Source organism: Seriola lalandi, unplaced genomic scaffold, assembly GCF_002814215.2.
Source record: "Seriola lalandi dorsalis isolate HSWRI2012SDOR001 ecotype SW California unplaced genomic scaffold, Sedor1 jcf7180002054748, whole genome shotgun sequence".
NCBI lineage: Eukaryota > Metazoa > Chordata > Actinopteri > Carangiformes > Carangidae > Seriola > Seriola lalandi.
The window spans coordinates 1,560,725-1,698,926 of NW_019525301.1; the positions used below are offsets into that span (position 1 = coordinate 1,560,725).

The 138,202-nt window shown below is 40.7% G+C and overlaps 6 protein-coding genes across 9 annotated transcripts in view; 3 read left to right on the plus strand and 3 right to left on the minus strand.

Annotated features, from left to right (window-relative positions):
- LOC111668673 (carbohydrate sulfotransferase 11-like) overlaps positions 1 to 9,329 on the minus strand; it is a 23,477-nt gene extending 14,148 nt beyond the window's left edge. Inside the window, exon 1 of the mRNA XM_023424793.2 lies at positions 8,900 to 9,329. Coding sequence (XP_023280561.1) covers positions 8,900 to 8,993 — 94 coding nt within the window. The 5' untranslated portion in view covers positions 8,994 to 9,329. The remainder of the gene's footprint in view (positions 1 to 8,899) is intronic.
- A 9,307-nt stretch (positions 9,330 to 18,636) lies between these two features.
- txnrd3 (thioredoxin reductase 3) lies at positions 18,637 to 31,297 on the minus strand. Its single transcript, XM_023424747.2, has 16 exons — positions 30,941 to 31,297; positions 30,177 to 30,237; positions 29,029 to 29,138; positions 27,255 to 27,362; positions 26,964 to 27,036; positions 26,723 to 26,842; positions 26,462 to 26,604; positions 25,918 to 26,033; positions 25,139 to 25,364; positions 24,731 to 24,823; positions 24,122 to 24,198; positions 22,916 to 23,072; positions 22,650 to 22,757; positions 21,900 to 21,995; positions 21,670 to 21,804; positions 18,637 to 19,890 (listed from the first exon to the last, which is right to left on the minus strand). The coding sequence occupies exons 1-16, from the start codon at positions 31,055 to 31,057 to the stop codon at positions 19,822 to 19,824; spliced, it is 1,809 nt and encodes a 602-aa protein (XP_023280515.2). The 5' UTR covers positions 31,058 to 31,297; the 3' UTR covers positions 18,637 to 19,821.
- A 6,305-nt stretch (positions 31,298 to 37,602) lies between these two features.
- bin2b (bridging integrator 2b) lies at positions 37,603 to 49,232 on the plus strand. Of its 3 annotated transcripts, none has more exons than XM_023424665.2 (12): positions 37,603 to 38,054; positions 39,275 to 39,355; positions 40,382 to 40,436; positions 40,904 to 40,998; positions 42,627 to 42,722; positions 42,836 to 42,943; positions 43,054 to 43,139; positions 44,655 to 44,730; positions 44,905 to 44,987; positions 45,099 to 45,852; positions 47,147 to 47,239; positions 48,721 to 49,232. In XM_023424665.2, exons 1-12 carry the CDS (start codon positions 37,962 to 37,964, stop codon positions 48,829 to 48,831), a joined length of 1,731 nt encoding a protein of 576 aa, XP_023280433.1. In that variant the 5' UTR covers positions 37,603 to 37,961; the 3' UTR covers positions 48,832 to 49,232. The 3 variants fall into 3 exon arrangements, with proteins under 3 accessions (XP_023280433.1, XP_023280431.1, XP_023280432.1); XM_023424663.2 differs by having other exon boundaries at positions 37,604 to 38,054; positions 48,718 to 49,232; XM_023424664.2 differs by having other exon boundaries at positions 37,605 to 38,054; positions 45,102 to 45,852; positions 48,718 to 49,232.
- Positions 49,233 to 59,123: 9,891 nt separating this feature from the next.
- On the plus strand, positions 59,124 to 101,660 carry LOC111668658 (integrin alpha-5-like). The gene is made up of 30 exons (XM_023424768.2): positions 59,124 to 59,490; positions 67,479 to 67,603; positions 69,460 to 69,560; positions 70,577 to 70,700; positions 71,582 to 71,643; positions 71,821 to 71,866; positions 72,068 to 72,193; positions 73,544 to 73,588; positions 73,901 to 73,944; positions 74,109 to 74,165; positions 76,118 to 76,170; positions 77,465 to 77,673; positions 78,692 to 78,883; positions 78,976 to 79,021; positions 79,109 to 79,222; positions 81,150 to 81,205; positions 81,700 to 81,857; positions 83,327 to 83,464; positions 89,057 to 89,124; positions 93,131 to 93,281; positions 93,760 to 93,852; positions 94,308 to 94,387; positions 94,559 to 94,639; positions 94,756 to 94,861; positions 95,535 to 95,693; positions 95,812 to 95,913; positions 98,676 to 98,789; positions 99,129 to 99,230; positions 99,371 to 99,493; positions 100,861 to 101,660. Exons 1-30 carry the CDS (start codon positions 59,291 to 59,293, stop codon positions 100,942 to 100,944), a joined length of 3,159 nt encoding a protein of 1,052 aa, XP_023280536.1. The 5' UTR covers positions 59,124 to 59,290; the 3' UTR covers positions 100,945 to 101,660.
- A 1,640-nt stretch (positions 101,661 to 103,300) lies between these two features.
- Positions 103,301 to 107,744, plus strand: fbxo2 (F-box protein 2). 2 transcript variants are annotated; one of them, XM_023424666.2, is made up of 6 exons: positions 103,301 to 103,402; positions 104,254 to 104,319; positions 104,901 to 105,084; positions 105,880 to 105,972; positions 106,051 to 106,189; positions 106,282 to 107,744. In XM_023424666.2, the coding sequence occupies exons 2-6, from the start codon at positions 104,283 to 104,285 to the stop codon at positions 106,414 to 106,416; spliced, it is 588 nt and encodes a 195-aa protein (XP_023280434.1). In that variant the 5' UTR covers positions 103,301 to 103,402; positions 104,254 to 104,282; the 3' UTR covers positions 106,417 to 107,744. The 2 variants fall into 2 exon arrangements, with proteins under 2 accessions (XP_023280434.1, XP_023280435.1); XM_023424667.2 differs by having other exon boundaries at positions 104,958 to 105,084.
- A 985-nt stretch (positions 107,745 to 108,729) lies between these two features.
- On the minus strand, positions 108,730 to 112,523 carry svbp (small vasohibin binding protein). The gene is made up of 3 exons (XM_023424822.2): positions 112,390 to 112,523; positions 111,288 to 111,414; positions 108,730 to 111,123 (listed from the first exon to the last, which is right to left on the minus strand). Exons 2-3 carry the CDS (start codon positions 111,399 to 111,401, stop codon positions 111,037 to 111,039), a joined length of 201 nt encoding a protein of 66 aa, XP_023280590.1. The 5' UTR covers positions 111,402 to 111,414; positions 112,390 to 112,523; the 3' UTR covers positions 108,730 to 111,036.
- Between the last annotated feature and the right edge of the window lie 25,679 nt (positions 112,524 to 138,202).

Genomic DNA, 138,202 nt, shown 5'->3' on the forward strand with positions numbered 1-138,202 from the left:
CTTTAACATCCACAATTGCAGTAATAACATCTGTCTACAACTGCAATTACAAATACAAAGGATTCACTGCTAATTGACTTGGCATTAAATCCTTAATTCAAGCATGGGATTAATTCAGCATTAAATCAAGAGCCAAATTATGTCATAAAAATGATGCAGTGACACACAAGCAGAAGTTATGGAGGACCAACAGACTGGCAGCATATTAGCTGCAATATTCAGAAGAGAGGAAGACTCACATAAGTGACCATGTTTCTGTGTGTGTGTGTGCCTTTTTCCTCACTGTGGTGTGATCAGCCCAGTCATGGGTGCCAAGCAGCTTACGAGCTGTAAACCCAGTGACACACTCACGATGGGGACAGCCAACGAGACATGCACAGTAGTGAATGTGTAGTTATGACCACTAAATATAGTTGAGTATATGAAAGATACAATGTAGATCTTACAAGTGAAATGTCTGAGTTATCAAAGACTGTAGCTGTGATTTGCTGAAATTACCCACCAACCACAGATCACGTACTGTATACTGCGGGTAACTGATGTTAAAGGAAACGGATAACAGGTTCAAGAGTTGGTTCCTGAAAGGACATTGGCTTTATGTATGACACAACACAAATCACATTCTATTCATATCTGCCAACTGCTTTTATTCAAGTTTTAGTTTTGACACCACTGCCGAATTCAGTCATCTCTCAAATTTTGACAGTTTCCTGAAACCAGCAAAGTTTTATCGTCTTTACAGGCTGATTCTGGCTGCTCCCTCTTGGAAACACCTTCTCAATATCTGGCTAGAATGTGATTTCAGTCTGTCGCAGAGGTTTCTTGGATGCATTTACACTTGGCTTTTTGAAGACTGAACCAACGAGAAGCAAGAGGACTAAGTGTACGTGAACTAATTCTAGAAAGCAAGGAATGACTTTCTAGAATATGTGATATAAAAGGATGAAGGACTGGTCAAACCAGAAAATGGTGAAATTCATCCACACATCTTATCAGAATATTTGATTTGAAAAGGTCGCAATAATCACAATTTATTGAAAAGATATTTCTACCGACGACTCCTGTGTTATAGGGGTCTTCAAACCATTCCTCTCTTGTGGAAGTTTTTACTTTAACAGAGGAGGTTAAATAAAGTGAATGGTGAAACACAGCTACAATATAATAAGCTACAATAGCTTCCTCCATTATGGACTCGGGCTCTCCATCCCCCCAAAAGGTGAACAAGTTGAATTCAGCAGGGAAACTTTGCATGGATTTACTTTGCCCTTGCAAGCAAATCCACTAATTGCAGCTATGATTAAGTTGTTGTTTTAAATGCTGGTGGACTGGGTCTTAATGTTAATCATTCACAGTGTGCGGCTAATGAGCTAAAACTTGGTATTACTGCTCAATCAAAGGTCTTATGTCACAGACAAGTGGATTTTGGTTATAATGAATTTTGGAGAACATAATTCATAAAATATGTGGAAGCTGGCAAGATGTCATGTTTATTATGATAATAGAGGAAACTGTAATTTTAGCTAATTTTCATTGCACGTGAATAATCCTCTTGTTTCTCAAGAGGCTAAATTATGCCTCATTATTGCAATGAGCAGAGTCGGAGATGCTGCTGGATGCGGCTGCCAAAGAGAGGTTTTCTCCTTTGCCTTGAGTTACCAAGGTGAGGAGAGCAACAGTACACTGATTTATTTGACCTGTTTTCTAAACACATTACCACTTCCTTATGGAAACTACCAGCGAGTCAGGAACACATTTCCAACCGGACCACTCCCAAAGCCATCTTTTTTTCCCCCCTCTTAAAATGGAACGCCAGTCAGGAGAGGTAACGTCTGAAATAATTTAGGAACTGACAAATACCTGGCAGACTGTGAGGGTTTCAGCAACAAGCTGAGATCACACACTGAAAGGGTGCATTGTGTGTCATCACTCCTCTGCTAATATGGTATCACTCAGCAGGTGAGGAAATTTACAATCTACATTTTTCATGAGAAAAACCAGATGAAAATATTTAATATATTATTAAAATATACTTTTAAATCGTTAAAGCTGAACAGCTGGATATCAATGGAAGCAGAAAATGGGATAGTGTACACTGTGAAGACAAAAAAGGTAGGCCTATATTTTTGCCACTTGGAGAAGAAATGCAGCGTCCCCAAAAGTTAAAGAAACTGCAACAAAGATACACAAAGCCTCTAAAGCTACGGACTCAAACCATGTGCTATTCTAAGCAAACACTGTCTCAGCTGTTAGCTCAAATTCCTCCACTGAGGAGATTCACCAACCCCACCTAAGGACTGTTCAAAGGAAGGAGTAGTCCTGTTGGTTTAACCCTGTCTAGACCCAAAACTCTGCAGCATTCCTCCATGCTCTTACAGAACCGAGGCTTAAGGAAATGCAAAATATAGAAAGGCTGATGTGTGTTCCTCCCGTCCAGGCCATAAACGGAGCTCTGTGTTTAGGTCCCACTGGGGAAACTGGGGCCCCCGCCTCCTTGGCCTCTCCTGCCAAAGAGCAGCTTTACTGAGAGACACACTGTACAAGGGAAAGCCTAATCCTTTTAGGCCACAAATGTGTGTCTAAAGGGTGTTAGTGCAAAAGCAGATGAATGTGTGTGGTGTAGCGTCTGTTTATTGAGTCTTAAGAAGAATGTATGCAGATGTGAGATGAGCCTTTCTGATCCTGTTCAAAGACATAGGGCTATGAGGGTCTGATGTGCATTTGTGGGATGACACATTAGTTGGCTCACTCGGCAGTTGGATCACTTTGGTATCCAGTTGCATCTTCCAGCACACCTGCATTTAAATATTTGTAACTGCAAATATTTCTCTGCAAAGGGTGACAAATAAAAATACTTCAGGAAATCAAAGGTTGTGCACTGACATAATATGCAGCTGTTGGGTGAGCAGATGTCCAAAGTTGTGTCCTCTGCTTCTCTGGATCCTCTCCAATGTTAAAATCATTAACTGGAGAGCTGATTGCCTGCCACCCTCCACTTCAAGTGCTTTAAATCTGCGCTCTGTCACGTGCCTTTTCATGCGTTTCAACCAGGGCATACTGGTCAGTTTTTGGAATGCTCTATTTTCGTTCATGTAAAACCAGGATTTTGCATAATCTGAATAAGAAAACACTGACTGAGACAGAGTCTGCAGCCTGGCTGGCAGCTCTGTGAGGCTGTAAGCACAGTTGTGCTTTAAGTAAATGCTAACGTCAGCAAACATGCTCATAATGACAAGGTTAACATGAAGTTTGTCATGATGACCTATTCTGTCAAGTGGGGAGGAAGAGGACAGGCCCATAATTCCACAGATTATTCCCAGATGGTTACCATGGTCACCATTGCTCGATTTACCGATATTTGTTGTGTTATGCATTGGTAGTGTGAAACCAGACAGAAACAAACCGTGTATAGCTCCTTTGAAATTAGCTAAACTGATTTTATTATTGTTGATACTGAATTTCATTATGATGTAACTGTAGGGGTTCTGCAGCCATTTTACCAGCAGTCAGTTGACACTTCTACAGTTCTTTTCACCAAATGCGAGATATTGTATCATACGATATGATAGCAACTGCTAAAGACAATGTGCAGCAGAGGCTGATATTATTTTTGTGGGTATTTGGTCATAAATGCTAATGTAAGACAATGTCAGACAAAGGCAAAGCTAAACCGGCTGATGTTTAGCATGTAATGTTTGCCATGTTCACCATCTTAGGCACTGTACCATGCTAACATATACAAACTGACACAAAACTTAGAATACAGCTGAGGCTAATGGGGATGTCACTAATCTTGCAGATATTTTTCATGAATCATGAAATGAAGTTGGAAAAAAAACACTGGAATGACACTGGAATTTAAGTTAGAGGATCACTTAAGTCACTGGGATAAAACTGGGCACCATGAATATCTGTATCACATTTTGTGCCAGGGCATAGATACTTTTGACTCTAGATGAAAGATATTTTGTACCACATCCAATGGCAATTCAAGTGCGATTAGTGTGGCTAAAAACTATTTTTGCTACCACGTGGCAGCACATAGACACCAAGTAAAACTAAAGATTTCTGTAGAGGGGAGGTCTTATTGAGCAATATCACCAGTAAAAGAGCAATCCAGCAAGTTGAATCACTTGAGGATATCAGTTCTGAGGGCAGATGGTCTTAATGAAATGAAAGAAAAAGAAAAAAAAAGCATGTTCCAGAGTATTTGCTGAATAATCAGCTCATGCAGCTCTGTGTCATGAATATGCAGCTGGCTGGAACAGCAGCCCCCCCCCCCCCCCCCCCCGGCCTGACACCAGATACCCTCAGACGGCCGAGGATCTGACAGACGTTGTGAGGCAGAACTGATTTCAACTGGCAACTGTGCCGGGTATCATATGATAAGGTCGCACACTGTTCCTTTGTGGGAGTTTTATTCTGTTTTTTTTAATTGGATAATGTCACATCCACAAGTCTTCATGAAGGTACAAGCACTAATCAGATGAGATGACTCTTTCCGTCCTAAAGCCTTCCACTGCCATGATGTCCAAGTTATATCCAAAGACGCCTCGGAGCAAATTTGTATAGTGCACCGCAGGTGTTCCAGTGAAGATGGAGGGCTGAATAGTTACATTTTTATGGCTCTCATGGCCTCCAGTCAAGCCCAGACACAGCAGGTATGAGGTGGGGATACCTCTGCTGTACAGGGATAATCACATCCACCCCAAGGCCCAGGCGGTCGCAGGTTCTGCTTGTAATTCAATAGCAAGAACTTGCTACCTGATAACCATCAACTCACATCTGTATCTGTAAATGTTCCTGACAACATAATCTATACTCTTATTTCCAGGGGGGACGTATGGGAGAAGATCCTGACAATGCTTTAACACACCACATTCCAGACCGTGCTGCAACACACAGCCTTCCTCCTCCTCGTCTTTGTAAACTTTATGGAGAAACCGCAGCTGCTTTTGTAGTAAAGACACCACACAGTGCAAGAAACACTTATCTTACTAAGTCACTTCTTCTGAGACAGAGTTAAAGATTCCTGTCATTTTCAAAAAAAGTGACAAAAATCTTTTTTTGGAAACAGCTTTTTGAAACCCAAGCTTCTTGTAATAATGTAGATGGAGGCGTCTCATTTTCTGTAAAACCACTATTTCCATCTTCTGAGTCTATGACAGTGCAGCATACACGACATGTACTGGGAACCCACTGTCTCTATGTAATTATCCTAAATTTAAAATAGCGCTCTGTATCCTGCGTGCAGAGGACTACAATTGAAAAACAAGACAGCTTTACATTGTGTAGCTCTGACTTGGCAGTGCATTCCTTTGTTATGTGGCTGCTCTCTTGCAGCTTTATGTAGTATTTGAACCAACAATATGACCTTTACCCCAGATGGAGCAGGAGAGAGACGGTGTAGGTTTATCCGAAAGCAATTTAAAAATCCTTTAAAGCTGACAGGCTGGTTTAATGCCTGAAACGTGAGATGCCTTCAATGAGCATTCAAGCTACGCGACATCAAAACACAGTGGTTACCTCTCAGACGTAAAGAAAAAATATATATATACCTGCTTTTATTTACGCATGATCTCACCCTACGTATCCTGGGCATCTTTGTGGAGGACCTCCTCATAAATTAACCCTTGATTATCATGAATTAACCCAGTCTACAAGATACAATCAAGCACATCAACAGTGCCTAGGTGACCATAGTGACTATGACGATTTGAAGTCAGGAGAAAAATAAACCACAACACTGACTGCTGTGAGGTTTAAAGACCAACAGAGGTTGCTGCCACTGCCATTTTTGTTGATCTTAGGGTTAATAACAACCTCCTCCCGTGTTGCCATGTTTGTTATGTTTGCTTTGTGGGTAATCAGAGGTTCTCAAGTTAACCACCCCTTGTTGGCCAGGGATGATTTGGTCCTAATTTTCCATTTGAATCCTCCAGGAACACATAAAGTGTAGTAAACAGTTAAGTCTATGAACAATGCTACTCACAGCACAGCCACTTATCTTGGGCTGCGGCCGAAAAGTCTAAATAATCTCCTTTCCTGGCCACTTTTCTTCAACGTCATCAGGCCAAGGAAAGATGTGAAGGAGAATTCATAGGCACTAAGGGCTGACAGAATCCAATGTTGGAGCAAGGAATTATGGGACGGCATTATCTCCTTTCCTTTTGTAAAGCAATGTCCAGTGTTTCCAATGCAAAAGGAGATATATATGGAAGCATTGAGCATTGGGTCGTTTCACTCAGTTAGGAACCTTCCTAAGCAAAAAAAGACTTTTCGACTGCAGCCTTGATGTAAACAGCGAGTAAAATACTAAAATCAACATGAAAACATATCAGTCATTTTCTTTGGAATCATCTTTATCAGTAGATTTTCTTGCAGAGACAAAATAAATCCACCTGATGCTTTTACACAGAATTCAACCTAAGTAAGCTTTAACATGAGAATCTGTTGGAAAACATTGACTGTATGTCTGGTAAGTGAGTGAACGTGCCATCTTGCTAACTGATAGTTAGCAACCTATGGTAGCCATAGCACAAACCACAAGTAGTGACTATTAGATCTTTTCCACTACAGGAACATACACACCTGCAACTAAACTTGTACCTGCTGTCCTGGGTTCTGCTTTTGTTTCCACTGTCCTCCACCCACTGTGGAGCCAAGATCCTGAAGCTTTCAAGAAGTGGTACTAAATCAAGATCAAGGTATTTGCTGGGGGTGGGGGTGGGGGTGCTTGGAAGACTCTGACTGGTCAAGCAGCCGTCACTTATGATTGGTCAAACAGATGTGGTATTATATTTCAACGACAACACACACAGCAACATGGCAGTAACCACCATTTGACTTCTGTGTGTATATGGACAAGGAGTTTTTCAACTTTTTAGAATGAAGACCAACAAGAGAGTGCACATAAAAAAATGACAATGTCTATCCCGCCGTCGCCTTCTCAATGACGTACATCCGATCCTTCCAAGTTTGTAAAATAGAGTGGAAAAGCAGGGCATCCCTGCTCACCTCTGGTCTACAAGTTCTCAAAACATTTGGATTAAGGGAAGCTCCGGGTTCTGAGTCATGAAGTTCCTCTAGCCGAGTGCTGCACTACTTTCTGTCAGAACTGCTCTGTTTCCACAACAAACAGTTTCATAGCAGTAAAAGCACAGGTTTAACTAATAACATCAATGATGGCTCTGTTGAAGTGTCTATTCAAGTTTCCATTTAAGCCGCAATCCCAGTGAGCCAGCATGTACAACATCACATCGACACTGACATGCCTGGATGCAATGCAGCCATTGTTAATGTCGTACACCAGTTTTTCCTTATGTCTAAATGTCTGCTGTGAAGAAGCCCTCTGCTTATGAGCTACTGTCAATGGCCAAATGTTTAACAAGTCGCGATATTTCCAGTGCAGATACAACAGACTTTAAATTATATCACATTTAAAGTCAGCTTTTCTAAATAAAGTCAGAGTTTCTCCAACAAAATCCCAGTGAAAGTGATGTGTGAAAGGACTCTTTAGAACAGGGAAGGGACACACACACACACACACACACACACAACCAGCTACTGTAAATGAAACATCACCACCAAACACTCCTGGAATGCATCAAACATGGCAGACTGAACAGTGTACCACCATTCAAGGGACTCAAGGTTTTCTCTTTAACCCTGAATGCTTCCAATAGACCCCAAAAATTGTACTTTAGTAGTGTAGCAGCACGTTTCAAGCAAGTACTTCTCGGAGTTATGATAATATGGAATCCTCCAGCTGGTCCCAATAACTGTGGACAGCATCACACACATCCAGCACTGACTGACCTCTCTCTTAAAAATCCTCCTCACAGCATGGGCTATATATGCTTTTTTGGCCCATGATACGACTGGGCATGTCTGAATGAGGCCATTGTGTGTGGCAGAGAGGGCCCTGGAAGAGGTGGAAACAGATCTCAGTGAGGGCCAACCCCGCTACCAGCCAGCTGCAACTTCTCCCAGCCTTCCTCCACGTAGCAGAGGAAACACTCGGCTAATCAGTTTGGTAATGAAACTGTTCCTCGAACAAGATCTGCGGCTCTCTGGGAAATACAGACACAGGGTGGGAGTGGAGAGAGAGAGGACCGGACATGATGGTACAGAGGGAGGACATACTGTGATGACTGACTGAAAATATTCAATAAGACAGACACCAATCCCTTAATCACTTATACATCTTTTTTTTTTTTTCAATTCAAGTGATAACTGTGCTGGATCATCACTATGCCCTAACAATAGTGACAGTAAACGACATGAGTGGGTTTGATTATTCAGACAAGTGGACATAACATAAGCAAACTTAAACATGAGACCAGCTGATCTGCTGCAGTGTAAACTCCTGAGCTCAAGCCAACAAGCCACACAACACGGTAGAAATCCTTTTTGGTACCATATATACAATTGTTTGTAATAGCCTAAAATATGTTTTAAATGAACGGATTCTGTGTACAAAAACATATGAACTGTTAAAGAAGAATTATTCCTTATGGCTCTTTAATATTTAAATTCTATGAAACTTTAATTGTGTTTTCACAATTTACAAGCTCTGCTGGAGCTAAAAATGTATTTTGTTGTTAATAAATGAGAAAGGCTTAAAGCTTATAGCCTACTTTTTGGCGGGGGGGGTATAATTAATGGAATGAATTGTAATATTTGACTTAATTTAATGTAGTTTAATGGAGACTTGCTCTTATTCATTTATAATAATATAATATTTCTATTTTTAGTTAGTTATACTATATAAAAAGGAGAACATTTGATTTTTTAAAACTATAAATGCAATTAAATGTAACAATATTTGTCCACCCAGGCAAAAGGGGTGGAGGCAGGTTAAAAATGAAATAAATAATAACAACAAATAAATTGTGCTTACCTGGCTTCAGACTGCTGTTAAAGTAGAAGATGACCATAATGAAACAGCCCAGAAACAAGGCGAAAACCATCCGAATGACTTTGGGTTTCCTCATCCTGAGACTCTGGGAACGACCAAGGAGCCGAACCGACTCCTGCCAGGGCTCATGCAAAGAAGAGGCGGTTTTTTGTTCTGGCGTCGGTGTTTTACTTTATCACCGATAAGAGCATCGATCCGGCTCGCTGACCTTTGCTGCTGCTTATTTTTCTGTACATCCTTGCATGTCCAACCTGGAAAGTCTCCGCAGGGAGGAGGGGAAAGGACGGAATGAGAGCAGCCGGGCTGCAGACTCGTGTCTCCGGTACAGTGCCGGCCCTGAGGGCTGGTGTAGAGGAAGTGGATCAGGCCGGTGCAGTCCGAGCACAGGCCGCCGCTCTGTTTGTGTAAGGGAGGATTTATACTTACTCGTTAACCCCTTTCTCCCCAAACACCGGTTGGCAGCGCCTTAACAAACTGTGGTCGAGCTGGATAACTTTTTATAACATTTCCGGTAAGACCTTTCAAAATAAAATTCCCACACGGTGGCTGCAGGTAGTATCAGTCCAAGTGAGTGGGCAGAAACCGTAAGAATATAAACCTTTAATTTTGCTGTGTTAATAAGAAAATCACATACAAATAAATAGACTCCACGCAGGAACAGTGAAACCAGAAAAAAAAGGTTCGATTTCACAAACACCATTGTACTGAGACTTGTCACTATATCTTAATCTGAAAAAAATCAATTCATTTTCTATTTAAAAAACTGGAATAAGGACAATGACCTAGACCCTAAATGAAATCATTTAAGATTATTCAAATTATTATAAAGTGTATGAAATGGACAGAGGTGGAACATAATCAGGTATATTTAATCATATGGCTACCACACTACAGTGTTGATGTATACTTAGTGTTTCCATTTTATACTGATATACTATAGTTCTACATTATGGAAGGAAATATTGTACTTTTCCTCCACTAGCAGTTAGCAATAATATCTATCTATCTATCTATCTATCTATCTATCTATCTAATATGATTCAGTGTGTAGATTAAGCTACCCCAACAGTATATTCATTTTAAGGTAAAGTTTTTGATACAGTATTAAAATCTACTAAACCTTTTTTCACATTTTTATTGTAAATATTTTATTGTAAATTTTGATTCTGATTTAAATAAAGGACCTTTAAATACTTGTTCTCTACTGGTAATGGTCATGAACACATAGGTTTGGATATATAGTGTACTGTATAATGCAGGGCTAAGGTTAAATTACAGCTCAGGTTAAACAACTTCCTAAAGTTTTCCATGTAGAACTGGGGCTCCAAGACGCAATTTGCTGCTTTTATTTTGAAGCCAAGATGAGCACATATTCGCTGATGCTCGGTGTGTGTAGTTGCCTTTACACAGCATTGGTGTCGCAAACAGCCATGTTAGCCCAAAATGTGACAAACTGATGGAGTGGTCTGTAGTAACATCTGCTGTTGACTTCTCCCCTCATCTTCTCTACACCACTCCATTAGTCACTGTTAAATCAGTTTCTCATGTGACGGACTTTTATTTATTTAATTTTGTATAATGAATGATTGATCTCTTGTCCTCCTGCTGGATTGGCCGGACACCTCAGTAAACTGTGATGGTGCAACACTCACAAACTTCAAAGTTCAGGTCACTGTTAAGATATATTGATCACCACATCCTGATGGAAATTCTACAGGAATGTTAGATTTATAAGTATTTTCATTAGGGTGGCATGTTTACTAAATCACCCTTTAATGCATTATACATATACAGGAGCAAAAGTGTGTTACATGAGGGCAAAACATGATTTTAAATTCCTTGATCCATGATGTCATAGGTCAAATTAAATGTTGCGTTAAATGTCTCATGACGTGCAGTGCAGATGTTTCCGTGATTCGCTCAACAAATAAAGTCCTGAATCTGATTAAACTTTAATGATGACGCACTTCTGCTGCAAGATTTTGCCAAGCTATCTGCATGATATTTCTTGTGTCGCCACAGTGACACTCCGCTATAACCTGAACTGTCAGTCAAGGATTACACAGGCAGTTCTGGTCTTGTGTCAAGAAAGAAGATCACTTGAGTCTGATGGAACAAATTTCAACCAAACCATAATCTCTTGATCCACGTTGGAACTTTGGCTCCTGTACAACGTGTTGAGCATCAGTAAATATGAGACTAGGATAAAAAAAAAAAGTAACTCATGAAATACAGAAATGCCTTTGACACACATCGTATCTGATGGGGGCTTCACGGGGAGTATGACCTCAAAAGGAGAGAGCACATGACTGCAGCGAGGCCTTCAGAGTTGGACTTTAATCCGGTGTGTGATACAGCTGCTCTCATTTTGAACCTACAGGCCCAGAAGGGGGTGAACCAGTCAGTGTTTTGGAGCGCCATCCATCTCCAGACAGAATCCCAGGTTTAGCTAATTAGGGCAGGGGGGACTTCCTGCTGAGTTGCTTTTGACCCCTGACCTTCCCCCGCATTCCTCATGTCCATCTTCTAGGCATCATGGATCAGATCCCTGGGAGAAGTCAGGATGGGTTAGGAGCCACGCGACTGATCAAACCCCGGGCCTGATGGTAAGGCGGTGTGAAGCCTGTCAGTGTTTACTGTCTGAGAATGGAATGATGGGTGATCTTCGGTGGGGTTAGGACCGGCCAGGAGTCAGCGCACATTCCCCCAGCGACTGACCAATCAAGCGAGAGGTGTCAAGCAGAGTCAACACATGGTCAAAGGTTAGAGAAGCAGGTTTGGCACGGAAACCTGCCAGTTTAAATCTGGTCACTGAGGAAAGTGATAAACAAGAATAAGCAACTTTCTTTTCCTGCCAACCTACCTACCAAGCAAAGACTCAGGGGTCCAAAGGGTCTGGGGGGCCCCCCCCCCTGGGCTGTACCTTCAAAATCACCACAAGGAGAATCACAAAGAGACGAAAAACAATCACAACGAGAGGCAAAACAACCACAACATAACCACAAAGCGACACAAAATGACTACAAACAGATGAAAAACGAGTCTTGAGCATGTCTTACATTCCCCACTGCTGATTAGCTGAAGACTTGTGGAAAAAGAGCGAGGAGCTGAGTTGTGCTGACAGATAAATGAGGTTATAAAATCTCCACACACTCAACATGAAATTGGCTCAAAAAACTATTGGGAGATTCTAGATGAAGAAGTCGTTTCAACTTAAAAGCAAAAAAATTTGGCTGAAGAAACAAACAGAGATAAGAAAAAAAATGAATGATGACAAGAAAGAGATTAAACGGCTTTTAACAGCAAAAAAGGGAAAATTCTATTAAAGCTCTATAACAAACAAGTTGATCACTTGAATCTTAATGATGTCAAAGTAAGAAATAAGTTTTTAAAACTACAATGATTCATTTTGAATTATTTATTTAAGATTATTATACAAATGTCCTTTTGAATGATGCTAAGTAAAAAAAAAAGTGAATTTCCATGATCTGAAAATGGAGTCAATTTGTTTTAAAGAAATGCTCCTCATGTCTAAAACTTCAGTTTACTACCTCACTGAATCTTTGAGCTTGTTTCCCATACTCCTCGATGAGGCAGCGAGCCAGTTTAATTCTGTTTGTCAGTGAAGGAAAGCAGGCGTGCTACTTTTCCAAAGGACAACCACTCATCAAACACAGTTCAACCCGATGTATTTGTCTTTAGATTGAAAAGAAAAATCAGGTATTCAGGTATTTGGGAATCATAGTCACAACCTTCCTTAAAAGTAAAGAAAATGAAATTTAAACCAGCACCAGAGTCATCAGACACAATTTGACTAGAGGTAGAAAAATAACTTATCAATACAATGATTCTTCGTGTTTGACAGGCTGCAGAACTTGTCTATAAAGATATTCAAACAACCCTATGATCCATTAGTATCCATACGTATGATCCATTAACTTGGAAAAGTTTGTATATACAATTCATATATAAAAATACTTGATGGTTTTGCTCCTTCCATTCCACCATACAGGAAGGGGAAGCAGAGCTGCTGTTAGATGTGACTGCATCAATACCAGTAAGGAAAAGTTTATTTTGCCAATTGGCCCCGTCATCTTGAGTTTACATGACTGCAATGCAACTCAATTCAAAGACTTAATAAATAGTTTTTTTACTAGAAAATCTGAAATTTTCATTACTAGTGAAACAACAGTGTTAGCATGATATTTCTTCCTGCTCTGTCTATGAGTGTCCAGTGAATTTGAAATCTGTGTGATGGTTTCCTTGTGTACCTGCTTTGTTCTTTTAAGCCACATGAGCAGCATGTTTCTCCGACTGAGATATCTCAACAACTATTAGATATTAGATATTATTAGATATATTGCCAAGAAATATTGACATTCATGATGCCCAGAGGATAAATCCTTATAACTCTTCTGTCATCATCAAGTCAAATTTTCTATTTATCCACGACTTTTGCTGCACTCGCACCATGTCAGCAGACTGAGATAGTAAGAGCTGCCACACTGACACTGGTACGATGGTGGTTGTTGTGCTGTATTGCGTTAGCTACATGTTTTTTAATTGCTAAATCAATCGTAAATTATTGGTCACTATATCAAGTTTTATCTATATAGTAGTGGCTAACGTAGCCTTGAGCTTTTTGCCCTATGAGTGGCAACCTCCGTGCTGAAAAATGAAGCCAACACTGAAGTGCTCAAAACTGCAGTTCCTCTAATGACCAATTGAGGTCAGTTCCAACAGTGAGTCAGTCCCCTTAGACCCCCATGTTAAAATGCCCAACTTTACAGCAGAAATAAACATGTTTACAACCTGGTTCAAAAAACAGGTTTGGTCTCTATAGCTAATTTCCTCCTTCATGACAACTGTACAGGAGTGAATTTTTAAAGTTATTTTTGGGGCATTTTTTGCTTTTATTGTTATAGGACAATGAGAGATAGACAGGAAAGTCAGGGCGAGAGAGAGGGGAAGACATGCAGCAAAGGGTCATGGGTCAGACTCTAACCCATGGCCGCTGCAGTTAGGACTAAGGCTATGTGGTACTCATCTGTTTAAATTTTATCAAGGCTTAAAGCTATGTATAATTGAGGGTGTGTTGCTTTGAGTGACAGGTGGGTGAGTGTATGCTTGCCACAAACCAGCATTCACCGAAGTCTTGGCTCAATACACACCCCACTTCTTTGCCCATGTTTGGATTTGCTGGGAGTTAGGGGCGGAGTCAGGCACTGCCAAGATGGTGCGGAGCAACCAACTCTGAGCTTCAAAACCTCTCTTCAGAAACCTATGGGTGATGTCACAGAGTCTACATCCATCTTTACATACAGTCTATGTGCTGGCTCTGATAAGCTAAATTCTGTTTAACACCAAAACTCCCAGATTTTGTTTCCTTTTCAAACTTGGAGCCACAATAGACTTTATACATTTTCTTTTCACATATGCACTAGTACTCCCCAAGATGTGCAAACAGACTTTGATGTGTAAAATTTACTAAAAAAGTAAATATATAGATAAAGTAAAAGCAAGTAACTGGAAATAACAGGATAGCACTGAGAACGTGAGGACACCAGAATAGTTTCCTTGCACTTTTCTGTCTCCTCTGTTCAATGGTTTTGTGGTAAGTATGTGAAATGAGGAAACACTTATACTGCAGGGAGAGCAGAGCTGTACTCCCGCTCTGTGCATCTGTCACCAGTCCAACATTCAACTCCCAGCTGAAAAGACACTCTGTACGCTGCGAGCCCCTCCTTGTAGAAAACCTGCCTTAAAGTTCATTGTAAAGTCTGTCACGCTGAAGTAAAATATACAAACCAAACCGACAAAGCTTCTTGGATTAGGGGTGAAAGGTCTTTAAAGGTCCATATTTTCCTCTTTCCCTGTGTTTTATTTGAAGTGTTGATCCATAAGAAGATATATTTGTAGTTTTAAGAACTTAAAACCATCTAAATGTAGTTTTACATCTCCTCTCTCAGGCTTCTCTCTGGAGCTCTAGTAACAACAGGTCGGTGAGCCAATAAGAAGAGAAGAGGCTCAAAGCCTCTCTTCTGATTGGCTGACTGTTGATCTAGTAAAAATATACAGCAAATTTCAGGCAAACACTCAGAGAGGCCAAATCCTGCAAGGTTGGATGGTGGGTCCAGGTGGGCGGGGGTTGGGTCACATCACAAAGTTACAGAAGTTCTAACAGCTCATTTTAAGGCTCAGTTTCTGAATACAGGCTGTGTGCATTTCCCTGTGGACTGGGCACTTTGATACTTTCACAGTATTAATATAGAACCTAGACTTGCTTTATAATCAGAAAAGACATGGACATCTACCTTTATACAATATGGCACCTTTAAAGTATCTTACAAGCAAGCTCTCGATTCGACTCCTCTTCGATGACCTTGATCTGGATCACACTATTCAGCAAAAGAAAAGTCTTCTCGGCACCTTGAAGGCCAGAACAGGATGCAGGCATCTTTGAGACAGGGCTGCCATCTACAGGCCAAAGACTGTCAGCAGCAGCAGAGTCTGCAAAACCAAAGAAAGATCATTTACATCAAATAAACTCAACTGGAAATTTACCACATGGAGAGGATTCATGTACTGCTTTAGGAGCCCAAATCTTGTTCCTAGTGTGCTTTTTATCCAATGGATTTTGGTAATCTGGGAGATCATGCACCTAGTTTCAGTATTAAATGATAATAAAGTGTCAATAAAGATTAAGATATTGTTAAATGATAAGATCAGTTTGTGCTGATGTAGATTTAACACAAAACCATGAATAAGAGTAAAACATATGAGTGATGGAGCCGCTCATGTCAAGTCATCAACTCCCTAGCTTTTTTTGTCTATTTTAAATTTTATATTGTATTGATTTAATTGTTCATTCATGTTTAGTGTAAATTAGCCTCCCGTTGTCTTGTCCAATGATGAACAGCAGAGAGAGCCTCCAGCTTCACCCACTTCTCTGATTCTTGCAGGAAATGAGAGAAACGTTTCCAGGTAGAACCACTCCCGATTGCATGTCTCAGGTCGTATCCTATTAATCAATAACTATGTCAAATAGCGTGTCAGGACCCGTCAAGTGATTTAATTGGAATTCACAGTGTGACTTCAGGTTAATCATTTGCAGCAAACACAATTCAAAGAGATTTCTGAGTCATTATGAACTAACATATTGAGATTTGATTGCGTAAGCATGGGTTTAACTGACAGCTCATGCTGGTCATTGAAGATAAGGAGTGGGTTGAAACCAGCAAGTCATGGTGACACTTCGCAGGCTTGATTTTCTAATTGTAATCAGATCTAAGTTCTCCAAAAGGATCATATCAGCTGTAACACAGAGGAGCTCTACGATTACATGACAGGAGGAAAGATAGGTCAACTGTGGTTTGTCACTGCTACAAGCGGTGTCAAATGTCACTTCCTTATTAGAGGTCGGTTGAGCAAAAAGATTCAGTTTTTGCATCATTTGTAGGTTGGTTGTTGTTGCAAGATACTCGCAAGGTTAAAGTGATAAAGTACTGAGAAAATGTCTCTACTTTCTTGTTAAGATCATTGTTAGATTCACTTTGATTTAATATTCTTTGATGTCTAATATAAACAGAACAGCTGTCATTGTATCGTCAGAAGAAATTGTGGATGATGTGAGGACATTTCTTCACTGCAAGATGCAAAATCTATGTAAACAGATGCAAAACAAATGATAGATACTCAAAACAACAACAAAGAGACACAAAAAAACTACAAGGATTTGGAAACAGACTACAAAGAGTCGTTCAACAAGTCACAACCAGACATAAAACGACCACAAAGAGACCCCCAAAAAAGAGGGATGCAAGACCACAACAAAAAGACACAAAATGACAATAGAGACACAAAACAACCACGAACAAAATGAATTTGTACTCTTTTTCATTAAATATATTTGTATGCAGCTCCTCCTCCTGTAGGGTTAGGGTTAGGGTTTGAGTTTGAGTTTGTTTATTTGACCATAGACTAAAAAACTGGGGATAAAAGCAATATTGAAGAAAACACAGATTTAATTTATTCCAGTGCCCAATACTCTGATGTACAAATGAGGCCACCATGAGACAGTGATCACATACATGCTGTTCTTTTTGGAAAAAAATAAACTGCTCTGCCCAGTTGTTGTTTTACTAAGGGAAACCAATTAGATGTGAACACATGTAAATTGAAGTCACATGGACTCACAAATAGCTATTTAAATAGGTAGAAATGAAATAAATTCAGGAGATGATCAACTCCTCAAGGAAGTATGAGTCAGAGTTACTGCACAGACCAGTTTTTAAAACACCAGCATCATCCTGATCAACAAACTGAGACTCTCTTTCCTCATTACTTCATTTATATGGAAATAAACTGAGAACTGACCAAGCATGAGAGCAGCTACAGGAGCTCAGGTACATGTCAGCTATGGCCTGTTTTTTTGGGTGTTGCTGGAATAACAAACACCAGTGAAGCAGTTATCTCATATCGCTGACAGATTGTCCTCAAGCCAAATGAAACTCATCAAAGCTAGAGTTGTCATGGCAGCTGGTGCAGGTGACACCGTTTTCAGATGTGAGCCGGCGAGCCCAACAAAGGCTTCACACCAGCCCAGATGCTATTGATCAGGACCGCCACTTGTGGAGGCTGAATAGTCCCACAGACACACACACAGAAAATGATGCTATTATTCCTCCGCTGCTCTCTGATGTGGACCATGTGAATAGACTGGCCCATTTCAACGGGGTGATTTTGATCCGCTGTACCTGTGTACGAGCAGCACTAAAAATATTCCCCCCGCCTCATCTCCTGGGTATTTAAACTGTGCTGCAGTGTGATAGACATTATGCAATTTATTTCAAGAAATGAATAAAACTCATCAGATTGTTATATCATACCAATCGTAACAGAGGAGTTAATTTTACTATCTAATTATAGATTTGTGTCGTTTGAGCTAGCCAGACTACAGCGACCACGAAGACCATTTCTTTGCTTATCATAAAGTTGCGTCACAGTTCAGTCAAGCTAACTGGAAATGAAAATACACATTTTTTTTCCCAGAGATTTTTGAAATAAACTTTGCCATAGTGTTATTGTAGAGAACAGTGGCATTTTGACATAAAATGTTTTATATGTTTATTGTTAAAATAAAAATGAAGAATTAACATTTTGGAAGTTGAGGATTAATCGTCTCATTTATTAATAAATATATTTTTTTTAAATTTTATTATTGGGGCTCCAAATCTTTGTAATTTTAGTGAAAATATATTAAAAGTCTGTTTACGTAATAAACTTTTCCCTAGAAAGTCATTAGTTTTTGTGCTTCATTTGTTAAAATACAAAAGAAGTCTTTATTAGTTGCTGTAAATCAATTTAGCAATGTATATTTTGTCTAATATAAACTAGATAACTTATTCAAATTGAATATGTGAGACTAAGAATCAATTGTAACTTGCTTTTTATATTTATTCATTAGTTCTTAATGACAGGGACTGTATTACATTGGTGCTCCCTTTCTTTTCCATTACAGAACTGCCATTTGTCTGCTGGTATCAGGCTCTAAAGCCTTGGTCAAAATTACTCTGCAGAAACTTTGTTCTGTACAACAGCACATAAACACCATCAGACCTGTATTTTAGTTATCGTATTAAAGCTAATTCTGTTCAGCTTTTAGCTTCAGCTGAATTTGAAACCGCTTTCCACAAGTGAAAATGTGAAGGTGACAACAGTGAAGGTGAATTCCTCCTTTATTACATCTTGAGAGAGAAGTAATCTACAGTGGTTTGACACCAGCGAACAAGTCATTTATAAAGATGACCAATGTCACTCACTGACAGCAGTCAGAATACTGTCCTCTAGCAGACTGAATATATCTTTTACATACACACATAACGCAGAGGCAAACAGCAAGATGCAACAAACAAGTATTAAATTAATAAGAGTAAAAACTTGAGAAAAGGTTTTTGTTGAAACAACATTCAGTACAATTCCGGTTTATTTTCCATTCAATTCTCTATGAAACTGTGGTGATGCAACACAGCGGAGGTTTGAGAGGTGCAGATCTGCTGGCTGCTGATCTCTCTGCAGACTTGTCATGCTAAACACTTTGGTAGAATAAATGGAGTTCTCTCTAAGGCAGAAAACCCTGGTGCCTCCACACGGCAACAGATAGCAACATGTACAGACCTCGATTTTATCTTACTGACCTGGTAAGAGGAATGTGTGGAATGATGAAGGCTAGACAGAGGAGACATGATGACATTTAATCTACACATACATACATCAGATTAAATAATTTGTTTCCATCACAAGCTGGAGCAGAGTTCAGAGCCGTGCATCCAATCAAATCCTGTGTGCGCCAATTCAGATCTGTCCTTCTAAAGTCAACTTCAGTTTGTATACCATGTGTATACCGGGGAGTGAATGACAAGTGTTTTAAGTTGGGGGTTGGACGAAGGGTTCGGGCCACCATCAGGTGCTTCTGCAGAGGGACATCGATCCTCGCCCACCTCATTATTTGGGGTTACGGGCCAGGACGTCACAAACAGCCCAAACACACACTCAAAGTTAGTGTGTGTGTTGGTGCTCCTCTGAGAAGTACACACTGTTGGAGCCCGGTGGAAATATCAGCAGAGTAACCCCGCTGTTCAGCAGGCTGCCCTTATATTAAACGACCCCAGCCAGAGCTGGACACACATGTTCTTAGCTCTGACGTGTTCCAGTCACCTCTTAGCTCCCAGAGCGCTTCCACTGATTCAGACGCTGGCTGTGGTGTTCGGTTTGTCCTGAGAAACAACTGCCCTGTAAAGTGAGCGACTGGAGTTGAGGCTGAGCTTAAACACTGAGTGGGAGCTAAGATGAGAGTGGTCTGGAGGAGAGTCTAATATAAGAGCAGCCCGCTAAACAAGCAGGGTTTAACCTCAGCAGCCGGCCTGGGTGATGTCTCCACCGGAGCTCTTGGTCACTTCCATGGTGGTAAAGATCTATAAAGGAAGAGGACACACAAGTCAGGCAGAGCAGCTTTTACAGAGTATCTGCAAGTTTCCGTAACATACACCTAACATTTTCCTCAGGCTACCAGGAACTAAACAACTCAGAAATACAAAAGTCACTGGTTGAAATGAAACGTTTCTAAGTGAATATTGTGGTTTTGTGTATAAAACTACAAATGTCCAGTCTAGAGGAAAACCAGAATATTACACAGTGATGGACATTACATCCTCAATATCAGATGAAGATATGTTGGAAGTTTGTTACAAAATTGAATCCCAAATAATGTAAAACATCAAACAAGAGGCACTTGAGCTGCTTAATGTGCTGCAATTATCACCATTCCACATTAACATAATGAATGCATAATGCTAAGATCTTAAGCTATTAGAATTAATTAAGCTAATTAATGCACACCATGCAACACAGTAGAAGAAATATATTTAAATATTAATTCATTTTAAACTCTGCAACAAACTAGAAGATAAAACCTTTTCACTAGATGATAAAAGAAACTCAGACCTCCGAAAACAGACGTGTTAATACTTTAAGCTGTTGCCTGTGGCTGCCCTGTTTAATGTGGTCTGATCAAATGTGTGTCTGGCACAGCCTGATCATTCACACAGAATTAAACTCAACAAGACTTGGTCAAAACCCAGTATATAGCTGGACACAGTGTGGTCAGTGATTATGGACATAGGTGAAACCTGTTGACGAACCGCTGTTCACAACTGATGTCACTGTCGTATTTGCATTCAGTCTAGTGTCAGCTGGTTTCACCTCTTTATCTGTTTGCTTCTCTCCTCTGTGCTCACACATACAGTATTTTAATACAGACAAATTCCTGTATTTTCTGTTATCTGATATCTCAACAAGTATGAAATAGTGACTGAAACACTGCACATTAAGACTACATGTTAACTTCCAAGCTGCTGCTAAAATCCTGATTTTATAACGGTGACGTCTGACAAAAATCACCAAACGCATAAATTAAAGACAAAGACTGATCAGTAATTTCAGCTCCGGTTACTTGTAAAATGATCACTCAAAGAGAAAGTTAGAAGTGACAGAATATCGTTCTTATTTTGTCCCTCACACAACTCTGAACAGAATGGACACAGAGAGGCGAGGCTGGCAACTCTTTTCTATGGAAAGTAGCCAAGGTTTGTCCAAAGAGTTACTAGATGTGTCGCGTGGTCTTTATGAAAAATACTCTACTTTAATAAAAAAAGGTTGGTTAAAGGGGTATAAAAAGTAAATTAATCTAGCAACAAAGGCGCTAAGTTGGCCATGCTGCCTGTTAGCATCAATTAATTTTGAAAGAGCCATGTGAGAACAGGAAGCAATACATTCATGATCTTGAATGGGCAGAGAGATAAAGATTTTATGATTTCGTTGTTTTTATGTCATGTCATCCTGTATATGAAATCCAAGAGCAAATCTTTGAAATCTGGCTGCAACATCTACATAAAAAAACAGCTTCCTGTTTGAGTTCAGCATGTTTGTTCTGCATTTTGTCTGGTATTGAGTATTTTGGCATTTCCTGATATCTTCTTACAGGTAACTCAACACAACACTGTTGCCACACACCAAAAACAAAATGTGAAGTGTCTGATAAGCACTGGGCGTGGTTTTAGCAGTGTAAACTAGAGAATGACAAAAGTGACCACAATGAACCAAACCTCAAACAAAGCACTGAGGGACAGAAGGTAAAACTAAATAAAAATGATAAAAGGTTCTATTCTGGCTGTTAATGACAGTCGTCTTCTTACCTCAGCACAGGTCGGGTGGATGCCGATGGTGCTGTCCAGCTGCTCCTTGGTGACTCTACACTTCATGGCTGTACCGAATCCCTGCGTCACCTCGCCTGCGTTAGGGCCCAGGTAGTGGAACCCGATGACTCGATCCTACAAAGCAGAAACATCATCATTCACGTAACACATCTATATAGAGATATATATATATATATATAATTCATATGTAAAAGTATTAATAATCTTACACTGTCCAGTTTACTGCAGATGATCTTGGAGTAGCATCTGTTGTTGTCCCTGCCAGGCACAGTGAACTCCAGAGGCCAGAACAGACTGTGGTACACCTGAACACAGAGACCAGAAACACAGTGATGGTTTATGATTGTGTAACAGCAACTGGCAGCATTTCATAAGACATGAATAACATCAGTTCCTCTTAGCTCAAGTGATTTTATTTAGACAGGAAGTGCTAAAACTGAAAATAAAGAGTTGTAGATTTATAGTTCAAATAAATCTGCAGTCAAAGTCTGCCTGGGTTTACTGAGCAGCTCATATTACTGGGGAAAAAATGAATGTGCCATGTATTCTCTGCCTGGCACCACTGACCATCCTGCATGCACAAATAAAGCAGCAGACAAAACTAATCAGACTGGACGAGTTCAGAGGAAACACACTCTCACATGGATGAAAACACCAACATGATCAGGTGAGTCAGCAGAACTTAAAGATAGTAGTATTATTTTAGCTTACATTAGACAAATATGTTTCTAGCCAAGTCTACTCATGTAAGAGGATTACAAATCTTCACTGATTTTGGGAACCTGGATTACAAAGCAGAACTCTTGTCTCAGAGATGGACTTTACTCCAGCCGATCATGAGGTTCACAGTAAGGTGAACCAGATCTCTGATAAATTATTCAGATGACACTGTGTGTGTGTGTGTGTGTGTGTGTGTGTGTGTGTGTGTGTGTTTGCGCGCGCGTGTGCATGCGTTTTACCTCGATGTTGTCCTGCCCGTAGAGCTCAGTGGCTCTCTCCTCTGACAGACCACAGGAGCCGTACTCCATTGGGGTGAAGACAGTTGTGGGAACGTTGATGTAGTCACACTGCCCAAACACAGATTAATTACCATTTGTTGTCTGGGGAAATGAATCCCTCTGCTCTCACATGTCACACAATATCCCAGTGATAATTGAATAGTGGAAGGTTTGGTATTGAGGTTTCAGTAGGTCTACAGCACAAGTGTCTGTTAATGCTGGTGCACCTTGAGTGTTGCTCCCCCATAGAGGCGTCGTGCCAACAGCTTGCCAGCCTGGATGGCGACAGGTGTCAGCTCCCACTTGCCCTCCAGAATGTCTCCAATGGCGTAGATGTGGGGCACGTTGGTCTGCTCTTCATCGTTCACTGGGATTTTTCCATTCCTGGCGGATGGCACAGAGAAACCCATACTTCATATAAATGTTTTTTTTCTTTCAAGCAAACTAAAATAGCATTTATTTTAGCCTCATTAAGTGGAACATTTTTACCCATATTTAATCATGGGGAACATGCAAACATAGAAATACTGGAAACAAATGACTGCAGATAAATACATGTTTGGTCAAAGGAACAACAGAGCAGAGGTATGTCTGTCCAGCACAAGGCAGAGATCAAATGAAGTGGGTCTAAGGTCATGTTGGGCAACATGAAGAGATACAGCTGAAACAGTATTTATACAGCCACGTTTCTATTCCACTCTGTACAGCAGGAGATCAAACCAACCTGCTGACGGCCCCTGAACCCAGGCGCCGTGAGGCTGTGTGTTTGCTTCATCTGAATACTACTATGGTCATAAGACTGGGGCATATGACTGAGAGTGCTCTTTTAAGCTGGCCTCATGCCGTCTTAATCCCTGTCGGCCTCATAGGCTGAACCATTCAGTCATTCACAAAATAGTTGACCAAAACCTCAAAGAAAAGGCTACATTCACAACGGATATAACACTAAAAATAAATAATCTACTGCAAAACAAACAACTTTAGAAGATTATTTAAGCTTTGATTCTGGTTTTCTGAAAAAATAAATAAAACTCTGAAATGATTAATGGCCAGAAAAAAAAAAAAAAAAAAAAAAAAAAAAAAAAAAAAACAGTCAACAGGAAATGTATTGATGAGGCACATTAAGGCAAACTGAGTCAGACAGTGCAACATAATGACACAAGAATGTAAAGATCTTACATTTAGAACATTTATTTTCCATTAAAACCTGCCGATACACTGTAGAAGTGCTTTCTCATTGTACTAACAAGACACCCCTCCTCTCCTGATCAAATCCCACACCGCACTCACCCCGCCCCCTGCAGAGAGCCATGAGAAGGCAATAACTGCTGAATCACCATGACTGTACCATGAGTCTTAAAGGCACAGGACGCCATATGTAACAGGGATGAATGAACATACAAAAAAAACATACATTCAGATAATAGACTTACTTGGAGTTGACTTTGACCCCTATCTTGTCCAGACCAATCTTGTCTGTGCACGCATCTCGGCCCACTGCTATCAACACCTTAAGAACAAAGAAACAGTTTGTTTAGTTTAAACAAAGTCCTCAGTCAGTGAAGTTGCTGGAGCTTCATTTGCACAAGGATGGCTGAATACAAAAACTAGGAAAAGGAAATGTTTAATGCTATAGTTGTTTAAATTGATTATTTCCTTTCTGCAACCCTTCATATTGTTTGGCATCAACCCTGTGTGACGACAGCTGAATATCAGAACATGGCAGTTTTCTTGCTTTTTTTTTTTTTTTTTTTTTTTTTTTTTTTTTTTTTTTTTAAAAACTCTCTTAAAGCAGACTTTAGCTGGTTGATTCAGAATTACATTGACTTTGTTGTTATTCTAGCTAACAGGAGCTAACTGGTTGAATCTGGCAGCAGTTGTTGAGCTTGCTAATAAAACAGAAAATTAAATAACATTTCATGGTAATGAGCTTTAATAATTCTATACAAATTGGGCACATCTCAAATAACTTACAAGGTATTCTACAGTGACAGGATCATATGGCAGTTAAGGGAAGGAGGAAATGATAGATTAGTACATACAGTGTTGTACTCTCCCTCGATGATCTCATCAGTTTCTGTGGACTTGGCTGTCACCTTCAGCCTGCCAGGAGTGCCTGCTTCCAGCTCCTCTACCTGACACACACAGCCGCGGGGGAGGCAGAGGGGAAAAAAAGGTAAGATTTATGATGTAATATGGTAAAAAAAAAATAAATCTGGTTACACACAGTCTGCTGATGACCTGTTGCCTTACAAATGGAGGTTACCTTAGGTCATATGAAACGATTTAAGATCCACAACTTTCTTAAAATGGCAGGCGTTTTAAAAAATTGAGTGATTTTGATGGGTTATGCCCATTTCTAAATATGAAGTTTCCAACTAGCCATACCGAAACAAACATCAGTTTACAGCACTTTCACTTGGGCACACAGCAGTCTACTTAACACTCACCTTTACTGGAACATATTTGCGGAGGAACTTAACACCATGCTCCTCCATGTGCTCTCCGGCACGGTTGGCCATGTCCTGGTCAAAGCCCCTCAGCAAAATAGACCGGACCATGACGGTGACGTCGAGACCCAAGCCAGCCAGGAAGCCACCGCACTCCAGAGCCACGTAGGACGCCCCGATCACCAGGGTCTTTCCCGGGCAGTAAGACAATGAGAAGAGGTCATCACTTTGGGAACAACAGAGAAGCAAAGAAGACGTCAAACAGAGCAGGTAAAACATGATGCTGTAGTGTTATTTAACTAGCTGACATAACTTATTGTTGAGTCAGAAGATTTCAGGTTAAAAATAAAACATTTCTGTCTTTACACTACATGCTTAGATTACACAAACCAGTATTGGACACAAAATAACAGTCCATACAGAAATGCCCAGCCTGGGGTTGTGTCTTATGTCACACTACCACCTAAGTGAGCGGCATGAGACCATCAATTGTCGGTTGCCAGAACAGCAGCGTAATCACATAAAACACCTGAGGATAATCTCACATAACATTTAGACAGCTGGGAGATTAATAGATGCCCTGAGGCACGGCCACCTGCGGAGGACACAAGAGTCCAGATCATTAAAGGATGTGTTTGTGTTTTCAGAGATCATACATCTGCTGAATCTAAACTCTGGTCAAACAAATGAGCTCTAGATGGGGCTTCCAGTGACACAGCATGTTATCTGATAGGACAGATGGTGTCAGATCCACCATGTACTTGGCATCATGCTCTCACCTGGTGATGCAGTACTCCTTGTCTCCAGGGATGCCCAGGTAGCGCGGCCTCTCGCCTGTAGCCAAGACAAACTTAGCTGCGGTGTAAAATGTCTCCTTTCCTCGTTTGTTTGTCGCCTGTCGGAAAACACAAGCTCTGAGATACTGATTCATCAAGCAGAGGCTTTTGGTCGATGATATGCAGGATGTTTTGAAATGTCTATTTTCTTTGGGTGCAGCTAGTAATATGATCACAAGTTAGAGGAGCCAACCACAACAATAATGCTGAAAAGGAAGCCAGCACGGAAGGCTATGTTTATCAAAGCCTGTTTTTAGGACAAAACAAAAACCTGCCACCATAAAAGGCTAGGCACCATTTTAAAAGAGATGGCTTAATCAAGATTTGAAAGAGATCTTTGGTATGATAACAGTACAGAGCCAACTATGTAAGGAGGAGAAACTGCATATTGGGGTTATAGAAAATCAGTTAAGTCGAACCAAACCAGCATTCCCAGATAAACATCTGAACGCACACATGGAAGGTTCCGCCAAAAGCACTCATTTACCTTGATCTTGTGTGGTTCAATGAACTCTGCATAAGCGTTGACATAGTTGACATTCTTGTCTCTCAGTGCCACCCTGTAGCCCCAGTTTAATGAGCCGATGTAGTTGTTCACCGCCGTCTTCATCGTGTCCCAGTTGTGTTTCACTGAGGACAGACCGACAGAGACACCCATCAGTGGAATGACACCCAGAGACTACTGATGATGCTTTACCACAGCCGGTGACCCTTCGTGACCCCCTGGATTGGCGCTCCGTGCCCTCACCTGTCTCGTCAAACTCCCAGCCGTACTTGCGCGCGTCCTGCATGGCCGTGCCCAACATGGCTGTCTGGTGCATCAGCTTCTTGGGAATGCAGCCCACGTTCACACAAGTTCCACCAAGACCTGATCACCACAGGAGAGCAACGACACACGGAAATGATCAGCCAGCAGCCAAATTAGGTTCAGATAAATACTGCTTCACATGTATCTAACTAGGTGGTCTAACTAAGTGGAAGTATCTTACCCCAGGTGGCTCCTTTTGGTGTGGGCACAACATAGTCCAGCACCATGACCTTCTTCCCCAACATAGCTGCTTCCTATTGTCAACAGACCCAATGTTAGTGCAACATTACATGTTTCTGCAGTCTCTTTGTAAGTGGCACAAAAACTATGGTTACTCATTACAACATCAGCTTTAGTTTCACTCTGATTCTCTGACAAAATGCCAACCACAAAATTGCACAACAGAGCAACAGAAACAACAATAATGTTTGAACAGGTGACACTGTTAATGCGTTGCAGCTTTTCTCGTCACCTTTGAGCAGGCCAGGCCCCCAGAACCTCCTCCGATGACGATCAGGTCGTAGTCATAGGATTCATTTTCACCACTCAGCAGCTGCTGCAAACTGCCATCTTTATGGGCCTGACAGATACATGAACACAATACAGCACTTATGTATGTAGCTACAATATGCACAACCAATTTCAAATACAGTAAGAAATACAAAAAAACTAAACAAAAGTCTACTAAAAAGGTTTCACATAACTGTAGGGCAGGGTTGAAAAAGATTGATTTTCTAATTCAAATTGAACCTCACTTGAATAATTCAATATCAATTCATAAAATACAGAGATCAGTCGCTTAATATATGCTTTTTACAATGTATGGCCTTTTCCCGTGGATGTGTGAAGCTCTAACCTTGTTAGTCTCGCGTGACACGATGTGACCACGTGAGAGACAAACACTCGGCAGACAGTCCACTGAAGGGACCGGTCTAAAGACAGATGTGTGTTTGTTTTTTGGATTTAAAAACTATGAAGACAACGAAGAGCTGGACCAAAGAAAGGCTATGTGTAAGATGTGCAACGAGCAGCCGACAGGAGAAGAAGCTGTGTGTACCTGTGGCTGCTGCACCAGGTTACGTTAGCTTCGCACATTACTAATCTACCTATTATTTCTTGAGACATGCGTCTAAACTGTTAGTCAAATACAAAGTGCATTAATGTAAATGCTTTGGGGTCCATTCTTAATGTCAACATTAATATTTTTTAATTATGTACCAGGTTAGACAAATAATAGACAGCATTAGTTCTGAGAATCTCATTCATATCCAAGCAAAAGTGATATCGTAACTGAAATATCTCTCAATAACTCAATCGATATTGAATCAAAATGGAAAATCACACTGAATCAGGACCTTGCGAATTGGAAGTGAATCGATTTGGGAAATCAGTGGCGACACCCAGCTCTAATAGCAGCCATTATTAATCAGGAGTTTTGAGTAATTTTAAGAAAAGAAACAAAAAAAAAAAAACAAAGAAAAAAACCCATTCTGGTTCCACCTCCTCATATGTGAATATTTTCAGCGATACTAAAATGAATCTCTTGGGGTTTTGGATTGCTGTTAGGAGAAAACGTGTCATGTGAAGATATAACCTTCAGCTTTAGGAAAACATTCAGAGCATTTTTCACAATTTTCTGACATGTTATAGACCAAGAGATTTGTCAAGGAAAACAATCAGATCAGGTTAACTGATAATGAACATAATCATTAGTTCCAGCCCTGCAGTAAATGCTGGGGCTGTGTCTGCCAGAGAACAGTAAGAATAAAGTCACTTTTTGATGCAATTTGGATGACCGATGTGATAATCAATTAATTTCAGTTGTTCAAGCAAATTATCTGTTGGTTTCACTTTATATGTGAGGATTTGCAACTTCTCTTTATATATTAATAAAAACAAAATCTTTGGGTCTTGGACTGTTGGCTGGACAAAACAAGCAAAACCTGTTTCTCATGTTTCAAAGGTCTATTGGGTTTTTCTGTTGTTCTGTGACTGAGAGGGAACAACACTTCTGTGCACTTCATGAGTCCTTTTTTTTGCAAATGACAAACTAGTGGATTGAGCTTCGAATCCCTTGAGCCAAAGAGCTTTGTTTGAATACAGCTTCTGGAGTCTCAACAATACACTTGATTGGGTATCATTTCAAAGCAATCATGTATTAAAGACATCTGAAACATTTACAGAGATGTGTAACAATGATTCAGAGCAACAAAAGATAGTCAAATAGACACACATCTGTTCCTTACCTGCATTGTTTTGTCACAGCCGCCAAGGTGTGTCTTATTGATGAAGACATTAGGAACAGTTTTCTGTCCAGTCATCTCAAGCAGCATCTCCTGGTAGTTGGTTCCATCCTCTGCGGAGAAGAGTTAACATTGAAAACTACTCCTTCCTTCCACATATCTGCATTTCATATGGTAATATTTGCACTAGCTCTGCATCATGTGTTTGTGTAGAATCTTATCGATTCATAACAGTATAAACAAATATATGGAAATATAGTAAAAAAGGAAGCACACTGTGCTATTCATCTACTGAGTCTATTATTACTGCTATTGTGCCACTTACAACAAGCAAAAACAGGCTATGTTGAAATAGTCACCCATTTATTAAAAAAGTCTGTATGGAGGTAGTTTAACATGTTGTCAGGTCTGTTTCACCAATCTGAGCTGACTAATAACACAAAGTAGCATGGTGGCCATGGTTACCTGCTGTCTAACATGCCCACTGATTAAGACAGGAAGGTGAACTGTCCACTAAATCTTTGATTGAGGATTATTTGAAAATATTCTTAATGGTGGTTAATCATCAACATCCCTGCATACTACCTTCAACATAACAGCTGAGACTGTGACAGACTTTACTTGGCAAGAGGTTGAAGTTTAGTGAGATATGGCATGAGGCCAAGATATCCTCAGTGAGTGACTCAGCATGTTTTGTGCTGCTGCAAAGGAGGACCACAGCACAGTCTGGGGAAAACAACATCCCACCATCTCTAATTTATGAGTTACAGTTATGAGTAAAGTTGCCGACAAATACACTAACACACACTTATATCTGTTTACAACTACATTTTAGTCTGTAGTAACACAGTTAATTAATATTCATACTCTGCTTATAAAAGCCAAATAATGTGGTAAAGTCAAGCTTATTGAGGTTAGAGATGCAGAGTGACAAGATGCAAGACTGGATAAATGTATGCAAATATTAAATATTGGACTGAGCTTCACTTTGATAATCCATTGCTGTGTGTGAGTGATTGCCTGCCTCTCCGTGAATACCAGATCTCAAACCTGCCTCTGAACATGGTGACGAATTTTCTTAGGCACAACCAAATAAAACATGGCATACAGCATTTAATTTCTACAAACTTAACAAAACATCTTCCTCTTACCTATGAGGTCCAACTCCACCACGTTACACTCGACTTTCAGCTCCGTGAACAGGTCTTTTACCTGGGAAGACACAATATGAAAAGGTGATATAATAATTTCCTTAGTCACATGGTACACATGGTCAAAGTGCACAAGACATACATATAAGCAGAAACACCCTGTCTTATTAGCAGCACTTTAACAAACTCGCTTTGATTTGCTTTGTTGGCCGAAAATCATTTTTCCATCATTTAAATGAGTTTTAAAACATGACTTTGGTTCAATATAATCCTGTGTTAAATGTTAGCTAACCCCTAAAAGCCTCCGTTACGTAGGACATGATTTAACTACAAGAAACCAAACCTTACCGGAAACTAAACAAATCAAGTGGGAACTTCACAGACACTGCTTTGTAAACAGGATACACGGTGCGACAGTACGTGTTTTCTTGGAGATGTAATTAGCTGAACTGTTAGGTGTTAAGCTAGCTATGAGCTATAAATTATATAAATTTTCTAGAGGGGACTACACTCAGATAACCAGATAACCAAGCGATTAACTTGATAACGCCTGATATTGATCTCTGCCTAGACGTTTGGTGGGGTTTGTTAACTTTGTAGTAATAAACTTTGCATCCAAACTTAAACAAACCGAAGTTGCCGGTCACACTAACGTAGCAAGGACAACCAGCAATTAGACCAAGCCCGTCTACTTCGCGGGAGAAAATGGAAGTTTCCGACCGGCGTAAGCGAGGTCTCCCCCCACGACAAAACGAACAACTCACCTTGACACAATACGGACAGTAGCTTTTGCTGAAAACCACCACTTGATTGGTGTCAATAAGCTGCTGTATCCGAGATCTGAGTTCATTCTTCCCGGTGTCATTGTCGATAGGAGGCATTTTCAAGGTATTTCCGTCTGCCTGCGCGGGGCAAGCTTCGGTAGACGGCTGACTAGAGAATGAGGAAAAATAAAATTACACTGCTCTGATTCTCTATTCGTAAATGTACGAATGTCTCTTGCTCCTTTCTCCAAGGGAAATCACTAGAAAGCAGCCGAACAGTGCGCCTGCCGTCGGCTCCTCTTCCTCTGCTGTCAGCAACACCCGCGCCAAACGTCTTTTATTATTTCTTGTCTCGCTACTGTGGGTGCACTCGATCTGAGTCACTGTGTTCACCGCTTACTACGTTGCTAATGATTGTCAGCAGGAAGAACTCCGCCCACACGTTCAATCTCGTGCTTCAAAACGCACCTACCTACACAACGTCACAGGGCTGCCGATTTACATGCCGTGACAGCACAAAACTATTATTACCCCCAAATAGCTGTATTAAAATCAAAGTATTTCAGTGTTAAACGCGTGTTAACATAAAAAAATAAAGACCTCATACAAGTTGGGGCGACAGTAACCGAGGTAAGGGGGCCTACAGGCACCCCCGGAAGACAGCTATTCCTGAATTAAGAAAGGAGTGAAAAGAAAAGCATGGGTGTGTTTAGATTTAGTTCTAATAATACATCCATGCTTCACACTGATAGCAACAGAATTTAAAGTGGATGGTTGATGATGTGGCAGCGTAGAGATTCAGATTTTTGTTCCCACGTTGCTTCGACTTGTCTGACTATTGGTCCATGAGCAAATAGTTGATTATTTGGCGCCATCTGCTGGTGAAAGTTGTCTATGACAAGTAACAGGTGCAGTGTACTGACAATTCCTATTTATAAAGACATTACTGTAAGACACAGGCACAGAGAGACACCTGTTAAGTTATTGCACTGATATGTGACTAATGCATCGTCGTTAAGGAGTGTAATAGTACTGAGGTAATGAACCTAAAATTAAAATTAAAATCAAAAAGTGATGCAAAAGGGCACAAAATAGAGGAAGCAAAGAAGCATGAGGAGCACAAAAAAGTATTTGAGGGAATAAAAAGGCATTTTATAATTAAAAAAAACATTGCCTTTTCAGGGGCTTTGTAGTGAAGAGATGCTTGATTATATTTCTTTATCTTCACTTTTTACCCTCTGCTCTTTGTTGCTTATCATTGCCCTCTAATGAAAACCATGTACTTGTACTTCACTTGAGTATTTCCATATTGTGTTACTTTATACTTCTACTCCACTATATTTCAGCAGGCATTATTGTACTTTACACTCCATTGCATCACAGTAATTGTGCTCACATTAAAATGTTTCACAAAAAATTTAAAATAGATTTGTGTATCATATCTTCTGTCCGTCACAGTTTTTTTTTTACGATTGCTTACACAGTTATTTCAGAATTTGGCTAATTGTGTCAAAACTCAACACACAAGCCAAATAAGACAGAACACTTGGAGCTGAACATCTCATGTCTATGTCAAAATGAAACACTGCAACCAAAACCGGTAAATCCTCTTTCAAAAAGGCATTTATTTAACAAAACCACACACACATGCACCATCTGAGTTACACATTCAAAACAGCAACAACACAAGGATGAACTTAACAGAAAACACAGCTGTCTGAAAACTTTGTATATCTTTTTCATTCTGTCATACAGTCTTTACGCAACACAAAATAGAAAATATTCAGAAAATAGATAACTTTACCAAAACAGGTTTTTACAGAACAGTACAATTCACAGGTTGTGCAGCTGCATCAAAGTCCAGGACTTTTTCATATCCTGAAACTATAGGGTCCTGTCTGTCAAAGCTCCACACACACAAACCAAAACCATATACACAAAATATAAAACATCTTGCATCTCTTGCAAAAGCAAGCACTACATTAAAAACTAAATAAACTCTTCTAGAAATGATACTTTAGCTTCTAAACTTTATACACAAACACCAAATATATAGCTCTTTCCAACGCCAACTGCCCACGACTGTGCTAAATCTAAAACAGTTTTCACATTTCTACTTATATATATATATATATATATATATATATATATGCTAAGAATAAAAACACTATTACTGTATGTTTCTGACATTTCTCAGTTGTAGCCTGCTGTACAAATGAACACAAATGCATTGGGGAAACAAAGTCTCTTCATTCTCAATAGTGAACTGAAGATGATATGAACTGACTGTACGGTAAAATACAGTATAGACCTATACAGTATTGCAGTTATTGTCTATCCTGTTTCTGATCTCATCTGTAAGAATTGTCCTATTTCCTCCACCTGTCCTCTTGTTCCTCTTCCTCCTTCACTTCTTCTTCTTTCTGATCTGCCTCTTTCTCCTCTTGCTCTTCCTCCCCTTACTGGAACAACTCTTCCAAACCCGACTTGTTTTTATGGTGATCAAGCTGTGATTTCTGTGTGATCTGATTGGTTACAGTTGTCTTTACATGTACATTCTGAGTACAGGTGATTGCTAACTGAGCGTGGTGTTTCAGTGGCAGTGTTTGGCAATTAACACGCAAAGGCTTTCAATTTTGAATGATGTGTCTAATGTAGAGAAGTGCGTTTGGTGTTTTGCAAAACACTGTGTGTAGTGTTTTGTAAAACGTGTGTGTATAGTTGTGGGCTGACATTTTGCTCTTTGTGTATCAGAATCTGTGTATTGTGTGTAAGCAATCGTAAAAAACTGTATGATTTAATCCACCAAAGTGGCCCTGATGTCATCTGAAATATGTGTTTGTCTATTGCCTGGTCTTATTTGGCCTGGCCTTCACCCTCCACCTCCTCTCTGTCTTCCTCTTCCTCTTCCTCTTCCTCTTTCTCTTGCTTTCACTGCTTCCACGTTTGTAAAGTTCTCACAGAATATCCCCTGAGGTCTATCTGTAGCACTAAGGCTCAGACTGAGTGGTGTTCAATTTCTGTATAAGTGTTTTTAGGTGTGTATGTGTGTGGTGCAAACTTCAGGTGTGTTTTGCAGTTTGAAAAATAAGTGTTTTCCCAATGATTGTAAGATTTAAGTGTTGAAGTGTCTAATGTAAGAAAAAGTGTGTGGTGTTTTTGCAAGTGTGTGTTGTAGAAATGAAAACAAAGTGAAGAGTAGAAGATGTGTTTGTACTTTTGGTTCCTTTGTTTAAGGCATGGTTTCAAAAGTTAAGGTTTTAATGCTTTGGTCTTAGCATTTACTTTTAGTGTGTAAGCAATTGCAAGCAAAAAACTGTAATCATCACTTAACCCCTCAGATTCATCTTATAACCCTTTGGAAGGGGCTGAATCCTAGGCTGGGGACCCACTGGATTAAAGTATAACTGTATATTTGGTAGTTTAAATAGTTAACTAACTAACTCACTCCAACTCAACCAGCTACGACAATGCTTACACACTGATATAGCAGGATTAACAATCTAATGTCATATAATCAGTCACAGAGGACACTGTACTGAAGAATGAGTAGAAGAATTACTTTTACTTTGGTACATTAAGTGCATTTTATTTTGTAGTTTTACTAGAGTACTTGCAACGGTGTGTGTGTGTGTGTGTGTGTGTGTGTGTGTGTGTGTGTGTGTGTGTGTATGTGTGTGTGTGTGTGTGTGTGAGTAACCTGTCCAAGGAAATGGAAGAAGCACAAACAAGTGCTCTATCTGGTTATCTGGTTATCTGAGTGTAGTCCCATCTAGAAGACACACCAGTAACAATCCTTGAGAAGGAAAACAACTCTGAGGTCACGATGGAACGACCTCCAACACCCAAGTCTGCTGATCCCACTGACTCTGGCTGCAGGTCTACAACCAAGGCAGAAAGTTAGAACCAGCTGAGGCTGTTTGTGACCCTCTTGACACTGAAAGTTTTGACCAAGTGTCAGGCTGTCCAGAACATCGGCCACACCAAACGCCAGGTGAACCAGGCGATACGGGACCTCACTGTCACTGAAGGCCTCTTTCCGGACGTGAAATATATGAAGAAAGTCTGCAAGACAGTGATGAAAGACCTGCAGAAGAAGTTCTGTGGCAGGCGCCGGCTGGAGTCTGTGGTCTCATTACAGGATCCAGCTTTGGACACTGTCATTCTTCAGTCTTTGCAAACCCACATCAAGACGCTCTCTTCAAAGACTGCCTCCCAGAGCGTATGGAAAGACTTGCTCCAGGTCACAGTTTTCATTACAGGTTTGGTCGCCTCCATCATTCTAATTCTTCTCATCCCCTAAAGCAGCGCTCAGGCAGCTGCAGGGGAGGAGGTTTTAACATTTTGTCATGTTGCAAACATGTGCTAAAATCTTTGATTCATTTTCTTTCCTGAAATTTTCCTAAAATTCTGGCAAAATTATTAAAGATTCTCAGTCATCCAAGTCATTTTTATCCAAGAATAGTCGAGTCAAGAGCATGTTGCCCCATCCATGGACTCATCTCCACATTAATGACCTGGACGAATGAGAATCTTGAGGTTGCAACATGACTAAATGTGAAAGTGTGAGTGTGTGAAGACTTTCTGGATGCACTGTACAGGGCCACACACACTGAGCCGCCAGCGACCTGACACTCTTTGGAGTTTCTCTTTGTGTCAGCGTGGGTTTTCCCCGGGTTTTACGGTTTCCTCCCACACACCCAGTTTATCCAAAAAAATATCTTTGACTGTATTTTAAATTTCTGAAGTACTTCTTAAATCAGAGTTATCAGGCAGATAATGTGGATTAGCTGACCTCAGCACAAACCCAAGGAGTTCGTAAATAGGCTTAGGTTACACACAGTACATTATTATTAGGGCCCAAAGGTGATACCAGATAAGTATTTGAAGAAATAAGTAAATGTGAAAGCAAAGTAATGAATACATGAGGGAAAATTTATACAGGAATAAACTTGTTGGTAAAAGTACAATATCAACCAAGACAAGTTCTACATTATTACTTGAACTGACACCCGGGGTAAGGTAATGTTCTTATAACCAAGCTGCCATATGTAGTGTGTTTAGAGAACAGGAACTTGGAGGTGGAAAGATGCATACACAATGCACCAAGGGCAATAGTTGAGGGTTGAAGAGGTGAATAGGGGCTCTTACAACAAATGTTGTCACAGGGCCCCTTAACAGTTTAATCTGTTCCTGCAACATTATGCAATAGTCGATCAATCTCACCACTTTTTCAAAATAATTGCCTAGAATCTGAGAAACATCAGTGGGCTTCAGTAATTTCAGAGTAAACTTGTGAGATGCTGACTTCAGGGAAGGAGGTGAGCACACTGTGGAGGTGAAAGTGACAGGCGTCCCAAAATTCAACAGGAAATTAGTTGTTATATTTTCGGCAGGAGCAGCAGTGGTGGCTGCGAAAAAGCATCTCATGGAGTTCATTCCAGTTTTCAAAAATTTAAACAGTTAAAAAAAACATTATGAGCTACCAAATACAAGTAAAACAAAGAATGATTATATAAGTATTGTATGATAAGAATTACAAGTACTGCCGGCTGTGCTGTATTTCCACATGTTACCACTAGGACAGTACAGGTTAACAAATGGCAACCTGTCAGCTGTCAGACAAGCATAACTACAACAATACATTCACTTAAAATGACGTACAATTTTTCCTCTGCTAACTGTTTATTTAGATTTCTCTATCCAAAGGCTGAAGCTGGAAAAGAACAATATGAATGCAAGGACATATTTTTCAGGGGGATGGGGAAAAAGATATGAACCAAGTTCCAGGAGAAAGAAAAAGAGGGATGGAGTCAGAAAGACAACCTCCAACATTTCAGCAACACGTGATAGTTCGTCCACATTATTGTGTCTGGCAGATAGTACAGTTGACCTCAACTGTATCAGAGGAAATCACAAACTTGTTGGGAGTCATAATATGTGTGTGTGTGTGTGTGTGTGTGTGTGTGTGTGAGTGAGGACTATGGCTCTGGTTAATCCTATTGACATCAGTATGGATGAGTCCACAAAGGCCTACATTTTTGTTACATTAGTATGTTTTAGTGAGGTTTGCTTTTTCATATCAATGTCATCTACACAAAAGTCACATTTACACGTACAAACTGTATCAGGAGGCTGTGGGCCGTGGACTCACGTTCAGTCAGTGGAGCTTTCATGTCTGCTGTATTCATTTCAGTCAAATGAAGTGTAATAAAGAGCGTCTTGTTTTGTCACACATTGGGGTGGAACTATTAGTCATGTCAATGTTATGAGAAGCAGATGTGTCAACAGAGAAAAACTCAGCAAACAGCTCAGCTCAATGATATCAGTATCAGAGTGAAGAAACAGGCTGATCAGAGAGGGTAGAGAAGTTCATGTCAGATAAGAGACTGATTTAAATGAAGTGATGCATATATTTGACATTAAGCTGACAACAGTTGAGAGCCTATGGCTGACATACAAACCTGTATATGTCATTTAACAACTCAAATAAACTGAATTTTTGAGGCACACGTGAAAGCAGCATCTCAGCCACTGCCGCTACCACGCGTCTCCTCTGCTTACGTCACGTTGCTGAATTCAGGTACGCATCATCAGAGAAACGCAATCCGCGCTCATAGTTTACAGGTGATTGCCGTTGGACGACTTCCATACTTCCAGCTCTACCGGGCGGCAGAGCAGAGGGAGCGGGGTGCAGCTCCACCGCAGCGCGGCTCATGTCTGCTCTACACACCGGGACACGCACACACGCTTCTCGGTAACAACTTCAACAAGTCTGAACAAGAGCAGACTCCTGCTCATGATGACGTGAAGGACCTCGGTCTCAGCTGGGTTGATCAAAGCCTGTGTGTGTGTGTGTATGTATGTATGTGTGTGTGTGTGTGTGTGTTCGTGTCTTGACATTTGCTCCACCTCCTCCGCCCTGAGCTGAAGTTGAGTCGCGGTGAGGCAGTTTCTCAAGAGGAAGCAGACGGGAGGTGGGCTACAGTCAGAGAGAGGAGAAACACAGAGAAGAGTGACGATGGCTGACAACAAGATGGGCCCGAACCTGCAGGCTGGAGCCGGATTCCTCGCCAAGCGGGTCCAGAAATCCCTGAATCGAGCTCAGGAGAAGGTGAGCCAGGGAAAACAACTTTGTAAAAAAAAAAAAAAAAAAAGATTGTAAACTACATGCACTGTCATCAGTTTGGTAAGACACCAGTCTGATTCGAGCTTGTTTTAAACAACCAAGTTTGTTTTGTGGAGCCATACATTTAATAACTGTAACATTAACCAGACTTTTTCTTAGCATGAATACACAGTTTGTTTAGAAGGGGGTGTAGTTGGTAGTGCACTACATATACTCCCAAACTGGGACAAGAAGGATCCTTAAACGAGTTTCATAGTTAAAAATAGTTGAATTATTTATCTTAGAAGAAGTTGGAAAATAAGAGTGGCTGTTTTGCTCATAAATATGTTGTTGTGTCGCTGTTGGTACCCTCCCAATCTGAGGTACCGTTATTTCGGTCTGTACAGCCATAACTCAAAATGAATTGCTCCAGGGCGAGAGGATCAAATCATGCCAAGTCTAACTGGATAAGAACCAGTGATAGTGACCATGAGGGGAAAGGGAAAGAGTGCGTGCAGACCCTTCACTGTACAAGATGAAACCACACGCTCCGGGCCTTGCCCTCTGTGTGTTATAAACTACATAATTTTTAAGGATCGCCAGACTCTTGGCCTGATGCATTAATAAAACAGTAGCTGGACTGTCCCCTGTCAGAGCACCACGGTGTTGTTAAGAGCTGTGCAGCTGTGTGTGGACACAAAAGCTGCCACTTCCTGACTGTGCACTTCCTCTCGCTTGTTGAGCCTTTCTCACTCAGTTTGTGGTTGACATGTTTGATTTCGCTGCTCCACCTAAAAACAGAAACTGCAACGTCTGGCTGGAGTTACCCTGAAGTTCCAAGATCGAAGCCTATTTTAGGGATTCAGGGTTTTTCTTTTTTTTTTTTTTTATGATCTCAGAAATTGGGAGGATAGACATAATGAGAGCTGCTTTGTAGCAGATTTAAACCTAAAGGTCATGAAATGTGTCATTCAGTCTTTCAAACACCTGCATGCAGTGGACTGTGAAGCGCCCTGTAATCATTAGCCACATGTAGGTGAGCCATAGCAGTATGTGGTTTATGATGTATTACTCTGTCATGATTAACAGTGAGATATCAGCCATATATCTGGACTGATAAATAAATCCTCCGGGCCAGCCTGTTGCCCTCGCTCCACTGATCACTGATGCTAGAAACCCTCGTCTGTCTAATGTTGAAACTTTCTCACCCTGCTGTCCTTTCTCAGGTCCTTCAGAAACTGGGCAAAACCATGGAGACCAAGGACGAGCAGTTTGAGCTTTGCTTCCAGAACCTCAACAAACAACAGGTACTTCACATGGTAGTCCTTCGCCATTCACTCCGAGGCCAAAATACAAGTCATGTTCAGTCTGCTTTTAATGTTAAACAGCTCATTTCCAGTTAAATTGATTACTGCTACCTCTACTTTTTTTTTTTTTTTGTTTTTGCATTGAGATGCCAACCCACAAGTTCAGTCAGCTTACCCTCGAAAACAGGAAACAAGCTGAAAGTCTCTTATTTTCTCACTGATTGTGCACAAATACAGCTTAGTATCTCTCCTCTAGATATCTGTACACTAACATTACTATTCACATCCTTATGAACTTATGATTCGACCCATTTTTGGTCTTTGAAAGGATTTGAAGCAACACTATAGAACATCTGACAGAGGAAAACTCACAATTTATTTCTTTACAAATTTAAAAGTTGAATTTAAAAGCAGTAAAAAGCACCCTTACTCAGTGTAATACACTCAGAGGTTTTGCTGTTACAGCCTTACTTGGTCTGGTATGACCATTAGCCTTCATGCTAATATTAGCAAACTTTAGATTAATATTGCTGTATGATAGAAATGACCAAATCTTTATGGCTCTTTTCTACTTCTTCTACTGTTGTTTTAGTATTCCTGACTTGTGGCCACAATACGCTGTTAGGCAAACGTTACAGGTTCACTTTAAAGTTGGTCAAGGCTCATTCAGTGTCTAAGGCAACAACCATAGGGCACATATTTGGAGGGAAACCGATGAGGAGCAACAGGAAGGAAGTCTTACACAATGCTGCTTTCACTTCACCACTACATACCACCACAAAAAAAGTTTTTTTAATTGTAATTTAATTTAAACTCCATGTTGTGGTCAGGTTGTATTGTACTCTGATTATATGCAGCTGGACACAAAAAGTCTGCAAACGAAAGTGGTCTGCAGTTAAAACAGAAACACATTGATTTCATTTCTTCAGGTTTTTAAGGAAATGAGTGGAATAGATCCATAGTGAAACTCTTACTTGGGGCGTCGCTGAATTTAACTTTAATCTTCTTCTTTGCTTCTGCACACAGATGGATGGAGGCAGGTTGTTTAAAGATGTCAAAGCTTACTACACGGCAGTGAAAGGTGGGTGTTCGCAGCATCCACAGACACACATGACAGCGCTAACAGAGCACCACTCTCTGCTCAGGAGAGTAAGTTGATAATAGGGAAGTGAATTTCCTCTATTCATAGCTCTTGTGTCTCGACTTTTGCAATTCTGTCTGCGTTGCCATGTTGCACAAAAACAAATAAAATCCTGCACTGGAAAAACAGCAGACGCAGCAGAGCATATGTGATCCGTGTGCGAGGAACCGTTGAGTTCCTGGTGTTGTGTCAGCTCTTGCTCCTGCATTGTGAGCTGCACTCAGGAAACCAGTGTTGTTGTGACCTTCTCGGTGTGGGTGTAACGGTCCCACAAACCCCTTAAAACAATACCACCACAATGCTCTGTGTGCTGCTGATGCAAATGATAAGCTGATCCATGTGGAGTCATGATGACATTCTAACATTTTATTTTAGCTGCTACAGTTTCCTGCGCTTTTTCCCCACAGCTGTGCACGAGACGTCCAAGCGGCTGTCCCAGACGTTGCGAGACATCTACGAGTCGGACTGGAACGGGGCGGAGGACCTTGCCGTCATTACAGAAGTAAGTTCATGATGTGTGAATATGTGGTGTAACAGTAATCTTAGAGCCAGATAACCTGATAGAAATCACTTGATTTCAGCAGGACAGGCTTGTTTTTCAGGATATTTGGTTTCACCAAGCGGGTTGGAACAAGCTTCATCTAGATTACCATGGAAACATGTATTTGGAAATTATTCTGAAGCTTTCAGTTTTTTCACCTGCTGTTATGTTGGAGCCTTATGCTCAAATAAAAAAAAATCTGTCTGCACTCCTTTCCCCATAACGACAAAGTAAAAACAGAATTTTTGAAATTGAAAAACTGAAATCTCACATTGACACAAGTATTCAGGACTCTTGATAGATAGATTCCTCCCATTTCTCTTGATCATCTTTGAGATGTTTCTATGTCTTGATTGGAGTCCACCTGTGGTAAAGTCAGCGGATTGGACATGATTTGGAAAGACACACACCTGTCTAAGGTCTCGCAGCCGATAATATATCAGAGCAAAAACCGAAGAGGAGTAAGGGGCTGCTGCAGAGCTCAGAGACGGGATTGTGTGGGGAAGGACACAAAAAAACATTTCTGCTGCTATGAAGGTTCCTCAAGAGCACAGTGGGCTCCATCATTGTGAGACGGAAGATGTTTGGAACAACCAGGACTCTTCCTAGAGCTGAGCGCACGCCCCAAACTGAGCAGTCAGTGAAGGGCCTCGGTAAAAGAGCTGACTAAGAACCTGATGGTCACTCTGGCTGAGCTCCAGAGATCCTGTGTGGTGATGGGAGAAACTTCCAGACAGACAACCAAGTCTGAAGATCACGCCTTGTTTCCTACAGACTTGATGTTTAGAATTGAGACCAAACAGTTAATTCTTGGTTTCATCAGACCAGAGAATTTTTCTTTTTTTTTTCTTTTACAAACTCCAAGCAGCTTTCATGTGTCAGTTGCTGTGGAGAGGCCACAGAGCCATGAAGCCTGGATGAGTGGATGAGTGGATGAGTGGATCAGTGGATGAGTGGATCAGTGGATCAGTGGATCAGTGGAGTGCTGCAGTGATGGTTGTTGTTCTGAAAGAGCCAAATAGAAACAAAAACATGATGTTGCAGGATCTTGTTTCTGTATTTAGAATGAAAACAAGATGGAGACAGAGAGGAAAATGAGGAGCCTACTGACAGGAATGTTGTTCCACATACTAGTAAACAGTTGTGATGCACATTTTAAGTTTGACAAATATGAATATATCAGAAATGTCTTAGATATTGAATATATTACACATATTAAACAGCACATTGTATTTGTTCTAACTTTTCCATCACTCTTTGATAACACTTGCGCATAATTTAGCTGCTAATCAAGTTGCTGTGAGGATAAGTGAAATACAGAATAGAAGAGACAATTTTATGTTAAATCAAAATGAGGCCAATGGTAAGTACTATGAAATATTTATATTTGGCTCTTCTATTATGGACAGTGTTTCCTCCACTACACTAAAGTTAATAGATGTAGTGACTCAGGAGGATCATAATCCATCTGCTGAGGTTGGTTACTACATATCGTTAGTTTGTGGAACAGTCCTTTGCTGGAACAGTGTTAGCGCCCCGGTTAAAATTGTGTAGCAGTTAACTGATGTAACACCGACTGTGTCTCTCAGAGTGAAGATTTGCTGTGGAACGACTATGAAGAGAAAATGAGCGACCAGATTGTCCGAACAATGGAGAACTACACGAGCCAGTTCCCTGAGGTCAAGGTAACACGAGGCTTTTAAACCCGAGGCAGTTACTACACACGAATCTGTCTGATCTTTTGACACCGGTAGAGGTCGTCACGCTCACTTAGTAGAAACCGATACCTGTTTTTCAGGAACGAGTCGCTAAACGCGGTCGCAAGCTGGTGGACTACGACTCGGCACGTCACCACCTGGAGGCGCTGCACAGTGCCAAGAAAAAGGATGACGCCAAAATCGCCAAGGTAGCGTATATATTACATTACACACAGCACAGAAATCCACAGTGTTGGCTGATAAAACACTATATACATTTTTTTTGTTTTTTTTTAACGACTTTAAAATCCTCTGGCAGGCAGAAGAGGAGTTTAACAAAGCCCAGAATGTCTTTGAAGAAATAAATAAAGAGCTGAGAGAGGAGCTGCCTGTTCTCTATCAGAGGTACGTTTGCAATGTTGGATCATGACATGACAAGACGAGTAAAGGCAGAGCATCTTTGTAGGAATAAACAGGTTAAAAGCTCATGTGCAAGTGTCTTGAACTTAATGTGTGTGGAGATGAGCAAAAATAAAGCAATTAAAACACATTATTTACTGTAACATTTCATGTTTAATTTATGGCAAAACAAAGGTTTTCACAGCATTTCCCTTTTTTATTTTTATTCTTGTGGCTGGCGTTAAAGCCCGTGTTCGATAAAATGAAGAGAGAAAGAGATGTGGGCATGACATGCAACAAAGACCTGTGAACCTGCTTCCTGTCACTTTTCTCAGTGCCAGTGGTATTGAAAGACAGAAGTCTGTCTGAAAAGACTGCAGACCTGGATGTTCTCATCTTTGCTGTATATCTGGATCAGAAGGATCCTAGGTGTGATTTTAATCAAAAACCAACTCAAACTGTGCAAGAATAATATGGGAATTGAATGCAAAGTAGAACAAGACAGATAAATTGGCTAATCTGAGCTTATTGCAGAGACAGTCTATCTCTACCTGTGTATGTGTCAGCCTATAAGTGACAAGACATTGCAGTGTGGAAATGCCAAACGGATTAACGTTAAGTATAAACAGTGTCTTTATTATATAGCTTGTCCACCAGAGAGCACTCGCAAGTTTCATTTTTCACTGTTAAAAGTCCCACTCAGTGCGTTTCTTAGTCACAGTTCTTTTAGGTCCTGTTCAGACAGGAGCGTGTTGACATGCAGCGCGAGTGATTCACTGACGAGTGCACAGCTCTAAGCACGCCAGGTCACACCTGCTATTAAAACTTCACGTGTGTTTCTAGTGACCACTTGTGATTGGATTCCACTTCCCCGCTCCATATGCATATAAAAACATTATGTATTGTTGTTTCTAGCCAGTCCAACAAAGAGTGTATGTGTGTGTGTGTTGCAAGAAGGGATTAAATGAATCATTACACAGCTCTATAATGAAATGAAAGTTTTTACCCTTCTGAAAAATTAAACACACCGCTGAAAGAATGTGGCCACATGTGGCGCAGATCAGCTCTGAATGTGGTCTGAGTGATCGGAGCTCAAATGCGTCCTTCATGCATCTTGGGTGTGTTCACACCTGAACTCAGAGCTTGCCACTTGTGATTGAATCATCTGATACGGATGTGAATGCCGGGCCTGAACAGGGCCTTACATAACAAATCTAAAGGAACCATATGAAGATTGTAATTTGTTACGGGTTTATCTTTGTTTATTATTGGCTGATAAATTGTTGTGGCTATAGAACAAAACATGATTATGTTCTTTGACTTTATTCTCGACTGAAAGTTTTTTGTGAGGTGAAAAAATAAAACTGAAACTCAGATCCGATGTGTAAATGTGCATCATAGTGTTTCCCACTGGCAGGACTCTTATCTACGATGTGGCTGCTCTTGAAATGTTGAACTTGACGTTTAACTTCCTGAAGAATGCCACGTAGATAAACTGAGCTGTTGTCTTTGTCTCTTTAGCCGTATAGGTTGCTACGTGACCGTGTTCCAAAACGTATCAAACCTGAGAGATGTCTTCTACAAGGAAATGAGTGTGGTAAGAGATACAGATCCATTTTTTTTCATCACTCTCACACGAGTAATTTGAAGTGTTTGATGGTTTAAAAACAGCCACGACAACTGTTACTATGACTACAGTTTTACATAAGATTTAATGAGGTATTTGTGTCGCGAGTTGAATTGTTTGTTTATGTTGCGCTTTGTTTTGCAGCTTAACCGGGAGCTCTACAATGTGATGAAGAAACTGGAGACTCAACACTCTGGGAAAGCTTTCATCATCAAGGGTCTGAACAGGTAAGGAATTGTGTTTCCTCATCGGTGGTTACAGTGTTCCCAACATACAAACCTACTGATGCCTGTCTGCCATTTTCCTTCAGTAGAAATAACATGCACTTTTTCTTCAAGTAGCACGTCAACCAAGTCAAAGAAGAGGAAGTCGCTGGTTATCTCCAACCCCATCCCCTGCAATACTGCGTTCCCAGCTGACCATGTCTCCATCCACGCCTCCACCCAAAACGGTAAAGACGCTGCACCTTCTTCCCCTGTCCAGCGAACTCAAAGCATCTCTGAAGAAACCAACCCACCGGAGGAGAGCAGCGTCTCATCCAAAGATGTCAACTCGTCAGACTCGGATCTCAGCTCCAGCGGCACCAACACGCCCAAGAGGCAGTCGGTGTGTGACAATGAGAACAGCGACAGGAGCACAGGGGGTCAAAGTCCAGAGGACGCAGAGGAGGCGGCGGCGGCGGCTGAAGATGATGCTGAAGTTGATGCTGCGGCTGAAGCTGATGCTGAAGTTGATGTTGATGCTGAAGCTGAAGCTGAAGCAGAGCTTGCTACAAACCAGTCGGATGACTCCGGGGTGGGAGTTGCAAAGTCAGAAGCAGCAAGTCAGGAAGCGTCCAGTCCCTCTGACTCTGCAGAGAGCGATGCCCCACAGAGTGCGGAGCAGGAGGCTGTGAGTGATCCTACATCAGAGGAGGCCGAGCCCAAACCTGCACCAGTTCCTGCTCCTCGCCTGTCCTTCCACTCCACAGACGCTTCCCCCCTCCTCCCTGCTGAGGAGCAGGAGGAGACAAAAGAAGCGCCAGTCAACCAGGAGACAGCTGACTCAGGAGATGACTCCAGTTCCCACAGTCCACCTGGCTTCCTATACAAGGTACCCAACTATGTTTTAAAGTGGCTATAATCAATATTTTTTTAGAATAACAGCGTATCAAATGATAATGTGAAACAGTTCGTGATGAACCTACGGACAGTTATCAGCTGAATCTGCAGCTGTCCTCGGCTTTATGCAGCTTTGTAGTAAGTTTCAGCTCATTGTTTCATTGTCTGGGCCACAGCTATGATTTTCACTGCTCTCATAGCAGGCGGCTGTTTTCTACGGTGGCCCCGAGAGCTCAAGCACCGCAACTTAAAAGACATGCAAACAGCCAAAACGCAACTAGATTCAGAAAACGTCTTCATCAGTTTCACAACACATGTGCTGCAAAATGCTCACAACACAATGGCAGTAATTCCAGGGGACACTAAAAAGTGATGAACCTGGCTGGGACGCACTTGTTGTTCAATGCTTTGTGACTTTTGAAGTTAAAAACAAGTGCATCCCATCCCATGTTTTCTGAATGTGCATGTGTGTTGTTAGGTTGCAGAGTGCTGAGTCGTTAGGGCCAGCGCAGTTTTCAAAGAAAAAGCTCCAGCAACCTGCTGTACACTACCAGCAGACAGACACAGCTACAGACCAGCTATAAACATAGTGGAGCATTCAGCAGCTAAAGAGCCACATATTAGTGTAAATAATCTTATGAACTGAAAAGATGATATGTCAGTGTTGTGTTTCCACTTCCTCTAAGTGGCCAAAATATCAGTTTCTTTTTTGCACACAGTGGTGCGGTATGTTTGAACCAGGACATTGAACTTTGAGTTCAACTTTTGGTTCCCCGGATTATTAAAAAGAAAACTAATTTCCTATCTCCATCCATTTCCTAGCTCCAGTGGTATCGAGCCATGTAGATAACGTCTGTTTGATTTGTCAGGGTTTTTAGATTTGTGCCTCTGCTCCAACGCAGAGGAGGTGGATGGAATTTTCTCTTGTGGTTGCTTATGGCATTTAAAAAAAAAACACATTTAAAAGACTTTGCTGTGAAAAGATTTTATTGGAAGTGCTTTACACCGAGGAAACGGTTAACAGTGTGTTCTTTGTGTATATGTGTGTATAGACCAGTTGCTGTTGAATTTCTTGAATGTTATTGGTCAAATCTGTGAGCACCACAAACTAATTCCATTTAACCTTCATTTTATTTGGTTGGATGAAAATCTCCAAACCTAGATTTTTTTTATTTTTTTTATTTAATAATTTAGGTGAACTGACATTTAAAAGTGAAACTACATCAGTGTAAACTGCCATTTTCAGTATTAAGTTTGCCTCGATGTATCCCATGTTTTTACACCAGGGGGTGGCGCTGGAGAGTCATGCAGCGTCTGAAGACGGCCTGCTGCAGTTTGAGCAGGGAGATGTCATCCTGGTGCTTGCTGACACTCGAGAGGTTTGTGTGTGTTCTTCTAAAGCATATCTCACTTCCCGTGGTTCTTCAGAGATAGAAAAGATAGAAAGAGCCAGATTTCCTGTGAAGCCCGTTCCCTCCTTCTGCCCGTGGAGCTTTCTCTGAACCTGAACCTGAACATGTTGTTTAGTCCAGTACATTTTTTTTTTTTTTTTTTTTTTTTTTTTTTTTTTTTTGCATCCTGCTGGTAACATACTTTTCATCACAGCTTAATTTCTTTTTCTTGTTGAGTGATATTTTTTTTCCTGTTGGCAACTAGTTCAGCTGATATCACAGTGGAAAATTTCCACTGTAGATAAAATGGATCTGAAGCAGAAAATGTTTCAAATTAAAATATCCTTTCTAAACAACAGGGGCTCCATTCACAAAACATCCTAAGGCTGAAAGTAGCTTCTGTTTGGCATGCACCTTCACTTCAAGACTCCTGTCAAGTTCTGTTTTTGGTCTAATAGTATTTCACAAATCATTCGCACTAAAACCAGCACCACCTCAGTTGTTAGAAGTTAGAGGCAGTTAAGAGGATCTGTAAGTCACTGAGACCTGCTCACAACCAGTCAAATGCTGCAGGTAACGTCCCCTATTGTGTCAGTGTTGTGGAAAAATTCAATGATAATTAACTATTAAAAAGAGAAACATTTGCTTGTTAATTCATTAAGTGAACATTAAATAATCACCAAATAAATAAATAAATAAATAAAGCTGGTTTCTTGGCCATTGTCTGTACATTGTGTGCTAAATGTACAACTACCTCATTAAAGGGTGACTTAAGTCAAAGAACAAGTCAATATTTTTCTTTTCCATATGAAGTTCATAATGAAATTTATAAAATATCTAAAATATTTAATTAAAACTATCCTAATTTAAATAAATGTGATTGATATTTTTAATGTAAGGTTCATTTAATTTTGAAGTTAATTTTACACTTAATTGAATTTTAAAATATCATTTCATTCTAAGTTTTTATTTAATTCAAAGTCTGATTTGATCTAGTATAATTCTAACTGATTTTCTAATTTGCAATTGGACTAAATTTAGTTTAAAATTTGAATTAAATTCAAATATAACTTTATTTAATTTTTTTGTTTATTTATAATTAGATTTCATTTTCTAATTCAATTCAGTCTTATGTAATTCAGTCATTCAGTCCATTTACACACTATGTATTAATGAATATTTTATTTCACAAGTCCGCTCCCTCTGTCTGTGGACCTTTCTCTGAACCTGAATATGTTGTTTAGGTCAGTACACTCTGGGGATTTCTTGTTTTCTTTTTTTGTGCATCCTGCTGGTGACATACTTTTCATCCCAGCATAGCACTTTTACTTTCTTTTTCTTTTTGAGTGAATACTTTGAAATGGTAAGATAAGACACTTTGTTTTAAGTCTAAGTTATTGTAAGTGTCCAATCAGAGGGTTGATTTACTTCCTTAAGGTCTGACACGTGTTTAATGTCTCTTGCAGCAGGACGGCCTGGTGAAGGGGATCAGGGAGGAGAGCTGGAACCAGCACATGGATCTAGAAAAGCACTCTGGGATCTTCTCGGAAAAACTCATCCAGCCTGTCGAGGTGGAGTGAGGCAATAGTCACTCCTCAAAGTTTCTTCCTCCTCTGAACAGTTATGATGAGTCACACACACACACACACACACACACACACACACACACACACACACACACACACACACACACACACCCACCCACTCACAGAGGGAGTGAACCCATATGTTTTGGGTGCAGAAACTGAACAAACAGATGAGCACAAGTCCCACGTGGTTACTCACATGCTATGATGTAGCCTGTGGAACAACAGTGACTGAGCTGCAGAACATTTTGTAAGAGATGTTTGGAAAAGTTACAGTATTTTGCTCTTTTTGTATTTTCAATGTCTTTCTATACAACACTGTGAAACAAAAAACTTTTTATAATGATGCTTTAATCTTTGTAAAACTTGCCAATAAAGTTCTAAGTAAAAGAGAAGAGGGTGTTGTCCTGGTATGAAATTTCCAGTATTGTGCCATGTATTCAGATTATCTGTGAACTCCCACTCTAAGAGAAGTGGATACCATTCAGTAAATAGGATTTGCATTTTGTAAATAAAGGAAATTGTTGCTGCAAGACCGCAGATAAACGGCGTAAGCTTGAGAAAGGACCACAATGATTCAGCTGAATGGAATGTGAAAATATTGTCAAGACCTGGAAAGGGAGACATGTTGACTGATTGACTGTGAGAAGTTTATGGAGGAAAGGTCTGTCCTGTATAAAAACCTACTGAGCTGGGGGTCACTTCCCCAGTTTGACAGTTCTGCCTTGTGGACATGAGAAACTGAAGTGAGTTTCTGCATATCCCCTGACTATACACAATGTAGCCAGCTGGCTAACTAGCTAATACTAAAAGGGGGGATTAGAGGATAGATACATGTAACTGCAGCTACGGGGATGCTCTGTAACATGGGTGTTTCATGGGTTTTCACACAGATCTCTGTGGTTTGGTGATTGGATTTACACCTTTTTATATACAGTTTACGGTTTAGACTTGAGTTTACTGTGGTAAACAGCTGGGGGCTGTCAACAGTAAAGAAATTAGCTGCAATTTTCATGTATCCAAAGGAATGACATAAAGCTGGACCACATATTTAGTCTGAAAAACAAGACTATAAAGAGACAATTACCATTCCTGTGGTGCTTTACACTTACACAAACAGTGTGCAGATTATTAGCACAATTATGATCATTGAGAAAAGTGATGGAGCATTTCTGTACCTCAAAGAAAAATGACATGAGTTCTGTGTTAAAGGAAATTCTGCCACTTATATTTAAATTTGACTAAAGTTTTATGCTTTAACTACCAAAACCAAGCTTTTGTGAACAAGATACCTGGGTGTTATAATTTTTAAGTCTATTTGTGCACTGCTAACTAATACATTTAAGAGTTTGGCTGTACTTTGGCACAGCAGTTCTCTGTACTATATGCTAAATCTGAATTTTAAGTATGTAAATGTATCCACTAGTGCAGTAGTGTCCATGGCATAGACACTACTACTGTCCCACAATGTAACATGCCACATTCTTTAGCTGTGAAAATTAACTGTCGATGCAAAGTAACAATGATTAGTATGTGTCTGACATTTCAGTTGGTCACTGCTCAATATAGAGTAAGCTATCGAGAGTCGAGTGTAATGAGAGAGTGAATGAGAGAATTACTTTGGACAATGCTAACATGGATGCTAATGTTAAGGAGGTATAACTTTTACCATCTTCACCATCATTGTTTAGCATGTTAGCATTGCTAACATTTGCTAGTTACTAACATAAAGCCAAAGCTAATCTAATCCACCAAGTATTTAGTCTTTTACCTGCTGAAGAAATTTAAAACAAATTTGACCTGATGATGACACTAGATGAAAAGTTAAGGGATCAGCCACAGCAGGTAACATCATGCAACACAGGCAGTGTGTCCTGGCCATTAGGGGGACATGAGTGTCAGAACCAAATCTCATGGCAACCAATACTTGTCAAGACATTTTCCTCAAAACCACAAATGTGAACCTCATGGTGTCACTGCACCAAATTTCATATCAGTCCATTCAGTAGTTGTTTTAGATATTTTACAGTCTGGACCAAGATTGACAAACCAACATGGTCATCACTAGAGCCGTGCTGCTACCAAGGCTAAAAACTGGTCATCTGAGATAAAAGTAGGCGTGCTCCTCTGGTCTGTTCAATAGATGGGTCAGACTGACTTTTATTACCCACAGAGCACAGACACACAGAACCTACTGTGGGGAGAGGTTTTCACATGGTGTGGTTCACTTGGGTATGTTGATGCCTGTGGGTATTGCAGTAGGGGCAAGGAAAGTTGTTTGCTGATTAAACAAACATTTTTCAAAACTGTTGATAACAACATAAAGATTACATGATGTTCATGCAAGGGTGCTGATAAGAGAAGATGTTCAAACTTACATTTTTGAAGAGCACTTTAAGGACTTTGTGTCTTAAATTTCAAATGTTGAGTGTCAAAGTTCATCTATCTACATAAACATCTACAATTCCATGACCACTGGTTTCCATCTGTTAATGAAGATCATGTGCTATGATTGAAAGCTTTATAAAACTGAAATAGATTTTCAGGTAAGATTGCTTTTATTAACTGCTATTTGAAATACATTGAACCTCAACTTTTCCACACAGATTGAAACATAATTTTTCACTGAAGGATGCAATAAAAAATTTGAAGGAAGTGAGTTGAAGGTGGCTTCGTACCAATGATCTTCATCTAACTCATGAAGTCAGGTGGCCAACGGGCCAAACTTCTGCAATGTGGGACCAGTGCTTGCCAAGATGAATTACAAGTAACTTGAATGCAATAGCTGAAGTTAATGGCTTGGAGTGAGGAATAAATGTTGGAACAAAAGCGTGCCTGGAGTGTCCTCTGATCCAGATGAGAATGTACTGCTGCAGAGCCTCTAGTATTGTAGTAAAACTCATTCTACGCCATTCCTGCTAAATGAAGTCACCACAGTGACACAGGGACTTAGTGTAATACTGGGCTGACTTGGATTAGACTCCTCTTTACCCCTGTTTCCTGGAAGAAGAACATGAGATCAGTTTAAGTAGCAATGTTAGTTGTTTCTTGATGATTCTCTTATGAAACAACATCTGGATATGAAATTGTTTACAACTTACATGGCCTCTGATTTACAGCTGTTGTTTTTACCAGTGAAAACATGTTCCTTCTCTGAAACATTTTCCTAAACAGAAGACTAAAATATTTACCATAGTGAATAAACTCTTTACTCACAGGAAGCCCGCTCAGATTTAAGCTCTCAAATTTCATTGGCACGTGAAATTATATTACATAATATTACATACATAATACATATTAATAATTATATACATAATATTTTTATAGATCATACTCCATCCTCATCTTCCTCAACAAAAATTGATATTCTTGGTTTCAGGAAACCTGTTGGAATACACACTGAAAGATGAGGATACAGGCAACCAAACACAAGTCTCCCCTTTTGATAGAAATCCAACAGTAACTGAGTTTCTGTTATTAATAGAGCTGCTCCATCACTGAGAGGTTAATATTGAAAGGTAATATTCACAGTGGACAACTCTGGGCTCCGCTCCAATATGAATATAATGCATTATTACTTGTCTTTTTCTCAATGAAGGGCCTCTGTCTGGGCGAGAACATCACTCTTTTTTTCTTCCCTGCCGGCCTCGTGCTTCCCTGCTTGTTTGCAGTGTGAGTTTTTCCTTGTGGTTTCTCTGTGGAATAGGCGTGTAGGTTATACAGGGCAACTGCTGTATTAGCTCTGGTCCATAAAGAAGCAGTATTGTGTTTACAAGGCAGATGATAGATAAACTTGGATAAAGTCCCTGGGAGACCTATGGGGTTTCAACCACTGCTTGGTAACGTTCCTCTCCCCGCAATTCACTCTGGATTCGGTTGATAAAAATGAGATGCTGGATGATAATGAGAACCAATCTGAACATTTACAAGTGCATTCACCTCTGAACCTGATTCAGAAATATTATATGTTTTGGGTGGCATTTTCTCCTGTTTGTAGCCTACATATAGATAGTTCATCTACTGCTCTCTATGTATGGATTCTGCTTTAACTCACATTTTGAATGTCTACATAGATCATACACTTGCACTGAGATAGCAAAAAAGATTGCAGACTAAAACTAAAACTAAAACTAAAACACTAAAACCATAAATGAACACACCTTACCCTCCGTGGGAAAAGAAGAGAGGAACTCTTTAAGCTTTATTTCTTCCTGTAACATTATTCTCCCCCCCCCCTCTAGTCAGGAAGATGAGAGGTCAGGGAGAGGTCAGAGGTCAGGCTCAGACACGAAAAAAAAAATGTCTCTGGAGTTGGTTGTGGGTTAGCATGTTGCTCAATGACATTTCAGCAGGGTGGATGCTTGTTGACACAGGAAGTCCTTCAGCTGAAGGACAGTCCTCCAAACCACAACACAGCCTTTCTGCCTGTTGTGCATGCATTCTGCTTTCTTTAAAGACTATCAGCTCACACACATCTCTTCAAGGTGTAACTCTTCTTAATGTAAACGAATATAAAGGATCTTAAAACCTACATTAATGTCATTATTATTATTTTGCCACTTAAGGGGCAGAGCACAACAAGCTGTAATCACAACACTGACATATTGTCGCCATTTTGAGTTGTCATGGCTAATGGGATAACAAACAGATGCCTAAATACATCCAGCAGACACAAACCAACATTAGCAATCATTTCGAATCACGTTTGTCCAAGTTATTCATTTCCTTTTTTGCTCCATCAACCACTGAGAACAATATCTGGCACATTAGCTAAGTGTTGTACTATGTTCACTAGTTAGTCGCTAACTTTGTCTATCTTTCACTTATTGCTGGACAAGTAGCATACACAGGGTTTACCCGCTGCTGGAAACAAAACTGATGTGAGTATTGAGACTGAGCCAAGCAGAAACATTGCCGCCATGAAACTCCAAAAATTCTTTTACTTTACTTTAGGCCTACACAGAGTCTTTTGAGATACTGTTAATTATAAGAATATTGATTATTTCAACCATAAAGTCCCTCATTTGTGCTTGTTTCTTCATCCACGTTGCCACTGCTCATGCTAACTACACAGTTACCAACAAGCTGGAAAAAGAAAAGGAAAGACCCACTGTAGCACATGCACCAGTGTTTAAAGCTACAAATGCTAGTTGATATATGGAAGATTAGCAGGAGATAGAGAGTTGCATGAAATTCTAACAGATTACAACTTGATGTGCACCTCTCAAGTATTTTGTGACCTCAAGTCTACTTTACATCTGCTTGCACAAACACTTTGGCCTAGTGTCCTTTCACTCATCCACATAAAGGACAATCAGACATTCATTCTGAAGAAACATAGTTGCATAAAGTCATGTCAGAGTCATATGGGCGTCTGATCTTCCTGTGTGAGTAATGTTCGGATTTGCAAATACCTTAAAGGTGGCTTTAGCAAATACTCAGCAAAAACCCCCCAAAACTCCCACACTAGCAGCCATGTTGTTGTTTTAATTGGTAATTTTGTGGCTTCCTATGTGTGTGTAGGTGGCCTGACGCATGTGTGTGTGTGTGTGTGTGTGTGGAGGGAAGAGTGCTCTTTCCTCCATCTTTCAGTTCCCGAGACAACATGCAGACACTCCAAGTAGGTGTGTGTTATGTCTCTTATCACCTTCACTCTGACATAATGGAGACTAGCCTGTGTTTCTGTGGGTGCGTGAGTGTGTGTGGAGGTTGGGGGGAGGGTTATTTTGGCTGTGAAAAGACATAAATAAAATCCCCCACATGGCTGGCAAGTTGACCAGTGGAAAATGAAACCTTTTAAAATTTACAAGCATCCACATAGCAAAATAATTGCAGAAATGCTGAAATAGGTGTTCCAGCGTGCTTCTTTTCTCAGGCTTTTCCAATTAGCCTGCAGATGTAACTGATGTAAGCACAGGAGGCCTGTGAGCTTTTGCAGTTTCAGCATGCTCCTTTCAGCTAGGTATATGCTCTTTTTCCACAGTCTTGAGCCAAATCAGTAAAGGTCACCCGTGTTCACTTTCTTCCCTGCTTTCCCACTGTTTCCCACTTTTTTCTTTGAAACTAAAGTAAAAAAAAAAGGAGGGAGTCCATGCATGAGACAGTATATCACTCAAGGGTTTCAAGTCTGACTGATCTTTCTTTAATGTGATAATTTACTTTGGTTTGTGAGCCAATGTTCACACTGAAGTAAAATTGGAAAGCCAACACGACACAGACTTCATCCTCAGCTCTATGATGTTACAGGTGTCAAAGCTTCCTCTGAGGTGAGGCTTCATTCCCAATTGTTAACCCTAAATCCTACCAAAGTAAAAATGTTTATGCTTTATTTGGACCAAGGAACAAGTAGGAATTTAGATATTTGCACATCTGGGAGACAAAGAGCAATATCAGCATTTGTACGGAGTCATGTTTGTGGTCACCTGACAAATTTAAATTCAATAATCTCACTCCTTGTAGCACTGTTTTGGTCTCCACCAACTCCTAAGGGAAATATCAGGCTCCTCTTTGTTGTTTATCTGTCTGCTGTTTGGTGCTGGGCAGGTAGCATACACTAATTTGAAAGTTGTAGGAAAACCAAAACAATGAGCTGAAAGGAGCTAAAATGATCCACTGAGCTGAAGGGAACTGTAAAGTTGGCTGTTAATTTTCTGTGGGTGATTGACAAGTGATCCCTTTCACATTACACATAGTCATTTAGTCCATGGTTAATATAAAAATATTGATTAATGCAGCTTTAACTGTCGTGTTGCAGGCCAGCAGTACAGTAAGAGATTTGAAAAAAACAACACAAAATAAATATAATCACATAATATGTGGAAAAACAAAAAAGATTACAATATATTCCCTTGCAGTCATTTGGTATGGACTATTAGGCGATCAGGAAGCCCCAGTTATTATCAGTTTTCATGATTTTAAAGATCTCATAAGTAAATGATATTGCACAATGTGCACAATGAAAAAACACATTTCTTCTCAGGGACAGACTCACACACAACTTGGGTGAGGAAAAACTAAATGTAAACACCACTGTCAAGTGAAAATACCTAGGTGCCTAGCTGCTAAATGCTCCCTAACTTAGCTAGTAGCTAATTTGTCTGTCTGCCATTTGGTGCTGCTCAGGTAACATGGAATTTATCAAAGATTTTCTTTTGAAAGTCGCTGTCTGCTGCTGGAAACAAGGTCAATGAGAGCAGTGAGAGCAAACTCAAGCAGTGAAGTTAGGGACCATAAAACTCAAGCATTGAGCATAAAGATGTTAAAACACTCAGTAGAGCTGAGGCGATCTCTGTGGGTTTGTAACTATGAACAACACCTGTCACACAGTCAGTTGAGCAACTGTTTTATAAATTGTGCCATGTTTTTTCTTTCTTTCTTTCTTTCTTTCTTTCTCCTTTTTTTAGAATAATGGTTTTCTTATCCTAAGAGCTAGTATAATTTTGCAGCTTATGTTTAGGGACCAACTCACATATTTTCCATAGGCTTTTGAATACACCAGCAGGATAGAGTTTTCAAAAGGCTGCTCTTTTTCATGTAAATTAAACAGCTATGAGGAAAAAATGTCTATGGTTTATGTCTACGAAGGTATATTTTCTATACAACAATGTGGCTTCCTGTGCAAGAGAGAAAAAGCCTTTCCTCTCTTTAGAGGAGCACTGTAATATACTGCCCCATAGCATAAATACACTGCTGGTTTTCATCAATACAAAATTCTCAAGTCTGACAAACAATAACAAAGCAGTGTCAGTTTTCCAGTGTTTAACATCATGATATACAGTATTACCCCACAACTACACTTCTGACTTTCTGTATTTGCTCTACAAGCTAGTTTACAGCATTACGTTATAAAAATATGACTTTACTGTAAGCGAGTGCAGCTGTAGACCTCTTAAAAACTGGGTCTATATTACAAAGTTGTTCAGAAGTGTTGTTAAATGTTGCAGTTCATGCTTGTTGCCTATAGAGGTCTTGATTTCTTGAATACAACCCCAGGCAATCTTCATATACTGGTAACTTCTTTCTCTGAGTTGTACCTCAGACCTGTCTGACCATCTTAACCATCTATAACCTGAAGCTTTTGATGGTTGGACTCAGAGAAGATGAGTTATTTAAGAATTCATCATAGGGTTGAATTAGTTCGATTTTACAGTGAGCTGTGGGGCTGAAAACAACCTCTGTGCTGTGGATTAGAACTTATAAAAGTTAAACTTAGAAATAAAAAAGTAAAAAATATGAAGACGTGTCCATGAAAATGCACTGAAAACATCTCTGTTCAAACCTCTTCATGAAATAAACTCCTGGATAAAGTAACAACCAGCATCCAGGACATTGCAACATCAGCTGGCATGTGTTAGGCCTACTTTATGAGGGGAACCAACTGTTGTACAATCAGCTTCTGCAGGGCACAGTGTACTTCCTCTGTGCCATGTCAAATTCTGTTTTTACACAGTGAAAACTTTCTTTGTCCAAGTTCTGTTGCCTTTGGCAGGTAACACATCGTGACTCAGAGTTCTTCAAATTCAGGACCCTCTTTTCCTTTACGCTACACACACACACACACACACACACACACACACACACACACACACAGAGGAGAAAACCTACAAATAATCACATACTGCCTGTCAGTTTGCCATGACAGCACGTTTAGCTCCAACAGACTGATGAGAGACAGGGCTGCAGATGGATGTCTGTGGATTTTCCAGGTTTAGTCACACTGAATTCTGTCTTGACATGTAGAATATGTCAAAGCAAAACAACAACTTTTTATGGCCGTAAGCATAAAAGTGACCCCGGGTAATACAGGTAAAGACTTCATTTGTACCCAGGTGGTTTCTGTCAGGGTACCCACAAGTTCTGCTGCTTCCATTTGTTGCCAAACAGCAACGACAAAGATGAGAGAAGAAGTAATTTGAATTTAGTGTTTGGAAATGTTGTCCGTGCTGCAAAAGGGAATAAACCTTCACACCTTTGTTTATGTTTAACATCATGATATAAAATATTACCTCATTACTACACTGCTTGCACCAGACCTATTAAAAAGTGGGTGTATACTACAAACTTCTACAGAAGTCTTGTTAAAGGTTTTCACATGACATGTTGCAGTTCATACTTATTGTCAATAGAGGTCATAGATTGCTTGAATACATCCCCAGGCAATTTTCATGCACTGCATAGTAACTTCTTTCCCCGTGTTGCACCAGATTATTGTCTCAAAGCCTGACACCGACTGTAATTTGAACTATCTATGAACTTTGGTGAACTTAACTCTCTTTGTTTTACATTACAAGAATCCAGACTTTGGATAAAATGTTCAAGTTTCGTTCAGTTAACTCACATTTTTAAAGCAGGGAAACAATTGGAACCACCTTACATGGCATTATTGTCTTCAGTGGGCTTCATCACAGTTGTTTAATACGAATCATAACATGTAGCAAGTTATACACAATTATTCAGGAAGATCAAAGTCTGACCTAAGTGTCAAATCTTGTCTGGGAAGTCCTGAGTCAATTCAATTCAACTCAATTAACATTATTTGTCCCCAGGGCACAATTTAAAAGGCCCATTGAACAAACACAGAAATACACTACAAAGAACACACAACAAGTGCGAGACAACTGTACACATAAAGAAAAATAAAGCAAGTGGTGCGAAACAATTACTATAATATATGTAACTATAACGAGAAGAAACAGAAACAAGACCGCATGGGAAAATACCATCACAAGTCAGTATGAGGTTGAGTATGAGTTCTATTCATTGTCCCTGTCAAGTCTTTCCAGTGACAATCCCACAGCACTGGACCTGGCTCACCTACATGGGACACAGCCATGATTGAGATTTTCCTGTTATGACATATTAAAACATCTTCCACTGCAAACTTTAAAGATCATTCATCTTGCGATGGAATGAATAGAGCCTCACCATGTTTACTACCATCTCCCTTTAGTATATTATATAACATGCAGATAAATTGTGAGTTTTTATTGACCATATCATATTCCATTGTGATGTTCTGTCTCCTTTCACATTAGTCTAATAAAAGATTTGAACCCAGACTGGAGGTTTTGCTGTGATATTCGTGACTCTGTGTCTTGTCGTGTTTTACAGCATTTCTTTTTTTTTTCTTTTTTTTCTTTTTCTTTGGAGACCAGATTGTCTGGTAATATCTAAAGCTCCACCCCAAAGTGAGGTCGCAATGATCCCCCTCTCCTCCTTCTTTCCCTCCCTCTCTTGCCCACCCTCTCTCTCTCTCTCTCTGACTCAGTCCTGCCTTTCTTTACATTTCACCACTAACTCTGGATCAGTACACTGGAGCTGTCGGAGCTGAGGGGATTATCCAGGACGCCGGTTCTATGAGTCCGACCCAAACTGTCCCACATTAAGGACCAGCACGGATGATGTGTTTTGCGCTGCGGCTGTTCAATGAAAGAAGAGACGCGCAGAAGCAGAGATGGGCACCGTTCCTGGACCTTCACCTTCCCGGTCAGGGGGAAAATGTTGCCATTGCGCCGTGCTGCTTGTACCTGTAGTGGTGGTCTTGGTGCAGTTGTGCGCAGCTTTTAACCTGGACACTGAGACGCGCGTGGTTTTCTCCGGACCACAGGGAAGTTATTTCGGCTATTCAGTGGAGTTCTTCACTAACTCATCCAGGTAAAGTCTCTGCCATCACCACGAAGCTTCATGTTCTCCCCCAGGTCAATGTTGGACAGTTTAGAGCATTCTCACTCTTTTCATATCACAATAGGGATTATATGAAGTACATGAAAGAGTAACTGACCTTTTCAGTGGTAATGGCCTCATTTACCTTTAGATATTGACTCTAATGTCGGTGGTTTTCAAACGTTTTCACATCAAGGACCCACAAACCTCCATTTGATAAGATATAGTCCAGGGTCCCCCATTTGATAAGAGTGTCCTTGAAACCCATGACCAAAATAGTCATACATTCTGTCATTGTGTTACTTACTGATGAAGTTATAGGATAGTAGGCTGTAATAAAAGTAAAAAAAAACATATTTTTACTGGGGACCCCCAGGAACCCCCTCAAGGAGCCCTGAGGCTCTCCAGAGGCTCCACTGTGAGAAGGACTGCCATATGAAATCACCATATTTATACAGTCTTATAGACTCTTTATGACTACACTGCAGTTTATTTTATTCTCACTTATGGCTCCTTATAATGTTATACCACTACATACTATTCCTATAGTCTAGTTGTGTCTGTGCTTCTAAAGATTCAGTTTTACAGATTTAATATTTTTTATATCCTACCATATCTGTAATATTGCATTGACTACTACTATTATAATCATATACATAACTTTTTATGAAGTCAACATTCAGCTTACAGTGATGAGCTTGTCGGTATATAGGCTAAGTGTAGGGTTGTGGATGTGTTTGCACTGAAACCTAGAATAATTTATAAGTTAAGTATGGGTTTTTAGTCTGTCTCATTACACACACACACACACACACACACACACACACACACACACACACACGCTGGATTCCAGCCTGAGTATGATTGGAAACAGACATACTAGTCTGTGTGTGTATGTGTGTGTGTGTGTGTGTGTGTGTGTGTGTGTGTGTGTGTGTGTGTGCGTGTGTGTGTGTGATTTAGAGAGTAGGGGGTTAACCAGCAGCAAAGTAAGAAATACTCTAATCTTCTTGTGAATATAAACTGAAAGGACAGTTGGAGTTTCCTGGTGGTTTTTTGTCGACAGACGAGGAAGTGCTGTGTGAGATAAAGTGGAAGATCAAACAGACACAGCATGTACGCTACCATCAACTGTTTTGGCTAACAAACACACACACATAATCATTATTCAAAGTAGCCTAGATATGAATGAGGTGTGAAGTGTATCGACTAAGGCTGATGGCTTCATGGAGCTCCATATATAAGCTGCACACAGACAAGCCCCAGTTCCCAGTGCCTCTCATGTATCATTGTATTCACAGAGCCATGTATCTGATTTTTCAAAAAATATATAACCAGCAATCTCTGCAAAACCCAGAGGGTTTTTAGGGGTTGAAGTATTTCCAACATTATCAGTTATATTGTTTGACTTGGATGTTACATTCCAATATTTTATATTTTCATACAAAATAACATGTTAATGTTTTACTTGTCTTTTTCAAAAAGAGCTGACTTTGGGACTCCTCTGTATTTTAGTGCTTCTCAAACTCTTTCAGACCAGGGACTTAACCAGTAAAATGTAATTCACAGACCACCTAACTGCCCACAACCAATGGGACCTAGGCCTAACTGCTTCAGTAGTATTGTGGTGAGCTTGTGCAGAATAATAGCACCTGGGATTGAGTTTTGATTATTGACAACCCCTATGCCTCACACACTGCAGCAACAACTTGAGCTATTCATGTAGCATCAACATTATCACACATATGAACAGGCTGGATGTCATCAACGCACTACAGGTCTCACTCGTGGCGACTGCATTACCAGTAAAACATAAGACTTGCCTGCTTGTGCCTGTTGTGTTGGAGGTTTCATTAGATTTTCTTTTAATTGACCTGCTCTTAAGCCAGCGGTCCATGATCTTGTCTGTTGTCCGTGTTTGATAGTTAATAGGCCACTGTTAACTAGTGAAATTTAGCACAATCGCAGTGCTAGCCGTTAGCTTCATCCACATTTCCTTTCAGATGTCACACTGATAATTTTTGGCGTAAATTGTAAAACATAAACTGTAAACTGGTGTAGCTCAAACTCACTTGCTCAGTTTCTTTCATCTAACAGCTTTTGTTACTTTGGAGATTTGACATTCAAAACAATATATAAGCGAAATATGATGCTCTGTTAGTATCAGTATAAAAGAGTAGTCAGACTCAGTACCATATAGATATTAATGTACATTATTGCATTAGCGTAACCAATATAGGATAAAGGTAAGAATTAAAAACTTAACACACTGAAACTGAAAACAACAGCTTTTCAGAATTTAAAAAAAAAAAAGTGTATTTTTCTTCCATGGTGCTGAACTCTTCTTTACTCTACTCTAAGACAATGGTGTCTAGCTGTCCAGTACAGTACAGTAGGCATAAAGTTATCTGGCGAACGAGCTAACTGAAACACACCCTGTCAAATACATCACGGCTTGTCCTCGCAGCCAGCTGTTCACAGCTGTGGTGCTCGGGAGCTGAGAATCTCTGGAGGATGTTTTACATCACCATAAAGCTCTGTATAGATGATGACAGGAATCCTGTGCATATCAACTGTTCCTTATCTGTTCTATGATAACCTGCTTGTAGCGGCCATTATTTGAAAGGTATGTGCGCTGCTGCGCCTGTAAAAGGTTAAACCGCTGAGATCTTTGCCTTATAAATCCCAGTTACACCTTATCAACTCTCTCAGCCTCAGTTTTTCCCTCACTAACATCCTTGAGGGCTCAAACAGTGAAAGCAATGTTGGTTTAATGAATGTAGATATTTTCCTGTGAGGAAATTGGTTAAGATTCTCTCAGTTTGCTTAACTAAGCCTCTGGCAGCTAGAGAACATGTTGTGGAGTAATTACTGACATGTTGATTTAGACCAGTTTGTACAGACTAAGCCCATTTCTGCCTGCAATAGTTTTGCTTACAATGAACAACACCACACTTTGTTTTTGACCAAATTCACACATACTGACAGCTCACAATTATTGCTGAACATCTCCATGTGAATATAGTGCTTCTTGTTTTGTGGTGGGTAAACAACGCAGCAGGAAAAGGATGCTTTCCTATATGAGGGAGATGTTTTCTTTCTGCTGATGGGATCGTTTCTGCTGGTTGTCATGCCTGACAATTACTGGACTGTTTTGACTGTTAAGAGTTGCTCCTGCTGCTCACTGTGCCATCACTGTTTGCACTGTCTCAGCAAACGTGTCCAGCTTAAGTCAAGAGGTCTGGTAGTGTGTTAGAGCCTCCCTCATATCAGGTGTATCAGGCTGTGGTTAATAAATACACAGCAGATTAATGTAAGTGAAGTATGTTTTCTGTTAGTACAGTGCAAGTATTCAGACGGTAATGAGAGACATTGCAGACTGGGCAGCTTGTACACTATCACTGATGAGGGGTTTTCCAAGACTCATTCACTTCACTTTGACCAATTTTGAGATAATCACAACTGAGTAAAATGTGAGTGAGGTTTGGAACGTTTCAGCACATTAACTTGGCTGGAAATAATTGACTGAGTGATTTTTTTCTTTTTTTTTTTCTTTTGGTAAGTGGGAAAGACATTTTATGTTTATTTTTACTGTAATCATCAGGGCTATGTGCTTTCTTTGACTAGGTCCAAAAGTGGACCGAAAGAAATTGGAAAACCCACCTTAAATAATGAGCTGTGTCCCAGTTCTGCACTACACTGTAATTGTATGTAGTGTGGTTTATATACCTATTACTGTAGTATACTGTTTTTGAAGTTATGATACAGAAAAATCAACATAATTGGCCGTTTTGTACTAGTATGAAATGAGCCGTTATCAATCAAACTGCAACTTTAGTTTGTCACTGGCAATGAAACTCCTCAAAGAGAAAAAACTCAGAGATTTATTACATCATTTTTTGTTTACCAAGATCATCCTTTGGCTGGTTTACCACTAAATGAACTTAATTAAATTTTTTTGCATTAGTGAATTGATTGTGGGACGACATTACTGTACAGTTCACACTGAAATGTTGATAGCCATAAAATGTTCTACAGATGTTCATAATTTCCAGAAGATGAATCCACGGATGCTTTTTCTTTAGCACCATGACAAGCTTGATATTTTTCGTTTTTAGTGAAATATCTTCACAGTAACTGGATTGGCTTCTGTTAAATTTGGTTCAGATGTTCATTATCTCCAGACACTGAAGTGCAAAAACCTTTATCCCCTGACCTTCGGGTCAAAGTTTTTCCAATACTTTGGGACACAGCTACTGTAATCTTGTGACCTGATGCCAGTGAACCTCTTTATGTTTACCAACCTGTCTGTGAGCTCTGCATTTGAGTAAAATACTACAGAAATGATCACAGCTCTGTTGTTATTTATGATTCACTCATGATCTCATGGTTGAGACGAGAGGAAAGGAAACACAGTCAGTGAGTATTTTGTCAGATAATTCTGGGCCACCCACATATGTATGAGTTTAATGAGTGTATTTACATGTTAACCAAATATAGCAGATATTTGAGAGGTCCGGCTGTTTATTGTAATAAGTCAGATAAAATCTTGAGAACCCTGAACAGGGTTAACTGGGATAGAGGAGCTCTGCTGGTTTCCATGGACGTATATTGTGTTCCTTACTGAATGTTATGGAAGATCATATCATTACACATCAGTGGTTATCGTTATGGCTTTTGCCCTTTATGACTACACATTGTGAGCAGTTCAGCTAGAGTGATTGTCCTGTTCGTTTTAAAGGACCAGTGTCCAGGATTTAGGCATCTCTTTCCAAGTGTGTCCAAAAGCCATCTATAGTGCCAGTGTTTTCTTTGTCCATTCTGGGCTTCTGTAAAATAGGGCTGAACAATTAATTGAATATTATCGAAATGGCAATATGGCCAAGTGCAATATTCAAATCACATATTTTTGATAAAGGTAAAATGCGTCACAACATACCATAAATGAAGCGTTGGGGTGCTAAACACCTTGTTACAAGACCCAACAAAAATCACATCATCATCATTTCAGTATTTTTTTGAGGGTGAAAATGAAATGCAAAAATTGCTATTCCCACTCAAATTGTGACTAATATTGCAATTGCGATATGATTTTTTTTGCAGATCATTCTGGGCTACTGTAGAAACATGATGGTGCAACATAGCGAGCTCTGTAGAACACGACCTGCTCCCTATGTAGATATGAAGTGCTCATTCTAAGATAACAAAAACACAACATTTCTTAATTTCAGGTGATTATACACTAATGAAAAGAGAATTATGAATAATATATTGAATTTCTGACAGTTGATCCCCCTAAATCCTGCACACTGGTTCTTTAAATAATTTTAAAAAACTACTCAGTACTTTAGAGAAAATGAATTATTAGAGAAAGTCTTAAAGAAGAACCATTATTTTATGCAGAAGAAATGTTTGTAGTAGGTCTGATGCCTATCAACAGTTAAACTAAGACCTACCTTTAGGATATGACTTATTTCACAATAATGTGGCCATGTAAATGCATTCAGTGGAGCCCATAAATCCTTAAAATTACAGGTTGCATCTTTGACCTTGCTGTGCCTATAAGCCATTCCTCTTGTTTGCAGATGTTCATGTCGAATGTGAGTTACAGGAAAGGAATCATGATTTCAGGTCTCCACAGACGCATCCATCATGCCGCTGATACAATCATCTTATTAAGAAGGCCATTGTTGGATGTTAAGTTTTCATTACAAGTGCCTTTAATTGACTCAAGGTATATATTACAAGTCCACATGTGCAGAGATCACAGGGGGTGGCGGGTGGTTAAAAGTCGTATACCTTTGAAAGAAAAAGCCTGCACTCTGTTGGCTGAGGGGTTGTGGAGTGAGTGGTTTATAAGGAAAGCTTATCCAGCCATGTAAATATTCCTCTTCTGCTCTCCAGACATTTTGGGGGATGGGGGGAGTACAGCGTCTGTCTGATCTCTGCTAATGTCATCAGTCACCAATGTCTTAAGTTGTGCCATTCTCTGTGGGCCAGGCCTTTTTAGCAGGGCTGTCTGAAATCTGGTTTGTAATACACACTCACATATACATACCCTTGCTTATTTATATTTGCATGATATTCACACTTACATGCAAACACATGCAGTGATCATGTTTAGCTGTAGCATGTGTTTTGCTTTATCTTACTCTGGTGCGTTCTCGCCATTGATTCATTTCCAGACTGTCATTAAGTGAAAATATGCAGAAATATCTCCAGATAGTTCTTGTTTAGTCTCTTGCTCACACATTTTCTTCTGAAAGCATCTGGAGAAATGCTTAAAACCACCTTCCTAGCTAACCAGCAGATAGGTGGCTATCTTGGCAGGGCAGTTTTGATAAGTACATTTTTAAAGCTCCATATTTTATACTTTCCCATTGTTTTATTTGTGTCCATAAGAAGATATATTTGTGTTTTTAAGAACATAAAACCATCTCAAACTCCTCTCTGAGCCTCTCGTCTGATTGGCTGACTATTTTCTGAGTGATCCAATAAAAATATAGCAGATTTACTCCCAGAGAAACCAAATCCTGCAAAGCTGGATAATGGGTCCAGATGGGTGGGGTTTAGGGCATGAGAGTGGTGACTGCTTTGTTGTGACATCACAAAGTTACAGAAGTCCTGATGGCTGGTTTTAAGGCTTAGTTTCTGAATACAGGCTGTGTGCATTTCTCTGTGGACTGAGCGCTTTGATACTTTCACAGTATTAATATAGAACCTAGACCTGCTTTATAATCCATCAACACATAGACATCTACTTTTATATTATATGGAACCTTTAAAAAACTTTATGGAAATAGTAGAGAATTGAGCCCTTCAGCTGCAGAGCTACATTTCAAATGAAATAGCCTGTCTTCATTGTCAGAAGACTTAGATTACCACATACTACGTTTTGATGACAGTGCCACCTAAACAAAGACCAGACCAAATCACCAGACAAGAATTTCAAGGATCAAGGATGATTGTCATTCATTAAGCTAAAAAGAGCGACAGTAATTGCATTTTGTCGTGTCACCACCATTCAGGTTTCATGGAGGCCCAGTATGACATGTAATCTCTCAGCCAACTGTTGCAGAACAAGAAGCATGCTAACTTCAAAGCTGCTCTAGTTGCTATTTGTATGTTTACAATGGATGAAATAACTGCGCAAAATGTGAAAGGGGTCGAAAGTGGCGAACTCACAGAGAATTATCACACGACTCTGCAGTCCCCCTCGGCTCTACTGAGATTTTAGTGTCTTTCAGCAAACTCTTTTGGTTTTACAACCTGTAGATTTACTGTTTTGGTTGCATTGTCACAACTTCCATCAGCAGGCTGTTGTTTTCAGCAAGCAAGCTTTTCAAAAACTGACTGTACACTACCTGTTCAGCACCAACAGCAGATGGACATACTTAGCGACTAGCTGGTGAACACAGGGGAACATTTAGTAGCTAAAATGTCAGATTTTTCACTCAGGAGTTGGGCCAAATAAAAGGCCAGAAGGAGCGTTAAGAAAGCTAGCTTACTCACAGTGCGAGGAGTAGAAACTTCACTTTATATGTGTGGCTCACAAAGTGAAATGATTGTGCTTCTGCTGGACTCATTACACAGTACAAGACAAGACACTGAGACACTGAGAACGTTGACACAAATATGGCTTTGATAGTGAAGAATAATTCTTTATTTGGCATCATGTAGTAGCTACAGTGTTTTTGGCTTCTCCAAAAGGCTCCTCTGTCTACACTGGTTATTAAATTCAGTCTTTAGCAGGCAATAAGGGATTTCAATGCTGAATTAGACTTCATGCTGAGGTAGCAGAGGTAATGCTTAACTTGATGTGACATTAATCATAGAGTTTAACCTTTGGAGCAGTAATAATATTTATTTCATCAGCCGTGTCTACGCCAAAACCTTTTAATTATATATTTTTAACAGATGTTTCTTGGTATAATCTTCTTCACATTATGTAAGATTTATTTGTCTTTTCTTCCATCTAGTATCAGTGTTTTGATCGGTGCTCCAAAAGCCAACACCAGCCAACCCGACATCACTGAAGGAGGAGCTGTGTACTTGTGCCCCTGGAGCCAAACTAACTGCAGCATTATCAACTTTGACAAGCAAGGTAGGGTGTCTTGTTAAACCTAAATTGATGGTCAGTCTCTTTTTAACCACATGGATAAAAATGTGATCTGTGAAGATTCAAGCTCTATATTTAGAACCCAAGGGAGACAATTTTCCCTACATCATAATCACAGCAGCAGTTGGTAACTCACATTGTTCCAGGATATAAAAATGTCCCTTTCCCTAACAGGACTGTTAAACAGTTGAGACGAGACTGTGCAGTATAAACTCTCAGCTGTCTCTAACCAGCCATAAAAGTGGCTGTAGCTATAGGTAGCATCCCGTGTTAAGCACCGCTGTGGTTGACCCTGAGGTCAGAAGTGCAGCTCCCTGCCATCTTACGGCTCTTAATCCAACACCTCTCTGTGCTGATTGAACCCAGGCTTTGATGTCTCTCCTGTGTTTTAGTGGTGGCTGAGGCTTTCTTCCACTCCGCCCCTCTGTGAGGTCTCCATTTTGGGGCACAGGCTGTGTTTGCAGTGTTTTCACAGCGCTTTGATTTCCTGCTGGACTCGGGCCCGATGTTGTGAGCGCTCTTTAATTAGGGAAGAGTCATTAAGGGGACAAGGACCCCAGAGGGTCTGGGCTGCCCCCGGCAATGCCAGGAAAATAATCACTTACATCACAAAGGCAGGAAGTGATAAGGATCACCGTTTGAGGATCACAGGGTCGAAATTATCGTACGCAGTCACACATGCTGATATCGAATGGTGGTTTACCCAGACTGTGCAAAAACCCTGCCTACATAAACATATACCTACAAAATGTTTACAAACACAAACTGTCTCTGAAACGCGATACATTGTGAAAAAGGGTGCAGAACCACACTTTGAGTATGTTCACATGCTCAAATATGTCTACGCACACATGCTTTTACATTCAGTAGTCTTGCATTTCCCATCACAGGCCTCAGGATTCATGGTGTGTTTGAGGACACAGGCCAGACTCCATCAACCAAACAGACGCACTGAGCTGCAGCCAGGACAGTTTAATGTCACCACTCTGCTACAGACAGCAGGCACATATATCAGAAAGTATATACCACAGTTAAGCTTACGCAGTTACAGGCACATTTTTAGTATGATTTAAATATTCTCAAGTGCTCAAACAAGAACTAGACAGACTTTCTCTTTCAGGGACATTGAAGGCGTCAGTTTTTGTTGAGTGACATTTCAATGATGTTGAATGGCAAAAAATGTTTGATTACTTTTTTTCACTGTAGGTGTGATCAAGCATGTAGAAGAAATTAGGACTGACAGCAAATAAAAGCAGCCTGGCTGGCTTACCTGGCTCAAGAGGAGCAGTAAGCAAAGTAAAAATATCAATGCCTTATTTTTCCAAATTAATTATTAACACTGTGTTGTTGAAAGTAAAAATCATACAGGCGTAATGTTACTGAACACACACACACACACACACACACCACCACCCCCATCCCTCATCACCGCTCCATGCCTTCGTACTGCCAGGGCCTCTTCTTAAAACAGATCCTGACAATGAAGTACAGCCGTTTGGGTTACAGTAACAACAAGGTCCAAGTCCCTTTGAGCTGTTTGATGTCTGCCATAGCATGGAGGATGGATTAAGACTGCAGACCCCGGGAACAAGGCCATAAAATATCCATGTAAAAAGCCAAGAACATGTGGGGAAGGCTCTCAAATGAAGCCCTGACAGCGCAAAATGATGACAGGGGGATCTTTGACTTAGTTAGAATAGCAACTCCTGACATCACTGAAGTTTCCTCCAAGTCCCAGAGAAGTAAAAACAGTGTAGCGATTATAAAATTTCCAGTTATTAAAGTGCTGCTTACACATGTGGGTAAACGTGCTTTCTACATATTCTTTTTTTTTCTTCCAGGTGATCGATATTTTTATGTTAATGATGTGAACACTCAGGTTGAGTTCAAGTCCCATCAGTGGTTTGGAGCTATTGTGCGTTCCCATGGCAACAGCATCCTGGTAAGAATGATTGTCGGTCAGTCTGGATGATTTACCTACATGAGGCTACTTGCTATCTGAACAATTTCTTAGAACAAATGTATCATTGATATGTTTTATTACACATTATACTCAGACAAGAGACTTTCATTGGTATCACACAAGTATGAATCTTTTAAAAGGGCTCCATGTGGCAAAGGATCATGGAGGTTGCACGTATGCACAGTGTTAACTCACAAGAATGCAAAAAAACAAACAAAGAGTAAAACCTTACATGTCACAGGCAAAAAGTCAACATCGTGACTGGTTGATAATTCATGTAGAGGACGTGGAAACATGAGCTGTGTCCTCCGGAGGACGTCATCTATGAAGGTGTGGCCCTTCGTAGCCGCCGTAGACCACGAAGACCGAACAGAAATGAGACGGTCTGGTCTACAGAGAATTCTTGCTTTGAGTCACCAGCTGTGCCCGCCCTTACCAAGTGCTGTTCCTGTTGCCTAGCAACTTTGACAACACATAACTTTTATTTTTACAAAAGCTTGCAGTTTTAAGGCCCTTGGTTTTAACAGTTGTACCGTTGGCTGTTGAGATGAGCTGAAACCCAAAACTTACATTTAAAAGTGTAATCTTCAGGCTCTCTGTCGGTGCTGCTTGCTGCCATAGTATTTTCACTATCGCTGCGCAATGAACCTTGGGATAGGTCAGGCTATGAAGGATCCACCCGTTGGAGCCTTCGTTGCCCAGGAGAAGAAGGCCACATTTTATTTGAAGGAGCCTTTGAAATGGGACAGCCTGGACGTGCCACGGTGATGCAATCGGTCTTCAAATGCAGCCTCCAAAGGATACGGCCCGTGAATTGGTACCCAGCTAGAAGCGCAGCTTGAAAACCATGACAGATTTTCTGACTAGTTTCATTTGCTAAGCTTTGATTGCACAATTGATTTTCAAGGAAGGAGTTTAGGGTCAATTTAACGCTCCTAAGCTAGAAAACACAAGTAGTTTCTTTTGTCGCTGAGCTGTCTCTCTGTTCTCTCCAGGCTTGTGCTCCCAGGTATTACTGGAGGACTGAACACGACACGCCCTTTGCTGATGTTACAGGAACCTGCTACCTCTCTGTAGACAGCCTCAAAACTTTTGTTGAGTACGCACCCTGTCGAACAGGTGAGTTTCTGCACATACAGCTGACCTCCAGAGGATTTAAAGCTGCATTCATGACACCCGATGGCAGAAATACACAGCCGCCACCAAGATGAAAAGGCCAGAGTGTTAGCAAACTCACCTTAATCCAACCGACATGGAGCAACATGAGCAGTGTTTCTGCAGCAGAAGCAGTTGCTGTGACAACCAGCTCATGGAGGCAAATGACAAACTTTAAAACCCTCATAACTCCCAAAGACATGATTCAGACATATAAAAAAAAAGGCAGTCTCTAAAACTCCAGAACTTGCCTCACATCTTTAAATTTTCTTCAGTCTCAGAGTAATCCAGTGGTAGCTGCCTGCACATCAGTGCTGCTAACTCAGCATACCTTTGATGGTGCTTTTTTGCCAGATTTGAACAAATACAGGCTAAAAACAACCTGTGGACACATCGAGGAGAAGAGAAGGTTCTAGTTTAGGATTTGTCTTGCACATTCTTTTTTGTTTTTATTTGTTTACTGGCATTTTTACAGCTAGCCTAAAATATGTTTGTGTCACATATTCTGAATACCCCTACCTGCATATCTTATAAAGGTTTCTGTCTTTAATTTAGGTCAGCTCTTTAAACTCATTAACAGAAGTAGATCGTCAAAACTGTTGCCAGGCAATGGTAAAGCCATAAGCAAAGCTGCTACAGAAAGCAGATCATGCAATATAAAAATAAATAGTTGTGGTAGTTGATTATTTTTGTGTGTGCTTTCCTCTGTTGTTCAAATGAAGTTGAGCTTTGGGGTAATGAACAATTAAATGCTGCCTTCACAAGAACAGAATGTTTTTTCTTTTGGTGTTTGTGAGCAACAGAAAATGTATTAGCTTGCCATGTTTTGGTGCTGTTCCTTGCAGAAAGACATGGACCTGCAGGACAGGGTTATTGTCAGGGTGGATTCAGTGCCGACTTCACTAAGGTAAGAGAAATATTTGTGTTTCTACATAATCACACAGTCACGGTTTCTCTGTTTCGGCTGATGTAAGCAATGGAGATTACACTGTGTAGATCAGACTTGCAGAGTTTGTTTGAAGCTCATGATGAAACTGGTGACACACAGATTCCTCAGCTCTGGCTACTGCTGTGTGTGTTACAGGATGGGAGGGTTGTACTTGGAGGACCAGGCAGCTTTTACTGGCAAGGTGAGCTCAGAGGAATGTGGAGCAGCGTGGCTTTTCAGCAGATACCCTCCAATTTTTTCCTTTGAGGGATCCAGAAAATCGATCCGTCATCTTTGTCAGTCAATGAACTACAGTGGAATGACTCATGAGCCGGAGTTCAAAAGCCACATGTCTTATTTTAACCTCTGACCTTTAACCCTCTGTTACCCTTCCATCCTGCAGGTCAGCTGATCTCAGCCACCACAGAGGAGATTGTTAAGGCCTACTACCCCTCTTATTTTCTGCTGTCAGTTGCCGGGCAGATTCAGACCCAGCAGGTGCAGGGGAGCTATGACGACAGTTACCTGGGTGAGAACGTACTACTATACTACTTATAGTACACTACTTATACTACTATTGTGGGACTGCAACAGCTACAGCTGTATGTTTTTATACCTCATGATCCAAGTCGGTTGGTTTGTCTGTCTAACAATTTGGCCCCAAGAAACATATCTCAGTAGCAGAATGCCATTAAATGTGATACACATATTCATGGTTCCCAGAGAATTAAGTTTGAGAAGTTAATGAATAAAAAATTTACTGTGGATTTGCATGGTCCCCAGAGGATTTGAATGTTTTCGGCGATCCATTCACCTTACCATTATTGCCACCATCTTAAAGTTATATTTTTTGGGGGGCATTTTTGCCTTTATTTTTGATAGTACAGTGACAGATATATACACAGGAAAGTCAGGGAGAGAGAGAGGGGATGACATGCAGCAAAGGGACGTGGGTCGGATGTGAACCCATGGCCGCTGCGGTTAGGACTAAGTCCATGTGGTACGCAAGCCACCGAGGCGTCCCTAGTGTCACCATCTTGACAAAATGTATTAAAATCAAATCTGCAGATTTTTCTTCAGTTCTCTCATCACGTTCATGCTCCCCAGAGGATGTTTTCTTTCCCTTTTGGACACTTCAATAGCTGTCCACTAACAGCTGACTTTCTAAACTGCAAACTGTTTAGAGACCTTTTTTTACCTTACCATCTCTCCTGGTCTCTGTCAACCACAATATCTTTTGTCCAATAACTTCAAGTGGCGTGAGCTTTCAAGATTGGTTCTTTTCTTTTCTTATGTTTCGTATAGTGTCCTGTGTTTCATGGATTCCATCAGCTGAACAAAATACTAAAGTTCATATTTAGTTGGGCTTTCGAGATGTGATTTACAATGTTGTTACAACCCCATACAGACCTTTTTTGCTTATATATGCAGCACCCACTCCTAAAAATATGTTCCCATGAATGTGGCAGTGCATGATGACAAGCTAGCACAGCGTCTTGGACATGTATCAGCACATGTCACTGTTCAATTCCAGTAGATGTTTCAGTTTTTTTTCCTAATCCTGGATTGGCACTTCCTGCTACTGCACCCTGACTATTTAATCTGACCCATGTGTCATATCAGTGTTAATGATCAATCAATTGAGCTTCAGTCAAATGATGAAATGAAATGTTACACTTAAAGCTTGTGGGTTTGTTCTAACCACCAAAAAATAATACACTAGTGCTTCATGTTTTTATGCTTTTAATAATTACTGTTATAACCAAGTCCAAGCTCAAACAGACTCAAGTCACTTGTAATGTCAGTAATGTTGTATCCACCATTTCCAAACTCAGTTGTTTTTCTCTGTTCCAACTTTTACCCTCCATCTCTCCTGCAGGTTACTCTGTTGCTGGTGGTGAGTTCAGCGGGGACGATGAGGAAGGTGAGGGTCATATTTACAGTACTGAGAGCCAAAATGCATGGCTGACTACAGAGTGTGTTGACTCCCCCTGCAAGTCTAATAGTTAACTGCTCAGTCTTGGCACACGTGACTGTGTTGTAACGGAAAGGGATTATTAAGTCTTTCAGGAAGCAAGCACGTTTAGAAACCCAAAGAATAAAAAAAAAAAAAAAAAAAAAATCAGATAATTGTGGTTTTGGTGGTGGGTCACAAACTTTATCCAACATTGCATTGCATTCTTAGTTATGGGTCTTGATTTGAAATAACTTTTGCCTCGTTTTCTTTGTTTTGCAGATTTCATCACAGGAGTTCCTAAAGGACTCATGCTGTATGGTTTAGTAAGGAGTCCCAACATTTTCATTTTACACCATTTTACAGTGCTAATAGTCTGCAAAATATAAAAGTGAAATAATATCCATATAAACATACATGAGGTAAATGTATTCTGGCATTATGAACCACAATTTGTAATCAATAATGACTTCTGTTTGTCTCAAAATAGGTGTCCATATTAAATGGAAGGGATCTGAAGTCTCTGCTCAACTTGACAGGGGAGCAGGTATGTGCACATCTGGCTGAAGATTTTCTGTACTTTAGCCTGGCCCCTATTTTCATATGTGGGTACACATTTAAAGTGGCATGTGTTGAAGATGAAGGAATTTGCCCTGTGGAGAGGAGGCCTATACCAGGGTCAGAGGTCTAGCTTACTGTATGCACAGCTCATGGCTTCTGAAAGCTGTAAATCAAACCCAGAAAGAGCACCAGATTGTGTTCATATTGTCACTGTATTGATTCAGCATGTGCTTTTTTACAATAAATAGAGAGTGCTCAAGAGAGGGGGCGTTGCTCTGTCAGACACTTGCTTGGCTTTTAGTCCTGTTGCTTTAAATATAACCCACAGATGACTTAACAGATAACAAAATGACACTAACGCAGCAGCCAGGTCCATTTTTGGAAACTTTCTTAAGAGCAAACAAATTAGTCATCTGCTGTGTATTTTATTGTGTGAAATGTTCACCACTGACTTGGAAACAAGAGCGCAACAGATATGATCCACAGGTTACTATAGCTACCATTGAAGGCTCATGTTTTAGTGTTGAGCCATAAGAAGATATATTTGTAGTTTTAAGAACCAAAAACCTTGTCTGTTATTTTCTTGTGTAATTTAACAAGGCTTCATATTGCAACTTGTAAGAGCATGTGACCATGGACACAAGGGGAAGCATGTGCCTGAGTGTGTCTGTGTGTGGCTGTGTGCGTTCGGTGTGGGAGGTCATCAGTGACTGTTCAGTGGTGTCAGTCTCAGGGCGGAGGGCGCTGAATAAACTGTTAGGTCATAGTGAGAGTGATCTGAGGTAAACTCTCTCTGCGCTCTGTTGGTGAACGCTGGTCCCTCTGTGGGTGCTTGGACTGCTCTGTCAAAGTCAGCTGCAAAAACACACCAGAGGGTCTTTGTGCAGGAGGCCCTGTTGATTTGGGGAATCAAACTTATAAATAAGTTTTCAAGACATTGATATGTGCAATTTTTTCTTTGTAGTTGCATTTCATTGTCTTAACAATCCATGCTATGTCCAAATTGCATACTTTATACTATGGTTGGGTGATATGATTAAATATCATGGACTGTATATGAAAATGGACGTAGCCTGCGTTATGTTACCCATAGGTTTCTGAAGAGCGGTTTTGAAGCTCAGAGTGGGCTGCTCGCCGTCACCATCTTGGCAGTACCTGATTTTGCCACACTGTTTATACCAAATAGCGTTCCCTTTTATTTCTAGGGCACTTTGTGTCCAAAGTGGCACATGAGTGAGGTGGGCTGCTCTGGTTCCTGTTACTGTGGAGATAAAAAGAGAATCAAAGGAATGTGATCAATAATGGTGGATCGCTAGGTGATCTCTACTCACCTCAGATGAACATTCAGCTGGTTCAGAAAGTGTTGATCATGTCAGAGTGTGAATGTGTGTGGTAAAACAGTGCTGGTATCATGGTGGATTTGAACTTTGTCCCGAGCCTCAGTTTGATTTATGTTGATATGAGCTGTGTTGCATGTGTGGTACAGGAAGACAACGCCAGTATTCAGTTTTGTTTTCCACAAGGGTCTCCAAACTCACTTCTGTGTAGCTGCACTGCAAATCACTTTGGAAAGTGAGAATCACCCAAGGTTGTAACCTGACCCTAATTTATCATATGTATGAAATTAAACCGGAAAAACCCAAATCCCATGAGTATTTTCTCCAAGTAAGTTTTAAAGGAGTTCAAGTCCCCGATCCCCAGACCCCCTACCTCTCCTGGAGCTTACAGAAGCTCTAACACTGAGCTCCATGAAAAGGAAGAAGAGGAGACCCCAGGGGATTGTGGGATTGAGAGATTGAAGAGGAGAGCTTGTGGGGGTGGTGGTGGAAGGTACAAGAGGGAAAAAGGACATGGAGAAAGAAAATGAAAGAAAAAAAGGGATCTATACAGCATGGTGTGATTACAGGCTAACTGGGTCTTGTTTGTAATACTTTCCAGATGGGGTCCTACTTTGGCTACGCAGTGGCAGCCACCGACATCAACAACGACGGGTGAGTGAGTGGAGTGACGGTGACACAGATGCTGGCAAAAAAAAAAGTAGGGGAAAGGAGCTGAGGTGGGTGAAGAAATGTGGAGACTAAAAGTGAAGTGTAAGGTCACTGAAACAAAGGTCAACAGCAAGACTCTTTTGAAAGTCTCACACACTTGTTTGCTCATCCTGTCCCCTCAGTAATGTGTCATGAAAATTCCCCTTTCTGCTGAAATATTTTATACTCTCTCTCTGTATATAGCTCCCCTCTGCCTGTTTCACTTCTCCAGCCCTGGTAGAATCACACCGTGAGAACTTTCTTTGGTTATGTTTTCAATGTATCAGTGTAGCCCTCCAAAATGACTGTTTGTCACCCTTTAGAACTGATTCAGAAAATATGCATCGGACTAATTTAGACTGCACTTAGTATCAGTGAGTCACAGGGACAGACATGATTTTAGACACTTCATCATTTGAATGTCCACAACTTTCAGTACAGTAGTTTCTCCTGAGTTCAAGTTGAGCAATCAAAAATATTTTTATGTTTTATAGAAAGAGGAGTGGGATTTTTAAATACAAAAACGACTTTTAAAAACATGTTTACATGTGGCAAGGGAGCAATGTTATGTCTTGTCTCTATCAGATCTTTCCTTCTACTCAAATTAGAATGATAACCAGCTAGCCCCCAAACTCACTGTAGCCTCCAATCTGCCTTCAGGGCAGAGACAAGACATAACATTGCTCTTGCTTTCCGCCATTGGAGACAGCTGTTGGCGAGTAAAGGATTTCTTCTTGTAAATAAACAGCTGTTAATGCTAACATTAGCTATGTAGCAATAGCAAAACTTATAAATAACTCCTATGAATAAAAGGAGAAAACTGTTAGCATTAACAGCTGTTACTAAGAAATGTTGTGAGTTCAGCATCAGCAACTCACCTACAGCTGTCTCTATTGGTGGAAAGCAACAGCAATGTCAACTCTTGTTTTGCTTCATTTTCTATCACTTCTTTTCTTCTGCTGAAGTTAGCTAGCTAACAAGCTACCCCCGGTTCAGCTGGACTGTTTTAGCACTTTCTGATAACAAATCACTGAAGACGTAGTGCTGCTTGTATTGTCAATGCAATGCTAGCTGCAGCTCTTGTCAAGACTGGTAAGTAAACAGCTGTTAATGCTAATGTTGGCTATGTAGCAATAGCAAAACTTACAAATAGCTCCTTTAAGGGGTTCATTTAGGGAAAATAAGACACTTTTAGATATCTCTTCTCCTTCCACCTTTATCCACATTATTTCACTCTTGCCTTTGCTTGCCTCCCCAGTCTGGATGACCTGGTGGTGGGAGCTCCAATGTTTATGCGTCGAGGGTCCAACGGGCGTCTGGAGGAGCTGGGAAAGGTGTACGTGTACCTCCAGAGGGGCCCTTTGCAGCTGGAGGCAAGCCAGTCCCACCTCCTCGGTCAGCAGGCCTTCAGCCGATTTGGCTCCTCCCTGGCTCCACTGGGTGATCTCAACCAAGATGGATTTAATGGTACATACAGCATGAGTTAAATGTTGGATGGTAATAGCATTAATTAGACAGCAGTGATTTTTATATTCATTTAACTATTCATTATTTTTCAAACTAAAACGCTATGTGAAGGTCTATGGGATAAATTACACACTGATGTATCCCAAAGATTCTTCTCTCTGACCTGCTTTAAGAGTTAAAAGTTTCATCAGTCTGGGCTCAGTGGAGTGTTTTAATCAGCCATCATGATTTAAATTGAGGCTACAACATCAAAATTGACTGATTTCACTCTCAAATTTGTTGGATTTGTTGCTTTCAAACATGAAAACCTAATATCTTTGGGTTTTCTACTGTTGGTTGGACAAAATATACATCATCTTGGGCCGTGGGAAATTATAATGAGATTAATCTTTCATGAAAATAGTGATATTTGCAGCCCTAATAAATAGTTTATACTATAATAAACGTGACGATACTTAAGGGGAAATACTGAGGGAAAAATGTTGGAAAATGGCATTACAGTTTCTCAGAATCCACAACGACATCTTCAGATTTCTTGTTTTGTTTGACCTTTAGCATAAAACTGAAAAATATTAAGTTCAGACTGATATGAATCAGGAAAAAGCAAGGACGCACATTTGAAAAGCGGGAACTAGTGAATGTTTTGTTGATGATAATGGTCAAAGCAACTGATTTAATGCTCCAGCGCTCATTTAAAACTAGGTATTTGGCAGCTCCAACTGAGTTACTGGAGGAGTCACCTTATATTCACTCATGATTCTGCTAAATCTAATGAAGTAAATCACCATAAAACAAAGCAAATCACCTGAAGATAATAATCATTAACTTCTTAATTGGCCCATGAAAAAACTCTTACCCCAGTCCAAAACAATAATTGTTTATAGTTGCTGATTTAGCAATATAATCATAATGTGTTGTGCTCACTGTAAATTGCTGTGAATGTAATATACATACACAGGTTGTATATACAGATTTTGAGAAAAGAATGTAACAGTGTGTTGCTGCCGTTTACAATCAGACATGGCCATTGGCTGCCCTTACGGAGGAGAAGACCAGCAGGGATTGGTTCTCATTTATAACGGTCATGCTGGAGGACTGATGGATACGCCCACTCAGACTCTCTCTGGCCAATGGGCTTCCAGCTCGTTCCCAGCCAGTTTTGGCTTTGCTCTGCGAGGCAATAGAGACCTGGATCAAAACGGCTACCCAGGTACTGCAGAGAACAGTCCACCACCAGGCCTCTATCAGCACTCTTATCTTCATGGATGATGTCTTCATTAAACTCACTTTCTCTCCTTGCAGATCTGATTGTCGGTGCCTTTGGGGTAGATAAAGCAGTGCTGTACAGGTATATTAGTGCCCTCAGCAGTGTAATAACACATAAATAGATCTTTCTATTTATTCTCATTCTTCCATGGTCTGTGTCTTCAATCAGGGCTCGGCCAATAGTGAGTGCCAGCGCGTCTCTCACAGTGCAGCCAACCATGTTCAACCAGGAGGAGAAGACCTGTGAGCTGACCACTAGAAATGAAACCATTGATGTGTCTTGGTAAAGTTCAGCTCCACTTGTACATTAATAGGAAGATTATACACTGTTGATCAAACATGCAGTATTTGTCACTGTAGTGGAAGAGAATTTAATGAGCTCTCTGACAGAATAACAGAACATGGAAAGTCTTGCAAATGTTATGTAACACACATCTTAGCTCAATTGCAGCTTTCTAAACTTTTCCTCACGAGAATGTCAAATGACTTCATGTTCCTACCAGTTTCCTGTCCAGGCTGCTCTGAACTACACACTCAGTATTCTTAGATCCAGTGAATAAAAGGGGAAATACACCAAGCTTTCAATCTCAGTCAAGCTCTTTCCACAAGCTCACTTTAACCATCACATTAAATGTGGAACATTTTTAGACTACTGTGGTGGGCATTTGCCAAACTGGCTGGCATTTTAGTATCTGCCTGGTAGGTTGATACAAGTGAGTCTTGTTTTTGTGTTTATTGGTGTTTTTGGCTACCTTGGAAACAAAAGGGAGACAGAAGGAGCGGAGAAGAGGAAGTGGGAGTAAGGTGGAGTAGTTATATGGAAAGATGAAAAAAGGTGGGGAGAGTAGAGTGGAGTATTGAGCTTTGAAAAGGTTGGAAAAAGGGTTGTAACTTTCTTGAAATGAATCAGATATGGTTTGGCATCAGCACTACGCGTACCCATGGTTCATGTGAGCCTTTATACAACCACAGACACGTGTGTGTCTACTGATTTTCTGAAGGATTAGATACTTTTTTCACTCTTCATTTGTTTTGGTGACACCCATGGTTACCATGGTAACAGCAACTATGGATTCATAGAACAGCAAAAGACGCCTTTAACAGCTCTACTTTCTCAGAAATACAACAGACAAGCAACAGCTGTATATGTTTACACTGATCATTATTAAATGTGTTGTTTTATAGACACATTTTTCAAAAAGGGACACAGTCAGTGCTAAGTGCAGAGACAAACACACTGTGTTTCTTTGGCTTTTTACTGTGTTTCACCAGTTGAGAGTTTTTAAGCAGCCACAGTAGGATGTCCCATTAGCATTAGCAATAACTCAGTGACATGATGTAGAGAGAGAGTAAACAGTGAGGATGAACAAACATTAGCACTGGATTACATGTATGCAGCTCTAAACACACAAGAATCACATAAAGTTACCCTGTGAACACGAGAGCCAGCAAAATACAAAGAAGCCACAACCATTAGCCCACGCTAGCATTGCCATGATATGCTACAGCAATGCTGGCAGTCAGCCAGTTAGCAAGAGCAACATTTGTCGAACAAATTCATAATATGGGTAACAGCAAGTTATCATGCCTTCTGTAGGAGATCCCCCTGGATCCTTCAGCAGCTCGTACAGTTCTCCATCTTGGTAAAGCCAGACCATTATTGGCTCCACAGTCAGAATGGGAAAGAAATTCAGCCTTGGACTTATCTGCTGGGACCGGCTGCCTTTATGACACTTTATGAAAACTTTATCGATGTTTTAACAGTCGACTGGCTGACTGTAATTTAAGCCGGTAGTCCCTATGTTCATTCTGCCTGTGCTCTGGTTTTATCTCTTTCTTCATCAGAGGGCTTTCATGGTTTCCTCTTCAGTGTAGGGAATTCTGGAAAGTCGTTTCACGTTGGTGCCTGTGCATTAATAAACGGTTTACAGGAGGGACTCACATTCACTAACATGCACACGTACATGCAGTAACGTGCACACGCTGCCAGACCAGCTACCAAAACAAGAGACCAGTGAAACTCACATTACAACACACACATAGGGGGGTGTGACTTTTTTCTCTGCTCAGGACGCCATTACTCCACTATATATTACATAGAAAATAGTTGTTGCTGCTATGCTATTGTTTAAAATTTTGTTTATGGAACCTTTAAGGATAATAATGTTTTTGGGGTTTTTTTCATATTTTTTTCTGTGTTCACCCTCCAGTGTCAGCATCACTTTCTGCCTGCTGGCTAATGGGAAGCACCTCCCCTCTCATCTAGGTGAGACACACACGCAATCACTCACACACACAGATGGTCGCTATTACCTTGCTTTCTTTGTGTAGCCACAAGTATGCTGGACCTCACTGTGGTCAATTTGGCAGTTAAGATCAAGATAAAAGAACAATCATGTAAATACAGGGTAACTTGGTGGGCTCCGGCAGTTTAGAAGAATGCGTGTGTGTTTATTTTAAGTGTGCGGGTGTGTATTGTCTATGTTCTCTGCATAGCAATACCCTCTGTGTGTTTCTGTATACTGTATGCAGAACACAATAGCACTTAAAGGCGCTTTACCATAATAATGTTTACCACTGTATGTGTGTGTGCGTGTGTATGTGGTGATGCATATTATAGTATATCCATAAAAATATGTGTTTGTGTGCCTATGCATAAATTTAAATGCATTTTGTTTTTAACACAGGCATACAGATGTACAGGTGCCTACTCACTTGTTTCTTGCCTGGTGTGTGTGTGTTTATTCGTGTATATTCAAGGCTTTGTGGTAGAGGTCCAGCTGGACAGTATGAAGCAAAACCAGAAGGAATCCACAAGGAGGACTCTGTTCCTGGACAGTCAGCAGCCCAGTCTGGTGAAGACCTTCAGCCTCGCCAACGGGGAGCGCTCTTGCCATGACACATCAATCTATCTACGGGTCAGTCGCACGAGCTGTGTTTAAACCTCAGTGTCTAGCAGACTGGATGTATTTTTTTTTTTATGTTGCATATTACAAAATGCTTTTTAGGTATATTTCTATGAGGTAGACAAGAATACATAATTAAACAAGATGCTAGCATCTCTATGATGCTGTACTAACTTGCTCACAATGACAATCCTAAGGTGGTGATGTTAGGCAGGTCTCAGGTGTAATCAGGTTTAATGTTTACCATTGTCACTATCTTCGTTTAACAATAAGCACAGCACAGCTGAGGCTGATGGGAATGTCATCTCACAGCTATTTGGTAATTTTGGTAAATTTTGACCTGATGATGGAGAAAGATGAACGTCAAGGGATCACAGTCATTATTAGAAAACATCCTAAAGTGAAAACAAATTAATTAATGATTTAAAAATAGTCACAAAATCTGCTTTGAAAATTTTTTATGAAGCAAATGCACTTGACATGTTTGTTAGGGATCATTGATAACACACCGTGTGTTCCGGTGAGAAACTGTAAATGGTAACCTCAGTTGTTTACAAGAAAACTTGCCTTTAAGTTTGGAGTGTTTAGCTTGTATGTGCTTGGAGTCAATCATACAGCTGTTTCCAGATGACTGTTCATGCGCATTGTTGAAACAGCGCACATTAGTGTTCATGACCAAAACTATGATAATAATGCCCAGGTCATAAATAAACTGTTTTGGTCCCTTTCATTTCAGTCATATTCCATGCTGTCATCTGAAGATGAAAATAAAGACAGATGATTTCCAAACATAAAAGTAATGTGCACTAACTATGCACTAAATGTTCTGGTTCTTAATCCTGTGCCAGAACCGGGCTGCTTTTCATTGGAGCCGTTTAATCAGAGACTGTTTTTCACCTGCAGCACCAGGTGAATGCAATTAACTCATTGCCAGGACAGAGGTTAAAGTCATTTCCTAATACACAGAGTTTGAAGTTTCCCGTTTGAAGTGCTATTTGTGGTGAAACTACTACAGTACCAATCTTCTCGTCACTCAGCGGTGACCTGATCAAAGTGAATGTCTAACAAAAACACTTAGGTCATGTGTAGATGTTCACTGTAAGGGCACAATGATCAGAGCACTTTGCTCTTTGACAGAATAAGAGATGGTTTGAGTAGAAACAGCTAAGCATCCACTCACCTGTGGGTCCACACTTACCTGTCCGTACATAAATTCTTTAAAGGGGCCACATCAATCCTCCATTCAGGCCAAACCGTTGCTGTAACATCTGCTTTTAATTTCATACAGTGTGACAATGTTTTTCTTCTAAAGAATTTCACAATAATTTTCACTAGAAAACTCATCTGAAGTGTGTTGTTTCAGAAAACTGAACCAAGCAGCGCATTAATACACCATATGGAGGTTTAATCACTCCATGAAGACAATATGTGTATTTGTGTCATTAACACCAGTTACTCAAACAGTTGCGTCTTTGTTGCAGGGTGAAGAGGAGTTCCGGGATAAACTCTCTCCCATTTACATCAGTCTTAACTTCAGTCTGGATCCTCATGCTACGATGGCCCAGCGTGGCCTCAGACCAATCCTGAACTATCAGACAGAACAGCTTATAGAGCAGAAGGTAAGTGTTCTCATCTAATGATACACATACACACAAAAATCATCTTTGACTGATGTTCAGTTGGGTCTTTTTAGAACAATACTGACTTTAATAATTACTACAGTAATTCATTTAAATTAATTTACTGGAAAAACATGCAGGTGTTTTGGAATGGTTTTTTTTTAAGCCCTGGGTCTGAGGTCTCCATCTCATGCTACAGATATATCTTCTAGTTATACAAAGATTCTGTTGAGAGAGAGAGTTTAGTGAGTAATTTAAACTGAAACATTTAAAGTCAAGAGGAAAAAAAAACAGGATTTTGGAAAGTGAGTCCGACCCCCCCTGAGTAAACCTGAGGAAACTGAATATGTTTGGTTTTGGATAAAATAAGAAATGTGAATACATTTCTTTGATTGAATTATATTGGGTGTTTTTAATAGTGTGTGTTTTTGAATAGACATAACAATAACTTGAGAAAACAATTGGCAGACTAAGCGATGATGTAAATAATCGCTAGTTGCAGCCCTAGTTGCTAACTCTAAGGTTGTCTCAGTCAGTAGCATCTGTATGTAAAGACATTTAAGGATATTTTTGTTACGTGCCAGACAAAGGGAGGCCAGACCCAGATGCAGAGTAAATTCAAAAAACTGGTTTATTTAACAAAGTAGCAACAAAAAAAATCACTTTAGAAGGAATAAACGTAAAGTACCAAACAAAATATCAACAAAGTACCAACACAAAACGTAGAACAGAAAATCACCATACAAAATGGGAAAAAAAGGCACAAGGTCAAAGTACAACAGAAAATAGTGTCAAGGCACCAAAAACTCACTAGACTAGAAGGAATTCACAAGAAGGCTTTCGCGTGGCGGGAGGCAGGAGATCAACGAGAGCGCGAGGGACAAGCTGAAGCAAAGAGAATAAAAATCTGGCACTGGGGACAAGGAGAGTGTGTCTTAAGAAGGGTGCTGGTCCCCCTTAAGAAGGGTGCTGCTCCCCCTTAGGAAGGGTGCTGCTCCCGGAGATCGCCCCGCCTCTCGGCACTCACACTGCAGGAAGGGGAGAGAGAAGTCAATCAGGAGCAAAACTAACCAACACAGAAAAAACCAGACCACAACAATTTTTGTGTTTTAAACATTTAAAAGTAATATTGATCAGCTCTTCCAGTGTGTGCTGCGTGAATATGATGTGTAATAAATACATGTCAGAAATATAAGAAATCATCCCTAATTTCCCAACCTGGAAATCCTTGAAGCACTGCTCTGTTTCACTTCTTCTTGGAAGCTCCAAGGATATGAAGTGTATTTATATATGACATTACCACACTAAACATCCAGACCGCACCACTTTTATAGCCTAACTAAACAGATGGTCACCATGAAGATTACGAGTGGAGAGAGAGGATCACATGATGAATATTTTCACAAACAATCTAAAACCATGTACAAGTGGTTCTTATATACACAGTGGTTCTCTGGACTATATGTGTTTAACTTTACTCTCCCCACCACAGCACACATCCCACTGTTTACAGTCTGCATGCAGGAAATTTATTTGAAAGGCAAAGACGGAGGTTACAGGCCGCCATTTTAAAACCGACATCAAATGTAAGGGCCCGCTCTAATGCTGAGCCACATATGGTTAGAGGTTGAGGGTCAGGCCTGACAGAGCAAGAGCTGATTACAGAACTCTCTGGTCTTCGTTGGTGTTTTTTTTTTAGTTTTTTTTTGTTTCCTATATGAAGAGCTGGAAGGTTTATGAAGGACCGGCGAGTCATGGCTCTGCAAAAACACAGAGGGAGGACTGACAGCTCCGTTTGGGAGGGGCGGAGCTCAGCTCCCAGACATCTGGTTGTGGTTTGTTTATGTATGTTGTCAGTGGTCTCCTGCACCAAAGCCAGAGCCAGAGCCTGAAAACGTGCACATGTTTATGAGAGTGATATAAGGTGAAGTGAGTATGTGATGTGGGTGTGTGTGTCGTGTGCTTGTAAGTGGCTTTTTTTCAGCCAGGAAACCTTCTCCTCACGTGAGAGGAATCAAGAGGCTTTTCATCCACTGATCATCTTCCTCCCACAACACCCCCCTCCCCCCCAACCTCACCCCCCTCCCCCAGCACAATTTTAAATTGCTGACTTTTTGAGATTTTCAACGCAGTACAAACACAGTAAATATCAATAAGAATGGATAAAGGAGGGTATCAATGTTCCAGGACCTTAAGAACCATGTTTTCATTCTAAGTCTTAATAATATCAGAAAATGTAACTATTATTATTATTTTATTTATTTGTTTATTTGTTTTTTGTCTTACTTCAATTTAGGCAATAATAATGCTCCAAGCTTTGAAATGACAGTTCCCATGATGCTTTGGGGGACATAAACAGGAAGTATATTATTGTCATTAACTGTTCCCTATATAATAGACACTAAATGGTTCACTTACTCAGTAGTGAGGACACAAATTGATCATCTTTATTTTGCATGATTACTGAAAAATATAGTCAGCCATTGACATAGACAATTTTGCATCTGTAAAATGAAAAGCATTGCATTGTGGGAGAGTTAGCACTAGGTGGTGTACATGCCAAGAACCTTTTACATTTACACACATCTGCAGCATAGCTTATGTTTGTTTACACTTTGGCAAATCAGAACCATAAAAAGTTGCCAAATAAGTTAGCAGATGTACAGACAACCTTCACTGGATTACTTTGACATTGAGGAAAAGTAAAAAAAAAAATGGGACGTTATAAAAAAATTTTTTTTCCCTAGGTGGATTTATGGTCAAGTGTTCACAGTCGACATCTGAGAAGTGTCACAATGAATCCAAAAACGTGTATCATGCCTGTGTTAACATGAGACTGAGTTATGACTAAGAACTTTTTATGACTTTTATCTCATGCAGTATCTTTGCCTCAGAGGCATAGACTGTATATAAATATATATATATATATATACATATATTTTTATACAGTATACAGTTTATGTATATATCTTTATTTACAGTCCCTGTTCCACATGTTTAATTCTGTCCTGGGATGTGGGCCTCACGGTGTGAAGACCTCTTGTTCATGCAAACATACTGGTGCACATGTAGAGTAACACAAGGCTCCACGCTGACAATTTAGCACACACTATGTTGAGTTACACCATAGATGCGGTGTTCAGCCTCGCTGCTCTGTCTCTCCAGTCCAATGCATGAATTCAAATGGGGTGGAATCCACTGCCTTCCAATGGGCGGAGTCCTGCAGGAATTACATACATTTCAGTGGAGTGATGGACTGAGGGAAATGAATCACAGTTGAAAATCCTGCTTCTGCTGCCATCAAGCTGTTAAAATCTTATACTGTGGCAGCGACATAACAATTCAGTTTCATGTTAGATCATTGCTGGGCATGGTCACAGTGCTACAGGCCACAATTCTGACCACAGCAACACTTAAAGCTATAATAGTTCAAATTTTTATTGTGTCACACTCCATTATTCACACTATTAATGGTTTTCCACTAATAGCCATTTCATGTATCTATGTTCTGTAATTGGTTCACTTGGTTTTCATTGTTACTTGTGGTTTCTGCCTTTTTGCACAGGATTCAAATTACATACTCTCTGATTTTGAAGATTTTCTTGTGATTTAAAATTTTGATGATCAGTCTTTTCTTGTGATTCCCGATTTCTTGGCATGAATGTAGTTTAAACAAAAATAATAATTGAGATTTTCTGATGTTATTCTGTAGTATTTTTTCATATCTGACACCAGTTTCAGTTTGTGTTGAAACAGTTTTAGAGGTAGTTTGTGATGCTGTTGAACTGTACTGTATTAGAGATCTGTTATTTAGCTTTCCCGGGGGAATGAATCGGTGCGGCATCAGCAGTAATGCGGACGTTGTACCAGACCGTTGTGGTGAAGAGGGAGCTGAGCTGGAAGGCAAAGCTCTCAATTTACCAGTCAATCTTTGTTCTGGCCCTCACCAACAATCATGAGCTTTCAGTAGTGACCGAAAGAATGAGGTTGCGGGTACGAGTGGCTGAAATGGGTTTCCTCTGTAGGGTGGCTGGGCTCAGACTTAGAGACAGGGTGAGGAGCTCAGACATCCGGAGGGAGCTCGGAGTAGAGTCGCTGCTCCTTCATGTGGAAGGAGCCAGTTGAGGTGACTCCTGGGCATCTTCCTTTGGAGGTTCTCTCCCGGCACGTCCAACTGCGAGGAGACCCCGGGGCGGACCCAGAACTCACTGGAGGGATTACATATCTCATCTGGCCTGTGAACGCCTCAGGATCCCCCAGGAGGAGCTGAGAAGCGTTGCTGGAGAAAGGGACGTCTGGAATACCCTGCTTAGCCTGCTGCCACCACGACCCAACCTCGGACAAGCGGAAGAAAATGGATGGATGGACGGGCTAATGGAATTTGATAAAAATGATTTCTAGGTGTTTATTGTAAATATTTTATTATTGCTATGATTCTTAATTTAAAGTCTTAATCTGGAAGTGCCCCACAGAACATAGTCTTAGCATGCAGTGGATTAGTCATTGGTCTCCCAGGTATAATTTAGATGTCTGTATTTTCATTGCCTCACGTTAAAGGTGGCCAAAAGGGCAACAGCACGGTCGATTCCTTTAAGAGCTGGAGGGAAACATGGGTCACATGGATCAAAGTTCTGGGGAGATGAAAAGTGGTTAGACGGAAGAGAAGATAAATTGGAGCTCATCACTTGTGTAATGTATTGTAAGTCTGTTACAGAGCACGTGTGCTCCTGTCTGCTTGGTGTTAAATGACTGATAGCCTCCTGAGTCCTGGGTGAGTGTAAAACCAGGGACTTGAATCAGGAATCTCCGCAGAGACATTGTTAACCATTGCCAGGCTGATTCTTTGCTCTGTAGCCCTGCGTAGCATTCTTTTACAATCTAATGTTTCCCATATGTTGGAGAGATGGGGCCATGGCAACACTGACAGTATGGAGCTACATGAGAGAAGTGGCGGAGACAGAAAAGGGAGAGTAAAGCAGAAAGTTCAAGGGACATGCTGGAAAAGACAATACCGTCAAATCAAATCACATTTATCTTTTCCTGTGGGTTTTACCAAGTCATCCGTCATGTTAGACTGAAGAGCAGATTAAGACCAATTCTCCTCTAAATGTAAGGTTTTCACTCTTTTTGATCGAGGCTTTTCCACAAAAATGTCGTTCTTGTTTAGAGGGAATTCATCATCCTTTCATCCTCCTAAACCTTTGCCATGTTTCTCTGTTCTTCCCTTTCTTCTTTCCCACATGTAAAGCACATATTACTTCCATGATGCAAACATGAAAGGATGCTGCTTTGACACAACGGCTTGGCATCTGGTTGTTACAAATATTGATACAGTTTTTGTAGGATATGTATAGTCTGTATCTTCTCTTATCCTTTCATTAAATCATGAATCCAGTGTAGCGGCTTCTATAAACATCCTCTTCCTCCAAAGCTTTATTCTCTCCATACCTTTGGACTCTCTTCCCCGGGTACCTCTCTCTCTCTGTCTCTTTCTCTGTCTCTCTCTCTTTCACACATCAAATCCACCCCTTGCTCGTCCTTGCCCCGCTAACCCTTTTCCCCCATTTATCTCTGTTCTTCTGTCTTTCTCAGGCCCAGATTCAACTCGATTGCGGAGAGGACAACGTCTGTGTCCCTGACCTCAAACTGGCTGTTCATGGGTGAGAGGAAATCACCTTTGTATTACTTTACCTGATGCAATAAACAAAACATAAACCCAGCTGCCGGTTGATCAGAGCAGTGAGAGTGAACTAAAACAGTGAAGTTGTAGGAAAACCAAAACAATGAGCTGAAAGGAGTTAAAATGATTCATAGAGCTGAAGGGAACTGTAGCGTTGGGTGGGTTAACCATGACAAACGACCCCTTTCACATTACACATAGTCATTTAATCCGTGGTTAATATGAAAAATATTGATTAATGCAGCTTTAACTGTGTTCCAGACCAGCACTACAGTAAGAGCTTGGAAACAAAAAAACAGAATAAATATAATCACATTATACTGGAAAATCAAAAAAGCTATATAATGGCAGAGATGTTGATTGTCTTTTTTTGATGCAACAAAGTTCCTCAAGCCAGAATCAAACTGTGGCAGATTTGAAAGATCTCATAAGTAAATGATATTGCACAATGTGCACAGTAAAAAAAACAAAAAAAGAACTCACATACTTCTTCTCAAGGACACACACGCATACACACAGTGAGTTAAAGTCAGGGTTAGTTTCCCTAGTGAGTTACCTAGTGATACTGAATGACAAAGAAGTGTTTACCTGCAGATAAGATAATGAGTTTGGTGAAAAATAATGAAAGAGAAGAAGCTTAGTATTGATATAATGAGGAATAAACACGTCTAAACTGGAGTCCAGATACAGAGGAGAGATTCCTGACTCTTGGCACACTCACTTATTGTTAATTAATCATGTATCTGTGTTTGTGGATGGGCGTCAGCCAAATATCCGGCAGTGTCTCAGTCCATTCACAAAGCGAACACACACACACACACACACACACACACACACACGCTCTGACTCTCTCCTTTCAGCCAGCGAGCTCTGTTTTTTATTACACGGCCATGTGATTTCTCTTAGCTGCAGAAATACACTCAGTGAGAAAAGTTTCCCATGAAAGCTCAAAGATCTACATTTGTAGTTGCCACAGGACCAAATGATTCAGCACTTTCACTGAACAGAATTTCCCCTCACTGACATATAAGACGCAGCACTTTTCTCGAGCTCGCCAAGAATTCACAAACAGTGGGATGTTTAACATTCACAGCCTAGAGGGCTGTCACTGTTGTTTTGGTTGTTTCCTCTGGCTTCAATTACACTTCTATGAGCTTTATGATTCACTGTATTTTTCCAACAAATGAAACTGTAGTGTAACGTCTCCACTATACGCTGCAGACTTCTGTCCGCTCTCAGCATCTGCTCAGTGTTGGTGTTAGGGTATCAGTGTTGCTTCCTCTGCATTCACTAAACTTTCCTGAGCCTAATTAAAATCATCTGGTGGTTGTCTTACCTACTGAGGGGTCACTGTGTCCAAACCCTCTGAAGAGAGGGGGAGGGGAGGAGGATGCAGGGAAATGAAAAAAGAACCCTGATTCTGACCCTCAACCAGACTCCTTTCCCCCCTTTCTGCTCAATAGAAACATGAATTTATCACCGCGGAGTGTAGCTGTTGGGGGAGGGATGAAACTGGAGGGTGTTGAGAGGATTTATCACTACACTGAAAGTGTGTTTGCACACAGGGGCGTCACTGTGAACATGCAGAATACGGTGGGGGTCGGTTTCCTGAGACAAATCACGGTGATCAGATTTGGGTCATTTCCCAGGTCAGTCATGGACAGAAATGCAGGAGAAAATGGCCTTTGGGGACTGTCTTAAAACAGTGAAGTATTGTCTGGACCGACTTCACGTCCCTGCTTTTCATTACGGTTTACAATTGCTCCTTGGGCTTTCTGGTCGTACCCTGCACCAACTCACTTACAATTGACTCGGCAGCAGAGATAGCGCAAATTAAACTGCCAGCATGTAGAGGCTGTAAATGGAAGCTGTTGTTTTTGGTCATTTTGATTGCCACATAGATAAATGTGTAAAAGATGAACACCAACAGCCAACAGACATGCTAGTCACCCTTTAAATGCCGTATGCATGGTGGTTCCGTGAGCTAAATGCTAACCTCAGCATACTCAGTTGAGAGTTTTAGAATGCTAACAGCTGTTACTTATCCGTCATTAGTTTTGCAGCTATTTTGTCATAAAATATTGGACATATTAAAATTTTGAGGGCACAAGATGAAAAGTAAAGGGACAATTAAAGTTATTACAATTCATCCTGACGGGGACATGACCGTCTGTACCAAATTTAATTCCAATCTATGCAATAACTCTTGAGACATTTCACTGAAAACCACAAATATCAACCACATGGTGGCCCTAAAGGCAAAGCCAGGGATCACCAAAGTGATTGATCCTCTGGAACCATAAATGGCTGTAAAAGATTTAATTCTTTAATGATTTTACTCATCTTCATCTTCATCTCTTGATCATATTTGTATACTATATACTGTACAGTAGGATTTGACATAGTATGTCATAGTGTTAGAAACAGATGTTTCAGTCAGCACAAACGGCACAAACACTTACTGTGTTTGGAACAAACCATCCACACTGAGTTTCAGGACCCATCTGAACCTCTTCGTCAGTAGCTGCACTAACCAATATTTTTATATTAGAGATCTAAAGAATGTGTGTAATGTGAAGGGGGTTGCTTGTAGAGATGAAACCCCCTGGGAATTTTCACTTGTTTCTGTGTCTTTCAGCTTATTGTTGTGTTTTTGGCTCGACTGCAACAGTTGGGCCAACCCCATGAACACAAGTTTTGCTGACTGACTGACTGATTGACTGACTGACTGACTGACTGACTGACTGACTGACTGACTGAGTAATGTATGCTGAGTAATCAGCCGAATGCCACTTGATTTTTGAGACGCTTAAGTGCTGAACTTACACTGTTGGTCAGCCAGCCCAGTGTTGGAGTTTTCCAATCAGCTGATGCTCTGTCAAAATGAATTGGTGTGAAAAGTTTCTATTACGCCATCAGGGGGTGTTTACAGGCAGTGTTGCCCAATTGGCGCCGTCTGCCACTAGATTTCCCAACTTTTCAGACCTTTAGCGACTTTCTTTTCTAGTGACTGTCTGACCGCATGGCATAGTGAATGAGCTTCTATCTCTCTGAGAGATATAGCTCAAATCACAGCACTGCCACTGTCTTTCACTTATGTGTTTGGTGACTTTGTGAGACAATGTCGTGGTGATAAAATAAAATCAGGTTGGCAGTGCAGAGGAGCTGCATGGAAGTGACTGTCGGTTAACATGTTTTAATGGGCCACATTTCAGTTACTGTCATGTATTTCTGTTCCATTGTCAGAAAACAGAAACAGAAAAGAATGTAAATGAGAACAGCTTTATTGGCAATTCAGCTTTATTAAAATATGCATATGGGAGCACAGAGAGGAGGAGAGAAGCAAACGGATAAAGGGCTGAAACCAGCTGACATTAGGCCGAAAAAGCAAATACAACGCAATGACGCCATGAAGATGCTGATTAGAGTATTACATCATCTAGTGGCATGTAGAGACTTTTGGAGCAGGCTTTCAACTACATCCACAATTTGACACATTGACCATACACAGATCATATACTAGGTTTTCACCAAGTCTTGTTATAGTCTGTGTCAGCTGCAGAAGACACTTCATTTCAGCAAAAAATAAAAACACTCGTCACACAACCTGCGTAGCACCAAACAGCAGTCAGACAAAGTTAGTGACTAGCTGTTGAACGTAGTGGAAAATTTAGATGGAGACTGTGTCTGCTGGATGTGCACATATGCAACTTAAATTGGTGAAACAAATCAAAATGTAAACTAATAATATTCTCTGTAAAAGTGAGGATGGTAATATGATAACAGTTTACAGAATATATATGTTTGATCTCTGCTTTAATTAGCTAACTTACAAATATGTCAGTGTTATATTAACCACACTCAATTATGGGTTCTGTATTTATCTTTTATAGGAAACAGAGTACAGAGTTTGTATTAAAGGTCCTAATATTACTATATAGTAAAACATTCAGAAGTGTAGTCATAATGTTGTCCTTCTCTTCCAGTGACAGAACAGAGGTTTACCTGGGCGATGAAAACTCCTTAAGTCTGACCTTCAATGCCAGGAACGAGGGAGAGGGAGGGGCGTACGAGGCTGAGCTATATGTGGTACTTCCCCCGGAGGCCGACTACAGCGGGATAGCACGCAACAATGTGGTGAGGAGGACAACTGTCACTGTAACTATACCCTCAGCTTGGGCTTTTTGTTGTGTGTGTGAATACCGATAATTATTATGATTTCTTTATTATTGAAATATTATTATTCTCCAACTTGAGCACAAATAACAAGTCTCTGGCTTTCATAACAATGTACAGTGTCTTTGCTTATTACTCGTAAAGTTTTGTTTGGTTTCCCAGCAAAGTAGAATTCCTTTGCAGTGCTTTAGATTAACGGATGTGGAAAACCCACATTGTGTACATTACCCCTTGGACCTGAGCAGAGTAAACACACTATACAAAAAGTGCACCAAGAAACAGGAATCATCTTGTGGCAGAAAACACTTTGTAATCAAACATTTTTATAAAAGCTGTCAGTCGATCAAAATGTATCGAGACATCTTGTTAAAAAATTACGTCATATCAGAGGTAAAGAGTTGACAGTATTTGATGTTTTTTTTTTGTGTGTCTTTTCCAGAGCTTGACTCAGCTGACGTGCAGCTATGAGGCAGAAAACCAGACCCGCTATCTCCTGTGTGATCTGGGAAACCCCATGAAGCCTGGTACCAGTGTAAGAGCCAACAAAGCCCACGTGTTGCTTTTGGCCTTTCTCAGTTTTTGTGTCTCAGTACAATTAAGTCAAGTTAAATTGTTCTTGCGTAACATAATTCATACACAAGCAAACTCAAAATGTTTTCATATTGATCTGGTAAAACATACAAAACATCAATCAAACTTTTATGTAAAATTAAGATGGGGAATAACTAAGCCCAGAATAAGTCCAGGCTCAGTTTATGGCTATTTTCTGTCTGTTCACAGTGAGAAATAAAATATTTCTTTCTGGCAACGGAAATAATAAAAACTGCTTGCCAACCTTTCATCATCTCCAACAAAAAGATGGACTTAAATGAGTTAATGAGGCCATTTTTAGATCTGCTGAAAAGTGTGGAGGGAATTTTACTTTTTTATGATTTATTTTTCATCTTCCTGGGATAAATTGTTTTTTTCCTGTGGTTCATTTCCTAGTTATGGGCCGGACTTCGGTTCACTGTTCCTAGACTGAAGGACACGTACAGTACTGTGAAGTTTGAGCTCCAAATACGAAGGTAGGTCACAGCTAGAATTTCTTTTATTTTGGTTTTTGAATGTCACTTAAGGTTCAGGTTTAGTAAGTTAACCAATGTTAAATGAATGCTTGTGACATTGTTAGCCATCAATATTAGTCATTTTCTGTTAAAACCTGTTCAAATTGTTTGTCTTGTTATGGTCTGTTGTAGTAAAAATGCAAATAACTCTGAGAGCGAGGTGGTGCTGTATGAGCTGGAGGTGGCTGCGATGGCTGATGTCATTCTGCAGGGGTGAGGCTTCATTGCTGTTGTACCACGACATCATTACATCACTGTTATATAATCATCCTTATCACTGTGATTCCTGCAGCGATAACCGCTAAACGCTGTGTTTGTGTCTGTTGCAGTGTTTCTCGGCCAGACAAAGTCATCTTTCCTCCTCCAAACTGGACTGCTCATCAGACTCTGAGGGAAGAGCAGGACGTCGGCCCTGAGCTTCAGCATGTCTATGAGGTAAGCCATGACTTCTTACAAACCCTACATCAGAGGTCACCAGTAGGTGACCTGATCCAGACCTGTAATCTATAAATTATTGAGAATTATGAAAGTTTGACGGAGTGTTTCTATCTTAACCGGTACACCTTTTCTAGCCTTTATGGCACTTAGATTGTTTATTATAAAATGAGATGAGTTGAGATTGTTAAAATGTGAAATGGATTTAATAAAAAAGGGAAAACGAAGCTAGACTCCACAAATTTTCTTTATTTAAAGATGCTTTTTTCAAAGGCTCTCTGTTATCTACTTATTACAGCCCTTATTTTCCTTCAAATGAGAAAATAACATATAATTATTATTAGAGAATTAATTTATAATCTCTCCTATTTTTACCTTCCCTTGTGAGATGTATTATATAAAAACAATGTAGCTTCCATGTCTTTTGCAGTATGCAAAGGTAAACACACCAGTCTCTATAATAGGTCTTTATTTTCCTAACCTAAACGCTAATGTCAGTTTTGAGAAACACAATACACATACTGTAAGAGAGTAGATTTATCTTCATAACCTCCATCACACGTGCTTCTGTCTTTCATGAAGATTTATTTCACCCTAAAAAGCCCTTTGTGTTTCTTAAGCAGGTTTAAGCAGAAACAGCATCATCTCAGTGCAAACTCTCTGTCTGTTTCAGCTGGTGAATAATGGTCCCAGTGTGGTCAGCCAGTCAACGTTAGAGGTGAGATGTCCTCTGAGGACTCACAGCCACGAGCTGCTCTACCCTGTGGAGGTGGTCACTGAGGGGCCGCTCAGCTGCTCCTCCAAAACCACTGTTAATGCACTGAAACTCAAGGTGAGGACACACAGACACACTTGGAAACAACTTGCTGGGGCCATTGGCCTTGTTGTATTCTTGTCCATGACCATTTGATTGTTTGTTAATGACTCTGTCAATGTCTTTATGTATGAAGCTCCAGCCTCCAGCAGCAGAGGGTCCCACTTCACTGAAATCCAACACTGAGCACCACATCCAGAGGAGGGAGGTGTATCCTCTGCCTGATCAAGGAAACCTGGTGAGTTCATCATGCACTCCTGTAGCATTGTCAGGCTCACGATGGACAGTTTAAATAAAAGGATCAAATTTGATTCCACATGTTCACGTTCTTTGTCAAAACCTAGCACCTAGATTACCCCCAATGCAATTTGATTTACGTACTCCCCAGAAGTTTCCCTTTAATCTAAACACCCCTAAACTAAACACTAATCACCCCTAGAACTAAACATCTAACCTTTACTCTAATCTTAAAGGAGCTATTTGTAGGTTTTGCTGTCACTACATTGCCAACGTTAGCATTAACAGCTGTTTACTTACCAGTCTGGAAAAAATATGCGACTTCAGCAACAAACTTCATTCCTTTACTCACCAAGAGCTGTCTGCAGTGGTGGGAAGAAACATCAATGTTAACTCTTGTCTCTATCACATCTTTTCTTCTATTGAAGTTAGCATGCTAACTAGCTATCCCGTCTCGTCACTTCCTGATACCAAGTCACTGTAACCTCCAGTCACTGAAACCATGTTTGGCAGTGGAGAAAACTAAAGAAACCCTTTAAACGAGATTTTATATCAGTTTCATATCTGTGTTTACAGGAATAGTTGTGTTTAGCATAGCACAAATACAAGCTGTTAGCCTAGCTCTCCAGCAACTCAGGATGTTGATAATTGTTTTGTAGTCTGATGGTAAACCTAACCAATTTAGAAGTGTAAAGAAACAAAACAAACACTTGAGTGGGTTTATCTTTTCTCTCCAAACCTCCTCAGCACATTTGTTCCTCATCTGGATAGAATTGTTGACTCTGTGTATTTCATAAATACCCCAGGAGGTGTTTGTTTTTCTCCTTCTCTTTCCTTCTTGACTCAGCATGTAGAGGGGATCATGCTGACGTGAGTCTGTTCAGTCCAAACACACCACAACAGAGGGTCTTAAAGAAAGTCAATGGCTCTTGTGTTGCGTGTTCAGTCCCACTGGGTTTCTTATGTGACTGTGTGGGTGGCTCTGAGTGGGTTTGCACGCTTATGTTGTGCATTTAAACTAAAATGGTCCAATCTGGTTGTAGGAAGAGGTAGATCTGCCCTCTGAACTTGAAAAAGATTTAAACCATAATGAGATTATTTCTTTCACCAGAGGAAATGGGAATAGATATAATGAGCTCTGGCCAACATCTCATGCTGCTTACTGTAATTGTTTCTGAGATGAAATTAATTAGGTTTGTGATGTAGGCCTAGGTTGCTTTGGTGCGGCCTGCGTCACTGACTGTAATGCCACTGACAGCTCATCTCTCATGGTATTCAGATAAACCATCTGTAAATTGGAGAATCCAACCACATAAAGATGTTTCCAAACATCCACTGTTTGAAAGTTGAATGTTAGTTTAAGGAGTGAAATTACTTTTAAATCAGTACCAACCCAGAGGGACAATTCAGTGTGTGCTGCAGACCTTTCAACAGTTTCCGAGTTTAAGTTTTAAGTCTACTTTGCAAAATAAACATTCAAAGCATGTTATACAGGTTTGTTAACGTAGTGTGATAATGGAGTGATATCTTAGTTTTAAATTAAGGCACACATTTCTGATTAGCTCAGCATTTCAAGGAGAATGAATGAAGTGAAACAAAATTACAGAAACAGGCTGTGATATCCACCAGGGCTGAAGAGACAACAAAATAAGCATCACCTACAGAAACTCCATTAACAAAATGTCTCAGTGCTGCATAAGCTAACAGCTGATTACTGGAAGGTGTGGAGCACAGAGCAGCACTTGTGTTCACTTTTGACTCCGTGTCTGATAAAAATGTAAAAGTGATTTCCTCCTAATGTTTAAACCAACAAGTGTGAAAGCTTTTATCAGGTTAAACCACTGCTGGGTCACAGCAAAGGAAACATGTATTTCTATGAACATGTTGCTTTAAACAGCGACTGCTGATATTTATAATTGCGTGTCACAGCGTGCAGGAGGTTCCATATAGGATATGTTGCTCTGGACTTTACAGACTGTTGTAATACATTTCCTAGTGGAGAAAAATATCTATCTAATATCTGTCTATCTTACTTCTTTTTAGAAATCAATACTACATTGGGGTTAAAATATATTTTAATGATGAAGGATTTGTCTCTTAAAATGGATATTGTGCAGACTGTGAATTGCTTTGCTATCCTTTACAGCCCCCTCCCTTTTTTGGATTTCTAAGTAAAGTTTTTCTGATCAATTAAAGTGAAAGAAAAAGACATTTTTACTCACATGTCACTTTTTATGAACAAGAACAATGTGTAAATGTTAAAAAATAAAACATAAACATGAAAAATGTCTAACTGAAATTAGAAAATGCCCATATAAAAATGCTCTGTAGCAGGACTGTACTAGGACATCAGCAAAACAGTCTTTTGGTTGAAGGTTTTTTTTTGTATGGTGTGTTAATTCACATCTTTCTGTTCATCCAGTCCTCTGAAACTAAACTAAATAAAAACAATGTAAAAGTTTTAAAAACTAACATGTCACATGCAACCAGTGATTTTTCTGGAAAGAAGCCACCAGAATAGATCTGACTCTGAAAACCACTGCGCACCCTGGGAATTTTGCCAAAGATAGATCAGCCGGTTTGAGGTAATAAGCGCAACATTTTCTCTTCTTTTTTTTCTAAAATGTTCTCGACCAGAGGCCAGTGAAGGTTCAAATGAACGGGAATAATTCTGTCATGTGTGATTCCTACCAGAGGAAGCTGAAACTAATCATTTTGTTGTTGCATGCTACATTGACTGTGTTTGGCTCTGTCCCTCCACAGACCTGCTCTACAGTGGAGTGCTGGCAGCTGCAGTGTAATGTCGGTCTGCTGGAGAGAGGAGCCAGTGTTATCCTGACTGTACGCTCCAGACTCTGGGCTGAAACCTTCATCGAGGTGAGACCACGGGTCACTCTGCTCTGCAGTGCTGTTCTGTGTTATTGGTTGTACAGGAAACTCTAGACTGCATGAGACAACCAACATGAAATGATCCCTGCTCTTATACTGCCCTCTGTTGGAGGTTACCAAACAACAGTGACAGATAATGTGTGCCAAATCCATAGGACAAGCTAATTCTCTACAGAATGTACTATAGTATATAATCATTTTAGAATTGGGGGAGCGTCAGTGTTTATCTGTATCTATAGGGGATAAACCACAAAAAAAATATAAACCCAAAAAACAGCAGCCTTCAGATATCACCCCTCATTGACCCTGTGTTGTTCTTGTCCACAGAAGGCCTATAAGCAGTACATTCTGGAGTGCTCTATTCAGTACCAAGTGGACAAGATGCCTTATTCTATTCTTCCCAAATTCAAGCCATTGGGATCCAAAAAGGTAACTTCATCTGATTCTTTTATTGTATTTTACAATTTCACAACCTTGTAAACTTTGTTTTATTTACACGAGAAAGTCGGTGCCAGGTGGTACAGATCTGTGGTGGCTCATCTGATCGCTGTGGTTTTCCCGTTGTTCAGGTGGTGACGGCTGTGGTGTGGAACAAGCCGGACAGTCTGTTCTCTGTTCCAGTCTGGATCATCATCCTGGCTGTTCTAGCTGGGCTGCTGTTACTCGCCCTGCTCATATATCTACTGTACAAGGTAATGAGCTGATGACTAACCCTCATAAAATTACCACAGAGAATCACAGTTTCTGACTGGCTGCCATATGTTAAAGTTTAATATTAGCACCCTTCAGGTATAGTTTAAATGGTGTTCACAATTAGCCAGTAGCTGTTTGCTAAGTAAGCCACATATTAGTGCTTTAGGTATCAATCATTATTCTGATTCCAAAGCAATTCATATAACATATAAAATAAAACAAACTGTGACATGTGTGAGTGTCAATAACATAAAGTACTGTAGTTCACTGTCAACAGACAAATGATTTGTTTTTTTCTATGTGTTTGACTGTGCTACATGCTACGTCTGTGAGATGCAGATGTGAGTATGTGCATAGAATAAACAGAAATCTGAAGTAGAAGTTTCCTGAAAGCTGCACTAATGGTCTTAGTGTCTTTCAGCTGATTGTTTTACTGTCTGGTTCAGTGTCACCGCTCTCATCATCAGAGGTGGACTAAGTACACAGTTCCGTTACTTGAGTCAACGTATAGATCCTCCTGGTCAAATATTACTCCAATACGATAATATATAATAATATATATATAATAATATAAATATAATATAATAATAATAATAATAAGTAATATATATAACATAAATAACATAAATAATATTGAGTGAAAGTTGTTAAGTTAAAGTACTGGAGTATTTGATTGTAAAAATACTCAAATGTACTTGTAAGCAGCAGCTTATATCAGCAAATTGAAATTCAGAGTTCAATATGAGAGCAACAAACGTCTTATTATGGCATTGCAAAGGGTACTTTTTAGGTGTGAAAGTCTGACTGTACATACATGTAGCATGTGGTGCATGAACTGACAAGTATATACTAGGGCTGAACAATTAATTGAAATATCAAAATCGCAATATGGCCAGGTGAAATGTCCAAATCGCAAGAGCTGCAATTTTTTGATGAAGGAAAAATGTGTCACAAAAACAAACAATAAATGAAGCATTGTGGTGCTACAGAGAAAATCAAATTCTCCAGACATAAGAAAACACATTATCATCATTTTTATATTTTTTTCTGTTAAAGTGAAATACAAAAATGACCATTTCAAATAAAATCGTGACTCGTATCACAATCTCAATGTGTTAAAATAATTGCGACACTATTTGTAGCTTTGCGTATCTTTCAGCCCTAATATATACTGAGTCTGCACTACTGAAATTAACTTTTTATATCAACCCAGCCATGCTCTGATCTGCCAACATCAGAAATGACTTTTTTCTCAACTCAGCTGTGAATATTAATGTCTTTAATTACCTGTAATCAGTTTCCTCCCTTTAAGTCTAGACTTTGTCAGATTTGTATCTGATCTTCCTCTCTCCCTGTTTCCCTCCAGATGGGTTTCTTTAAAAGGGCAGATCCCTACGGCACAACCATGGAGAAGGCCCAGCTCAAACCACAGGCATCCTCTGAGGCTTAGATCCAGGACGGAGCCTTCCCTGCAGCTTTTCCAAGGAACTGGAATTATCGTCACATTCCCGAACACCTGACGGAAACTTGCTAATGATAGGCAGGCAACCCATTTATGAAGGGACAATTATGGGTGCTGTATCACTGGAATACAAAACCTCTGGTGCTGCACTAAAATGCCAAAGCAGGAAAGACGACTACCAGGGTCATGCAGTTGTGTATGTATATGTATATATGCACTTCTCTTTTGGACGTCCAGTCAGAGCAAGGTTTGTGAAACTTCTGCAGAAAAAGAAACAAGAACTTTCTCCCTGTGGAAAAATGTTTCTTTAGAAAAAACTCATCGGACAGTACGCAATACAGGAAAACAAATGCACCTCCAACAAAGGCACTAACGCTACGGTATTCCTTTATTCCTAAAAAAAAAGTGTATTGTAAGCCACGTTTGCAATCCCAGTGTTTAATATCTTATGAAATTCCTGCTTTTTTATGATCTATACACCACTTGTTATTTATGGCACAGTGTTTTCCTGTTGATTGTTGAATGTTGTACTGTACTGTCTGCAGGACAATCCTGGTGAAACTGCGATGTTTAACTTGAATTATTCCTCTCCCATATTGGGAGGTATTTTGTGTGTGTTGTGATGTATGTAATGTATTCATTGTGTTATGACCTGTTGGTATTGTGGCCCAGAATAAAGCCTAATTTTGTATACCCATACAAAATGCTGATTGATGTGCAAGCTGTGAGATAAAGAGAACCCTTTTATATTGTGGGCAGTGGACAAGGGCATTTATGTTCTGTAAATGATGGTCACTGCCACTAGATGTCGCACCAGTTGTCCCCACCAGCATCTCAGACCAAAACATGCTCAGTAAGCAAGGTGTTACAGACGCAGTGAAAGTGGACACTAAACACACAAGAAGTACAAGTGAATAAAGTTACCCTGAGAACAAAATAGCTAACAAAAAAGCTAACAAAAAGTTGAGTCAAACTGGAGCCTTTAGCCGCTTGTCAGGTTCTCCATCTTGGTAAAGTCAGACCAGTATTGGCTCCACAGTCAGACTGGGAAAGAAATTCAGCCTTGGACTTTTAGATGGAAACGTGGTGTCTTCTTCAGTAGGGGAAATTCTGGAAGGTCGCTTTTACCTGAACGCTGCATACTGCATTCTGTGTCATCTCACCTGTGGGTGGAGCCTGTGTGTTTATAAAAGTGGGAAGGTTTAATGTTTTAATAGGAGGGGCTCACATGCACTGACATGCACATCCTGCCAGACCGGCAAACACAAACTGAGGGGGTGTGACTTCATTCTCTGCTCATGCTGCCATTACTCCACTACATCTTTACATAGAAAATAGTTGTTTGCTGCTGTATTATAGTTAAAAATCTTGTTTACAGAAGCTTTATGGTTAAACTAAACATACTGACTGTAGATCATAAAGAAGAGCTGTCACAAGGTTAAAATTTGAGAATCAAGGTTTGTAGTCTTTCAAACTGGGTCAGTTTTTCACTGTGTGAAAAAAACAACATTTATCAGACCCAGAGTGGAATTACCACATTAACATTAACGCATGACTCATGACTCATGTTTTGAGTCAGCAGTTAAGTTTTTCAGTGACCCATTACTTCCCTCTGCAGATGGTACACATCAGTACACTACCACTACACAGTGCTTTCACATCACACTTGTATAAAGTTCATATCTGACCACAAGTTGTGATGTCACAAATCAGATTTGAGGTGAGTGAAGAGAAACTTTGCCCCGTCAGCAGATGAATGTGAAAACAGCTTAGTGTCAAACTCTAATCATTCTGCACAGTGAGTTACTTCCCATTACTGACAAATTTGCATAATGCAAAGAGAAATGCTCTACTTCCTCTGTCTGAACAGGACAGGTCAACAGGCTGGAGGATTATTCTGTTATGTCTTATTGTCTTTAGCAATTTATGCATGAATGAATGAAGTGAAACAAAATGGCAGTTTAGTGTGATTATTACATTGGCTGAAGTGTGTGTGTTTTCTGCGCCCGGGGGTCAGCTCTCTCTTGAGTTAGGCTTCCACAATTTTTTTTTGCAGCAGGTTAAGTTGTTGCAAAATAAACTCTGACCTTTGATGATGAAGAGTACTGAATGTTTTCTCCCACAGTTGCTATTGATGTATTTGATTGATTTGTGCTGAGTGTGTGCATGTGTGGTTCTGCTGAGTTCCGCTGGATGGATGCTCCCTCCCAACCTGGTGTTTTTTGTCTCTCCTCCTCTCTCTCGCTCCCTCCCTCTCCCTTTTACTGTATGTATGTGTGTGTGTATGTGTGTGTGTGTGTGTGTGTATGTGTGTGTGTGTGTGTGTGTGTGCTCCCTGGCTATAAAAGCCTCCGTCACGAGGGTGTTATCCTGCAGAGGAGCTCAAGTGTCAGTTTGAGAAAGAGACAGAGACGAAACAGAAGACTTTGCTTACTTTCCCTGGGCTGTGAGTAACAAATTCTGTCATATGTGTTTAAACTGAGCTGTATCATTTATGGTTGAGCATGACATTAATTTGCACGTACTGCATCTTTAAGAGTCTGCAGGGGCAGATGACTCAGCTGTTTGTGTTTGGAGCTTTAGTCAGCAGTAAAATGCAGAATGAATATGCAGCTAAGAGGCATTTACATGGAACATGTCTGTTCTCTGTGGCTCAGATAAAGTAGATATTGATTCAAACTGATATTTTTACTTTGTAAAGTAGTTATTATTGCTTGTTCTATGACTGACCTGGACACAAAACTGATGAGAAACCCATAAATTAGGGAACATTTTTAGGGTTTGTGATCAGTGTGGTTAGAAAAAGTAAAGCCAAAACAAAAACAAAGTATAACTCATTCCTTTCTATGTCATTCATACACACTCCCTAAGTAGGATAGTGAAATTAAACTAGCCCCTTGAAACCATTGTTTCTATGGCAATGTCCTACCAATGTTGTTTTCCTGCTGGCCGATCTGATGACTGGTTGATCCTCTGTGATACCTCCTATTCAGGATGGACAGAGGGAGGGTTTTGCCTCATCTGCACTGCTGTGAGTCAGCAGTCAGGGTATTATAGTGTTTGGGTTTGGAATCTGTGGAGGTGACCTGACCCAGTTTGGGACACACGGTCCCCCTGTTTTATTTTTAACCTCTTCAACCCCGCTGGACCCAATACTGTGTCCATCATTAGACTCATTGTTCAAACCCCCCTGCAACCCTCCCGGTCTAATGCTGTGACGTGATTCGTGGATGTGAACCACACAGCCTGATAGAAACTGCAGTGGAGAGATTTATTGATTTGAGTTGCTCTGTACAGGTCCTGCCTCCTCTGCATAAGCTGTAATCATGGCCAGAAACCTGCTGTCAAATCCCAGTGGGGAAGGTAAGTCATTTTCCCAATAGCGGATCAGCAACTATGTAACTGGATGTTTTACTCAGTGAAGTAGATGGAGTGTACAGTGTTTTTATTGTCTAAAACTTTTACTTTAAATTCATTTTCTTGCTACGCTTCCTGAACACAAAACTAAATCTGTGCTTGCTCTCAAAGGAATTGTTTAATACTTTTTTGCTGAGTGTTAGAGAAAAGAGATACCACTCTCATGTCTGTATGGTAAATATGAAACTACAGCCAGCACCTGGTTAGCTTAGTTTGGCATAAAGACTGGAAATAGGGGCAAAGAACTAGCATGGCCCTGCCCAAACAAAAATCACCTAGCAGCAGCAGCAGCAGCCGTAAAAAGGCTCACTACTTCACCACCAGGTGTCACAGACAGATACCAGAGTGGTATTGATCTTCTTATGTACTTCTCAGATGTTTCAGAACTGAACAACTCAATCCCCTTGAAATGTAGTTGCTGCTCTGGAAAAAGACAGTAAATAGACTTTGCAGAAAGATTATATTGAACTTTTTCAAAAGTCAAGAATGAACTTTCACACAAGAAAAATTCAACTTGACTCATACAGAGCAGAGAATACATGACATGGTAATTGGCAGCTTGAGACTGTGCATTTGCCTCCCAGAGGAGCTGGATTCCTGGGAGCTGACGGAAAACGGCGGGAACCAGTGGAAGGTGGAGGACATGCCAGGAGACTGTGGCCACGACTTCTGCAAAGACGGAGTGACCAAGTACTTCGCAACCTCGTATGAGTGAGTATTTATCACTGCATGTGTAGTTATACCACTAAATTTAAATGCTAAATAAATCAGTGCATGTCTGGTTAGGTTTGGGCACCAAAACTACTTGGTTAGATTTAGGAAAAGATCTTGCTTTGAACATTACAACTTAATTATGGTTACACATATCATGTCCATGCATCCACAAAAGGGAAAATTCAAACAATGGAGCAAATCACATGTAAGGGAAGAAGATGGTTTCATAATAAAATCAAAAGTATGCTTGAACTTATGTTAATAGAGTTATGTAGTTAGAGTTAATGTCTTAAGTGTGATAACTGACACAGGCAGGGACTCAGATGCAGACTCGTACGCGGGGGTAAAGCAGTAACAGTCAAGTAGTCGGTTCACAGGAGGTCAGTCCAGGAAGGCAAAGGTACAAAATCGGCAGGCAAAAGACAGGATCTAAGACTGGATCTGGTCAAAAAACACTAAGAGCTCACTATGGGAATACAAGAAGTGCTGGAATGCTGCCAACAAACCATATACTCAACAGGGAGGGAGCTTTCTTATATTATTTTATTATTTTTTATTTTTTCCAGTTCAGTTTATCGTTTGTTTTTTCAAGATGACAAAAGTGAAGGATAACAATAAAATCCCTTATCATCCATCATTTGAATGTTACTACTACCCTGGTATGTTTTATAATTTCTATTCTATTCATTTATATTTAATATGGATAATATATATTTATACATATACATGATAAGACTGTTTTCATATCAGTCCCATGCAGTCTTCACAGTTTGTGAAAAATGTGTGTCCTAGGCTGTGTCTGAAGAGACAGGTGATCGACTTGTTGTTGGAGGGTTACAGCTCTGAACAGCTGGATGCTCAGCCTGCCGTCACAGTGGAGGACTGGTAAGCCAGCGGTGGACTGACAGACATGTAGACACCCCCTTTAAAGTGTCACTGGTTAATGTGTGGCTCATCCTGCAGGTACTGTGGGAGGACAGACTGCGGCTGCACTTACCAAATGACCGTGTGTCTGCTGGATGAGAACAGGGAGGTCATACAGGAGTTCAAACCTGAGCCGGTGACTCTCAACCCCGAGTCTGATGACTGCTCGTGGAAACAGGTACACAGCGAAGAGACATGTGGGGACGCCCCGCAGGGTCCACACCCGACTGTACAGATAACAGTGGTTTTCTGTCTCTGTGTGAACTCCAGGTCAGCCATACGTTTTCTGAATACGGCACCGGATTGCGTTTCATCTCCTTTGAACACGGAGGACAAGACACCAAGTACTGGGATGGCTGGTTTGGAGTGCGGGTCACCGGGAGCTCTGTCACTATTGAAGTGTGATGGAGGGGAAAACAGAGTGAGAGGAGAGAACTAGTGTAATATGAGGGCACCAGAGTGACGGACTGAAGGCTTCCAGGTTTCAACAGGATCAGCTTTGCCCTTGCACCGATACTGTAGCTTACACCTCTGTAGAGTGGGTTCTGACAGTATTCACACCCCTTTATTTTTTACATACTTTATTGTTGTAAATTTTAATTCTACATAAATATCCCATAATGACAAAGTGAAAAAAAATGTTTCGACATTTTTGCAAATGTCTAATCTCGTATTCAGTATTCAGACCCTTTCCTGTGGTGCTCAAGTCGAAAACACTTAAATCTGCTTAAAGGTGCATCCTGTCTCCTTTAATTATCCTTGAGATGTGTCTAGAACTCGACCGGAGTCCATCTGTGGTAAACTGATTTGAATAGACATATGTACAAAAGGTCACACACACAAAAAACAAGTCATGAAGTGCAAGGAACTCTATGTAGACCTCCATGATAAAACTGTGGCTGAGCTTTGAGTGACAGCAGGAGAACAGCGGTGGTGGAAACGCCAGGCTGTGGGGGCTTCTCACTGGTGAGAGATTTAATTGAAGAAAACCTACTCCAAAGTGCATGTGACCAGAGACTGGGGTGACTGTTCACCATTCAACACGACAATGATCCAAAGCATACAGCCAAGACAACACAGTGGTCCAGACTTAAACCCTATAGAACATCTGTGGAGAGACCTGAAGATTGCAGCTCGGAGGCGCCTCCCGACCAATCTGATGGAGCTTGAAAGGATCTGCTAGAAAGAATGGGATAAACTGCCCAAATCCCGGTGTTCAAAGCTTGTGAAAAAGACTCAAATAGACCCCAGAACACTCAAAGCTGTAATTGCTGCCAAAACGTCTTCTACAAAGTACTGAGTTAAGTTATGAATCAGAGATTTCACTTTTTTTCTTTTTAGTAAATTCGGAAAAAACATGTTTTACATTGTCATTATGGGTTATTGAGTGTAGGTTGATGGGCAATTAAATCTACAACACAATAACGTGTGCAAAAAGCGAAGGGGTCCGGATACTTTGGAAGGCCGCTGCACAGTGTATCACATATATATTGCTGTTCATGCTGTGGAAATAAAGGTCGCAGTTCACTAACCTGTGAAACACCACAAGACACTGTCATGGTGGCAGGCAGCTTGGCTTTACTAACTTTAAAATCACTGCTTACAACAATCATGATCTGTTAAACTACTACCTCTGCACAGTGGCTGATGGTGGGGCTCGACTACACGACTTGTTTGGTGGGTGGGGGTGTCTTAAGCAATCAAATGGTTGAAATAAAGTGTCACCTATTTAACTGTCTGTTTTGTCAAGTTGAACTTGAGCGTGAAGATCTGAATGTGACCTCTCACCCCAAGATGACTGTTACTGTTGCTGCACAGGCCTCAGTGGTTTGTGGTTGTGGTTTGTCCTCATGCGGGTGGATGAAGATGTTAGTCAGAGCATATGTCATATATGAAGTAGACATGAGGTCACAATGGCTCTCAATTACAGTACAATGGTGCTGTAACTCAGACACTCACCAAGCACCTTATTAGGAACACCTGCTTATTCATGCTATTATCCAATCAGCCAATCATGTGGCAGCACAGTGCTCCTGCAGATCCAGGTCAGGAGCTTCAGTTAATGTTCACATCAAACATCAGAATGAGGAAAAAGTATGTGATCTCAGTGACTTTGACTGTGGTATGATTGTTGGTGTCAAATGGTTTGAGTTTTTCTGAAACAGCTGATTTTCTTTTTTTTTCCCAATTCTTTATTTTTGGGGCAGCAGTTTATATTATAGATCGTATCACAGAAAATGATACTTTAGTTCCCTGTGCCATCCACAGTTTTTCAGAATTTAGAAACAGCTGATTTTCATACAAAACAGACTGTACAGTTTTTACTCAGAATGCAGCCAACAGCAGCAGCAGCTCTGTGGACAGAAAAGCCTTGTTGGTGAGAGAGGTCAGAGGAGAATGGGCAGACATGGTTGAAGCTGACAGAACTAACTAACTCAGATAACCACTGTTTACAACTACGCTGAGTGGAAAAGCTTCTCAGAACGCACGACAAGCTGAAGACCACGTCGGGTTCCACTCGTCAGCCAAGTGCACAGTTGAAGACGGGAAAAATGTGGCTTGATCTGATGAATCTCAACAATATGAATAACAATTTAAGCCTAATAAAAGCTTGTCAGCTTAATTAGTTAAACTACATTTTATGAACAGGGCTCCAAAGTTACTAAGGAGTGCATGACCTCATCAGTTTTATAGACACCATCAAACAAAAAACAAACATTCTTGAAAAACTCATTTTTATTTTCATTAAATCAAAATTGCATAACTCAAATGAAAGTGGCTGACATATTGTGTTAAACAATATAAATATTTTGCTGTCGCCAGCCATAAATAGAAATCAGATTGCAAACTTGTGACCGTGACAATAAAATGTAGTAAAAATTCATATACAGGTCAGTTGGCATCACATCACTGACAAGATAGTGTTCAAAGCGAGCACCATTAACACTGACATTTTAAGGGCACTGTTTAGATTAAAGCTACATTAGGCAATATTTATGAACCACTGAATTACCTTTTGTTCTGCCACCCCTCCGTAGACTCAGTGGCTGTGTCTTTGAATTACAGTCTTTCAACAGTAGCTGTGGTTACCAGTATTCTGGCAGTTTACTGTCATTTTTATCTTTTTTTACCATGGCCAGTGTTAGAGAGCCGACAAAGAGCCAACAAAAATGTGATTTAGCTGTTAGCATTATAATCACAAACTGAAGCTTTAGTGGCAAAGGTGACAGAATGAATCTTATGATGTATTTCTGACATGAGACAACTACACGGCAGGTAGCCTCCAGCTTTTTTGATTGAGCCTCATTGCACACTGAATGTTTACTTGATAAACAGCCCAGCTGAATGTGTCCTGCCCGGCACGAGATGACACAGTAACACTGCTGGTGCAGAGAGTTCAGCATCTATCAAGCCAAACATGTGGGACATATTTCTCAAGCATCACAGAATCATCCATAGGAATCGCACTGAAAGCGAACCTGGGATCACAAACACTCCTACCTCAGAGTAAGAGTTATCTAAGAAGCTTCCTACAATTATTCCTGGAAGAGTGTGTGTGATGTTGCTGTTTTACAGCAAAGAAATTATGACATATTTTTTGTGACACTTTTAGGTTTTATGTGGATTGGTGAATAACGTCTACAACTACTTACTAAGCTGTTTCCACTAAAAGTGGCAAGTAATTTGTGTGGCTTAAAAATAAACGTATACGCTCCGAGTGAAATTCAATGTAAAACTATGACCACATTTAATTTGAAATGAATAAATAACATATAAAAATCATACATCAGATTTTACCAGTTGTAATTAAGTGGAGACATCCTTAATAACAATAAGCAGGTGACATCCAGCCAAGCAAATGTTTTAGTCTGCTCTCACTGCAGGGCCCTGAGTTATACACAGTTTTTATGATGGAACACTATTCAAAGTTCAGTTAATCAAAGTTCAGGCCTGAAATTGTCTGTTCTGACAGAATCATCACTGTTGGAAAGTTGCATTTTTCCTGTTGCAAAAAAGTGTAACGCAGTGAGGACGCTGGTTTCAGTTTGCGTCACAATAAGCTTATTAGCAACCGTTCTCTCCTGCCACCTCGCCTCCTAACAGGCTACGACTCCTCTGGAGGTCTCCCCCATTTAAGAGATAGGAGTGATTTAATAAGTTAAGAAAGTTGATTAAAAGAAATAGTGTCACACTGAGAGTTTCAGGTTATGAATGAGTTCCTACTCTGAGACGCTTGATAAATACAGACCCAGATATTTCTCTCAGGAGTTTCTGACCCAGTCCAAAGCTAGAAGGGAATGAGTACTGAACCCATGCAAATGGTTAACAGCAAGGATTTGAGTGTGATGCTCGTGTTGCACATGCTCGTGAGGTGTAAGTTACATTAGCCAATGTGACAAAATCCAGTTATACTGTGATGGAGTCACATCACATATCGAAACTCTTTGTCTGAAGGTTTCTGTCTGCTAGCGGTCAAAAACCGCTGAATACAGCTTTAATTAAATATATAGAGGGAGGGTGCGTTGCCAAAGTGTGCTTTTAAATGGCCTATTCTTCAGTTATCAACACTGTGGTGCCTTTGAGTGATTTTCATTCAGAGATAGTATGTGTATTTGATCTGGGCAACTTGAAACATGTAAATGTGAATTTGGACACTAATGAAAAAACAGGATGGAAGCTCAGTTTAACCATTACTGAAATGTTACAAAGAAGGTGATATTAAAGGAGAGGAAATATCAGTGACCTGATGTGACTGTATGAAATCTGCAATTCTGCTTCCTGTTCTCAGTGTCTGAGTCAGGAACACCAGTCATTAAAACATCAGAGACAAAGATTGTCCAATTCATCATCAGAAAACAGTTAATATTTTTCAAAGTCTTCTTGAGAAGTAAGACAGCACCACAACTCTACCCACATATCAGTGTAAATACAAGTGTGTCTGTAACAGTGTATGTACATGGTGTTCTTGGAGTGCGACAGGTCCTGGTCCAGATGAAAGAGGAAGGCAGAGCAGAGGTGGGACTCTTATTCTCCCTGCGACTGCATCTGTTTACAAAAGGCCTCAAACTGCTGCTGCTCCAACTCTGTCATCACTTTGTTCAGAGCATAAATCTGTAAATAAAGAAGCAGGGAAAGTAGTCACAGCTGAGTTTACAGGAGTGGGAAGCAATATGAAATATAATGCAGTTGGCACACTACTAAAAAGATCCCCTTGGATGTGTGTGCATGTGTGTCAGGTTTAAAAATAAATATGGAGTAGTGATGAGCTTTGTCACCTCTGCTCTCTGTCTCTGTTTGAGCTCCTGCTGTGCAGATTTCTGCTTGGCTCTGTCTCCTCTGGTCGGGGTGGAGTTCAGCTTTGGCTTGTCTTTACGGCAGGCAGGCTCCATGCTGGCAATCAACCTGAGAGGTTTAAGAAGAGATAGTTGACATTTTTAACAGTCTCACTTACAATAAGGTAGGGCTGAATGATTTGCATTAAAAAAAAAAAATCATACTGCTATTATTTTGAAAAAAAACTGTGATTAGTTAGTTATGGTTTTAGTCATTTTTGCATTACATTTTCACGGAAAAAAATTATAATAATTATGTGATTTTTCCTAAGGTCTGTTCCAAGTAAGTATGTTCCCTTATGTGTGGGGAATATGATTTGTAGGCCATGGCATCTCTGTAGGACCATAATGCTTCATTTAAAATGGTTTGTTGTTGTGACTCCATTTTACTTAAAACCTAAACTTGCAGCTCCTGCGATTTGGATATTGCGATTCTAATATTTCAATTAATTGTTCAGCCGTACTGTAAAATGAAGGGGTCTTGGTTATTTGTAAAAATACAAACTATCAAAACCAAACTGAGATTTAAAAAATATATATATACCGTAAATCCTACATGCAAGTCATCAACCAAACACCTTGATTTGATTAACACCACTTGGCGCACACACACAGTAATTACAGCATTTAAACAATGTCTGAACGTAGTAATAATTTATCAAAATATGTGATGGTGAGTGTAGGTTAAGTGTGTTAAAGAGGAGAGAAAGTATCGTGCAGAATCGTGTCTTGTTGTGACTGTGACGCTACTAACGAGTTAGCTAACTTCTCGTTCTCACTAAGTAAAGTTAGTGACACCATATGTTCAGTAGCAACAATGCTGGTAAACAGTATTTTCTGGGATAAATTATCTACGCTACTCAGCAACAAAAAGACCTATTTCTAGTCAGCCAACTGCTAAACGTCACGGATTAATGCTTGGTAGTTAAACGTTAGTCAAAAGACTCACATATTAGCTAGCTAATGTTAGCTAGCTGCCGTTTACTTTTTATAAAACAACATTCCACCAATGGTAACATGACAGTCCAGATAATGGCACACTTACCCGGGAAATATAAAAGAGAGTATTAATTTGGGCTTAATGTTAAGTTAGCCAGGCAGTTGGCTGCAGCTAGCTACTAGCCGATTAAAACAGCTGTTACCAATGTGTCACCAGTAAACAAATCCGAGTTGAATACTGAGACGTTTGTACAAATGTTCCGGTTCCGTTTCTTCTTCTTCTGCCTCTAAAGGCGGTTAACTGACAACTTATCTGCGCATTATCGCCCCCGAGTGTTCTGAAGTGATGGTGTTTTCATTTCACCTTTTCTATTGTCATCAAAATAATAAGGAAATATAAATAGGGCGTTGCACTGTATTATAAGGTCTGATTTACTCAAATAATCTTGTCTGATCGTATCTCAAACTCTTTACATTTCACACGAGGCACTGACACATTCATTAAAAACATCCTTTCCTGTCCACAATTTCCAGGGTTCATGGACTTACAGTCTATGAATAAGATGTATTATTATTTAATGCTTCATCAGACTCAATAAGAATGTTTTGTACTGCCCAAATTAACAATTTGGTTTAATTAATAACATGCTTTTTGTGCACTTATGTATTTCAGATTATAAATAACCTGCATCTTTTTAATTTTGCAATGAGAGTAACAGAGGGCATTACTGGCATTCCACATAAATTGTGTATCTATAAGTTAGGGGGATGATTACCATTTCGGGTCAAAAAATACTGTTTGTCAACCAGTGTGGAGGGAGATTGAGAAGTTTCTACAAAAAAGCAGCAAAGAAGTATAATTGTAGTCACTCAAGTGATATTGTTTCAGTCTACAAACTAACTGTTGACGCAGAGATCCAGTCAATTTCCTCAGACACAAGATACTGAAAGTAATATTTTAATCAGTTTAGATAACAGTTTGACCAGCTTCAGGATTACCGCAGTCATCTCTTCTTGACAGTCCACCTTCAACCAGGTCTGACCACAAGATGTCGCCCTTGTATAACAGTCCAGTTATACATCTATGTATTAAAGTAAATGAGTTTAAAATTAACAAAGATATTTTAGGCATGTGACATCATTCAACATTAATGTGATGTGTGTATCTGATAGTGAAGGTGTATTCAGGAAGGAGAGGAGTTTGACAGGAGAGCCTCTGATGAACTAATCCCGTTGAAGTCTTTAGTGTCACTAAGCCTGACCCCCTGACACCTGCTTAGAGGGCAAAGAGGAATTTTAAACAGTCAAACTGTTTTCTAAGTCTTTTCCCTGCATTTTCACATTTGATTTAGAGCAGAACTGATAAGCGTTACTCAGACCATACACACACACACACACACACACACACACACACACACACACATACTGCACAGACTCCCCTCAGGGCACCTCTTTAGTGCATAAATCAGCTGGGCGAGGAGTGAGCCTGACACCAGCTGAAGGGTGGTCCAGAACACATTTATCACCTCAGAAACAAAAACAGTCATTATGAAGGGACAGGATAACTAAACACTCTCACATATGAAGTGAGGAAAATCGTCCTCTCAGACCAAACTACCTGACAGCACTGGAAGTCTCCGGTGTTGTTGTGAACTTGAGCGCTGAATGTATGCATGTGTGCCCTCTGGCAGAGCTACGCCACAGAGATTTATCGTGCGGCATACCAACGGTTTACCTGGATTTATCCTCCAACTACAGGAGAGCGCTCTCCCTTGGAATAATATCCTGCCAAGAACAACTTCTGCTGAACGCTGCAGACAACAGCCAGACCTGCTGCTCCATATGCTCAGCAGCATAAAGGAAAAACACACTTACATAAAACCTGGCAATCAACAGCAGGGGTTAAATGTGGTCCCTCAACCCACATAACTTTTGGTTGAAAACGCTGCCTCTAAAAGCTGCAATTCCAGGTATTTTAATGATAATCTCAAACTTTTTTTTTGTCTGCTTTGCTGATTTATACAACCCACAAGTTATTTTGACTCAATATAGCTCATGACATCTTTTAAATTAGCTGCCATAATCCCCCAGAGTTGAGGAAGGTAACTGTATGTTTTAGTTTATTTGAATTAAACAGCAGACCAACTGGGGCAGTTAGCGAGTCATCAGCTGTCAGAAAAGCGCGCCACCCACAGAAAAATCCAAGGTGAAAGACGTCACAGTGCTGACCACGCTTGCCTGATTGACAAGCGATTTCTGGGAAGAGAGAAAGCGCAAACAGCCGCAGTGATGACTGAACCAAACTTAGCAACAAATCGCAGGAAGAAGGTGGTGCAGGTGCAATGAGCGACTGCATGGCACTGTAATGAGCCAGCTGAGATGTTGTTAATACTGTGCAGGTGAAGTGAAGAGGGGGAGAGTCAACACGCTGGCTTTATATGCCGTACTTTCATGTGGTTAAGTGATATTAAACAAACAGCAGGGACAGTTAAGCTCTGGGACGTCTATCAGTGACAACCAATCAACCAAAGTGTGTGGAGGATTTAAAGATTGGCATTTTACATGAGAAATGGTAGATTTATTGTCAAATAAATCCCCTGTAAATCTGGTTTCAAACTTGTAGTAATTCTCCTTAACATGAAATATCCAAGACTATATCAACAAATGTTAAAGTTGTGAACAAAAGAGTTTCATACTCAAAAACCTGTGTGTCTGGTTTGATCACATCTGATTGACAACATAAGCAAACAGCCCCACAACTGTCATTTCACTTTGATTTAAATGTTGCTAAATCCTGATCGGTCTTTCTAAGAAGGAACTTTACATGATAAGAACTGAGACAAAGATCAGAGCCATTATTATTGATTGAATGTCTTGTTCTTGGTGCTATGCATGTCTCAGGACTCCTGTTTCCAAACGCATCATAATCCAAACCAGTGGCACTAAATTGTACTGACGGCCACTTTGGAGCTTTGTTGACCAAAGACAAGCTGTGGCAAAATTTAAACAGTATCAGAAATGTAGAAGTTTTACAATGTGACTGCTGCTGCGATCCATGTCTACAAACCAACCAATCAGAATATAACATGAGCTGAGCTCATCGATGAAATGAAAATAACACTTTTGGACACTTAGTCGACACAACTACTCAGGTCATTTTCTTTCCTCCATTTTTCTGTAATTCAGCTCAAGCGCAATGCATGATGGTCTATATTGCTTGGTAGGTGTCTATCGGTTGTACACCACTTTTAACAATGCATTATGGGATACTAAGAGTCCACTATATTATAATAAAGCTTGGCCTAAATTCAGTCAGGAAGACTATCTCTACGTCTCATCTCCTTTACACTTCCCCTCTCTCTCTGCTCCCCATAATCAGCTGACCATGGGCATCAGCCTATCAGATTTCTCCACAATCCCAATCAAGCAGCGTCCTGGTTGAACCCATCTGAATCCATCCTCATCGTTCTCCTCATCATTTCATTTCCCCTCTCCAATATAATGATGACATCACAGCAGGGTCTAATCGCCAAAGACACTGTCACCTTTTACTTTCCTAGTTTTGTACACAGCATTAAAGCTTTGCTCATTCAAAATTCAAAAGTCTTTACTGACTGAAAAAATTCTCACTATACATTCAGACAGCAATACAAAATGGCGAACACGCTATAAGGTTAAGCACATGGTTATGCCTCAGGTGTGAGCTGAAATATCCAGGCTTCTTCCCTTCATCCTCTTCTGTCCACCACACATCATTTAATTCAAATGTTATTTCTGAAAATGTTTTCATCTTTGTTAAGTTTGTTACAATCTAAGAAAGATAACGACCGTTAATTTAATACTAATTTACGGTTAATAGAACACCTGTGAAGCGGAGTGATACATGTAGTTAAAAGTCCCAGTGCTGGTGGACTGCCTCTCGTCCAATCAAATTACTTGTTTGGAACTAACTGTTGTATAGTGGACTACATAGGGAGGAGTGAGTGATTTCGGACACAGCCCAAGTTTTTATTCGACCCATCTCACTCACTGTGACACGCAAGAAACTTGAACTTTGTTGTCGCACAGTCTTAAGTTGCCTAAAGTCTGTGAGCTAAGATCATCTCAGCATTAAGATGCTTTTCACGAGGCCCATGATTCAACCAAGGACCAAACACACGCTTCATTATATTAACCAACACGGTAATAGCTAATAAAGCAGATGAGAGGTTTTGAGCGGTGAGTGGAAACCTCACTATCTGATGCTACAGTCAGACTGGAGCAGAGCAGAGGAGTGTTAGAGAGCGAGGAGGAAAAGACATGAAAAGGTTGAGAAGCGAGGGAGGAGAAGATGGAGAGATGGTTAAAGTTTTATAGAGTGGCAGAGAGGGCTGGAGAGGGGAGGGATGAGGTGTGGAGAGACGGGCCAGGGAGACGGCAGCGGCACAAGTGTGTGTTAGGAGCCTTGTTCTTCTAAATTAAACTCTCTCTCCAGGGGGAAGCACAGCTCTGACTGCTCTTTCACACCAGCGGCCCTGAACACACAAACTCACCACAACCTCCTAATCCAGCTCGCCAGGCCACTGCCAAAAATCACACACACACACACATAGACAGCACGCACGCACACAAACACACGCACACACACACACACACACACACACACACACACACACACGCACACTCACACACACACACACACACACTCACACACACACAAACACGTAAGCATGGTGTGTACAGATCCCCATAGACATGTACATATTCATACACACACAAAGTCTTTCAGGACTAAAAATAAACGACCATGGTGACTGTGCCTAAAATAACTGGACACACACGCATCCACAAACATACGCTTACTGTGCACGCATACACACAAAGGCCTTCACGCATGCACACACACTCAAGACATGAACATGTGAACACACTCTGTTGCTCTCTTCACACCTGAACCCCAACAGACCTGCAGCCGCCAGAGCAAACAAGCAACCAGCAAAGATATGGACCGGATATGACCTGACAAGCAAGGGTCAGTGTGAGTGATGCAGCAACATACACACACACGCACACACACACACACACACACACACACCGACATACACGCTTTGAACCCTGTCAGGACGTGTTTGAGGTTCCTGTTCCCTTAACACCACTCTGCTTCAGCTGGTAGCTGGCAGGAATAACAGAGACATGAGGGCGCTGCTCAAGGGCACCTCAACAGCATCTGCAGAGGGGTGTGGTGAAGAGATGGGAGAAACCGGGTAATGACACAATATACAAGATTTTCACTGGGTGTAAAGGGGGTTAAAGACAGAGGGTGTTAATGATGATAAAACATCCCATCATCTATTTAATGGACAGCGACATGCAGAGCTGTTTTAGGGAAAGTCCAGGGGCCGGTTTCACAGAGACAGACTTCGACTATGACTGAGATATAACAAATAGTCAGACTTTAGACAGATGTCTGAATTAATTTGCTGCACAAAGCTGTTTAGTTCTTGACTATCTTAAGCTGGACTGTGGTACAATGAATTCTGGGTAAATGAAGACTTTTTACAAAATAAAAAAAACGGCTGACCTAGGAATCTCATCCAACTGCTCACCTCTGTTTACCCCAGCAGAACATGTTTGTCTTCTGGAAGAATTCAACAGTTACAAGGACGTTTATTCTTGGGAGAGTGTAACAATAAAAAAAATCTGATCTCTGCGATCTCTAAAAACTCTTTCCCTTCTCATTGCTGGTGTCACTGATTGTTACCATGGTAGCATTGGTCTCAGACCAGAGTTAGCCTGGAGGTAGGGTGTCTAATGTGTTTGGCTTAAAATGAGTCAGTCTTAATTTGGTGAAACAGTCTGACTTGCATTAAACTGATCAATGAGCACATCTCAAGTCCTCGAGTCCTAGTCCAAGCAGTCCTGACTTGAACTTGTGATTTAAGCAGAGACCAAGTCTAAGTTTCATTTCTAAACTCTGGTGAAGTGTCGAATCATCCTGATGCCCATAAGTGTGATTATGGCATGTTCTGTTAATTAGAGCTGATATCAGAAATATATTAAGTTTATAACCAGTTACACAAATGATGGAGGTAAATCACATGAACAACTACAGATTTCATTTTACTTTCAACTAAAGAATTTCTCTGACGATGATGATTCAGAGGTTGCTGTTGAAACAACAGAATCTGTCAGTGCTTTGCTACACTGAGTGACCCACGGCCACCCCCTCAGAGATAATAGTGTCTCCTTGCAAACGCTGAGGGGACGTCCTGACGTCCACCGAATCCCAAAACATCTGTGTTGAAGGAGCGAGTCCCGCCCCCTCCCCTCAGCATCAGGATGTTCCTGGAGACTGAGAGACTTTAGACCTTAATCCCCTGTCTCCTCCTCCACTCGCTCACATAACAAAACAGACTCAGTCACACACACACACACACACACACACACACACACACACACACACACACACACACACACACACTACACTGGTCCATTGATGAAACTATAAGTCATTTTTTGGGGATTGTATTTTTAGTTGAACAATGTTAGTACAACCTTCATAACTTTTTTAAAAATAAATATAAGCAAGCATTTAAGCAACCCTAACTTAAAATCCTGCCTGGACATAGTGGAAACACAAACTCAACAGCTGTGAAAACTCGACCCGTGTGTAATGAATTTGATCTATAATTTATATTTGTTTGATTTCTTATTATATTTCTTTATTGATGTATAATTGTTTGTACATTGTTACTGTTGTTGGAATGGTAGACCTATTAAAAATAGTATGATTAGCATAGAACACACAGCATTGTTCATTCATTCATTCATTAGCCTATATTCATTATACACAGCTGATTGGCTGATTGATTGGCGGGAAAAGACCTAGGCTGTGTTTGGAGCACCATTAGCCCTCTCATTGATTTCACCCTCTGAGACCACTAACGCCTCAGTCAGACAGCAGACCTGCATGTGATGTGGGTCACCTCGTTGGACCTGTTCACACAGACATCTGTCATCCTGCGTCTCACTGCCGGCGCAGGCTCCAGTCTGAAACACTGATATTATTTGAATTAGATCAAATAATTAGCAGATAATAGTGAAGTTTCGCTTTCACCCCTCTGTCTTTCACTCTCTCGATCGCCCGGGAGAGGGACGGCTAAATGCCATTTAAATGCTGGTATAATTTAATCTATTTCCATTTCTGGTCGTGACGCCAGTCCGTCAAGGCTGCTCTGTGTTCAGCCCTGATGGAGAGCAGGGTCAGCTGACGACCCTGGACCCTTCCAGACTGACCGCCAATGCAGATTTAACCTGCGTCACCGTGTCAGTGTGAATGGCGTATAAGTGGATGGAGCTGGGGTGCAGGGTTGTGAACAGTGTAGTTCTACTGTTTACCTGGATTTGCTGGATTCACTCATTAGTTTGTGTTGCAAACTGGTGTTCGCGTCACACTTTTCCCAGCTGAATGTTTGTTTGTTTTGTGGCTTGTTCAACAAAATAAGTTGCAGGACAAGATGTGCGCATGTTTGTAAGTGCAATAAGAAGGAGGCTTCAGCAGGAAAGCTCCTGTGTTGGCTCTTGTGCTGTGAAGCAGGCCGCTGTGTGGCTGCTACGACCTGAGGAGATCTAGTCCAAAGCAATGAAGGTTCATGTTTAAATCTTATTATTACAAACCACGACACAAAAACAGCCTCTATGGAGGAATTTCCAACTTCTTCAGTATCAGAAAAAAACAGGGAAAAAAATGTGTGTGATATGTTGATGATATACGCTGACAATGCAACACTTTGACATCCATATGGCATCATCACAAGAGCCGCTTTAGTCCATCAGCTGCTCTCACACACAGTAAATTACTCATGACTTTTTCAGTACCAACTCCAGAAATGTCCGTCAGCACCTGTTCATCAATCAATCCATGACAATACAACATCAAACACACAAGACAGCAAGATCTGTTCTACACACTTGCTCCACCGCTGAGTGGCTGGTGTACAGTTTATAACATGAACATGTTCCCTGACTCCTTCACAAACATCACAAAGTCTCCACCTGTCCTGCAGTACAGTACAGTGATCAACAACCCTATTATCCCCTGTCAACCATGAATAACAGATGTATATTCAGTGCAACATCTGTATTTATCAACCCTTCCATGTCAAGTATGAGTATTAAAAGAGTGTGTGTCTGTGTGCGGACAGCTGCTGAGCCAGTGCATCTGCAGACGACCCCGTTCACCATAACTGCCCTTGTGTTTCCCACACACAGTTACAAATGTACCTCTAATTGCGTTTACTCACCTCGTACACACCCCCCGACCCTCCTCCTATCACCCCCTTCGCCCTCACACCTCAGCGGTGAATAGAGGGGTGAGAGCCGGGGGACAGGAAGGAGCGTGGAGGAGAGAGAGAGAGAGAGAGAGAGAGAGAGGGGTGAGGCTGATGAAGGTGATGGCCGTGCTATAGGGGGAGGACAGAGGGGAACAGTGTATCCTTTAAGTCCATGTGAGAGAGACAGCGGGGTCAGTGTGTTTGGCCTGGCCAGGTCTCCTCCATCGCTCTCTCTCTCTCTCTCTCTCTCTCTCTCTCTCTCTCCCTCTCTCCCTCTCTCTCTCACTTTCTCTCTCCCTATCCCAAGAGCTGTTTCTCATTAAGCCTGTTTGTTTTGGCCGACACACAGTGGCACTTAGCAGCAACACACTCGCCCACGTGTGTGCGCACAGACGCACATGCGCCTCGCATACACACACACACACACACACACACACAGAGTTTTGTTTGTTTTGGCAGTGACCAGGTGCCACTTAGTAGAGCCTCTAAACGCCAGCGATCAGCCGAACACACCACTGTGTTTACTTTGCCGAGCGTGGACACACACCCCCTCCAATTGTACACACGTCTACCCGAGCTGAATATGTGGTGAACTTGAAAATCTACACCAGGAATTAATATTTTACCCATTTCCATCCCCCATAATTACCTTACTTTCCTCATAACATTTACTTCAATTCATATAGATTGTTTAGTTAGATTACTACATCTACTGAGTTCAAGTTGACACCTATAAGATGATTTTCATTACACATTCACCTGATACGTTTTTTTCAATCTATAAATGAATTCTTCTGTGCATAAAATGTCGCAGAATTGTGAACAATCTCAGATTCGCAGAGGCCTGATGTGACATCGTCAAATCACTTGTCTTGTCTGATCAACAGATCAAACCCAACATAACATGGTAAAAAAGACAAGTTGTGAATGTTTAGTTGACAAAGGAAACACCCACTAACTGGATCAACCAGAATCAACACGGTTTACTAAGAGAAAGTCCACATTAGAATAACATGGTCGCCAAGGCCTGTGTGCTGTGAATGAAGAGTCTGGTTTAATAGAAGTTGCGATCGATCCTGCGTATTATTGTGTAACTTGTCAAAAATGTCTTATTTTGTCTTACTATTGGTACGCAAGGTTGTGCAAATGATGATATGCCAGTTCACCAACAACACCAGCTTCCACAAATCTTTTACAGATTCAAGCAGCAGGACAGAAAGTCACAAGATGCAGCAACATCCCCAAAAGTCAGGAGACAAAGAAGAATATTATCCTACAAATGAACCTGCAATGGGTGAAGAGATATTTGGATTTGGAGAATAATTTAAGAGGAAATTTCTGTGTTACTTCGTTATTCGTATCATTTTTTATTGATGATGATGATGATGATGATGATGATGATGATGATGATGATGATAATAATGTGCCATTATCACAGGTTGCAGATAAAATATACTCTGCAGAAGCTAAAGTGTGATGAGTGCAGACTGAGCAGTACAGGCTCTGGGTTGTATAATGGTCCAGAAAAGTGACATTACAAACATTTTGTATTCATATAAACTAATGTCAGTAATGTTAGGCTGGGTTTGCATCCTTCACTGTATGTGACCATGCATGGGATCTGTACACTTCACATGAAGTCAGCTCTCTTCCCTCACACCTCTCCAACGTTGACACTGAGAGGCCTGCATCCAACAGTTTTTATAGCATTGAGAAACTGACAATTGCACAAGCGCACTCACTTCCTGCAGCAGTGGGCCAGGTATGTGGAGGTGAGAAGAAGTCAGGGTTAAACTTCTTCCTCAGGCTCTGGACTACTTCTGCCTCTTTTTGTGATTGCGGCCAAAAGCAACACAATGAAGGCCTTTGAGGAGAGACGGTACTAAAGTGTGCACCATTATCCCCATTTGTATCATGCATTTATTTAAGGGAACAAATAGATACAGGCCAGGGAGGAGGAGGCTTTTCACCCTGCCCTCAAGTGTAGCTGTTTGGGACAGGTACAAACTTAGTTCATATACCTAACACCTCCGTCAGCCTAATGTTGCCTGAGAGGAACCAGAGTAGATTTAGAGATTGCATGTTTTTTAAACATAAAGGTCACAATTTTGTTCCACAGCCACTTCAATATCTGTCCATGTGCCACATGCACTGTCAAGGTTTGCACATTGTCCTTAGCCAGCAATGACTGAGCATTACACTGCATACAGTAGGTTTGTGTTATATTTAACCCATATCCCACACATCTCTCCCGAGGGGAAGATGGAGAGCATTGTGGACTTTGCACACAGTGCCAGTGTTTCTTGTGTTTATTCTACCGAACACTGACACCGTTTAGTTTAGATAGAATCGATAATACCCCTTAAAGAGCCTGTCACAGTGAGGCTGCTCTTGCCCACAGTGCGCCAAGCCAGGGAAAAACATATGCCACACAGCCATTACACTCCACAACACACACTCCCGCCACTGTACACACAGCGAACACACAGCGCAGGAAACAAATGCAGCGTTCTCTTCTCTCACCAAGTGTAATTTGGACCCCAACCCTCCCAATTTTCTGTCTGGGACAGGCTGTGGACGGGCTGTGGAGAGCAGTGAGCCTACAGCCCTGTTAGGTTTAGGTTTCTCTGTCTGTTCCCCTGCACACACACACACACACACACACACGCACACACACACACACTCACATGCCAAGAGTGTGATAAACAATACACGCATTCTTAGGCTCTGGCAGACGCACACACACATACATGCAGCGCGACACATATGTAAACACACATACAGGCTGATCCAGCTGTGCCCTCCAGCAGTCATAGAAATGACTGTACATACAACACACATACAACAGGACTGTGAACACACAAATGATTGAGTGAGCATTCTCCAGAGCCGAGTGTTACCCAACAGGGTCCAGTCACACTGCAGGCCTGTGGTCAAAATGTAACAGAATGATGTTGAATTACAACCAACAGTCGCTCTTTTCTTTGGAAAAATGGGAAACCCTCATGCAACGTGAAAGCCTGAAAAAAAAAAAAAAAAAAATTACACTGTTGGCAAAAAATTACATTATTGCAAGTCAGGCATATAGGAACATTCACAACTCGACATTAATAAGAATCATGTCAAAATATCAACTGTGTGAAAGAGACTAATACTCATTACAGAACAGAAGCGCTCTGTACAGTTTACTCAGCGATCCTTTAAACAAAACTGCTTGGCTTTATGAGAATAAAACAGCTACAGTCGTCATATATGGTAGCATATTTGCTTAACGGGTGTATTCTTTATTTATTTTTTGTCCTTTTCCTTTTTTTTTTTGGATTGACCCACTAGTCAACTCGTATAACTCTTATAAAATGTTCAAATTAATTTAGGTCCTATGGAGTAGAAGGTAGAATGAGTTATTTTGGGCATCGGGCTCCAAAAGTAAAACTTCTGCTCGAAGTGGAAAATATTGTAAGATGAGCTTTATTTTTGTTAAGATTTATTCTGTACATTATCTTATGTTTCCTCAGGTTTATTGAGAGAATTTAAATAACTGAAGTAGTGAAAGCGGACATTAAAGTGGATCACTTTAGCCAGAATAAATCTGTCCCCTTGTCGTTGCTCTACCCACGACTCATACGTAGATTAATTTAAGTAAGAACTAAGTTTATAGTTAATGCGATGAGTAACCACTGTTACAATATGTTTGTTAACTTTGAGAAAACGTCAAAGGTAGGGCGCCATGGTAACCTAAGGTCTCAGTTAAACTCGCTTGCAGGCACGTACACCACAGATGGGTAGCTGTTTTCATTTACAATCCGCTTGAGTGTTTCATACATGCGCACACATCACACCTCCCTCTCTCCCCATGTTTCCCATTTGTCTCTGTAGGCTATTGAGGAGCTCTGGGGTGATCACTTAAAGAAATTGTTGAAATGCTAATTTATAATATATGTCTTAAAATATCTTTATGATATTTGTCTGTTGTTGTATTTATGTTTATTTTCTCTTTCTCATAGGGTATTGTGTCTTTATGATGTTTCGTGTCAGGGGGAAGAGATCTGTTGGCTGGGCAGCTGTCACACATCAGTCAAACTTGGACACTGTCAGATCGGCAATATAAACATCAACATCCACATCCACATCCACATCCACATGCCACACCCAACTGTAGATTCAAATACCCATAACTGTACATGAAAACAGGAGATTTTCCTCGCAGCATCAGTGTGAGGAAGAGAGACTGAGAGAATTCCTGGAATCCTGACGTGTCTGTCAGCTTAACATTTAAATAGTGAGAAGATAGACATCTTCCATGGGCCCCCAGTGGATCATTCCTGCATGCTAACAGTTTAGCATGAATGCTAAGATGGATCTATTTTTAGGATCAATTTATGGTGAATAGATGGAGACAATCTCATCACCTAGATGGTGGTACCACACTCTTCGAATCCAGCCAATGTTTGCTTGTTAACTATGTATAGCGGGGGTTGCCTGAACTTGACTCTGGTGTTGAGTTCGTGTAGCTGCAGTTGACTTGAGCTGCAGTGTGTAGTTGGTGGCGTGTGGTGGCGACTGAGGTGCCAGTTCAAAAGGTTATGGTTTCCGTGGGACGTCTGAGGACACTGTGCTGCCTACTTAGACCCAGCTGTCAAAACACACACACACACACACACAGAAAGAAACATGCTCTCCAAGACAACCAGGTGTCTTTGTATGAATGAATGTAGTGTATCCCACCTGCACACACACACACACACACACACACACACACACACACACACACACACACACATATATATATATATATGTATATAAAAACACAGCTCAGACAGGTGAGGCTGATGACGTGAACTGTGTATCAGCATTGTGTGTGTGTGTATGTGTGTGTGTGTGCGTGTGTGTGTGTGCAGTGAGCCGTCCTGAGGGGGCGCTGTCTCTGTTGAAGTAGCAAACTATGAGCTGGACCTATTACAGTTGTGAGCAAATTGTGTGAGGTTGTGTGTGCGTCTGTGACTCCGTCTGTGGAGCAGTCAGTGTACTGTATGTATACACGTGTTGACTCAGTGAGATTGGCGGCTTGGTCTCGAGGGAGCTGTGGCTGAGCCGACGCTGGCGCACTGTTAAAGCTAAACACACCTAATTGAGAAGGACGCTTACAGGCCCTCTTCTGTGTGTGTGTGTGTGTGTGTGTGTGTGTGTGTGTGTGTGGGAGAGAGAGAGAGGGAGAAAGTGGGAGTTAGACAAGACTGTATGGAACGAGGTGAACACAGCTGTGGTAAATAACATGGGCAGATACTTCAGTGGCCCGCTCTAACCCTTTCTTGACAATTGACTGCTGTCTAGTGACCAAATCAACTCAAATTCAAACTCTAAATAACTTTATTTATCTGTTAGGAACCTCATTTGTATAAATGTATCTGTGCATACACACCACATAGTGGGAAAATCGAACAACCCAGGGTAAGCAACAAACAAGTACAGCTTAGCTAGTGAAAAACAGATGAAAATACTCAGTGTCCTTAAAATAACCCATAAATAAATAGTAGTAGATGAGTAAGAGTCAGTGAGGTCAAGCCCCAGCCTAACCTAGGCATTAATGAGTCTGATGGATGTGAGTGATTGAGTGAATATGAGCGAGTTGTGTCTGCAGCCTGAAGGTAGATGTTTGTATTGTATTGAATTGTGTTGTGATGTGTTCACTGTTCTCTGTGATTTCCTCCAGATAACATTATTTCTCATGCCATTTGATTGTCATGCAGGATCTGCATGGTGCTTTTCTGTAACTCATAACAAAAGGCAGGGATTTACACATTTCAGAACAATGTGTGTGTGTGTGTGTGTGTGTGTACAGTGTGTGCGTGTGCATACATACTGCACAGGGCTGGATTTCACTCATGAGGGAACAATTCAGTCAACAATTCCTCCCGGACATCTTCCATTGGAGGTTTTCTGGGCAGGTCCAACTGGTAGGAGACCTGGCCCCGACCCAGAACATGCTGGAGAGATTATATATCTCATTGGCCTGGGAATGCTCGGAGATCCTCCAGGAAGAGCTGGAAAACGTTGTATGGGCTTCTTTGCTTAGCCTGCTGCTACTGCGACTCAATCACAGTTAAACATCAGACATACTGTATTTTCTGCATCCCATGACAGCTGCACACTCTTATCCGGTCTGCAAGTGCGGTTCCATTCATACTACAGTTGTGGTTCGTGTCGGTCCACGTCAGTCTGGTGTTCCACATGTACATTTCCCGATCCACGCTCCATTCCAGTGGCGGTAATGCACCACAGCACCGTTTGCCGACTGCTATAGAAATCAAGAACTAGAAGAAGAGAAGAAAAAGGAAAAATGTTTATTTAATGTGAAACTGCTTGAAAAGAATAGGAGAGCAGAGTTCAATACCATTTGGCTGACTTTGTATTCTTTCACAGAAGAATCATATAAATATGGGTGACGCCTGATCTCCGGACACAACCCCTCTTCAAAACCAGACGCCATTGTGTCATCTGGGGCGGGTGCAGTCGGTGCACTCGCTGTAGGCGTTCAGTCTGCATGGTCACAAGTTTTGGGCTGCACGTGGACGTCCATGTAGGGGTCGGTCCAGACCCTCGTGGACATGGTTGGAGGACAACATTTATGTCAGGTTTATGTCAGGGATGAAAATCACAACAATTGCACTTTGAATTGTTGTAAATACAAGTTGTTGCATATGTGTGGAAAGCTCATAATTTCCTATTCTAAACCGCACAGTTCCCTCTCCACACAGTGGGTTATTTCAAAATATGTAAAATCAGAGAGGTCTGGCCTCAGCGCCAGGCCCAGCTTGCTATAGTTACAACCAGAGAACTGAGTTCAAAGGTATTTTTTGGCATAAATCTGACATGAACAACTTCTTAAAGCTGGAATCTCATATCTGCCGTCTCTCCCACATCATGTGAACGCCGCGTTAAACGGGGCAGGTGTTGCAGGTGTTGCAGATCTGCTCTGGGCCGCCTCACTCGCTGAGCCTCATTCAATGCGGGCACTGTTAAGTGAGTGCGTGATTCCAGTGTTTCAGCAACTCCTCTGGCTGCTTCCCTCGGATGATTACGCCAGCAGGGTTTACTTAAGGATGGGAGCGTGACAGCTGCTGGAATGCCTCTGCTCAGCCCACAGAGAACGGGACATGGGTCACACCAACACTACAGTTACACAGGCCTGGGCAGCACGGTTCCACCAGGCAGCTCAAATGGGCCGTGGATCAGAGGCGCTTGTTCCCAACTTGGCAACAGATGCTGCCATAGATTGTATATTGTAAATGTTCTGCAGAACGTTTACATCTGTCCATAACTTTATACATTTTTGTTGGTTATATATATATATATATTTATATACTGTATATATAGTAATTATATAATCATTCTTACTTTTTCATGATGGGCAGGAAGAAATGCAGTAGGTTAATCGACTGACTTTCAACTGCTCTTTTTAGAAGGAGGCTATTTTCTACATTGATTTAATTCACTTGAGATTTTAACTGCTGATCTTTTAATTACAACATGTTACATCCTCTTCTTCTGCAAAGGTTTAATTGCACCCAACCAAAGAATTAGTGCCAACAACTGTTTATCTCAGTCTGTCCAACTCCTAATAACAGTGGTGGAAATGCACATTCATTTGCATTTTCTTTTGCTGATTTTCATACAATTTGGATGGACACATGAAAAATGTGCAGATATACTGAACACATTCACCCATGAGATTTTAGTACAGCAGTATACAGTGTCCTTGTAATTCCATGAAGTAGGGGAGGTTGCAAGAGTGGGGTCGTGGGAGTTGCTGTTTTCACCACCATTGCTATCACTGCAGTCAGCTACTCCTGGTTAGGATTCTTTTAGTTTCAGTTGTTTTTACCTCGAGCCGAATTATCTGCAGAGGTCTGTCCCTCGCCAAAACAAACGGACCAGGTGATCAAATCTTGTACAAACACAGCATAAAGCAGTTTCATGTCAAAAACCGGTGTTTCTGCAACACTGTGCAGTGAACACAAGATGTGTCAAACATTTGCTCAGCTTATTTCTCTGATTACTTATGATCTATCCTTCCAAGTCCTTAATCCGCTTGAAATAAATTGTTGAAAATAACCAAGATGTAAAAATGTACTGTAAAAATGTGGCTTAAAACTGGATAAAAAGCTTCAGCGCTGATGCATGTAGGCTGATGCCACTGACACAGGAAACAGACCATTGATTAAAGTTACAGATTTCACTTGAAAACTGCCGGAAACATTTGGGATATGTTTTTAGTCATTGTTTTTAGACATTGTAATGTGGAAAATTTACATAATATAACAATTCGAAATGATTCTACATTTGCCAAAGTGCAACTCAATAATGCTCCTTTGCCAGACCGTCCATGGCTGCTAAATGCCCATGTCTTTGAACTATAAACCCCCTGTTTATAATGCAGGTCTCCAGACCAAGGTGACCCCAATGACATCATTATTTTGTCAGACTTGGCAAAGCTCCACCAGAGCCACAGAAGTCAATCAAACAAACTTTATTTGTATAGCACTTTTCATACAGGTTAGTGCAGTTCAAAGTGTTTCACAGTTGACATAATACAGCTGTGTTCATGAGGATTATGACGATACTTCTAATGACGAGTAAAATAATCTTGATGAGCAAATTCTGTGTTGTGTGTCTTTGTAAAAAATTGTTCCTTATGGAATGTCTGCTTCATAATCAAGTTTACAGTAAAGAAATGGGAAAGTCGGGCAGCAGGATATGTAACTGCAGCAGCTGGGTCAGTGTTAGTCTGTTTCAATTTAGTCAGAACTTGTGATTTGACTGATTACATGTGTCTGCAGTTCCAGTGTGTTGAACAGTCAAATCGTGTAGTTTCTTTGCTTCCACATGTCTTTTCATAACAGTTATTTTTACAGCTATGAGAACATGCAGTTGCTGAGTGACTTAATCTTGAGGTCTTGTCACCTTCTCTAAAAGCCTGCCAAGAGTTTGTGTGCTGATCCACTAATTCCGCGTCCTGTGGAGGTTCACCTGGGACCAAACAGAAGTGAAAGGCGCGTTGGTCCGCAGTCTTCTCCAGCTGTATTTATTTCCTGGTTGGCAGCTCAGTGATGGTGATGGTGGTTCATGTTAGTCACGGCCTGGCTCCTTCAGAGCAGCCACAGAGAGTTACTCTTGGCCCGGCTTCAGCCTGGATCAGAGGCCTGATTGGATGCTGAGGACGGCAGCCGGATATCAAGGCTTTGGACATGCATTCACAAAGCTGATGGTTTATTTGTCTCTGCTTGTCTATGCACATATTATCTTATTCCAGCTATGGAGGAATAGCAAAAATATTGGTCTAAAATCATGCTGTGTGAAGTGGCCTATTGACAAGACCAGATGGTATTTTCTTTTTACGAATACAAATGTGACATGAAGACAAAAAAGTCCCAGTAAGTGATATAGGCAGACACTCATCTCTCTTCCTTGCTGTTTATATGTTTGAATTCCTGGTGACTGTCTGTTTCTCTGGGCCAGCGAAGAACAGAGTTGGCTGGGTAAGAGCCAGATAAACAGCTCAACATGAAGGGTGAGGAGGTCCATTTAGCAAATTGACTGACAAAGTGGACTGACGTTGGAATGGCCTTTAGCGTGAAACTGGCACTCAGAGCTCCTTCGTGCGAGACAGGCATACCACTCATGCAACGTGAACGTCATAAACATACACCCTCTCATACAGGCGGGAAAATGGAAAGCGATTTGGCATGAATTTGTGCCCTTAGCCCCTAGTGTCATGCTCTGACAGCAAGAGATAAGAGCTCTCAGATCTCCAAAGACCATAGGTGACTGCAACATGGGAGCATGGCTGCAGAGCTCACAGTAGGGGATGTCAGTCACTTCATCAACAGCTTATACAAGCATATCTTACCACACAAAAATATAGGAGCAGAAAGGTAAATACAAACCTCCCATTGAAGACACCACAGAACAGTGTTGGCTCGGCCCGTGGAGAAGTGGGTCTTGGTGAACACAGTTTGTACAAAGGTTCTCTGGTCTTAGTTGACCATTTTTATTTTGCTTCTTTTGCATTTGTAATGTTTTTGGTAGAGTGTCCTATTAACTCAGAAACCTTGTCTCCTTTTAAATACCTTTCCACACTCCTAATTTGCATTGGTAAATAAGTTTTGAAGGAAATATAAATGAAGTGTGATATCCAGCAGCTCCCGAGGAGATTCTCAGGCAGTTTAGTTGTAAGATCCTGCAGGCACGCAGCTGGACACCGATGCCGTTGGATGTTGATATTTGTCTACTGCGAACGTCATTTTGACGCAGAACACTGACGACAGCTGACGATATTTCGTTGGTTTGTTAAGTAACCAAAATCCAGCATCTTCCAGATGTTTCATGCCATCACCATCTTGACATATAAGATGCATGCGAAAAACCAAATGTCAGCTAAATGTCACAATGTCAGTTAGCCAATGTTGGGTTTTGATGTCAACTTGCTTTTTATTTCCAACCTAAATTTAACATCTGTCCAATGTTAGGGTCATTAAGGTTTGTCTTTCTCATGTTACATTGCCAGCTGGGATCCTCCACTATATTGCCAGCTAGCTAATAACAGCTTTTTCCAAACAGTAAAGTTGTAGAACCAAAACAACTGACTAAAAGACACTACAATGATCTGTAGCGCTGAGAGGAACTGCAGTCCAACAATCCCCAGTGACTTCATCACTACAAACAACCACTTCTACATTATATTTGACCCATTGTGAATATAAAAATATTACTTCAAATCAAACCATGAACTTTTACTTAAACTGCACTGTCCTGGGGATGACAATGCTGGTCTTTTGCAGTCAGTTCACCACTTGGGTCCAGACTAAAATATCTCAACAACTACTGAGCAGAGTTAGATTAAATTTTGTTCAGGCATTCATGGTCCAGAGAGGATGAATTTGAATCACTTGATTTGTGGTTTTGAGAAAAATGTCTCAGCAACTATCGGATAAATTGCCATCAAATCTAGTTCAGACATCCATGTCCCCTTCAGGATGAACTTTGAACTCACTTTGGTAATGCTCTGACCTTAATTCATCACCTTCATCAATTAAAATTTTTATTGTTAATTTCTCCATTACTTTTTTTTATGACCAAATATCTGCAAAGCTGTTTAATTCCCATCAGCTGTTCTTTGTATTTGGAGCTAATTAGTAAATGTTAGTATGCTAAATTAAATTAGCACTTAGCTCAAAGCGACACTGTAGCTTGACAGAGCTGCTAGAATGGCTGCAAACTCTTAGTCTTGCTTCCATATAGTACTGTGCATATGTTTTAGGCCTTAAAAGTAAAGTCAGGATGCTTTCAAAAATAATACCATGAATAGTTTTGGCATAGAGTTTTGGCAGGTACTTGGCAGATAGGTTGTTCCAAGTATCCTGGAGAACTTGGCACAGTTCTTCTATGGATTAAAGATGTCTCAGTGTCTTCTGTCTCTTCGTGTAATCCCAGACTGACTCAGTGATGTTGAGATCAGAGCTCCGTGGGGGCCATCACATCTGTTGCACGACTCCTTTTTCTTCTTGTCTCTGAAGGTAGTTCTTTATGACTCTGGCTTTGTGTTTGGGCTCGTTGTCCTGATGCAGAAGGAATTTGGGACCGATCAGACGCCTCCCTGAAGGTATTGCGTGATGGATAAGAATCTAAACATCTTAAGTGCTTAAAACCTTTGCACAGTACTGTATGGACTGCACAAGCTCAAAACAGCAGTACTCAGTTTCGATCTTGATGATGTCTCTCTACCTGCTGGACGGACAAACAGAGACAGACTGACAGACAATCATGTTCAACTTGGGATTCCAGGAGACAGTGTGTGTGTGTGTGTGTGTGTGTGTGTGTGTGTGTGTGTGTGTGTTGGCATGAGCACACCACTCCAGATGCTTGTCATTTCGGTCTTAGCACGCATGGCCACCTGTTGTGAATAAAGTGGTGCTTCCCCCCTGCTCCCCTCTGCTCTGCTGTGCATTTATCATGTAGTTTACAGTAAGGTGATATTCAACATGAGGGCTTCCCCATGTGCTGCTCCACTACAAATCAGAGAGCATCTGATAAGTGTCATGATGCTCAGGGCCTTTCCACCTCTCCTTTCACCGGTCAACTCACAGATCGTGTTAAAAACGGCACATTCAGGAAACACTGACGTCCTCACAGCAAGGATGAGGAACTCCTGTGAGACCACGTTTGACGCTGTTGTCCAAAGGTTCCCCAGAAATTTCTTCACTTTTCTGTGTTTCTTCATAAGAAAATCAGCCTTTTTTTCATGACCTATTTGTGTTTTTATTCTCATTTTCCTTTCTCTGTGACGGAAAATGACCAACAGGACTATCACCGCGCTGTCACAGCAACCACTCACATCTCCTCACAAAAGCAAAGTCACTGGGTTCATTGAGCCCTGTTCTCTTACCCCTCTGTGATCACCTGGTGTGCCCGGGCTGCGAGATTCACACTGTTAGATAAGTGATGAGACAGCACTCCGCCTCAGTTTGACACAGCTGCAGAGCTGCTGTTGTGTCTGTGGCAAAGTGCATTCAAAAGCATGGGAACTGCAGTGAAATGTTGGCTACAGAAATAATGGACATTAGTGGTTTTATTGTCAACACCACCAGGAACGTGAAAATAACACATCCATATTTGTGGCCGTAAATGTTTCTGTACGTGTACAGCACACCGGAGCTGATGACAGAAAATCTGAATATGGCCATTTCTGGATATTTGGTGCCCCAGGCCAGACATGCACTGGCCCCCTGATATTTTTACTAGAATATTTTATGACAATTATAATATTGTTTTTAGTAAATCCACATTTTAATGTTTATTGGACAGCTGTTGACAGGAAACAAGAGAAGGAAGAGGAGGTGTGAAGACATGCGACAAAGGTCCACAGCTGGAATTGAACCAGGGGTGTTATGGTTATGTGGCTCAGTAACTGCGCAGAGTAGAGCTGTGATTCACCTGCAAAATTTCACTGACACAGAATAAAAGGCCTTTGCTGTCTGCTGTTACAGAACTGACTGAAACCGACCGATGTTTCAACTGAGTGTTGACCGTGTAAAGGATGCACTGAACGTCAGATCGACACAGATGCAGTGTGAGAATTTGTATTTTATTGACAGATCAGGAGATGGTTTGACTGTGTGCTACAGTTTATATATACTTTTGCTGTGGCTGAAGAAGTAATCACATCTTTCAGTAAATGATGATGTGTCAATACCAGACTGTAAAACCAATCCATTACAAGTAAAAGTCCTGCATTCATAATTCTACTACTGAAATATGCTTAAAGTATCAAAATCAAACATTCGAAAAGTTACTGATGCTCTCACTCTCATGTGTAAGTAGCATTTCATTGTTGTAGATGCTCCAGGTTTGGGTAATGATTAAACTGCTGGGTAATTTACAACAAAGACGATCGCGTTCTGCATGGAGTGCAGTAAAAAAAGGGCAGAATGTGGTGAAGTGTTGTACTAGTTGTCTGTACAGGTATGAACATCTATTTTGGTGTTTCGTCAAATTTGGCCATATGGGCTGAGGTATGGTGAGCAGACATACTCACATACCAGGATTCCTCACCACCTGTGTCTCCAGTGACAGTCCTGCTGCTGGCAGAGAGAAAGCGAAGCACCATCAGATAACAAAGGTGCTGGAGCGTACACGGTTATACACAGGTGAGGTGTGTGTGTGTGTGTGTGTGTGTGTCTCAGGTGTGGTGTAGCATGAAGAGAGCAGAGCAGCACAGTAGATGACCCAGATAAGAAGATTATTAGTTTATAAAACATCTCACCTACACAGCTGCAGCTCTGTGAGACTGGGTACTGTGCCGGCTCATCAGTAGTCAGTAGCGGCCATGTTTGTCACATAATTCTCCTCTGTGGTTGATATATTAACAGCTGTGTTTATGCCAGACAGTTTAAGCCTTTAGAAAGAAAACAGAACCTGCTGCACGTTCAAGTACCTTTGGTTATAAAACTGTTAAGTGGTCTAATTTATCATTTGATGCAGGAGGGACAAATGTGCATCAGGTGTGTAACTCAAGTTTTGAAATAATAGTCGGGCACTCTTGCCAAACCGGCAAGTGGCTGCAGCTTCCTATATAACGTATAAATATGAGAGCGGTGCCTCTTATCACCAAATTCAAGACATGTCACATAATTTTCCCTGAACAGTATTGTCGCCAAAACACTTTAGAATACTTTAGAAGTTTGCTGGGTCATACATATTTACAATATTTCTGACATTCATTGACAACCATTTTTTTGCTCTGTTGCGAAGCCGCTGATGCAGCAAAACATTTCCCCTGAGAAAGACATGGCAATCGATTTTGGCTTGTAGTTGCTTACAAATGAAACATAGAGCAAGTTTCTTAGAACAGATTTCGATTTTTTGGGGCATTTGGAGGCAGCAACACTGGCATATTATCACCTTATAAAGTTGTTATAGCAAATGTGTTAGCAAACCCTGTTTATTTACACAGACTGCAGCCTACGGTGGCCCTGAGAGCTCAACGCACTGCAGCTTAAGAAAACACTTGCAAAGACACAAACACGCTGCAAACTTTTTCATCAGTTTGACAACATGTTCTGCAAATACTCACCATGCATGCAAATAGACAAACGCTCTGCAAATTCAGAAAACATCATCGATTCGACAACATGTGAGCTGCAAAAAAATCACAACACAACAGCAATGTTTCCAGGGGACACTAAAAAGTGATGGACCTGGCTGGGACTTGCTGTTCAGTGCCCAGTTTTGACTTTTGAAGTTAAAAGTATTGAATAACAAGCGTGTCCCAGCAGGTTCATCACTTTTGCTTTTTAAGTTATTTTTTGCCTTCAGTCTGATAGCGAGAGTGAGAGAGAGAGGGGAAAGTCAGGAAGAGAGAGAGAGAGAGAGAGAGAGAGAGAGAGAGAGAGAGAGGATGATCTGTTGCAAAGAGCCACGGGTTGGACTCGAGCCCGGGCCTCTGCGGTTAGGATTACGCCTTCATGGTACTTGTGGAATTTTTTTGCAGTGCATGTTGTCAAATTGATGAAGATGTTTTCTGAATTTACAGCACGTTTGTGTATTTGCATGTGTTTTCTTAAGCTGCAGTGTGTCGAACTCTCCGGGCCAGCGTAGCAAGCCAGCAACATCAGCATTCATTGGGGGTCATGCTTCCGCCCGGCAGTCTAACGCTTACTCTTTTTTTTTTTGCTTGGTTTTGGTCTCTACCATTTCTCTACCAATATCTGGCTCTTTAGCTAGTTTAATGTGGGTTTTATCAAAGCTTTAATGACTGAAGACAAGTGCCTGCTGCAGCTGGAAATGAGATTGGTGAGAGCAGTAATTTATTTAGTCATTCATTCCATTGTTACTATAAAGATATTAAAGCTATTGCTAGAACAGCTTTCATGTACAGTGTTGCTTAGTGCAGCTCTAAAGCCACTATGCGTGACTTTCTGTCTTCGGCGTTCTCCAGTGGTTGTATCAGAAAACACTGATACGCAGCCATGCACACTGGCATCCTCAAGTATATGTTGTGTCTTGTATGTTTGTTAGTGAATCACACTGAGATGTGTTGCAGTGGATCATTATATTAACACTTCATGGCTTTCCACACAGATGAACTGATGTTTCCTGCCGAGTTGTGTGTGTACCCATTAGATATGAGGCTTTAGTGTGTGTGTGTGTGTGTGTGTGTGTGTGTGTGTGCCTGTGCCTGTGTGCTCATGTGTGTGCCATTTTGTGTGTGAATGCGGTTCTAGTTGTCTGGGATTATTTATCCTGACTGTGGCTTCTCTTGTCATCACTGAAGGCAGCAGAGACCCAGGATGAATAACACATCATGGGGACTAACTGGGAACACTCGTGCAGCTGAGGGGAAACTGGTTCCAGTGAGGTTTTGCCGATCTCACGACACCGCGCTCGTTTTGAAACGTTCCCATGAACATCGTTATGCTAATGACCTTCCAGAGGACTTCCTGGTCTCTGTCCAATCACGCAGCTCCATCCATGGTGACAGCAGGTCATGCTGCGGAGAGAAAGAATCACACGGATGCAGATAGATGAATGGGATGTGATGACAAGCTTAATCTGCTCCGAATGTCACAAACATGCACCAGAGACTGGGAAACATACACACACACACACACACACACACACACACACACACACACACAGTGAGGAACATACAGGCCTAAGCGTATGTGTGGCCTGGTGAGGGCATATACTGGTTTTAAACATGTAGGCTACACACACACACACACACACACACACACACACACACACACACACACACGTACACACATGCACATGGCCTACCAGGTAAAAACCTGTTTGAAACTCTTAATTCCAGCTCTGTGAACCCTCAGAGCGCAGCGGTTTGTTTTTGTCTCTAACTTGACATCTATTATGCAACATCTGGCTCTGTTGCTTCACAGTGGAACTGAAGCCAGCGTTTGGTTTCCCTGCTGGGTTAAATTCACCACGCTTTGGGACCGCGACACGCAAACATTGTCTTTCATGATACCGTCCAACATCCATCCTTTCATCACATTGTTTTTTTTTTTTTTTTATCCTTTATTTCATCTTATTCTCTATCCTTCTTTCTTCCCATCTGCTTCTCAGTGCCTGGTAAACGTAGTGACACAGTGATGTGGTTTCTCTTACAACCTTCTTTTACTGTCGTCTGTGTTGTGCAAATGTAAGTGTTGCCCTGGATTCGTTGTTACAACTAAAATAACATTGTTCTTACTATTTAAGTTGAATAATGTCACTGTGGGACAGACCCCCGGGGATCACTGTGTCTTTCTGAGTCAAACCTAAACACCTTTGTCTGAATGATCTCTGCTCAGCGCAGTGAGTTTGAGAGCTCGGAGCGGAAAATGTGACACTGCTAAAAGTAAGCTACATGATGAGACCGGGGCTGAGAGAGCAGGAGGTGAGTTTGTAACACTGAGTCAAAGTTGTCATGGTGCTATCGTGATCACTGGCGGTGTCTAATATATGGTATAGTTGTGAGTTTGGAAGTTCAGTTGGCGGAAAAGGGATCTAGAGCAGAAATAGTGACAAAAAGTCATTTTTTAATAGCGGGGATAAAACGAAAACATCTGGAAGAGAGGTAATACTTCATGAAAAAATGCAGGTATCCATATGCAAACATTACTTTTTTCTGTTTATTATTGTTTATAATAACAGAGATGGATTCAGTAGTCAGGTTTCCATTCAAATGTCGACTGAATTTGAACCAAACTTTCAGACATTCAGCAAAAGCAAATAGTAAATAGATAAATGGTAAATGGACTTGCACTTTTCTAGTCTTAGAGACGACTCAAAGTGCTTTACAATACTTGCCACATTCACCCATTCACTTACACATACACACACACTCATAAACTGATGGAACAGCCATCAGAAGATATTTGGCGTGGAGTACTTTGCCTGAGGACCCTTCGACACGTGGACTGGATGATTGGACGACCAGCTCTACCTGCTGAAATGATGGAGGACCACGATGGAGGACGATGGAAATATCACGTTTATATTTGTGTCATTTTTATATTAATCTGCGGAAGGTAACAGTCTCACACCCCC

What these genes read in the sequence shown, in the direction of transcription:
- bin2b (XM_023424663.2), top strand. Translation starts at nt 37,962, where the DNA reads ATGGCTGACAACAAGATGGGCCCGAACCTGCAGGCTGGAGCCGGATTC. An exon ending in AGAACCTCAACAAACAACAG is followed by an intron (nt 39,356 to 40,381) that starts GTACTTCACATG and finishes TTCTGCACACAG; the next exon opens with ATGGATGGAGGCAGGTTGTT. An exon ending in TTACTACACGGCAGTGAAAG is followed by an intron (nt 40,437 to 40,903) that starts GTGGGTGTTCGC and finishes TTTTCCCCACAG; the next exon opens with CTGTGCACGAGACGTCCAAG.
- LOC111668658 (XM_023424768.2), top strand. Translation starts at nt 59,291, where the DNA reads ATGGGCACCGTTCCTGGACCTTCACCTTCCCGGTCAGGGGGAAAATGT. An exon ending in ACCGACATCAACAACGACGG is followed by an intron (nt 76,171 to 77,464) that starts GTGAGTGAGTGG and finishes TTGCCTCCCCAG; the next exon opens with TCTGGATGACCTGGTGGTGG. An exon ending in AACAGCTTATAGAGCAGAAG is followed by an intron (nt 83,465 to 89,056) that starts GTAAGTGTTCTC and finishes TGTCTTTCTCAG; the next exon opens with GCCCAGATTCAACTCGATTG.
- fbxo2 (XM_023424666.2), top strand. Translation starts at nt 104,283, where the DNA reads ATGGCCAGAAACCTGCTGTCAAATCCCAGTGGGGAAG. An exon ending in GTCAAATCCCAGTGGGGAAG is followed by an intron (nt 104,320 to 104,900) that starts GTAAGTCATTTT and finishes TGACTCATACAG; the next exon opens with AGCAGAGAATACATGACATG. An exon ending in ATGACTGCTCGTGGAAACAG is followed by an intron (nt 106,190 to 106,281) that starts GTACACAGCGAA and finishes TGTGAACTCCAG; the next exon opens with GTCAGCCATACGTTTTCTGA.
- svbp (XM_023424822.2), bottom strand. Translation starts at nt 111,401, where the DNA reads ATGGAGCCTGCCTGCCGTAAAGACAAGCCAAAGCTGAACTCCACCCCG. An exon ending in AACAGAGACAGAGAGCAGAG is followed by an intron (nt 111,124 to 111,287) that starts GTGACAAAGCTC and finishes CTTTATTTACAG; the next exon opens with ATTTATGCTCTGAACAAAGT.